Source organism: Mustela putorius, unplaced genomic scaffold, assembly GCF_011764305.1.
Source record: "Mustela putorius furo isolate JIRA1106 unplaced genomic scaffold, ASM1176430v1.1 tig00000224_pilon_pilon_pilon, whole genome shotgun sequence".
NCBI lineage: Eukaryota > Metazoa > Chordata > Mammalia > Carnivora > Mustelidae > Mustela > Mustela putorius.
Genome location: NW_025421321.1, coordinates 33449436 through 33567435, shown reverse-complemented (window position 1 = coordinate 33567435; position 118000 = coordinate 33449436). Strand labels below are relative to the sequence as shown.

The following is a 118000-nucleotide window of genomic DNA, read 5'->3' as shown; positions in this document are numbered from 1 at the left end:
ATAGGCAACCAGGTCAAAAGGAGAAACAGGACACCAAATAAAAATAAAGGGAACTTCAAAAAACAAAAAATCACGGTCAAATAAAAAAGGTCTCAAAAAGCCAAGAATTTACGGGTGGTAGAATTTGAGATAAGCAGACTACGAGCAGAAAAATAATTCTGAGCTTAGCAAAAGACCAGTATAGTCCACACACTGTGTATCAGGTCCCAGGATAAATCCCCCACCTCATCAAGCCCACCCTTATCTCAACCAGACCTCCACTACTCCTTCCTTGGAACTCTGCAACATTGGGTGTGTACCTTTACCATGGTCTTTATCATTTTCTACCCTCCCACTGGCTGCTCTCCTTACATGCATTCCACCGAACTCCCTCCCCATGCCTGGCTGCCCACCATCTGCTTTACTGCCCCCCACCTTTTTGCTTCAGATAAGAGGGCCAATGGGGGATGGAGAGGGGAGGTGGAGGCTGGGCTGTGGTAGGATTGGGGTAAGAGAGGTTCGCTGGGCACCACTCTGCCTCCTAACCCTGAGTCTCTCCCCCCTCCCCATGTCTGAACCTTTCTCCTTGATGCTAACTGTCCAATTTGTTCACCTCTTTCTCTCTCTCCATCTCCTTAGTCCGCCTCTGTCTATCTCTGCCTCTGCCATCTGTCTTGTCATGTCTTGGTGTCTGTCTCTGTCTCTCATCCCTTCTGTCTCCCTCACCGTCTCTATCCCTGAACCTCTGCTTCACCTCTTTCTGTCTCTTGATTTTTCCTGTCTCTCGATCTCGGTCTCTGTGTTTCTCTTTCTCCATCTCCCGTCCCTCCTGGTCGTTTCTCCCCTGCTTCCCTGTCTCTCGGTATCGAGGGTGTTCTGGCGGGTCAGGGCTTTCACTCCAAGCAACTTAGAAGGTCTAGATTGGCCACTAGCTCGGATGCCCTTGGGTTTGGGCTCTTCCCAGTTCATTCGTTTGCCTTTGAGGTGGTAACAGGACAACGTTTGTAAAGAAGCCCCTAAACTGGGGCCTCTGGCAGGCATTTTGAGGCTTCTGGAAGGGGCCGGTGTAGAGAGGAATGCTGCTTGGCTTATATACACTGCCACTGCACTGACAGAAAGAAGATACGTGCAGGGGAAGCTGTCTCAGGAACAATAGTGAGGCAGGTTTGGGACAAGAAGTGAAAGGAGGTGTCTGGGTGGTGCTGTCGTTCAGTCCTTTGGAGACGCGGAGCTCAAGTTCAGAGGTCAAGGCTGGAGATGGAGCTCGGGTAGTTGGTCATATGGCCGAGACAATTAAAGCCACAGACGAGAGGGACTTCCACAGGCATGGAAGACACTGTAAAGCCGGGAAAACCAAGTGCCATTGCTGTAAAAAAAAACTTCTTTCAACCACCTTCACCTGGAATAAACAAGTGGGGTGAACGGTTGTACAAACTGTGTGATGTCCATACTACATCAGCCTCTCTGCGCAGCCTACAGACTTCATGTGTAGTATTCACAATTTTAAAAAAGATTTTATTTATTTATTTGACTGAAAAAGAGAGATCACAAGTTGGCAGAGAGGCAGGCAGAGAGAGCAAGGGAAGCAGGCTCCCCGCCGAGCAGAGAGCCCGATGCAGGGCTTGATCTCCGGACCCTGAGATCATGATCTGAGCTGAAGACAGAGGCTTAACCCACTGAGCCACCCAGATGCCCCTAGTATTCACATTTTGACCTTGATGGGATTTCCCCCTCCAGGTTTCTGCCTTCCTCCTCCAGCTGGTAACTGGGCATTGTGCTTACTTCCCCCAGGGAGGTCTGTGGCAGGCTGAAAGAAGTTGTCTACAAAACACTTCCCTTCCTGCCTTTGTTTTCAAAAGCCGAAACCCCCTGAGGTGATTTAGTGATGGCTGCGGGTAGAGGAGACAGGAAATGGCTCTGAGGGAAAGCTGAGCAGGGGCTGGGGAACCTTCCCCAGGCGAGAGATCCTCAGGCTGGGGGAGGAGTCCATGCTTGTCAAGGCAGCACTCCAGGGAGGTGGCCAGACCTCAGAGAGGAACAGCGAGGAACAGCCAGCCCCACAGTGTATCTGTGTGTCCCCAAGGGTGACATGCAGGCTGGTGAGCTCCTAGAACTGAGGGAACCAGGCAAACTGAGGGGGTGGGGGCCTTCCACAGTGACCAAGGAGGACCCATGCCGCAGGGTCTTCCAAGGACCTCCCCAGGATGGGCCACGTTTTCCTGTTGGTTTGGAGTTGAAATGAACTAATTTAAATAATATATCCCATAATGGAGTTTTTAAAAAGCGGTAGAGGATGACTGTTCCACATCAATAACACTGCCCTCCGCCATCTTTGTGCATTTAACTTTTTCTATATATGCAGGATTTTTTTGTTTGGAAGTAGATTCATAGAAAGAGAATTATTGATTGAAAGGGTATAGACATTGTGTTTTTTTTAATTTTAAAGATTTTATTTATTTATTTATTTGACAGAGAGAGAGATCACAAGTAGGCAGAGAGGCAGGCAGAGAGAGAGGAAAAAGCAGGCTCCCCACGGGGCAGTGAGCCCGATGTGGGGCTCAATCTCAGGATCCCGGGATCATGTCCCAAGCTGAAGGCAGAGACTTTTTAACCCACTGAGCCACCCAGGTGCCCCAAAAGGGTATAGACATTGTTAAGGCTCTCGATACATGTTCTGGATGTGTTGTGCCTTTTTAGAGTTCGATTTTAAAATGAGGACGTCTCTTCAGTGGGGTCGCATGCAAGAGGGACTGATGGGAGCCGTGATCAAAGGAGCGAGACTGATACAAAGCAAAGGTCAAGCAAAGCTTTATTTTGCGTCGGCATGGAGAATCAAACCAACCAGCCAGGGCCGTCTCTTACGAAGAGAGCAACCACCCCCAGCTTCACAGACTAGCTTTTATAGAGCAAAGGCCATGTGGTTGAGCCTGGCCAATGAGATTGTCTCCACCTGGCCTGACTTGTCCTTGCATTCTGGGCTCTGTTATCTCTACCTGACCTGACCTGTCCTTGTATTTGGGCTCTATTGTCAGGGACTAGTCGACCATATTTTACTGTTTTCCCAGACTTGCTTTTAAGTAAGTTCCTCCAGGGAAGGGGGGGTCAGTTTAAGTTTTACTGCACAAACAACAAAATGGCTGTTTAACCAAGATGGAGTCGCTCTGGCTAAGTAGGTCCCTACAGGATGGGAACTGTTAAGAGACTGTGCAGGATTTCATACAAGGAACAAAGGGAAGGGCCAAAGGAAGATGATGACAGTGGGAAAGAGGAAAGGACATGTTCAGTGTCCTTTAGGAGGTGGGGCCAGTAAACCATCTCCACACGGGGCAAAGGAGACAGAGTAATCAAGAACACCTTACTGGTTTCCAGCTTCCAAACCTGAGTAGATGAAAATCCTATCAACCAAGAGGGAGCATGGCTCAGTGGAAAGAGCCTGAGTTGTCAATCTAATATGCCTAGTTCAAATCCCACTCTCCTACTCATTAGTTGTATGGCCTTGGGTGAGTTATTGAAACTCAGGGCCCATTCGCCTAGATATCTTCATTTGTGAAATGGCCACTGTAAAGTTTTTCCGGCGAGATAAACACAACACCAGGCAAAGTGGGTGCAAGGCAAGATTTATTAAAAACACTCTCCGGCGAGGTTTCAGGGCTCAGGAGAGCGGGAGCCAAGAAAGTTGCGCCAGGAGTAGGTGGACACCCTCAGGTGAGGTTCCGCGACTCTGGAAAGCAGAATGGTGGAAGTCGCTCCCAAGGCAGGGAGAAAGGGGGCTTTTAAGGGGCCTTGAGGGAGTTCAGGGGTCTTTTGGCAAGTTTCCCTTATTTGGATATTTCGCCTGCTCGTCGGGGTCTCATTGGTCCACAGGAGTCCAGGGTGGGGGTCTCAGATTCCCGCTTGTCAGGGTCGCATTGGTCCACGGGAGCCCGGGTCGGGAGGGTTTTCAGATTCCTGCTTGGGTCTTTGTTCTCCTGTCCAAACTCAGGTTTTGTGGCGGGGACTTTCGCCATCTTAAGTAGCCCTTTCTTTCTGCCAGCCCAACAGCCACAGTAACAATTGTCAGTCTGGCAGGTTATTGTCAGATTAAATGTGAAAGTGTTTTTAAAGCACCTGGCCTGTTGTGACTTTGAAGAAACCAAAGAAAATGGATAATAGTGGTAGAAGAGAATGTAGAGACTTGGAGAATAAAGAATATAGATGGTTCTGATGAGCGACAGAAGCAGAAAAATGTTCACCGTTAGCCCAGAAGCCTGACCTAGGGCCCGCATAGTTCCGACAAGGATCAAATACGTACTGGTTGCTACATTCTTAAAGGGTCTTATGACTGCCTGTATGTCTTACCAATAGTTAATATCAAGCTGGATGATAAGCACCAGAGAAATCTTGCAAAAGTATTTTTAAAAGTAGAATTTCGAAGAAAACATCTATGATCTAGTACTCCCTGCATGTCCCTTCCCCCTAGAGCTACTAAGCATGTAACGACTAGTTTTATACAGTGAATCTGCAGCTTTCTGCCCACAGGTCCTGTCCCCGCCCTACTGAAATGAACTTACTAAGTTGCCGGGTACATCTCAAGAATTCTCTTGCGTGCTCAACGGTCCCACAACAGTTTGAGGCAAATTGTGCTTAAAATGCCTGCATAAGAGTCCCCACAGTAACTTTTATTTTGGTATGCTTTTCTTTTTTTTAAGAGACCTTGAGGTATGAAAAGGAGTAGGGAAGAAGGGACTGCGATCTTGTTGCCCTTAGGGGAAACCAGAGGGCAGTGGTGCAGTTCTCAAGTATGACCGCAAGATGGAGTCTGTTTTGTCTCAGAGAGTGTCACAGACCGTGGACTGACTGGGTGCAGTGTTGGTTAGCAAAACAGCCATAGATGGTCTTCTCTGTGCGGGAGTCGGCCTTCCAGAAACTCCCTGACATGTATGGTGAGGTCTACCCCTTGGCGGGAAGCAGTCAGTTCCTATTTGCAGGCTTTACCCGATCAGGAAGGCTTTCCCTCCAGGATGGCCCCTGCTGTGTCTGACAGTTTCAGACTCAACAGCAAAACTTAGTTCCATAAGAGCTAGGACTTTTCTATTTCTGAAAATGCACTTAGGAAAAAGAGAATATTGAACAGAACTCAAGAGATTTCATGGGGCTTTTTACTAAAGCTCATCCCCACTCTCTTTTCACACACACACACACACACACACACACACACACAATGAGGACATAGACACATTTGAACAGGGCAAATCTGACTGAAGACACAGATCTTTCCTGCAGAGAATGCTGGGGGACAAAGAACCCCTGCTAGCTAGATAAAATAAGATGCTATACTAATAGGAATTACCTTATTGTCAGCATTATTATTTTTGTTAATATTTTATTTATTTATTTTTGAGAGAGCGAGAGAAAGAGAACATGAGCAAGGGGAAAGGCAGAGGGAGAAGCAGACTCCCCCACTGAGCAGGGACCCCAATGTGGGACTCCATCCCAGGACCCTGGGGGCATGACCTGAGCAGAAGGCAGACGCTTAACCGACTTGAGCCACCCAGGTGTTGCTACAACTTTAGTTTTAAATCCCATCCCCTTTGCGGGGATTGGGGTGGGGGTGTTAGTAAGTCTTCCCCCTCACCTGCACCAAACCCTGCAAGCCTCATTACTTTTAAGTAAACAGAGGTCATAGCTTTAAATCATAAACGGTCTCAGTTTAGCCATTAAGATGTCAGTCCTAAGTATTCAGAACTCCAAATCTGATTTTATATCTTCTCCCCCTCCCTACAAGGGCATGCTATGAGGGATGTGTGTGTGTGTGTGTGTGTGTGTTAGGGGGAGAAATAATAAGGCTCCACCTGCTCCCAGCTCCAAGAACCCACCCCCACCCAGTGTTCTAACTCTGCTTTTGGACCCGTCCAGATTACAGGAGTCAGGGTTAGATGGGGCCAAGTATGTTCTGGCCTGGTACTATGGTAGGAGGGCTTCATGCTCTTCAGGCCAGGAGGGGTTTAAAACTGATTTTTCTGGGGGCACCTGGGTGGCTCAGTCATTAAGTGTCTGCCTTCGGCTCAGGCCATGATCCCAGGGTCCTGGGATCAAGCTCTGCATCGGCCTCCCTGCTCAGTGGGAAGCCTGCTTCTCCCTCGCCCCACCACCCGCCCTCCACTCGCTTGTGTTCCTGCTCTTGCTGTCTCTCTCTCTGTCACATAAATAAATAAAATCTTTAAAAAGGAAGAAAATGATGTGCATAATTTTAAAAAACTCGTTTTCTCATGGGGTTCTCTTTCAAGAACCCTAATACTGCTGGCTTCACTTGAGTTCTCTCCACCTAGAAATGCAGCAGTTTCTTTGTTCCACACAGTCCCTAAAAATCTACTTTGACCTTCTCTTTTGCTCCTCCATTGTTCCTCTAGATGGGCCTTTTGCTGGCTAAGACAATCCCACTGGCTCCATCTCTCTTGTTCAGCCACCATTATGTCCATGAGACATACTCTTGTGTTCTATGTCCTGAGAAATGGGGCGTTGCAGGGGTCACCCATCCTTCTTCCAAAGCAGCTCATCAACCCGCCTCTTGCCTGTAGATTTCCTGATGGGCAGACACTCATCCACTTGCCTGCAAAGCTGCAGGGGACACAGCCAGCCCTCTAAGACCTCTAAGCCACCCCTCTCACTCAGCCTGGGTGAGGAGAGGCACGACCCTGCCCCGTGAGTCAGGGTCCAGTCCAGAGACAGAAACCACGGCCATTATTTTAACTGAGAAAAGTTAACGTAAGAGTTGTTAACTGGGCAAAACTGAACGGCAAAAGAACAGTCAGGTTCCATGGACACCGCATCTGCAGGAGGCCACTACCACACCACTGCTGGGAGCACAAAGACAAGCTGTCGGAATTCTTTAATGCAGGAGTTTGTTGAGGGGCCCGTAGAGCTGCAACTCAGATGTCTGGGGACAGGGTGCCAGCCAGATGGCTCTCCATGCCTAAGTGGGTGTGAGCAGCTACGTCAGAGAGAGGTGGGAAACTAAACTGCAAACAGCTGATGCCACTGGCATGAACTGTTGCTGCGAAGGTGAAGAAGCGTTGCCAAAGTGATGGAGATGGGAGGAGTACACAGACAGGAAAAAAAAAAAGCCCTCTTGCTCCCCCTTGTGGCCTCCTCTGCTGCCCCCTACTGGCAGAGCTTAAATGGAGCCGCAGACCAGGGAGAGATCCCCCTGCCAGAACCGTGAAACCTAAGTGCAGAGGGTGGGTTCATAAACGAGGGACCGCAGCTCAATGACTGCCAAACCCCTCTTTATTACTCTAAAGAAATGCTGTGGAAATTCTCTCCTCAATTCCAACCACCAGTACCCTCTGACAGCCTCAGTCTGGGCAATTTGTCTAATAGATCTCAGCCCTCTGTTTTGAAAATACTACAAATTAGTCTCCCAACTTACATTAGTACCCTAATCTATTGTATATTGATATCTCCATTGACAGTTCTAAGGTAATATCTATTACAACAATAATAGCTAACATTTAATGGACATTTACTATGTACTAGGCAATGCTAAGAAATTCACATAATAATCAATTAAATTAAATTAATTTTAATTTAATTTAATTATTTTAATAATTTAATGATAAGTCATTAAAATAATTAAATAATCTCATTTAATCTCACCAAGGGTTTTATTATCAAATACTATTATTGGCATTCATGTACTTTTAAAATCCCCATTGTACAGATGAGGAAACTGAGGTGCATTGAGATTAACTTCCTAAGGTTATAAAACTAGTCGGTGATGAAGCCAAAAGTTGAACCCAAATAGTCTGGTTCTGCAACTGGCATTCTTTTCCCCTATGCCTTCTTTTTGCTTCTTCATGTCTTTCTATTCTTCTACGTGCTGTTCAGTGACCTTGGAGGCTAACCTGGATTACACTGGTGCACTCCTTTGCCCTCTGCCTTCCACTTGGGGGTTTGGCCAGTGTGGAGCACCAGGAGAGCTCAGAGGATGGTTGGGAGTATTTATTAAACTTCTGTCTCTGTTGGGGCTTACAACACCTTGCTTTCAGCCCTCACCTGTGAGGTGACCCTCTCCATACAGACCTTGCTGTCTGCATTCTGGTCATCACTCTCCCCAGAGGTCAAGAGTGGGAACAGTCCCAAGATACTTCATTATTCTTGAGTTTTCCCTACACTTTGCCATGATTGTGGATTATGCGTTTATACATGTATATATATGTATATATATATATATATGTTTTTAAAGATTTTATTATTTTATTTATTTATTTGAGAGAGAGAGAGAGCATGAAGTGGGGGATGAGGGGGAGAGGCAGAGGGAAAGGAAGAAACAGACTCCCTGCTCAGCAGGGAGCCCAGTGCAGGACTCTGGGATCATGACCCAAGCTGAAGGCAGCCGCCTAACTGACTGAGCCACCCAGGCACCCCATATATATTTATATATATTCATTGCTCCTCAAATTGGCTGTAGCAGCTGTTTCCTGCTGGGACCTTGACAGGCTTTCACCTTGGACAGTAGCAAAATGTTTTGTAGCGGTCCCAAATCATACATTTTCAAACCACATTGCTCAAGGGAAGGGAGAAGTTCTTGTTTAGTGGTTTGAAAGTTTTAAAGAGCAAGGCAGTGGTGGTATAGGGGAACATATGGACTAAGACATACCAATCAATTGCAGTGTGGACCTGATACAGATCCTAATTCAGATAAACCTTTTAAAAGTTGTAACTTTCTTGGGGAGGCATGTCAATGATCAGAGACTGAGTAGGACTTTGCCAGCAATTTACAGTTGGCTCTTGAACAACGTGGGGGTTAGAGGCACCAAACCCCATGCAGTCGAAAATTCACATGTAAATTTGCCTTCCCCACAACTCAACACTAATAGCCTACTGTTGACTGGAAGTCTTCCTGATAACAGTTGATTAATATGTATTTGGTATGTCATATACATTACATACTATATTCTTACAATAAGCTAAAGAAACTATTAAGGAAAATATATTTACAGTACTGTATAGAAAAAAATCTGTATAGAAGTGGACCCATGCAGTTCAAACCCATGTTGTTCAAGGGTCAGCAGTGTTTAACACAGGTTCAGTGTGGGAATGTCACAAGCCAATAGCAAACAGGATAATGTCTCATTGCCAGTAAACAACACACTCCAAACCAATGAGAGATTAATCACATAATTGTTCAGACAAGGAAAGACAAAAGGAGTAAAGTCTAAATTTAATTGTGGTATATGATTATGATTAGCTGGTATTCAGGAGAGATGGTTTAACCAACTCAGGGCTGCCGTCCTGTTGCCCAGGCAAAAGTGAAAATCCCTGGTTGCTAGGGCACGTTGCTGGGGACGCGGGCCAGAGGATCTCCTTTATGGCTGCTATTCAGCTTTCACGACTGGAGGAAAGAGTCACCTTTACGGCAGCCTTGACCCAGGCAGGAGCTGATCGCCCCAAGGTCTTCCGAGAGCTATTTACATTAGCAAAGTACAGCTGAACTCGGACAAACCCTCTCTGATAGTCCTCACCGTCTCTCGCTCTCGCTATTTATAGACTAACTTGCCGCAGATGCTTCTTACGTCACTGATAAGCCCCAACAGGGCCCCCACCCCTGCAGTGAGTTCCCTGCCTCTTCTCAGTGAGAACAGATGATACCATCCTGACACAACTTATCTCATATCAAAACAACTTAACTTCTAAGAACTTTTTTGGGGGTCTTTGTCATAAGCAGGTGGATTAAAACAACTCAACTCGTAGACAAATGGAGTTGAAATCATATCAAACTAATACACATCGTAACTTTACAAAGCAAATGAAATTCAAGCCGACCAGAGTTTGATTTTATTACATAATTACTGTTAATTTTTTAAGGCATGATAACAGAGCTTGGGGGATTTCTTTAAAGAGTCCTTACCTGGGGGCGGTTGGGTGGCTCAGTCGGTTAACAGGGTCCTGGGATCAAGACCCCCAGTCAGGCTGGGCTGAGCTCCCCTATTCAGTAAGGAGTTGGCGTCCCTACCCCGCGCATGCGCACTCTCACTCAACTAAAATCTTAAAAAAAAAAAAAAAAAAAGAGAGAAGAGTCCTTACTTGTTAAAGATATATACTGAAACATTCATGGATAAAATTATATGATGTCTGGGATTTGCTTCAAAATAATATAGGAGGGGGATGTGAGTGGATGTAGATGAAATGAGATTGAACAATGAGTGATGAATATACTATATGGACGTTCCTTATGCTATTCTATTACTTTAAAGATTTTTTTTTTAATTTGACAGATCACAAGTAGGCAGAGAGGCAGGCGGGGGTGGGGGGCAGGCTCCCCGCTGAGTAAAAAGCGTGATGTGGGGCTTCATCCAGGACCCTGACATCATGACCTGAGCTGAAGGCAGAGGCTTAACCCACTGAGCCTCCCAAGCGCCCCCTTTTCTGTGTATTTAAAAAACAAACAAACAAAAAACAACAACAAAAAACTTTTATTATGGGAAATTTGAAATAAAGGAAAGAACCCAAGGTAACAACAACTTAGCAATTGCTCCCCAGTCCCAGTACATCTAGCCCATAGCCCATTAATATGAAAAGATCAAACTAGCAGTCTATTTGGCCAGTCAATATACAGTTTTCAAATTCTTCCTTAATAGAACATTTCAGGTACGTTTACAATACATTTACACTTAATTAACATCCTATTAATTCTAATGGAAAGGAGATAGTTCAAATTTAATCATTTATGACAACCAGAGAAGACCCTTTAAGTTAAATGCTAATTATTTTGGTTAAACGTTTTCCAAAATGTCTGTATCATTTCCCAGTAAGAAATTAAATTACTAACAATCGTCTTTCTTTTTAATTTTATGACTCATTGTCGTTGTTAGGAAAGCTCAGGCACGGAGCTTGCTGTAATTTAGCCTAGGGTGCTCTTTAATTATCTGGTGTTATTAGTGCTGAATCAAAAGCTCTGAGACTTCTTTCTTAGGTGGTATTCTGCCCTCCTTCTCTCTTCCTTGTGCCAGCCAGTGGGTCTGCTCCCCTCCACCTCCTCCCCCTCCAGGTGAATGTAATCTCCTCTCTGCTGTCCCTTGTACACTCCTCATGGCAGCCTGACAGGGTGCCCTGTGCACAGTAGGCACTCAATAACCACTTACTGAATTAGATTAAATCTGGGAAAAATGGAAGTTTGCCAGAGGAAATCAAATAATTAAGCTTATTAAACCATTAACCCTAATTTTAGATAAATCACTTAAGCTGCTGAGAATAGTTTGGGAATTCATACCGGAGTTCCAGATGGTTAAGGTTGCCAGGTATCTGGCTGCTAAATTAAGTGGGGGAGGGTATGGCTCTATTAGATATTAAAATGTATGTCTGCAGGTATGCATAATTGCTGCTAATTTGCACCGCAGGAAGAAAAGTAGCAAATTGGTAAAGGAGTTGTTTCTACTTCTAATGTGAAGAATAGCCGTTGATTACCTTAAGTACAACCTCTGTGTTCCTTGTGTACAACCTCTATGTTCATTGTAGATACAAGTGCATAAAAGTATTGTCTGTGACAATCCACTGAGTAGCTTATTGAAATTAAAACATTTTTATAAAAGAAGAGATATATTGGCTAAAAGAACTGGGTAAATTATGTGGAAAGAAAAACAACCCATAATCTTCATTTAATTGGTCTTGCCTACTAAAACATTTGATCTTTATGCAATACATCTTAAGTATATCTTTAGTAGGCACTTAATTATTTCTCACTTAATATGTTTCGCTCAGGCACAATACCTTGGAGTCCACCTAGATTCCCTCATCTCACATCCAATCCATCCGTAAATCCTACTGGCTCTACCTTCAAAATGCATTCAGAACCAGCCATCTCAACACATCTAACTGCCATACCCCATCCAAGTCACCATTCCCCTCTCCTGAGTTTTGTTCTAGCTTCTTACCTGTTCTGCTTCCAATGACAATCTGTTCTCCATCTATAGCCAAAGTGATTATTTATAAGACAGTCTTCTCTCTTCCCTTAGTTCCCTCCAGCAGCTCCCATGACCCATCAATCCTCATTGTGGTCTACTTGTCTACACAACCTTGCCCATGCCTGCCTCTCAAACTCCTTTCCTCTACTCCCCCTCAGCTATTCTGCTCCAATCACATAGGCTTTCATGCTAGGCATTTGTTAGATGAATGAAATGCATCGGTTGCTGAATGAATGACACAATAATTACAATCAGCAAGTTAGTACAGCTGCTATGCTGGCCCAGCCCAGGGAGATGATCTTTTACCTAGATGGTCTAAACTGGTGGTTCTCAGTCTACCTGGTATCAGAATCACCTAGGGGAGGGGAGTTACTAAAACTCAATGGCTGGCCCCACCCCTAGTTTCTGATTCAGTGGGTTTGGGTGGACCTAAAATCTGCATTTCTAGTAAGTTTCTAAGTGATGCTAATGATGGTCTAGATACATACTTGGCCTAAATCTTTTATCTAGGAAAGCCAATAGAACATTCTGAACAGAAACTTAGCAAATATTGTCTTGGTGTTTCTGTCTGCTCTTTAGGATGAAAAGATTAATTGCAGAAATGTAGGTGGGGGGACCTTGGACCTCATTTTTTGACACTTAGCCACAGGGTGGCCCCCTAGCTCCAGTAATGACTCCATTGGTCCCAATTAAGATGGTTTTGTTTCTTTGGTGAAGTTCCAATCCATTTCTTTTTAAAAAAGAAAAGAAGGGGTGCCTGGGTAGCTCAGGGGGTTAAAGCTTCTGCCTTCAGCTCAGATCATGATCCCAGGGTCCTGGGATCAAGCCCCGCATTAGGCTCTCTGCTTAGCAGAGAGCCTGCTTCCTCCTCCTCCTCTCTCTCTCTCCCTGCCTGCTTGTGATCTCTGTCAAATAACAAATAAAATATTTAAAAAAAAAAAAAAAGAAAAAGAAAAGAAAAGAAAGAGAAGAAGAAAGCAAAGGAAAAGAAGAGAATTTGGTCGTAGGACCAGTACTAGGACCAGTCATTTACAGTTCACAAAAAGAAAGTCTCAGGAGCAGGCTAGTGGCTACCTCAGCAATGAGCAATTCTGGGCTCTGTTGGAAGATACCAGCATCCCTAAGGTGGGAATGATGCAGGGGGAAATATGTTTGTAAGTGGGAGAAGATATTAGTCAGAAGGCGAAAGGAGATTTCATTGTAGCCAACAAGGAAGCAGCATACACAGGACAAGTGTTTAGCTCTGTGTAGCCCATGGAGCCCTGACCATGATAGACATGGCGTAGACTGATCAGCCCCTGACACCCCTTCGAACCCCTTGCTGCTGTGGTGAGTGTTGGGCTGGCAGGAAGGGTTACTAAGATGGCGAAAGTTCCCGCCACAAGACCTGAGCTCGGACAGGAGAACAAAGGCCCAAGCAGGAATCTGAGACCCCTGCCCCGGGCTCCCATGGACCAATGGGATCCCGATGAGCAGGCGGGATATCCAAATAAGGGAAACTTCCAAAAGACCCCTGAGCTTCCTCCGAGACCCCTTAAAAGCCCCCTCCTCCCTGCCTTGGGCGCGACTTCCGCCACTCTGCTTTCCAGAGTGGCGGAACCTCGCCTGAGGGTGCCCACCTCCTCCCGGCGCAACTTTCCTGGCTCCCCTTCTCCTGAGCCCTGAAACTTCGCCGGAGAGCGTTTTTAATAACTCTTGCCTTGCACCCACTTTGCCTGGTGTTGTGTTTATCTCGCCGGAAAAAACTTTACAGTGAGGAAGGCACCTTTCCCTCAGTTGTCCTTCCCTCATGTCTTTACTTCACTCTCATCCAGATAAATGGCTCATCTAATGATACTTTGTCCATCAGACATATTTTTCAATGATAATAGTTTTAGTGGGGGCGCCTAGCTGCCCTGGTCAGTGGAGCATGTGACTGTTGATCTCAGGATTGTGAGTCCGAGCCCCATGTTAGGTGTAGAGGTTACTCAAAAATAAAACCATCAAAAAAATATATACATATACACATATGTATATACACACATATATAGTGTTACAAGTTTAAATGTGTTCTTTACATGTGAATAAGCAACTCAACTTTTTTTCCTCAGTAAGGGTCTCATTGAGGATATGGGTTGACTGCTTTTGGTACTCCTGGTAAACTTTCCTTCAGTTTTATTAAACTTATGAGGCCTATGCTTAATATCACAACTATCATTCCTCTCAGTTCTGCTTTTCTGCTCATTTGAGGGATAAAAAAAGAAGTGCAAGTTCACGTAACTGTCAAATGAAAACTGCTGAACAAAGATAGTGATACCACAGAGATCCACTGGCTGGCGGGCAGTAGCACCGCCAAGGTTTGAAGTGTTTCATTCACTCGTATGAAAGTCTGCGTTTGTCCTAACATTTAGGGAACTTCTGACCTTGTCTGGAATAGGGGCACATGTCCTCTAAGTGGGGGCTGTGGCAGACCCATTGGCTCAAAGCCCCTTCTAACCTCCCTCAGGTGTAGCTTCCTGATCTGTGAGGGCTAAGAAAACTAGAGACGACCTTCCTGGATTTCCCTGAAGCCCTGCCAAGCAGAGGCACCTGTATGAAATTCAGAGGCGAGCCTGTGAAGGTAGCACTGAGGAATACAGGGTAGAGCTACACTGGAAGGTTGCAGTTGCTGGCAGGGGGTGGGGCATGGGGGGTGGTTCTACACTGGTTCCTAATGCCCCAGGTGTGTGGGGGGGTGGGCAGTGGCAGCGATGTAACTTCTGTTAAAACAGTTTTTTAGAACTCAGAACCCTTAGCTGCATTGCTCCTGGCTACTAACAACCCACCTGTTTCCCTCCTCAGAAATTCAGTGTACTCCTAATACTGTGTAATCAGTGCTTTTTTGCTTTTTGCCACTACAGTGGATGCTGTTGTCTGTAACTTAGAACACTGACTAGTAGGGGACTCTGTCCGGATCAAAGCTATTCAGCCTGGTCTCAAGGAGATGCATTGGGATATCCTTCTCTTCAAATCCCCTAAAGTTGTGACAAGTCTCCTGTGACTCTTCCTTCTAGTTAACTGTTCAGTTTCATATGCTCATGTGCTCCGATGTTCATTAGAGGGGTCCCGGCCTCCAGGCCTAACTGCTGATTTTTGTCTTGTTTGTTCATCCGGTTCCTTGAAGGGGCTCATCTGGACATCCAGCTGGACGCTCTTCCTTGACACGTTTGTGGCACTTCTCGCCCTGTCACTTGGATGTCTTTTAATAGCTGTTGCCACGAGAACAGAAACACCATGGGGAAATACCCACTTTGACTTCCATGACTCAAAATGAAAAAGTAAACACAAGTGCTCATCGATCCAGAGCTCACAATAGGGCATGCCATGAGAGCTCTCACTGGCTGAGGACACAGGATAATTCTCCATGTACTGACTAATGGGTATTATTAAAAGACAGAAAAAAGAAAGAACACCTATGTTAACTCTTCTTCAGGACTGTAATTCCTCATGTGAAAGGCATTATCAGCTTTGTACAGAACAATACTAAATAAACATAGTATACTTTTATTGTACAAAAAGGCAGATGGCAGAAGTTTGAATATAAGTACTAACAGCTGCCTAGGGAGGTTTTGTGTCAACAGCACTAACTAGATAGTGAAAGAAGGCACATGTGCTAAGAAGAGACCCAAAGTGGCTAGCTCTGATTCTAAGACCAAATTCCAGTGTGTCTATGGGGGGGCGGTTCCCCACACCACCAAGCACCTTCCCGTGTTCACCAGCCTGAAAGCTCTGAGCTCTCTAAATCTTGCCCTTCTGGGTTTTTATGCAGGCTTCCTTACATAGGCATGATGGATTAAATCTCTGTCCATCCTTCAAATGACTTAGTATTCTCCCTCTTGCTATGTTCTCACTTACTGGCAGTCCCAAGTAAAGGGGACTGCAGGTCAAAGGCCCTGAGACTGGGAGGTGGACCAGAACCGCCCTCAACACCAAAGCCTGCCTGCACCTCCCAGAAGCATGAGGAGGAGGGATTGAGCTTGACCAGGAGAGCAAATTTCTATCTAGATGACAGGGTGTTGCCATCATTCTGAGGGGCAACTTGGAAGGATACAGCTAGAGAGAGAGCATGAGTAGAGGGTTTCTGTTCTGAATAAGAGACATTTGAGTGCATCCTGACAATTGTTTGCAGGGCTGGTTCTTTTTAAGCAGCTATCCAAATAATTCTAGGACACATATTCCAAATGGGCACACTCCTCTACTCTAAAATCACAGACCAGCTGAAAGAGATCTTCCTATCTCCTCAAGAGAGCAAGGGATACTACTACTCGATGGGCCCATACAGAAAGAAACATGGGCTGGTCAGGAACTTTTTCTGCCATTGCATGTCTGACTTAAGAGCCAACACTCCAGAGCACATGGCATGTGCTAGGCACCTTTCGGAGCCACTTTACATGTATTAACTCCTTTACTCTTTACAATAGCCTATGCCCCTGGTAAATTATTGTCCCCATTTTAAAGATAAGGAAGCTGGGGCACCTGGGTGACTCAGTTGGTTAAGCATCTGCCTTTGGCTCAGGCCCTGATCCCAGGGTCCTGGGATTGAGTCCTTGCCTGGCTCCTTGCTCAGTGGGGAGTCTGCTTCTCCCTCTGCCTGCTGCTCCCCCTGCTTGCATGCTCTGTCAAATAAATAAAATCTTATTTAAAAAAAGAATTGCTCCTCTTGATTTGTAGCTATATTAAAAAACTGAAGCACTAAGTACCAAAAAGCAAGACAGCTGTCCTCCAAGGTGAGAATCTGGTCATTTAGTAACAGGCCCCATCTGGCCCTTGGTCTGTGTAAACTCTGACTTCATCCCCTTAAGCCTTGGCCAGAAACTACAACCGGTGTCTGTACGATACGAAAAGCTGGAAATGTCCAGGTCAGAACGGGACGTGTTTCTTCAGAGGCCCCAGAACCTGGAAACTAAGGCTTCCAGTATGAGCTTGTTGGATAATCTTTCATAAGAGGCTTCTAAATTCCCTAATTGTGCTGGAATGTGGTGTCACTGAAAATGAGATTACATAAAAGAAAGGGTGGATGATGGTCGAGGCCTGGGCAAGTGCCCCACACAGGGACTTTCTCAGTAATTCTATGGACTAGGGCATTCTTCCAGCATGGGTCTTGGTTTATAGATGCTCTGTTAAGGCCTGTTGATCTAGTTGTTCTAAGAAGACTTAATTTTATGGAGGTATATAGCAAAACTACCCACTTTTTCCTGAGCCTTGCTAGTGTTGAATAGGAAGCATCCAGAAACAGCAGGACCTCAGTGACTGCCCTGCAGAAGCTTGGCCCACCAGAGCGGGCCTACCCTGCCTCAGGAGATCAGGCTGGCTAAAAGCTGCTAGAACAAAATCCATTCAGCTCCCCTTCAGGTGATCCCCTAGAAAAGCTCTGTAACCTGGAACTACCTGGAACCACCACTGCAGAACACAAGAGAGGAAGAAAGGAACATGCAGATCCTAGCAGAAATACTGTATTCATTTTGAGGACTGCTATGTTTTAAGGCAAATGTCACACACACACACATACACACACAACAGTCAGAGATGAACAGTATTTACAACAACATGTTAGAAGCGTGGGGGAGATAGCTTCAGACAGTGAGAAAGTAGGATTTTCCCCAGCCTGGTCTGAAAAACAAGGAGGCACACAGCACCTCCTTCCTCCCAGAGGAAGGGGAGCTATCGTATGGGATTTCATATAGAAGCGCCCCTCTTGGGCCCAGCACTCTGCCTACTGCCTTGCCAGGTTTGGGACAGAGGAGGCGTGCTCATGAGATGGGCAGCTCTAATTTTAACGTTTTGTGAAACTTACTTTTAGACATAGGAAAATCAGTTTGCAGAAGCCACAACACTGTGGTTAGGTCACTTCAATCCAAATCCAAAACTTGCTTGGATGAGAGCTAAAACAACATGGAGACACACATACATATATGCATTTGTGTGCAAATAGAGCCATAGATATGTGGGAGAAGGAAAGACAGCAGAGGCAAAGGCAGAATGTTCACTTGCAATTTGGGATCAAACAATGTGATTGTTTCCCCTTTCAAAATAGAAGGGGGATCAGCAAGGAGCCAGAGTGTCAAGGTTTCCAGGCAGCTCTCCGCTCAGTTCCTGGTCCCTCTTGGCCTCACAGGGGATGGGAGCGGGTGGGCTGGTTTAAAGAGATTTGGAGGGAGCTGGGCCTTCCCACTGGCCAGGCCAGCTCTAAGCCCAGGGCTCTTCCCCACTCCTTCCACTCTGGCACACACCCCAAAAGGAGGGGCTTGACTGCCTCTGTCCCTGCCCTCCCATTCTCAACAGCACCAGAAACACATCTCCACAGCGTGTTCCTTTTCTGCAGGGCCTGGGGGACAGCCATGTCACAGCAATAGTGAAAACAAGAAAAAGCACGAGGTGGGACGTCCGGGAACTGTTAACGGGCTGCTGTGAGGTGGATGGCCCGTGCCGGGGACCTGGGAGTCTCGGGGAAGCCAGGGGCCCAGAAACGTGCTGCAGATGGGATGGTTCACTCAGGAGGAGCTGAACAACCAGGAAGAGGTTGCACTCGATACTGGCAAATACCTATGAAGAGAACAGGCTGCATGGCAGAGTTGCGACTGCATGCAGAGACCAAAGTTCTGCTCAGAGACGCTATCTTTACCAGGAGCACAAGGCCTCTAGGAAGAAAGGTCTCACTTGGGTAAAACATAAGAAGAACGTATGTCGTTAGCACTTGCCATCCAAGAAATGAAAGGGTTGTTTTCACGGATTCACTCAGTTTGCCTCACCAAATCCCTCTGAGGTAGGTAAGAGGCAGATGACATTAGCCCCATTTTACAAATGGGGTGAAGTGAGGCCCAGGACTCGCGGCAGGTCACACTACGGAGAACCATCAACAGCCACAGTGAACGAACATTCTTGTGCTTTTCACTCTCCCCGTCCCTGGCAACACTGGTCTTCTGGATAAAGCCCCCTCACCTGGTTTCAGACCAAGTCGGCAGGTATCTGCAGGAATGGGGACATTTGGTTTCCAGTCTTAAACTTTTCATCTACTGGCAGGAAAAGAAACCCAGCCCACAGCAAATTAGCCAAAGCCAGGAGACCTGGGGACCTGGCAATGGGGCACCCCACCCCAGTTAGTAAGTGGGTTTATGTGTTTTCATTTTTGTTTTTGTTTTGCAAAGTGCAGCATTTTAGGGGGCTAGCTGAATTCTAAGAATGGATTAATGAGCCAGCAGGTCCTGAATATGAAGATCATGGAGGAAAAGTCCCCTCTTGGGCCTGGTTGGGGGATAAAGCTACAGTGTTGTCAGAGGCCAGGTCCTGGAAGCAGAAAACTTCCCTGGGGCTGGAATGAGATTGAGGATGACTGCGTGTATCTGTGTGTGTGTGTGTATCTGTCCTGACAGAGTGCTTCCCTTACCCTTGCTGGCTGCATCCCCCCTCCTTTCTCTGACCTCAGCATTTAAACTGTTTACTTAATGCTACTGACCAGAGACCCCCACAGTGCTAATGGGGTCTGTAGTAGTTCCAGCTGAACAATGTGCTGAACCTCCAAGCCCACCAGTGACTCAGAATCAGCCACACCTCCAAGTTAGAAATCTCTCAATACCTCAGGTACCAGCTCAGTGAATTCCAGTCACAGGTAAGAATTTGGGAATTTTTCCAATCACTCTGGCTCACGAGGCTGCATGACAGAGGACTGTAAAATCCCTAGTTTGCCCCGAAAGACCGCAGGGCAGAGCTGCCTGCGCGCAGTGAAGGGCACCTGTGCGTTCTTCCAGGCCGTAACTACCCCGTCCCGGGGAGCCCGATCTGCCTCCAGCCTGCATCTCCAGGACGGGTTTCCAAAGCACACACAGTTGCACCTGTACACGGATCAAGCCATATGGCAGAGCGCCCCGGTCTCCGGTAACCAGTTCCCGCTGGGAAGCGCGATGCCTGCACGGAAACATAATCCTCGAACCCTTGACCGGGCCAAAGCATTGCAGGGGCCTAAAAGTTGGTGAGCAGGAGGCCCGCGCCCCCTGGCCGCCCTCACACGGCGGGGCGCCACCGCCGGCGGGCACGCCCGGGGCCAGCCCCCTCACAGAACCGACTCCTTGGATTCCAGCTCGGGGGCGCTGGCTGCGGGGCCGGCGGGGTTCTGGTGTGTCACCAGAGGCGACGTCTCCTCCTCCGATTTGCAGTTGGGGACAGCCTCCACCTTCACTTCGCTCAGCTCCTGCTCGCCTGGCTTCCCGGCCTTCTGATTGAGGTGGTGGAGAATGCCGGCGCCCAGCGCGTCCCCTTCCACGTTCACCACCGTGGTGGTGCGGTCCCTGCGGGGGAAGAAAAGGCAGGCCTTGCCGCCGCTGCCACACAGCAGCCTGGGCCTCACTTTACTCGAAACTGTTTCGGTCAATATTTCTCACTCTCAGGAAAGTAACAGACCCTGATTGTGGAAAACCTCTTGTGTAAGCCCCAGAAATCAAGAAGAGAAGCATCAAGAAAACAAAAGTCGGGACGCCCGGGTGGCTCAGTTGGTTGGATGACTGCCTTCGGCTCAGGTCATGATCCCGGAGTCCCGGAATCGAGTCCCACATCAGGCTCCCAGCTCCATGGGGAGTCTGCTTCGCTCTCTGACCTTCTCCTCGCTCATGCTCTCTCTCACTGTCTCTCTCTCTCAAATAAATAAATAAAATCTTTAAAAAAAAAAAAAAAGATGAAGCTAATTACTTAAAAAAAAAAAGTCACCCACCCACACTTCACAACTCCCAGTGAGTCCAGTAACTCCTTTCTATGGATGTCTTCTATGCGGAGGAGACACCATCTATGAGGGTCACGCACAGCTGGGACAGACACTGTAGACTGGGTTTCAGACCCAACTTCTCCCCCGCTTAGCAGTACACTGTGGGAACACCCCTTCTTCTTCTCTCATCACTGCGTCTCTGCTGAATGTTCAACTTTGCCTGTATTCTGTGGCAGTTGGCAAACACCATCTCATAGCACTGTCCTTTCCAGAAGCTTGTCTTCCCACAGGTTAGTCCAATAACCACTCTCTCTCCTGAGGCTCAGAGCAAGCACTGTGCCCATTTGGCAGAAAGGGAGAAAAGTGTGAACTTGCCTGCCAGCACCAGAAAAGCTAAAGGCTGTGTAAGCAGAGGCTGTGGGGTGGTGAATGGTTCACGTGACTTCAGGTCTCTACTAGGCCATCTGCCTGGTGCCCTGTTGTCTCTGTTTTTGACTAACAGTCTCTTAGAGGCCTGCCTTCCTCAGACAGAAGCAGCTGGCTCTAACACTCTGCTCCAGTCCTGTCCAACACACCAGCTCAGGGACCGAGTTCCCTCTAATGAGCTGTATAGACAATGCAGGTCTCCATTTCACCCTCCTTGTTCTGAAGGATTCTGAGAAGTCCCTGAAAATTTCTAGGGCTTACACAAGAGGTTGGAAACCACCATTCCCAACCACAATGGGCAGAGCCACGAGCCCAGGGCCAGACTCTAGTGTTTAGGTGATGCCATGCCTGGTTGGGGCTAGCCTGGAAGGCAGTGTCTTTTTTCACTAATGTTTACTGTATGCTCTACCACAAGCCTGGAACTCTTCCATGCACTGTGGATATGCTATCTTATTTCATCTCCAACCCAGTTCTGGTGTAGGTTCTATTATTATTCCCATTTGACAGGTGAACCAATCAAAGTCCAGAACAGTTCCTATCACACAACTAGTAAATGGTAAAGCTGGGATTTGAACCCAGGTACCTGGACTCCAGGGCTCCTTTTCTTACTCATATGCTCTACTGCCCAACATTAGCACCTCAGGTGACCTTCCCTATAAAACAAGTATTATTCATACCTAAAGAGGGTATCAAATGACTCAAGGAGTCCACACTCAGAATCAACACTCACTGTTCTATGCCTCTACATGAGCCCTGGTGATGGTGGCCTGAATCACATCTCCTTTGTAACTCCTCCTCCCCTGAGCCCAATCCACTCACATCAACTGGGTTCATCTCCACTTCCCTTGATGAAATCACTCCTTGCATGTTTCAGGCCAAGGACAATCATTCCCAAAGGCTCACTCCTCCAATGGCTATGACTCTTATGCAGCCAACAATCTCCATTAGACCCTGGCCCCTGCCTTGGGCCTGCACTGGGGGCCCAGCCTGGGTCTTGGACTCCCATTTTCCTGGATGCTCTAACAAAGTTCTCAGTAATGACATTTCGTGGTCATTTATGGGCCGTTGACCCTTATACTGTTTAATTTTTCCTAAATTTTGTCTTGCCTGGGACACCTGTGTGGCTCAGTTGGTTAAGGGTCTGCCTTTGGCTCAGGTCACGATCCCAGTCCTGGGACCGAGCCTGCATCGGGCTCCCTGCTCAGTGGAGAGGCTGCTTCTCCCTCTGCCTACTGCTCCCTCTGCTTGTGTGTGTGCTCTCTCTTTTCTCTCTCTGACAAATAAATAAACAAAATTATAAAATTATGTCTTGCCAGCTCAACTCCTTCACAAGGCATGTCTGAAGTATCTCTTCTCCCAGACACAGTGGAATGCCAAGCTCCTGGGGAAGGTACCACAGACTTTCTTTTATTCACTGACCTTAGGACTTGCTACTTACACAATCCAGTCCACAGCCAGGATCAGAGAAAGGTCATGAGTGGGCAGGCCGATGGCCTCCAGGATAATGGCGATGGTGAGGACCCCTCCAGCTGGTACTCCTGCTGCCCCGACACTGGATGCTGTGGCTGTCACTCTACAGGATGGCACAGAAGACTAGCCATTAACACAGAGCATGGTGTGGGCACAGAGAAACGCAAAATATGGCGGCTATGGCTTCGAAACCAAAAATCACACAACCCTAGATGCTGCCAGCTGAGCCCTTCAGAGATGATTCACTCTCTTCAAGTAATGAATTCATGCTGTCATTTTCCAAATGGGACCTCCCCAAGTCATGGTGAGATTGGTATTCATGACGTGTTTCAAAGGAAATCACACACACAATGAAAAACCCCTCAAGTTTTGACCCAGACCTAAGGATGAAGAATAATGAACTTACAGAATCGTGAAAATCTGTCCTGCCTTCAGCTCGATGTTGTTGAGCTGGGCAATAAACACTGCGGCCACACACTGGAAGATGGCTGCCCCATCCATGTTCACAGTGGCCCCGATGGGGAGGATGAACCTGCTGATCCTCTTGTCCACACCGTTGTTTTCCTCAATGCACTTCATCATGGAGGGGAGGGTTGCTGAGCTGGAAAGGGAGAAACGGCCAACCGTGACAACAGTCCTTTCCAGCCTGGCTAAGAGAGTACTCAGCGCAGACCCAGACACAGAGCAGTTAGCATCATCCTAATGTCTGTTTTTTTTCCCCTTGAAAAAAGAGAAAAATTGGAATTGTTTCAAACCTTCTGTCATGGACACCTGGGTGGCTCAGATGGTTAAGCATCTGCCTTCAGCTCAGGTCATGATCCCAGGGTCCTGGGATTGAGTCCCGCATTGGGCTTCCTACTCAGCAGGGAGCCTGCTTCTCCTTCTGCCTCCCTTTCTCTCTCTCATGAATAAATAAAATATTTTTTGAAAAAAAGTTTTCAGTCACAATGTGCAGTAATGTCAATTCCTGAAGTATTCAAAATGGGACCCTCTAGATTTACCTGTTACGTTATTTACTTAGATACACCTGTTCCAAATATTTCAAGAAACACCATATTGCCTCATGGTGCGAAATGTTCTCAAGACAACAAAGAACTGTTTATTCCATATGTGCATCTCCTCTCTTGAGTTGTTCCTCTCCCCGCCTCCCTCCCCACTGGAAGTAAAAGGCAAACTATGCCTTTTTTTCCTTTTTGGCCAAGAAGTGGCAATGGCTGTGAGAGGCTGGAGAGGGACTGTGTTCCTGGATAACTGGAAGAATAAGTCCTACACTCTCCAGCCTGCCCTGTGGGAGGCTGCCACAGCTGAGAAGCAGATTTGTCTCTAAGCCACAGAAACTTACCTCCCTAATTCTTTTTACCACCCCAGCACAGCATCACAGAAATAGCCACTGAGGATGGGAGGGAACATGCAGTAGAGAAACAAAAACCAAATCTGGTACTGCAATGTGCTGCCGTCCTTTAATACTTTTCCTTCTTCCTTCCTTTCTTCCTCCCTTCCCTCCTTTCTTCCCTCCTTTGTTTCTTTCTTTCGGATTTTATTTATTTATTTGAGACACACAGAGAGAGAGGACAAGTAGGGAGAGCAGCAGGCAGAGGGAGACGCAGGCTCCCTGCCGAGCAAGGAGCCTGATGCAGGGCTCCATCCCAGGACCCTGGCATCGTGACCCTCGATGAAGGCAGATGCTTAACCAGTTAAGCCACCCAGGCACCCTTTTGAAAGTTTTCTTTAAACACACCTGGAAAGCCCAATTTTTTGGAAGGATTTCCAGTAATGATAAAGTGCATCTTTTATACTAAATTAGATAATCCCACAATACTGTGGACTCCCAGAGAGCTAAGCACCTGTTCCTCACCATGATACCTTGGTCTTATTTTGTGATTCATGCATTTAGAGGGAGAACTGGGCAGGCATCATTCTAGAAACTTCCCTGTAAGGAGTTCTGAGGTAAGCGATTGCTTTCTTTCACTCAGACAAAGGTCTTAGTAATTGGGGTGAGGACCCACAATTGGGTTAAACAATGATCTGACCTCTAAGGAGCAAGAAGGAAAAAGGAATGAGACGATCCCGAATTCTGGCAATCCCAGAAACCCACTTCCATAGAAATATGCGGCTGGACTCACCTGGTTCCACATCACTATGGCTCAGAGCAGCTGAGAGCACCCGACTCACCTGGAGCAGGTGGCAAACGCTGTTGCAAATGGTGTGAGGAGGCCCAGGAGGAACCTGAATGGGTTTTTTCGTGTGAAAACAAAATAAATAAGTGGAAGAACAATTCCTCCATGAATAAAATGGCCCAATATAGATGTGAAGATATATTTTCCAAGGCTGGTCACCAGCACGATGATGTCCTTCATTTCCAAAATCTTGCTTCCAACCAGGAACATGATGCCCACAGGTACATACCTAGGGCATGAGCACAGGTACTTGTCAGTAAGAGTGATGTGATGATGGGCCCAGGAGACCCAGGCCCTTCCTGATACCCAGCACGGGGCCTTTCAACTAAGTGGTCTTCGTTTGTCCCTAGGATGATTCTAAGGGTGCCTGGCTGGTTCAGTCAGGAGCACACAGAACTCCTGTTCTCACGGTGGGGAGTTTGAGACCCAAATGGGGCATGGAGCCTACCTAAAAAAAAAAAAAAGGAAGATCTCTCTAGAATGATCCTGAGGAACTGAAAAGGATGGGCCCATTTTATAGGCTATGGAACTGAGTAAAATTAACATGATAAATCACCATGGGTCATAGCATCAGGACCAGAACCCAGATTTCTTTCCCCTTGGATATGTTATGCTCTTTAAAAAAATTTTTTTTTTATTTTAAGATTTTATTTATCTATTTGACAAAGAGAGAGAGGGAGAGACCACAAGCAGGGTAAGAGGCAGGGGGAGAAGCAGACTCCTTGCTGAGCCTGATGTGAGGCTCGATCCCAGGACCCCAGGATCATAACCTGAACCGAAGGCAGATGCTTAAACGACTGGAAATATTATGTTCTTAAGAGAGGAATGCTACCAACCACATGGGCTGCCAAGTGGAAAGCCAAGGAACTCAAGATCAAAGCCTCTGGAACTGAGAATTTGACTTTCAGCCTTGGTCAGTCTTGTTCCGAGAACTTAGAAACACAAAAGACTAACACCTATTTTGCAGAATTGCTGTGATACAGAATTGAGCCAAAGCTGGGACTTTTGTTAAGTTTTCAGTTCTTTGTGGTTTGGAAAACATGATTCCGTGGGAAAAAGTCATTAACAATGACCCTCAGGGAACACTCCTCGAATGTGAAGATTTTTTTAATGGTGAGACAGGAAGAAGAAAGGGAAGGAATGAACTATGGGAGCTACAAAACCCCATAAGTCAGCTGTTTTGAATTTAATATAAATTTAGGAAGAATTTTATAACCATTGACTTTATTTGTAAGTTTCAATCACATAGATAATAATATCACAAATTTGAGAGAGTTCAAAAGGACGAGTCAAGTGTCCCTTCCACATTTGCCTCCCGAGAACTTAGTTTCCCTCCCTAGAGATAGCCACTGTCACTGGTTTCCTGAATTTTCTTTACAGAGATATTCTAAGCAGTGTTATAATGTTAAATTTCATAGAGCCCATAAATGCATTCTCCTTTCAAAAAATTAAAATACAGGCTAGGCCCAAATCCTCTTTCGGCACTCATGTCAGACCACTCCTTAGACCACTCCCACTTGCTATGCATTTAGGTACATCCGTATGTATATAAATCTTTTTTTTTTTTTTATTTGTTTGTTAGAGAGAGAGAGAGATTGAGTGTGCGCACCAAGCACAGGCAGACAGAATGGCAGGCTAGAGGCAGAGGGAGAAGCAGGCTCCCTGCCGAGCAAGGAGCCCGATGTGGGACTCGATCCCAGGACTCTGGGATCATGACCTGAGCCGAAGGCAGCCGCTTAACCAACTGAGCCACCCAGGCGTCCCCGTATGTATGTAAATCTATATATTCATTTTGAACCTCACATTATATCTCTGAGATCTTTTTATGTCAATACATGGAAATCTACCTCATTTTGTCTTTAAGTTGTCGCAAAACATGCATAACATAAAATTTATCATTTTAACCTTTTTTAAGTGTGCACTTTAGTGGTTTCAAGTACATTCATATGGCTGTAGAGCCATCACCAATATCCATCTATCCATGTCCTGTATGCTTCCATGTCCTATACTGAAACTACATATTCACTAAACAATAACCTCTTGTGTCTCCAAATGGTTCCTGGAATAACCCCCAGTGGTTCCACAATAACCCCACTTGCGTCCCAGTGGTTCCTGGGAACCACTGTTCTATTTTCTGTGTCCATGAATTTGACTATTCCAGGTACCTCTTGTAAATGGAATCATACAATATTTGCCCTTTTGTGACTAGCTTATTTCACATAGCATCATTCATAGGTTCATTCATGTCAGAATTCCATTCTTTCTTAGGGCCGAATCATATTTCATTGTATGTATATATCACGTTTTTCTGACCCTTTATCGATGGACATCTGGGTTGTTTCCACCTTTACCTTTTTCTTTTTAAATATTAGCCTCAAAACTGAAATACTGTACATCATCTTGCCATTGTTCTGCTGATGAACCTCCAGACTGTTCCCAGGTTTGCATTACAAACAATGTTGCAAGCAGTCTCTTTGTGCCTACCTCGCTGTGTTCTCTAGGTAGAGATACCAAGAAGTGAATTGGTGAGTTATGGTGTGTGTATATTTTAAATTTTAGTAGATTTCAACAAATTGTTCTCTAAAGTAGCTCTTTGAATTCATAGTCCCACCAGCTGTCCAAGAGAATAATCTTTTCCCTGCACCACTGCTTCTGATTCAGGGATGACTTTGCCCATGGGACATTTGGCAGTATCTGGAGATATTTTTGGTTGTCACAGCTTTGGGGAAGGGGTCACTAGCATTTAGTGGATGGAGGCCAGGGATGCTTCTAGACATCCCACCCTTTGCTCAAAACTATCCTCACTCTTATTAATGCCTGATAAGACCAAACTTCTCATTTTCCTAATCCTAATAAGTTGGGCATCTCTTAAAATGTATATTGATCATTCAGGTTTCCTCTTCTATGAATTGCCTGCTCACCTACTTTGTCTAATAGTATATTCAGTCTTTTTTCTTTTTCAACAACCAGAACTCCTTGCATTAGTGCTTCCCAGATGATCTTTGGTGTATTTTTATCCAGCTGATCATGGGTCAATATTCTTATAAAAGACAACAGAAATAAAATATTAGAAAAGTGGTCAGGTGCTTGGATGTTGCAGCAATATGAAATTGCTACAGAAGTTTGTAAATGCTTACTCTTAATTTCCCTATAAATCTCATTGCAGACAGATAAATAGTTTGTGAACTGGTAGCAGTCCTCCAGGAATTGATGCTTTCAGATATGTGTGTGTACATATATACATTATATGTAAATATATATAATTTTTTTTCAGTAATTGTCCTCTTTTGTTCAATGTATCTTTTGTAAGCAAACATTTTGTATTCTGATGTAGTCAGATTTAGCAGCTTTTTATGGCTTTTACTTTTTGCGTTCATTTAGGAAGAGTTTCCATACCTCTATGTTTTCTTCTAATAATTTAGGACACTCCCCTCTTCCCTTCTTCCTTCCTCCTTGGATAGTTTAATGTGTGAGTTGGCACCCTGAGTTTTATTGGAACAATCATGTTCATTCATTTATAAATAGTCTATAGTTGCTTTCATCCTATAATGGCAGGGTTAGTAGTTGTGTCAGAGACCACAAGGTCTGCCAAGTTTGCTGAGCCTGTATTTAAGCCATTGAGGCATTATTTCGGAGGCATTATTCCTGTCCTGTGAGCAGGACAGGAAGGTGCTTTGACATTTTAGTGGGTAATGAGCAAAGAAAAGAAAGCAGAAAGAGCTGCTATTGGAGATCCCTCTCAAACCTGGTTGAGATCCTTTAACCAGGTAAGTCATTTTACACCCCAATTCTGTGTGACATATACTTGGCTGGGCAACACATCTCCAAGGGGAGTCAGACACACAGCAGGGTCTGCCTGACCGAACACCTGGTTATGTAACTAGTATATCGATTTGAAGGAATGACTATAAATTGGTTTTCAGATTGAAAACAAATGTCTTAACATAGGAACATCACTTTCTTGCATAATTTCCCTTAATCCAAACGTTGGGAGGATTTTAGACTAAAAAAAAAAAATAAGACAGGAAAAGAATCTGACATGTGATGAAAATACTTTTTCCTTTCTGAAAAATATTTTTCTGCTCAGAACAACAACAGTCATATGAACAGTCATGTTTGCAAATGATGGAGTCAGACTCTGGAATTTTTGGTTGAGGAAGATAAACACCACCACCAGTGGGGGCTCTGGACTTGGCCTCCCACTCAATTCCAAACTTTACTACCAAATTCCAGGCTTCTCTCCTGAGATGGTTAAGGGTTGCCAATAAGGAAAATGCTTCATGTACGAAAGGATACTCTATGTTTCTGGACAATATACAAAAAGAAGCTAAAATGCATAGCAGTTTGGCCCAAGTAAAACAGCAAGGTAAAACTTTTAAGGGATGGGCACTGGGATTGGTAGGCTTTTTGATTAGTCTCTTTGAGACCTCTGGTCAAATTTTTACTTGTTAGCCAGAAATCAATCCATTGGTTTTTATTAAACAACTGTGCTTTTATTGATGTTCCATAAAGAAATATTTATGTAAAAGGAGACCATTCCAAGTTTATGTATGCATGGAGTAAAAATGAATTTGTCTTCCATGCTGTGAAATATTATAGGAAGGGGCCCCTTTGAAGCTTGAAGTTGACTGTTTTAAGATAAATAAACCTTATTTTATGCAGCAGGTAGCATACTTACTGAGTTCATTGCCCTACAAGATGATCTAGGCATCCTATATGATATGGATAATGGTGGAACCTCATAACTAAATCGATTACCAGGGATAGAACCATAACGGGTCACTGTGGGTGCTGAAGAAGGGACTGGTAATAATGGCACATTCTTGATTCTCTGAGGGCCTGGACAAGAGGAAGAACTGTCTCCACCTCTACCACCCCCTGTATCAAGTCCGGCCCATGGTGCATCAACCACAGGCTGGGTGGCCCCACAGGGCTGACCTAAGATAGCAGACTTGGGCTCTTTTCTGGATGGCAAGAAAGAGGAGAGGGAGAGTAGCAGGCAGGCCAAACTTACCACATAATCCATGACACCAGCACCATCGTCGCCTCGTTGAAGGCATTAAAGAAACGGATGAGCTCTTCTCCTTCAGAGCCAAGTTTCTTTAGGGCCACTCCTAACACCAGTGCAAAGAGGACCAATCCTAAAATGTTCATCCCTTCGATCTCGGTGCCAATGGGGATCTATAGGATCGCAGGGGACAGAGGGTCTAAGTTTACAGCGGATGAGTGAGAATTCAAGTAGAGGTTAGACAGTAACTTCAAACTGTTACTTTTATTTTATCAGGTAGCATTTTAAAGGCAGGACTTGAATTCAAGACCCTGAGATCAAGACTTGAGCTGAGGTCAAGAGTTGGATGCTTCACCGGCTGAGCCACCCAGACGCCCCCAAAGGGTTGCTTTTAAAAGAAAAGCTGGCTAATATAATGTTGTATGTCAACTACACTGCAGTAATAACTATAAAAAAATAAATTAAAAAGAATTAAAGAGCTGGTTGGTGAAAAGTTCTTTCACATCGAGATTGTAACTGTGCCTCCCAAATGTCAATAAATCTTTTGTGGCTAGACTGTTACAGTGGTCTCCTACCTGAAAAATTTCACAAAAGGTTCTCAGGATATTCTTTCCTGAGTCACTAACTTAAAATAAAATATATAGATATACTATATTCCTTTTTTTTTTCCATAATGCTCAATCTCACTACTATAAGCATGTATTGGACAAACATTTTATTCCATCAAAGTACATGAAATTCTGAACAGGAAACATACATCAGCATGGTAAAAAGAGAAAGCGCATTTTTTACCATAGATCTGAGTTCTAGTCCCAGCTCTGGGACTAGATAACTTCTCTGACCTTGCAAGATGAAGTAAATTGGACTAATTCGTAGCTTTCGACTTTTTTTTTTTTTAAAGTACAACTTCTCCTCAAAGAAAGGCTGGTAAAGCACAGAGCCCCTCAGCCCTGAGAAGCTGTGTGGGGTGGGGAAGGGGCAAAGTACTTTCTTCTTCCCATGACAGCTCTGTAGCAGGACCAAATAATCCTTGAGGTCCCTTGTCCCTTCCAGCTCTATCGTGAAGGCTGGGATCTCACCCAGTGTCCAGCCATTAATAGCTACTCAAAAAATATGTGTGAGTGAATGATGGCTATAGTGAGTTAAGCCTCTGAGACAAATTCCATGTGTAGAGATGGGTTAAATCACCTATTTGTTATATTTCAGAACAGCAGAAGGGGTGTTATAAAATATTTTTTGAAGAAAGGGACGTCAGTTCCAATTTGACGAAATGGATCTGCTGAAGATTCCAATGCTGCCGATGTTGGCCTTTGGCCACGTTGCTAAGTAACCTAAGGAGCAAACCTAATCTATGTTTTCCAGATAGTTCCTTCAAACCCCAGAGTTTTCAGCCCTGCTGAGAAGAAGATGCATCATGTATGCTCCCTCAATTAAAAAGCATTATTTGCTTTGTAAGTTATTTGCCACAAGTGATCTTATAAAGAGCTTTACCTTCTCACGGGTTATATTTCCAGAGCTGGTATTGTGGATCACCTCTCTATAATCAGTTGCATACTGGGAACAAGAGGAAGAAGAAGACATTGTCAGTTCATAGGTAAAGGCCAACCAGAGAAACTGAGAAAGGACTGTTGGACCTCTTGCTATTCTTATTCACTCTGAGTGTTCTAGGAATTCCTCACTTGGTTGGCCTGACAAGGGCCTCTAAGAACTACACCAAAGTTACTTAAGACCAAGGCAGCATACACCCCAAGAGGCCTCTGAGTTATCTAGGGACTCATACCATTAGGGACAATGATTTGGAGGAGAAGGTCTGCACAATTTCATGCTGATAGTTTGATATTTCTAACAGCTGACATGTTATACTATTTGACTTTTGGCATTAATTTCATAATGTTCCACTCTGTTCCAGAACTTACTTGAGCCTGAATGCTTTTCAGCACCTACTTTTTTTTTTTTTTTTTTTTTTTAAGATATATCTATTTGAGGGGCACCTGGGTGGCTCAGTGGGTTAAGCCTCTGCCTTCGGCTCAGGTCATGATCCCAGGGTCCTGGGATCGAGCCCCACATCAGGCTTTCTGCTCTGCAGGGAGCTTGCTTCCTCCTCTCTCTCTGCCTGCCTCTCTGCCTACTTGTGATCTCTGTCAGATAAATAAAGAAAAAATTTAAAAAAAAAGATATATCTGGGGTGCCTGGGTGGCTCAGTGGGTTAAGCCGCTGCCTTCGGCTCAGGTCATGATCTCAGGGTCCTGGGATCGAGTCCCGCATCGGGCTCTCTGCTCAGCAGGGAGCCTGCTTCCTTCTCTCTCTCTCTGCCTGCCTCTCAGTGTACTTGTAATTTCTCTCTGTCAAATAAATAAATAAAATCTTAAAAAAAAAAGATATATCTATTTGAGAGACAGAGAGTAAGAGTATGAGCTAGGGTAGGGGTAGGGGCCAAGGGAGAGGGAGAAGCAGACTCCCCTCTGAACAGGGAGCCTAATGCAGGGCGATCCCAGGACCCCATTATCATGATCTAAGTCAAACACAGACACTTAACCTACTGAGCCACCCAGGTTCCCCTCAGCATCTACTTCTGATCTTTCTAATCTGCTTGGTTCCCACTCTCCAAAGCAAAGGATATGAGACAAGATGGTGTCTTCTGGTTAAGTCTTGTGGAAGATTCACTTATCAGAAGTGAAATGACTTTCCAAACTTGGGTCCTACAATCGACCTCACATACTTTTTTTTTTTTTAAGATTTTTATTTGTTTATTTGACAGATCAGAAGTAGTAAGAGAGGCAGGCAGAGAGAGAGAGAGGAGGAAGCAGGCTCCCCGCTGAGCAGAGAGCCCGATGCGGGGCTCGATCCCAGGACCCTGAGACCATGAACTGAGCCGAAGGCAGAGGCTTTAACCCACTGAGCCACCCAGGCGCCCCCTCACATACTTTTGCACAAGGCACTCGGGGGTCTACCTATGGCAGAATACACAACTGAATGGAGTCTCTTAGAAAGTGCCTTTCCTGACCTGTTCTAAGGACACCTTAGACTGTTAAGAGGAGCCCATTACGGGGTACTGCTTTGTGCCTGCCTTTGATGCAGTCTGGTCTCTCTCACCTTTGATTTATCAGGCTTTCAGACAAGCAGAGGTGTTCAGCTGTCCTGTGATTACCAGTGATGGGAAACAAAACCCACCCCATGCCTTCTGTGACAGGCACTGAAAACCTCATAAACCTTTTATTTTTTTTCCTACCTTACATTATATATATAAGACACAACTGTGCTTATATGCAGATTTTTTAAAAATTATTTATTTATTTATTTATTTATTTATTTGAGAGAGAGCGAGCACAAGCGGTGGGGAGGGGGCAGAGGGAGAGAGAGAAGCAAACTCTCTGCTGTGCAGGGAGCCTGATGCTGGGCTCTATCCCAGGTCTCCAGGATCATGACATGAGCAGAAGGCAGCCGCTCAACCAACTGAGCCTCCCACACACCCAGCAGAATTTTTTTTTTTTTTTAAAGAGAGAGATTGAGGGAGAGGCTGTAAACAGAAACAGAAGAGTCTGCTTGGAAAAGGCAATGAGATTAGTCCACCTAATCTAGACCTTTATTCTCCTTCTGCTTATAAAGCATGGCTAGGGCATGTTACTCGCAGTCTTGCCAAAATTAGGTAAAACTAGAAACAACTTGAATGTCTATCAATAAGGGACAGACAGAATAAAATTATGATATGCTCACACAGTGGAATAGGGCCATTAACATTATGCAGAAGGGTATTTACCAACATGAAAAAATGTTTATAATATGCTGCCTTAAAAAAGAGGTGAAAAACAATGTGTAGTATGTGTACATACCAACAGATATGTAATACAGTTGTTTTTATTTCTAACACGTGTGTGTGTGCACATGTAGAGAAAAAATGTATCTGAGGGATGTGTACCAAAATGTTAATGGGTATCTCTAGGCTGTGATTATGAGTGATTTTTAATTTTTTCCATGTTTTTGCACTTTATTTTTTATTTATTAATTTTTTAAAAGATTATTTATTTATTTCTTTGACAGACAGAGATCACAAGTAGGCAGAGAGGCAGTCAGAGAGGAAGGGAAGCAGGCTCCCTGCTGAGCAAAGAGTCTGACTTGGGCTCGATCCCAGGATCCTGGGATCATGACCTGAGCCAAAGGCAGAGGCTTTAACCCACTGAGCCACCCAAGCACCCTTATTTTTTATTTTTTACATATGCATATATTACCTCTATAATCAGAAAAAAAGATAAAAGTATATTTTTCAAACATTATAAAATATTTAAGAGACCCCAAAATGTGATTTAAGAGTATTTCTCAGGTGATATGAAAAATGGTGGAACCAGTGGGATATTTTAGAAAACCTTCTTGTTTTTGTTGTTGTTGTTATTTCACTTTGGTTTTTTACTCCAGGGTCCACGCTATAAAAATTTAGGCCCAAGTTACCAAGGTTTTTTTTTTTTTTTTTTTTTTTTTTTTAAGATTTTATTTATTTATTTGACAGACAGAGACTACAAGTAGGCAGAGAGGCAGAGAAGAGGAGGAAGCAGGCTCTCCGAGGAGCAGAGAGCCTGATGCGGGGCTCGATCCCAGGACCCTGAGATCATGACCTGAGCCGAAGGCAGAGACCTTAACCCACTGAGCCACCCAGGCGCCCCAGGTTACCAAGATTTGTTAACAATACTACCCCTCTCTGACCCACCTTAAATAACCCCATAGTATCATTTATACACCACCCCTGTAAGTTTCCTATTTTTTTGCAAAGCATCAAGCCTTACCGTACGGAAAGCGGCAACCACAAGGTTTGAGGGAAACAGGTTTCTGTTAGAAAAAAAAGCACTTTGTCAGTGTTCTTAAAATTCAGTGTTCAAAGTGTCCACTTTCAGATACCCATTCCCGACAGCCCAACACACAGTGTTTCCTCTCCCTCTCCCTCCAGCAGTTACTGTGGTCTCCGCTTGATCCAAGAACCCAGTCATGCCTCCGCTGCTGGGTCACAATACTCAGAGCGCACCAATTTTTACCCTTATATCCACTGTGGTTCTCTAGGAAAACTGCATCACTTTCCTATCCCCTAGAAGTTAAGCCCTACTGCAGTGGTTTTCAACAGGAGTGGTACTGCCCACTGGTGGAATCCAAGGGAGTGCTTTCATTGTTGAAATAATTGGGGGGCATTCCTGCCATTGGGGGAGAGTTATAGGGGGTGGTGCCAGGTCCCAGCCACTCATTCTACTGAGTGTGGCCTTCACACATCCCAAATGTCCCATATGACATACTTGTGGATGAAAACCTTATTTATAAAGACCTCGGCCTAAACTCATTTCAAAATGAGGTTTTGTTTGTTTTTTTGGTACAATTTGAACACACACTTAATTTTCTAGGAATGTAATTACTGTGTAAAACATAGAATGAGTTTTTACTTTGTATTATTCAGAATGTTTCTAAAAATTGCTCATCCTCCTGGAAAATCACATCACCAATGGCTAACTGTAGGATCTGGGTACCTTAATTAATTACACACACCAGTATCAAGCAACAGCCTGCATTTACAGCTGTCTCATTAATGGTGACTTTAAATTCAGAAGCAAGTGCCTAACCACTTCATTTTAGGATCTCTACATATGGAAACACGTTATTTTTATTATAAGTTAACTCTCTTTTTATCCTTCTGTTGAGTCACATTGATGCTCTGAAATTGAAATGCCCTGAAATTCTATTTATGGATTTCATTTCAGGATGAAGGATTTTATAAAATATTTGTTGTAAAAGGCGGGCAATAGGACGAGTCAACTTAAGCTAGATTTTGAAGCCAAAATCTTTTCATGTGAACAGTTTGCTGAGGACCTCCTTTGCAGGCTCTATGCAGGATGCCGGTCTTGATATATAACAAAATCCCAGTGACGACCCATTTGTAAAACACTGAATCATTTACAATTTGTGCCAAACACACCCATTAATACTTATTTCTGTGGCTGAGTTGTTTACCTAGCACTGGAATCTCCAGGCAACCATTTGCAGTGTCTTTGGTTTCGGAGGTAGGCAGGTCTGACTGCAACCCAGGTTGGCAAGCAATCTAAAATGACTCCTGGTAGTAGTCACACTTTGTACAATACCCTCCCCTTGAGAGTGGGTGGGGCCTATGACTTTCATCTAGCCAACAGAATACAGTATGCGGATGGGATGTCATTTTCATGATTAGGTTACATAAAATTGGGGTTTATCTTTTGCTGTTAGACTTTCTTTATTGCAACTCAGTATTTTTTTTTAAGATTTTTTTATTTGTTTATTTGACAGAAATCACAAGTAGGCAGAGAGACGGGCAGAGAGAGAGAGGGAGAAGCAGGCTCCTTGTCCAGCAGAGAGCACGATGTGGGGCTCGATCCTAGGACCCTGGGATCATGACCTGAGTGGAAGGCAGAGGCTTTAACCCACTGAGCCACCCAGGCACCTGCAACTCATTCTTTATTAAAACTCATTGACCTGTACATCTAAAATGGGTGCGTTTTACTATATTTAAATAGTATCTCATATCTGCTTAAAAGGCTAAAAAGTGAGATACAGTGCTAACCGCAAAGAGTTTACAACCAAAAAAACACATACTTTCAAAGGGATGACTGCACTTTCTATAGCTCAGCTCTCAGATATTAGTCCCTGGGAAGGCACCCCCCGGGGGCCATGAGATATGTAGCAACCATAAAATCATCCTCCTTTCCCCTGGTCCCTCTGGTTGTCACAGAGCAGGTGCAGTCCCTCCTGCCCATACTAAGGGCAAGGAGCTGAAGCTATAGAGTAAAGCAAAAACATTTCTCTGCACTCTTCACAAATAACGTCCTTGGTGTTGTATCTAAAAAGTCATTACCGTACTGAAGGTCATTTAGGTTTTCTATGTTTTCTTCCAGGAGTTTTAGAGTTTCACGTTTTACATATACGTCTGTGACCCATTTTGAGTCAATTTTTGTGAAAGATGTAAGGTCTGTGTCTAGGAGTCAGATTCCAGCTGTTCCAGCCCAATTTGTTGAAAAGATTATCTTCGAGCCATTGTATTGCCTCTACTTCTTTGTTAAAGATCAGCTGACTGTATTTACAGAGGCTCTCTGTTCCGTTCCATTGATCTATTTGACTGTTGGTTCTCCAAAACCACACTGTCTTGATTACTGTTGGTTTTTTTTTTTTGGTTTTTGTTTTTTTTTTTTAAAGATTTTATTTATTTATTTGACAGAGGGAGATGACAAGCAGGCAGAGAGGCAGGCAGAGAGAGAGGAGGAAGCAAGCTCCCTGCTGAGCAGAGAGCCCGATGCGGGGCTCGATCCCAGGACCCTGAGATCAGACCTGAGCCGAAGGCAGCGGCTTAACCCACTGAGCCACCCAGGTGCCCCAATTACTGTTGTTTTATGGTAAGTCTTATATAGTCGGGTAGTGTCAGCCGTCCGGTTTTGATCTCCTCTCTGCAAGCTTCTTACCCCTTTTTCCTTTGGCTCTTAAACACAGATACTGCTATGAAGGAACTCTAGCTTCCTTACTCCCGAGCTCTCCTGCATTCAGGGATCAGCTGCATGTCATGCAGGTAGGTTTGCCCATTTGAGCTGGAGGAGATTTTAGAGGTGGTCAAGATCGACACCCTCATTTAACACATGGGGACACCAAGAACCTGGAGACATTAAGCTGGCTTACATCTCCCATTCATGCTCCATACCTAGACTAACATCATCCAATATGGTAGCCATTGGTTGTTGGACACTTGAAATATGGCTGGTGCTGGGGAGGATCTGAATTGTTTTATTTTATTTACATGTAAACGAGTTAAATGTAAACACTTGTGGCTGTGTCTATCCTACTGGACAGTGCAGATCTAGAGTTTTGCGATCCAGAGTCTGGGTGTAAGGACCAAATGGTCTTCCCATGCTTCACATTTACACAGTACCCGATTTCAGAGGGCTTCAAATCGCTGAGCTCTTCAACTTACTCAAATTCTCAAATATTTCATTTTTCTTATTGGATCCCTAGAAATTTTCCTAAGTTACATAATACCAGATCTACACTGGACCAGTTTCTCTAACATTAGTGGGCTGTGAAAGCAATTTACTAGTTAAAGCCATTATTTTATGAAATATGTAATACATTAGACAGAATTGAAAAAACCTGCATGTATCACATTTAAAATGCTGTTTTGGCACTTGCTTCATGTTGCGTATGGGGGAAGGCTAGGGAGGGGGTAGATGTGTACTGAAGCCATAAATTTAAAGTACATTTCTTAGAGTAGGTCTAAGTCAAAAACATCTGCAAAAATATCAAGTCCACACTAAATCCAGAGTCCACGTCAGACCAAATTAGGAAAGAATGAATGGACAAGCCTTTCCAATGCTAGAAGAACCTTTGGGTACATTACTTAAACCGAAAACCTGGTAGGAGAGGAGGCTGAACTCCTGTTAGTGGTGGTGAATGTGCACGCAGCTCACACAATGAAAAACTTCAAAAATGTTCCTTCTTTATACATCTGGTACTGTTTGCTCTTCTGATCCTATTTGTCAAGGGTGGTATGCATTTCCCTGTCCTATAGGAGAAGAATGGAAAACAATTTACTGTTGCTTAGGTATATTTTTTTGTTCCAGAAATATTTCCTTTTATTTAAGTTCAAAAATTCTTTACTGAATTTATGAAAATTTCAAAGACTGTTCAGAACAGGATATAGCACGGTATGTACACCTGCTAAACATTTATTATCCTTAGTGTTTATTGTTACAGAGTCGGTTAACAAGGACATGCCCCTTCAGATCTTGGTACCCCCCACGAGGCTGGGAGCAGAGGAAGGGCTGGGGGTAGTGGGCTCACACTCTGGTGACAGTGGGGGTGCAGGAGAGTGATCTATCCTCTTTTTGAGGCCCATCTCCAGTTTTAGATTCCAGCTGGAAAGGTTAATGCCAGGCCCCTGGCGTGGGGGCCTTTTCGGGAAGTAAGATTGAAAACAGTTTTAATTCTTTTAACAAGTGGACTGGGGCTATCCCTGAGGGGCAGGAACACTTGACAGTATCAGCAAGACACTCCAGTATTAATTCACTTAATCTTTGTAACAAATGCAGGTAGTAGATACTATTATTAGTCTCATTTTACAGATAAGAAAATTGAGGAAAAGAGAGGCTTAAAGACTTGTCCATACAGCTGGTAAGTGATAGAGCTGGATTCAAAATCAGGTAATTGATCCCAATGTCTGCTTTTAATCACACACCCACCCCCAATGCCCGCACAGCACGCCCCCTCACTGGGTGTATGCTCTTTTCAGTCTCAGAACTATTCAGGTAGTCTCCTGGGTGGTGGAAGGAAAGGTGTCAAGGTAAAACCTTTTATTATTTTTTTTAAAATAACACGCTGCCACTTTTTCCCTTTGGTGACTAATTAGGCTGAGAAATCTCCATTAATTTGGATCCGTGTTAGATTTGCTAAGAATCTTCCTCTTGCCTATAGAAGAGAGACATAGGCATAGGCCAAACAGCCTCCCATGGCCAACAGTTAAAAGAAATTATTCACTATTCACTCTCTTGACTACAACCTAGGGGCTAAGATTAGAGCTCAGTCTCTGATAGGTTTCTTTGAAGCTATTAAAGAAATGTGTTCTTTGCAAGTTGAGAGGCATCATATTCACACCAGTCCTTGACCAGGAAAGTCAGTCCCTCACGCCTCCCTCTGTGAAGGGAAAGGCTCAGAGCACTGTTCAGTGTTGAAAAAATGAGCATAAGAATTAAACAATAAAGCCTAGAAAACTGGGCAACGGGCAAAATCTCTCTTGTGTCTACCAGGCACAAGGCTGTGCCCTGCTACACTTTTGCAAAAGACAGTGGCCTCTGGGAGGGAGACAAACCATTAGAGTCTCTTAATTTCAATAAACAAACTGAGGGTTGCTGGGGGGTCGAGGGGGAGGGATGAGGTGGCTGGGTTATGGACTTTGGGGAGGGGATGTGCTATGGTTAGTGCTGTGAATTGTGTAACACTGATGAATCACAGACCTGTACCCAAGAAGCAAATAATACATTATATGTTAATTAAAAAAAAAAAAAAAGACAGTGGCCTTGGGCCATTCTTCCAGATGCCAATGCAGACAGAGCTCTGGGCCCAGGAGCTGTCCCTACCTGCCACCTTTGCAGATAAGCCTCTGGTTTTCCAACTGAAAACTACAATTTTTAATACCCAAGGGAATGTTAGAAGCCAGTTCTTTCCACTTATAGCTGAAGAAAATTGAGGTCGACTGGTCAACTTTAGAGACCACAAATATGTAATACAGGGGCCGGGGTGGGGGGTGGGTGCGGGGTGGTGGGGGGGAATGCAGAAACTGCAATGTCAGAGAGGATACATGAGGATTTCTGCTCCCTTTTAGAATGGAAGGCTCTTCTAGGTTCAGTTTTGACTTTTGTACATTTTCCAAATGTCCCACGTGTTGATTCTTTTTTTTTTTTTAAAGATTTTTATTTATTTATTTGACAGAGAGAGATCACAAGCAGTCAGAGAGAGAGGAAGGGAAGCAGACTCCCCACTGAGCAGAGAGCTGGATGCGAGGCTCAATTCCAGGACCTGGGATCATGACCTGAGCTGAAGGCAGAGGCTTAACCCACTCACTGAGCCACCCAGGCGCCCCTCTTTTTTTTTTTAAAGATTTTTATTTATTTATTTGAGAGAGAACATAGAGGGAGAGTGAGAAGGAGAAAAGCAGACTCCCTGCTGAGCAGAGAGGAGAGCTTGATGCAGGGCGCAGGGCTCGATCCCAGGACCCTGAGATCATGACCTGAGCCGAAGGCAGATGCTTAACCTACTGAGTCCCCCAGGTGCCCCCCCAATGTTGATTCTCTTAGTTCAAAACATAGTAACTGTTCACTTCTTTTTCTCCAAGCTCCATGTAGTTCCCCAAATACCTAAAAACATAAGCTTCAAGTCATCCTGAGCGCCCCCAAACATTTCCTCCCCACAACATTCATTCTCTTTTCTTTCCGACTATGAAAAGAGGGCCATCCCCATAAGTTCATGTGAAACAAAGACAACGTCCTGATAGCTCTGTAATACCACTCCGCATATAACCAGAGCAAGCAGATTGGGCCAGCCCTGGTCTAACAGCTTTACAAATGTTAACTCAGGTAACCCTCAGAGGAAACTTCCAAGGTAGATACTTTGAGGATGCCGGTTACAGAGATGAGGAAGCTAAGATACAAGGGTTAGGGACATGCTCTAGGAATCACAATCAGTAAGCCTTGTTAGGGACCAAGAAGTTCCATAATGAGTTCTTCATAACCTGTTTCCCCGTCTCTTTGGTGTTGCATCTGTTTCATTTTGGATGAACAGTCACAGCTTGAGCACTTGGGTCCCACCCAGTTCTGAGAGTCCTTTGCTGTTCTGGGTCCCCAGGCATAAAGCTCTGGGCTGCTCAGGAGGAAACTGGGACTTTCCCACCTGCCAGTTGCTCTCCATCACCCCTTCTCAGTTCTCAGAGGGCCTGCTTCTAGCACCTGTGCCTCACAGACACTCTGTGGCCTTTGTTATTTCTAAATTCATTGTGTGTTGGGAAATCAAACTACTCAGCAATGGCATTCTGAAAATCGTCTAAAAGTTATAAAGAATGTCTATGAACTTCATTCCTTTCTGACTTGTAGTTCCATCTTGAGAAAAATTAGAAATCGTAGCAGAGAGACTCTGAGGAGCACCCCCACCAGCAAAGCCTGGTCATCAGAGTCTCTCTGATGAGAAGTCAGAGACTTCTCCCACTCCTTCTGCCTGTTTGAGTTCTGGGCAGTTACCCAGTGACGGACTGCAGGATAACTGAGGTGGTTGCCAGCCGGCTCACTTCATTCAGTGGCCACAGGCAGAAAGGACTGTACCCTGCCTTTGCCAAGGAACATGCCCAGAGTCCCACAAAATCAGCATCTGCGGGGTTTCTTTGAAGGAAGCAAATTTAAAACTTTGACTCAGGGACCCAGGAAGCACTGAGGTTATGGCTCAAAACTCAGTTCCCTCTCACCAGCTGCTCAAGGTGAAGGCTAATCAGAGCAGCAGTACACAGGCCTTCCTTCACTGCCGGGGCTCAGGTCCTCTGTTTAGAGCAAGTGGGCATCTGCCTGACCCAAATCACATTCTTACCTGATGCCCTTTTGGCCCAGAGCAAACATTTCTGAGATATTTGGACTAAATCAGCACCATGACACCATTACTATAGCAAACTGACTTGGGGGAGGGAAGAGTGGGAGAAACAGAGCCCTGAATGCTGGGGCACAAGACCCATATTTTCGCTAATCCCTCTTTTGATAAACCACTCTGTGACCCTGAGCAAATCACTTAATCTCTCTCAGTTTCCTCAGTTGTAAAATAGGATCATACCACCTGCCCTGCCCTACCTTTATCCGTGAGCTGCTGGAGGCTGGTTGTAAGAAGTCTTATGAAAGGCTGCCTATTCCCAATAAGCCACAACAAAGGTTCTCTTAGTCCTTTCCAGCACCTGCAGCCCAAGTCACTGAAAAGTCTGCACTCAGACAGACCACTAAGCCATGATGCTGGGTTACCATTCACTTCTTCTTCTTCTTCTTTTTTTTTTTTTAAAGACCCCATCCATTTATTTGACAGAGAGAGTGAGCACAAGCAGGGAGAGTGGGAAAGGGAGAAGCAGGCTCTCCACTGAGCAGGGAGCCCGATGCGGACGGATCCCAGGACTCTGGGATCATGACTAGAGCCAAAGGCAGATGTTTAACCTACAGAGCCAACTTACCATACACTTCAGAAGCAATAGCCGTAGGGCTTGGTTCTAAACCTAGAAAACCACAATCAGGAACTAAGATGTCCTTCCTGAGACAGGTGGTAATAAAATAACCCCTCACCCTATTTACTGTCCCTCTTTTGGAGATAAAAGAATGCTACTGAGCTTCTCTCTGGGGTACCACCAGCAGGTCAGAGCTGGGCATCTATACTTCCTTTCCAGGGCCACTGAACCCTGCAAAAAAGAATCTTTTAACCCCATAACCACCCTTCCTCCTGGAGAAAGCTGACTAATAGGTGAATGTAATAAGCCAAAGGCTTTCTTAACCTTAGTAAACTTTCTTTTCAGCACCCACCTAAAAGCCCCCCAAACTATAAGGGTTTTGAAAGACTCCAAATATCAAGCTGCTAGATACCAAAGACTGTGATCATATAAAAGTCCTAATAGGCCACCTCCATCTGCCTTTTTGGTAAGAACTTTTTGATCCCCCTCAATGGAGGGTATGTGTGTGTGTGTGTTTAATACAAAAGCCTTGGACTTTTTATTGTTGTTGTTGTAGTTTCAAATGAACACACTCTCAAGTGGCAGACAGTGATCACATTTTCCAGAGGAAGAAAAGGAAATAGCAGGAAGCCAAGTAAATTTGCCCAGGGTTTGCTGTTTTTCACAGCCTTAGCCATGAGGAACTCTGCCTCAGTGACTCCAGACAAAACATACCTCCAAGGCTCCGAATCCAGAATTTTCGGAAACCTGGAGAAGGAGCCAACTGAGCTCCTCACTCAGCTGAACTTGGCCAGGACGGTAAATTCCTCCAATCTGCAATTTTCCCATCTGTGAACTCTGGGCTAATGGAGAAACCGAGAGAGGCTGAGGCTTCGGAAAATCCAGAAACAACACTGCATCTCAAGGGATAAAATGCAACTTCTAGGAGTCACAAAAAGCAAGCAAACTCCTTCCCCTCTAGAACTCACCCTTCCAAAAATAAAGCTCCTTGAAACTCACAGTATTCTACAATGGTCCTGACTATGGGGTGGACAGCAACCTGTCCCAAGCCCTGAGAGAGCCATGTTTCTGGGCAGTGGGCCTCATACCACCAACCCCAGCCTCCTTATCCTTGGGTCCACTGACAAATCTTCAAAAATTGCCACCTTCCTCTCAGCCAAAGGGCTGAAACAGGGAAGGCCAGAGATTACAGCTGAGGATGATACAGGCAAAATCTAACTAATGCTCCCAGAAGCTTTCAGGCATCGTGGGGAAAAAAACAGGGTGAAGCTATTGGGGTGTGGTTGGGACGTTTTTACTGGTAAGGGCAGCCAGATGGTATAAGGAGCACAGCATAGGTGAGACACTGTCGTTTCCCTAACACACACTCCACCTAACGGTAGGCTGGTTCATCACCCGCAGCACATTAATAATGAACTCTTAGCAATTTATGAGGGTGGTGTGTGCGTCTGTGTGTGTGTGTGTGTGTGTGTATGCGCGTGCGTGCCCGCGCGCACTGGAGTGCATTAGAGAGCACACTGTGCACTTGGCGAGGTGGGGGGTGGGGAGGGGCGTTACCTGGCCAGGTCGAGGAAAGAGTCCACTGTCTCTTTGGGGACCGGAGGGGACCCCGACTCCTCCAGCCCCAGGTCGCTGGACTGGAGGGTCTGTGCGCCAGAGCCGGGCTTGATGATGAACGCCAAAGCGACGGCAAGCGCCGAGGCGCCAAGCGTGGTGAGGCCGAAGTAGGCGATGGCGATGCCGCCCAGGCGCCCGAGAGAGCTGGCGTCGAGGGAGGCGGCGCCCGACACCAGGCTGCAGACAACCAGCGGCAGGATGATCATGCGCAGCATGCGGAGCAGCATCTCGCCGGGGAAGGACAGGTAGGCGACTTGCGTGCGGGTGAGGCCAAGCCCGCGCAGCGCTGCGCCCAGTCCGGCGCCCGCCACCACTCCCGACACCGTGAGCAGCACCAGCGCGTGCCGCTGTAGGAAGCCCGCGCAGCGCCGCGCGCGTCCTGCCGCGGATCCCGGCGCGCCAGGCCCTGCTGCAGGCCCCGCCTGGGAGCCGTCCAGGTAGCCGTTGGTTTCGCTACTCTTCTCCATGGCGCTGCCCGCGGCCCCAAGCTGAAGGAGGCGGGGGACTTGGCTCGGGGATAAGCTGGGAATCTCAATGAACGGATCTGGCAGTGCGTCCGCCGGCTGTACCTCGCGGGTTAAGCCGGCCCGCGGGGAGCTCCCGGCGCGGGTGCAGAAGCAGGTGGGGAAAGGGCCAGGAGAGGCGAGGGAGAGAGAGCAGGCTGGAGCCCCGGCCTGAGTGGTTCGCGCCGCGCCCAACCTTCCCACAGCAGCCGCGAGCTGGAGATGATGCAACGCGGGAGCCGCGAGAGAGGACGCAGATGGGAAGAGGGGAGGGAGCCGGGAGCAGCCCAAGCCTGCCCCCTTCACACCCGGCGCCCCGCCCCCCGCGGCTTCGGCCAATCAGCGCCGGGAACCGCCGCCGAGCGCCCCTCGCCAAGGCTGCGGGCGCGGGGGGAGGGGCGGCAGGGTTAGGGGCGCTGCCGGGGCAGCTGGGGGGCCGGCCAATCCCGGCGCCCGTAGCCACCTCCCTGTCCAGCTAACTGGGGCGGGCTGCGGGTGACCGCGGCTGGGCACGGCCTGAGGGACGGCCCGGGCTCGTTGGCACCTGCCAGGGCCTCTCGGGCTGGCCAGGATCTGGGCCCTCGGAGTCAGAAGGCCCGGGAGAATGTGGAACCCAGCTACGTTCTTGGTCCTGAGGATTGGGGGAGGGGAAGGGTTCCCTCCTGGGTGGGTGTCTCCGCCCCCGCGGTCTGTCAAAGAACGCACCGGATTCTCTTGCTAAAGGGCCGCGTGCGGCTAGGCCCCCACCCCGGACGGTCCTCCGGTCGTGTCCTCCTCCAGCCTAAAACCTCTCCTCCAGGAGTCCTGTACGAGAAAGCACGCCGGGGTGCCCAGCGCGGGCCTGGCCCTGAGACGGAAGATGGGTGATGGATGGATGAATTAGAAAAACGATAAGGGCTCTGACAAAGCCTCAGCTGTAAGTGAAACGGGGTCCCGGTTGGCACCAAACCCAGCTCCCGGGCTCACCACTGCGCGCGCTCGCGCTCTCCTAGACAGAGGGGCTTAAAGCCTCCCCGATAGGCCTTTGGCCTTCGGTTGCCCCACAGCTGTGTGCGGACTGTGTGTCTGGGCTGTATGTAGACCGAAGACGCAAAACTCCTACAGAATCAACGGCTCTCTCACCACCACATCCAGTTGCATTTCTACTGGGTAGTAGACAAGCCACAGGATTTTAACCTCTTCCATCTCCCGGCCCCCAGCCGTGGCGGGAAAACTGTACATACAGTGGTTAGCCAGGGTGCAAAGATGGTTTCTTAATGTTAACATTCGATTCATTTCCTTTTTATTTCAACTTTTATGTAGTATCTGCTCCGGTCATGGCAGATATATGAGAGACCTCTGCAGAGTCGTTTACTACCTCTGTCACATGTATTAGTTTTTTCATATTTTCTCATGCTGCGCTTGAAAGGAATTGGTCTTTTAAGGCTTCTGTGAAAAAGAAGTCTTCTGTATTACATATGGCTAAACTGAGTTAAGGAGGAAGGCAATTATTCTAGATCTCTTGCTGAAAAGAAGTCATCTTAGAACATGTCATGACAGATATTCTTGCAAATCAAAATGCCTTCCTAAGGAACTTTAAGGAGCTGTCCAAATTTTGAGATCAGGGAGGATTTCCTTGCTTGAAGCCAGCCAGCCAGCCAGCCACTGGCTGGAGTTTGCAGGGGGTTTTTTGTTGTTTGTTTTTGATGGAGGGAGGGGAGCATGTGAACATATTTTTATGTTTTCAGAACACAGTTTATTTCTCTGTGTGCACTGAAGAAAGGATTTTCTACAATACACTCTCTATTTTTGCCAACCAGCTCCTCCCTTTGTTTTGATGACCACTTTTTTTTTTTTTAAGATTTTATTTATTTATCAGAGAGAGAGAGGGAGCACGAGCGAGCACAGGCAGACAGAGTGGCAGGCAGAGGCAGAGGGAGAAGCAGGCTCCCTGCCGAGCAAGGAGCCCGATGTGGGACTCGATCCCAGGATGCTGGGATCATGACCTGAGCCAAAGGCAGCTGCTTAACCAACTAAGCCACCCAGGCGTCCCTTGATGACCACTTTTACCCAAAGGACTCTCAGATCATGTTCCGGAAATGAATTTTACCTGCTTTATATATCCACCTGAATATCCTGCAGGCATACCAACACAACATGTCCAAAACCAAACTCATGGTGGCATTCCTCAAGGCTGCTCATCATTCTGGACCCCCTATTTCTGTTACTAGCATTACTGACCACCTAGTTATTACTGTATGAAGCTTCAGGTGACCTTTGGTTCTTCCTTCTCTAGTGTCTCTTCTCATCTGATCAATTGGCAAGTCCCACAGACAGTCCTTTCGCAATATTTATCATATCTATGCCTCCCATCCATTCCCACTGCTACCCCCTGGCTCAGGTCTTATTTCCTCACTTGTTATCTCAGCTGCCAAAATGTTCTCCTAATTAGTCTTCCCATCTCCAATGCTCTCCTTGTTCCAGCCATCCTATATTTTGCCTTGCCCCAGGCCAGTCTTCCTAATGAATAATATACATGTTAGGATTAAGTTCCACTTTTCCAGTAGGAAAAAAAGAAGGAGCAATGTCTTCTCCCTTTAAGAACATTTCCTAGAAGTTGTTCATGCTATGTGCTTTGTATTTCATTAACCAGAATTTACAACATGACTTTACCTAGCTGCAAGAAAAGTTAAGAAATGTCGTCTTTATTTTGCACAGGCATATTCCCAGTTAAAAATTGATGCTTCTGATGAGTAAGTTGTGGGAATAAAAGGGACAGTGTAGAGAATATAGTTAATATTATTGTAATAGCAATGTATGGTGACAGATGGCAGCTATACTTGAGGTGAGCACAGCTTGACATATAGACTTGAATCACTATGTTGTACACTTGAAACTAATGTGACACTGTGTGTCTACTGTACTTCAATAAATAAATTAATTTAAAAAATTTTTTTAAAAGACTGGTGCTTCGGTTACTAAAGAAGCAGGAAGGGATGGATTCTAGGGCAACTCCTCCATTCCACTTCTTGTTCAAAAGCTTTCAGTGACTCCCACTAAATTAAGAATGTGCTCTTCATCCTGGCATTGAAGACCTACCAGGATCTGACATTGTCTCTCTCTGCCAGGCTTGTACCTTGTAGGCATGCTACAAACACAGGGCTGTATGCTGCTTCTACATTTTTCTCGCCTCTGCACATAGCCCCTGTTCACTTCTCTCCCAAAGCCTTTCTGCAGCCCCCTTGCTCCCACTGTGCTGCCCACACTTTTGTGCACCCCAGAGCTGTGTTAACAGTTAACCCTCCATTGGGAGTGAGGAAAGCCCTGCCTTAAGGAACGCCCTGCCTTGCTGGCACTTTCCCTGGACATAAGTGTGGTGCCCAGTGGGAGAGCAGTGTTGGGAGTACCTTATGCCGTGCCTCATGTTTGAACTAGAAACCCCTCCCTTTAAGTAGGAGCTGGTGTCTGGCTTCTTTTGGGGAATGGCTGCCCTGGAGCTGCTCTGCCTCCATGGGAGGCAAACCAAGAAACAGGTTATCAGCTCCTAGCCTCCCCAACAGTTGCTAAAGGGTTTAACTTTCTGCTTTCTTTTTCTTTCCCTTTTTTTCCCTTAATTCCTCCCCTTCTGCGCTTCCATTACATTTCTTTCGTCTTTTCATAACTTTACATGTCTCCTCCCTGTCAGTATTTAGTACAAAAAAATCATTGATTCTTATATTTAGACACGATCCCTACAACACTTACATGTGTTTTCTCTGGATTTTAGATGTGTAAGTACCACATTACAAAATACCTTGCAAGTGGTGCAGTCTGATACCACTCGCCATCACCACCACCACCATCATTTGGTGCTTGAAACTCTCAATAGGCTGGAGGACTGCTCAGTAAGTATTTCCTCTCTTGTTTCTCCCACTTGGATGGGAGTATATTTACTCACCCTTTTGATTTTGAGCTTGACCATATGACCTACTTGGCCAATGAAATAAGTGGACATAAAACAAGCAAAGGCATCGATATGTTTTGTGGAGATGCACTTAAACTCCTGCTGATGTGCGAGTCGGCACGTCCCAGGTAGATGTTGCCTCTTTAGCTTGGCATTAGGACAAAGGTGAGAAACATGTTTGAATCCAGCCTGCCCCTGCAAATCCAACCACCTTGCTGCCTAAAGACATCCCAGGCAGCCCACGGACCCCTAAGTAAGAAAAATAAAATGCTGTTGTTGAAACTTACTGAGTTTTGGAGTCATGTGTTATGCTGTCTCATTGTGGCAATAGCTGAGTCATATAAATCCTCCCTTCGACATCTGTTCCAATTATGTTTTTATAGAACAAACCACTCCAAAACATACCGGCATAAAGGTACAGCCATTTTCTGATGCTCATGAATCTGTAGGCCAGAAATTCAGATGGGAGCCTTAGCAGGGGAAGCTTCATGACTGGACATGACTGCTCCAGCTCGACCCAAGCCACATGCCTGGAGAGCTGCTGGGATCCTCGGTGCCTTTCCACATTACGTGTGCCAAGGCTGGAATGTCTAAGAAGGCTCTTCATTCCCACCACGGGTGCCTGGGCTAGTGTGGCTAGAATAGCTGGGGCTGGGAGGGCATCTCTCTCTCTCTTCTGTTTGTCTGTCTGTCTCTTAGTGTGGCTAGTGTGGGCTTCCTCACAGCATGGTGATTGATCTGAGTGTAGTCAAACTTCTTAGAGTGGTGGACTTTCCTCCTTCCCTCCATTGACCACCTTGTGGTGGTCAAGCAAGTCACTAAGACCAGCCCTGACTCAAAGGAGGAGAATTAGACTCCCCCTCTAAAAAAGGGAGTAGCAAAGAATTTGCTGCCATCTTTGATCCACATAAAGCTTAAACATGCATGCATTCTAGATCCACACACATACGTCAGCTGCTTCTAGAAGTGCCCTCGCTCTGAGGTCTCTTTGGACAACTCTGTTAGAAAGTCCCTTTGGGATCATTTAGTCATGTTCGTAAAGCCATGGCTGCATCACCTGTCATGAAGAAGAATTCATTTCCCTCACTAAAGCGATGCTTTTTTAGTGGATTTTTTTTAATATAAGAAGTCATAGATATGGTGTTTTTCCTACATTGTCAACAGTGACTGTTTATCACTCCTAATATACTTATGTATTGGCCAATACTTGGTATTGTACACACTTGCAGGCTTCTGCTAGTCGAGAGATATTATCAGTTCTGTTTTCACATCTGATGCCAGTCCAGTATTTTCCTCATTATTTCACTAGAATGATAATGGCATCACTAGAATCACATAGTAGGAATTATCTTCTGCCATGAATGGACTCAAAAAGGAAAATGGTATCCCACACAGGCCAATTTGGATTCCAGAATACGTCTTTACCTTTACTGAGAGATACCAGATAGTTTAACAATTATAACAACTATACTTAAAAAGTTAAACTTCAGTCTCATTCTTTGTGTGTCAGCAAAACACAGCTTTGTAGAAGATACAGTGTGATTTTTAAAAAAGATTATTTGCCTTTCACATAGATCAGATTACTTGGCAAACAAAGCAAGTGAGGTGAAAATCCAAAATAATAAATAAGGTATTTTTCTTGTATGGTGGACAACTTCATGAGCAGAGGCATTGTGGCGTCAAAGCACTGGTGACTTTGTAATTGGTGATCCTTTCTCAAGCTTCCCCTTAGTATCATCTCTAGCCACCAAAAAGAAGGAAAAGGGAAAAGGGGGCCATGAAGATGCCCCTAGAATCAAAAGGTCAGGTGCAGACTCAGATAAACACTGTGAGTCAACACTAAAAGGGAATTTGGTCAGAGTGGGAGTAAAAGGCAGAATGAAACAGAAATAAGTCTGTTTCTTTGGTTTTAGAGAGTAGCTAAAGCTATGTTAGCTGACATGTGCTTTTTAGAGAGAACAGTGAACCGGAGCATCAGAAGAAATGCGTACAAGATGGGAATATAGGGGCGCCTGGGTGGCTCAGTGGGTTAAGCCGCTGCCTTTGGCTCAGGTCATGATCTCAGGGTCCGGGGATCGAGTCCCGCATCGGGCTCTCTGCTCAGCAGGGAGCCTGTTTCCTCCTCTCTCTCTCTCTCTGCCTGCCTCTCTGCCTACTTGTGATCTCTCTTTGTCAAATAAATAAATAAAATCTTAAAAAAAAAAAAAAGATGGGAATATAGGTTAGTCTGGTGTCTGTGTTTTGTGGACAAGGGTTCTACAGGGAGGGCTTTGATTCATTGACACAATCAGATTCTTACTGAGTTGCTTAATGAGCATAAATCATTCTGCAAGGTCCATTGAGTGAAATACAAAAAAAAAGGAGTATGGATTACTTGGGGAGCTGATCAAAGTGCATATCCCTGAGCCTGGAGGATGGCCTAGGAACCTGCATTTCAACAAGCAAATCCTCCTCCCCTTCATTACCCTACCCCACGTTTCAATCAAAAAGTATATACAAGGGCACTGAGTTAACAGAGTTTAGAATTAAAGAAAAGGTCTAGGGTTAGGTGTCCGAAGCCTATCGATTAAGTCCTTCTTCCTGAGGAAGGTCTTCCTCAGCTTATAGGGTTATGTCCCCAAATTGAAAATATCATAAGTTGAAAATGCATTTAATATATCTAAACTATGGCCCATCAGAGCTTAGCTTAGCCTACCCTAAGTGCACTCAGAACATTTGCATTAACCTACAGCTGGGCACAATCCTCTAACACAAAGCCTATTTTATAATAAAGCATTGAATATCCATTGTCATTAATGAATATTGTACTGGTGAAAAAAATCGGAATGATTCTGTGGGTGCAGATTGGTTGTAAGTGTATCAGTCATCAACCCTGCTGACTGTGTGGTTGACTGGGAGCCGGGGCTGCCACTGCCCAGCATCATATCACTAGCCTGGGAAAAATACCCAAATTTAAAATTCAAAGTACTGTTTCTACTGAATGCACATCAATTTCACATCATGGTAAAGTAAAAAATCATAAACCATACCACCCGGACAATGCGAAGAGAAGAAGCAGGTGGAATTAGAGGAGAGGGATGTTGGATAGGGTAGAAGAGAAATGAACATCAATCAGAATGGGTTATGGTTCCCCCCCAAATTTAGTTTAATTTAATTTAAACCTGGCCCTAGAATTCTCTGAGGTCTGTTTGGGAAAGAGTGGCAGACTTGTGAAAAGATGATTAGTCTTACAAGTAGAACTCAGTGGTCATCAAACTTCACTCTCATTAGAGTCATCTAGAAAGAGTTTAGAAAGAATAGATTCCAGGGCTTAAGTCCTGGAAATTTTATTTTTGTAGCTCTAGGGTAGGACTTGGTCATATATTATTTATGTTTCCAGTTAACAAATTAACCAGATATAACAACCCAATCCAATGGAATCTGAATTAAAAGAAAAGCAAAGTCACATTTTGAGACCATTAGGGAAAGTTCATGTATGTTAAACCTAATGTTGAGTTTCTTAGATGTGACAGTAGTGTTCTGGATAATAGGACAATGTCCCCATTCTTAGGATAGTGCCGAGAAGTATTTAGGGATAGTGTCATGGTGTCTGCACGCCACTCTTGGGTGGCTTGGCAAAGGGGAAATGTTTGTACCTATACAGAGACCAATGTGATGGAGGAGGCAAGATGTTACTGGCTGTTCAAGCTAGGGGAGAAGTATATGGATGATAACTGTTTTGTTCTTGACATTTTCTTCAGGCTAAAAAATTTTCAAAATTTAAAACATTAATTATTTTTACAAGAGAGAATAAATGATGGCAAGGGGTGGTGGTACGTGGGGTAAGAAGGCTCCATTCTTGATTTTGTTATACAGGAGATTTGGGTAATATTACCAGGAAGTATGAGTTACAGAAGCTTGAACAGTGAGAGAGAGGTCACTGTGGGCTACAACTGAGGTTCTCCATGCATTTTCTTATAGGATACACATGACCAATGACGCTTATACTCAGTGTCCACAACTATAGTGAACCTAGGCTTAGATGTACTTCCTGGCTACTGACCTGAACCACAGCAGATTTTCCTCCTACTTAAGAAAGAATGTTGGCCTGCAAGTAAGTGATGTTATCATATGGATAACTTTGAATTCATTCAAGTTTATTTTTAAAACAATCATGCCCAAACTTCTCTATTTTTGTGTGGAAGGGTTTTGAAAATCCAACCGATCATTGTAATATACAAAGAAAATATAGATTACTTGCTATCTGTAGCTGATCTAATCTTTGTTTTGGGCAGTCACAGCACTGGTGCTTCACCAATTGGGAAAAGGCACAGACATTGTGGTAGATTCTGAAAATAGCCTCATTCTTCATCTCTCCCTGTAACCTGACTTTTTGTTATGTTACTTTTCAGGGTCCTCCAACTCAGTCTGGACTCAACCATATGATTTTCTTTAGCCAATGGGTATACCTGACCCAAGGCAAGCAGAAGTTTGAAATAGGCTTACACATTAGGCTTTTCTCTTGTGCCATTGTCATCAGAACATGCCTGGGGGGAAGAGAGACACACGGAGCACAGCTGAGTCCTCAGTCATCATAGCAGAGTTCATCCTCGATCAACTACCAGCCAGACTACCCCAAACGTGGAAGTGGAACCAGCCAGTCAGTTGAGCTGTCTAGCCGCTCCCTACCACCACTCCGAGAAATACGAGCAATAAAAACCACTGTTGTGTGCCATGAAAATTTTGTGGTTCTTTGTTACAGTGTTAGTCCAAATCCACTAAGCAGCAGATGCTGAGATGGAAGAAAACATACAAGGATTTTATGCAGGAGTAGCAATGTGAGAGAAAAAAAGTGTGGAGGGAACTGCGCCCCAGGACAGCTGTCAGAAGACAACGCAAGTCTGACCCAGATGAAGGAAGGAGAGAAGGAAAGTTGGGTAGACGAGTCTGCCATGCAGTCTAAGGGAAATTCAGCCTCAGCTATGGTGGCCACCATGTGCAACCTGCAAACATTGGATTATTTCATTATATTCCCTGTGTGATCATTCCCAGGTATTTACTCACAATAAAAACATATATTATTTTAGGGGGCGCCTGGGTGGCTCAGTGGGTTAAAGCCTCTGCCTTCAGCTCAGGTCGTGATTCCAGGATCCTAGGATTGAGCCCCACATCGGAATCTCTGCTCAGTGGGGAGCCTGCTTCCTCCTCTCTCTCTGCATGCCTCTCTGCCTACCTGTGATCTCTGTCAAATAAATAAATAAAATCTTAAAATATATATATATATATATATTATTTCATTATACTGATTTTCCTCAAACTATGCAGTAGGTAAACTTTATTTATTTATTTATTTATTTGGAGGGGTGCAGGAAGGGCAGAGGGAGGAGAAAGAATCTTACACGGGTTCAATGCCCAGTGTGGAGCCCCATGTGGGCCCCGATCTCACGACCCTGAGGTCATGACCTGAGCTGAAATCAAGAGTCAGACGCTTAGCCAACTGAACCACCCAAGCACCCCTATTTTCAAACTTCATTTTTGGATGAAAGGAAGTGCTAGGGCTGACATGGTTAAGAACCATACCTGTAGAATGAGGATCAAAATGCTATATAAGGATTATCAAAGAGAAGGGAAATGGGTACATTATTCACAATAGCCAAAAAGGTAGAGGCAACCCAAGTATCTGTTGACGGATGGATAAATAAAATGTGGTGTATATATGTGTGTACCTAACAGAATATTAAGAAAACCTTAAGGGGTGCCTGGCTCTTGATCTTTGGGTTGTGAATTTGAACCCCATGTTGGGTATAGAGATTACTTTAAAGTAAAATCTTTTAAAAAAAAGAGAGAAGGAAATTCTGACATATGCTACAACATAGATGAACCTTGAAGATATTATGCCAAGTGAAATAAGCCAGTCACAAAAGGGCAAATATTGTATGATTCTGCTAAAACCAGTTACCTAGAGTAGGCAAATTCATAGAGACAGGAAGTAGAATGGTGGTTGCCATTGGCTGGGGACAGGGAGATTGTGAGTTATTGTTTCATAGGGAAAACAGAATTTCAGTTTTGCATCAGGAGAAGAGTTCTGGAGAAGAGCTGCACAATATGAATATACTTAATACTACTAAACTTGAAGATGATAAATGTGTATTATGTGTATTTTACCACAATAAAAGGAAGAGAAAGAAAGGGAGTGCACTTCCAGTCCCCAGGTCAGACCCTGAGTAAACTCTAAACGGATACCAGCACGTGATAATGTCCATTAACGTTATCCTGATATTTAAATACACAGTTTCATGTAAATGTGTGTCTGTGTATACACACACACACATATATTCAATGACCCTAAAATTGATAAGAAACATGATATATGGAGAAATGGTAACTCAGGAAATACTTCAAACCAGAACAAGATTTTTCAAATCATTTATTTATTTATTTATTTATTTATTTCAGGGGAAAGCGCAAAAGTTTTTTTTAAATATGACTGAAAGAAGTTAAAAGCGTGAAAGATTTTTTTTTTAATATGCTGAAAGAAGTTAAGAGTTTAACTGGAAAGTCCCCGTGACCATGACCTCTGTGCTATTTATCCAGCTATTGTTGCCCACACCAGGCCCACCCTTCTCCGCTTCTGGGCGTGTTGGGGCTGAGCCACATTTCCCACATTTCCCGCATTCTCTCGCCAGCCTGCTCCTTAGGGTTCTGGGAGGCAGTGGTGGGAAATGGGTGAGCTGAAGGGAGGGGAGGAGGACTTCTTTCCTGCTCCTCCCTCCCGCTGGAAGATGACTGGCAGCAGCAGACAGCCCTAGCTCCAGCGTCTAGCTTCTCTCCACAGTCCCCACCGCGGTCCCCAGCCCTGCACAGCCCTCTCAGGTGCCAACACCAGCCAGCTGTATCTTCCTCAGCAGCGGGAGCTCCCTCGGGTCTGCGCCCCTCAAGGAGCATGGAGCACGCACCTGCTGAGAGAACTTTGGGTGCCAGCCCTGCCAAGCCCTCCTCGAAGACTTCGTTTCTAGAAATACCACTTCTTCCCATTTGCTCCCCAGCCCAGCAGTAGCTGCTAGGTTGTTAATCTCTGATTTCCCTCAGCATCCCTTTTTCACTACACCTCCCCACCACCCCCCTTAGCTGACACCTTTGTAATCAACTGCTTATATTATCTTTCATCTAGTGGAAATTCCTGGTGTGACTGCTGTTTTCCTGCCTGGATCCTGACTGATGGAATCTCTGAAAGATATACACTTCTGTCAGCAAAGTCATCTGTTAGTGATGCTGCCTCCACCTGTGTTCGTAGGGAGCAGTCTGCTATGGATCCCTATAGCAGCAAGATTTTCAAATACTTTAATACTATCTTTAAAGTTTTCCATTTGTTTGTTTCGAGAGAAAGAGAGTGAGTGTGAGTGGGGAGGGGCAGGGGAGAAGGAGAGAGAATCCCAATCAGGCTCCACACTCAGGGCAGAGCCTGACATGGGTCTCTATCTCACTACCCTGAGATCATGACCTGAGCTGAAACCAGGAGTGTGATGCTTAACCGACTGAGCCACCCAGGTACCCCTCTAATATTATTTTCTACTAAAAGGAATCAGGGCTCCTTGGAGAGTGGCTGGCTTTCGGACTCTCTGTTTGGAGCAGAAAGTAGAAATGGGTTGGAAAATCTCATTGTTGTGAAAAAGCATAAATGCTTGCAGAGATTTCGGGCTGGCCAGACTCTAACAACTTGAGCACTGAAAAGAAAAAAAAAAATTCTGTGCAAAACAAGAGTACATAATGATACTCAGACAACTAAAATATACTACATTCAAAAGAAAAGGCAATTATAAGTCTCAAATAGTGTTTGCAGAAAATGCTCTTTGTGCTAATGCAAATCACATACATCAGCATCAGATTTGGTTAGCAGCTAAGCACTGTCAGGAAAACCCAGGAAGTAGCAATTCAGCTTAGCCCTCAAAAATACTTGCTTGGGACAAGATCACCCTGGAAGGAGAACTATGATCCTGTTTCCCCTAACTTAGGAATGTACCTGGCATGTTTGAGAACACTAAGGAGGTGGATGTGGCTGGAGGAAAATGATTAAGGGAAGAGGGACAGGAGCTGTGGTCAGAAAGGTGTTGTGAGAGTCGGCCCGGCAGGGCCTCGTGGGGCACTATGGTGACTTTGGCTTTTATTGTGAGATGGAAAGCTGCTGCAGAGCTCTGGGGGCGTGATTCAGCTGGTTTGAAATGACCTGCTGTGTTAAGAATAAAACTGTCAGGGGATCTAAAATAGAAGCAGCGAGCCTTGCTGGGAGGCTGTTGTAATTACCCAAGCTGAGGTGATGGTGGGTTAGGTCAGGGTAGCGGCACAGCAGGTGGTGAGAAATGGCTCAAATCTGAACGTATTTTGAAGGTAGTGCCAATGGTTTTTGCCAATGGATTGGACAGGATGTGAGAGAAGGGGAAGAGACAGGGACAACTCTGAGTTTTGGGCCTAAAAATTAGAAAACTGGAACTGACATCCACCTGAGATGGGGAAGGTTGAAAGCAGCAGGATTTTCAGGGGTCTCCTGGACACATACTGCTCCATCTCTGAGGGTTGTCTCAGGCTTAATGTTCAGTCCCTCCTACCTGTTCTTAGCTGCTGATGTTTGGAGGCCATGTCCTTCATCTTGATGGTTGTATGTCTTTTCTAATGGGTTGGGACTGACTACTCAACATTTTGAATATTGTTAGTTATTTTGGATCATGGTCAAATTCCATGGCCATTTCCCTTGGTCTCAAAATCACCACAGCCTGAAGTTCTTTATTCTGACCTGAGGTCTCCTTTGGACAGTCAACTCCCCCAGCAGCCCTGAATCTGCTCCTGGGTCTGTGGGGACTTTTGGATCCCTTGCACTTCTGGGAAAAAGTGAAGCAACAGTGAGATCTTTTGGGCCAGGATTCTGTTTTATTTATCCACCTATTCCCAGCACCTTCCAGGCTGCTGAGAACATTGCAGATATTACGATAACAGTATGGGGACTTGTTGAGCCGTGTAGGAGCATAGAGTAGTGGTCTGGTGGTTTGCTGAGCTGTGTAGAAGCATGGAGCTCTGGCTTGTTAAATGGTATAGCATAGGGCATGAGGAGTCAGACTGTATTTCTGGCTTTCCTGGCTACTTATTAGCTATGTGATCTTGGGCAAGTTATTTAACCTTCCTGTGCTACGTATAATCACCTAGAAGACAGAGCTAACAACCACAGCATGTTGCTGAGAATTGCATGAGCTATATACATAAAATAATTAGCATAGCTCCTGGTACATCGTAAAATGTTTAATAAATGTTGCCTAAAGTAATAATTGTATAATACATGTTTATTACTATTTTGTGTGGTCCAGTTCAGTTACTTGAATGAGTTAATTTATCAGAATAAACAGAAAAGAAAAGCAACACTCAGAATCCTAATTCCATCCAAAGAAAATGAGTTTGAATTCCTATCTGGTTATTGCAAGATAGAATCCACCAAAACTTTGCAGTGTAACAGAAAGGCAGGTAGACATCATCTGGAACTTGTCAAGTGTAAACCCTTGTTTTCTTTTTTCTTTCCCTTGTATTCTGGCCTAGCTTCCTTGGACTCCTATTTCTTCTGAGAGTGCTGGGGGGTGAGTCACCACCATCAGGAAGGCAGTTGAAGAGGAGAGAGGATTGAAAATTCAAGCCGTACCATGAAAGGTCATCACCAGTGAATAGGAAGAAGACTGGGCATTTGGCCCTGTTTGGCAGCTGACCTTGGCCCTTGGCAAACCTCCCTCATGGGTTGGCATACTGTAGAAATGGGCAGGTCATCCTCACTCCTCTCCACCCTGTACCTCCTCCCACACCCACAGGTGGCGTGAAGGTCACAGATCTTTCTTTTGAATCATCTATGTGTTTAGGTAGCTCAAGTCCAAACTAACTGGGAACACTCACTGTTCTAAACTGGAACCAGACGTTCATTTTGATGTGAAAGATAGAAGGTTCCGGGCGCCTGGGTGGCTCAGTGGGTTAAGCCGCTGCCTTCGGCTCAGGTCATGATCTCAGGGTCCTGGGATCGAGTCCCGCGTCGGGCTCTCTGCTCGGCAGGGAGCCTGCTTCCCTCTCTCTCTCTCTCTGCCTGCCTCTCTGCCTACTTGTGATCTCTGTCTGTCAAATAAACAAATAAAATCTTAAAAAAAAAAAAAGATAGAAGGTTCCATTTAGTAGTATATGAGGAATGTTAATCTGTACAGGAGTCAAAGTCAACATCAACAGTGGCAAGCCATATTCATAATATACACTTTTTTTTTAAAAGATTTTATTTATTTATTTGACAGACGGAGATCACAAGTAGGCAGAGAGGCAGGCAGAGAGAGAGGAAAGGAAGCAGGCTCCCTGTTGGGCCGAGAGCCCAATGCGGGGCTCGATCCCAGGACCCTGGGATCATGACCTGACCTGAAGGCAGAGGCTTTAACCCACTGAGCCACCCAGGCGCCCTCATAATATACACCTTTTAAAAAATATTTTATTTATTTATTTGAGAGGGAGAAACAGAGACAGAGATAGCGACAGAGATGGAGAGAGCATGAGCAGGGAGGAGAGGGAGAAGCAGACCCCCCACAGAGCAGAAAACTCACTGGGGGGTTGATCCTGGTCCTGAGATCAGGACCTGAGACCAAGGCAGATGCTTAACCGACTGAGCCACCCAAGTACCCAATAATATACAGCTTTAATGTACTTTACTTCTATGGTTTTCCTTCTTGAAATCCATAACCCCTATCTAATCATGAGAAGACGATCAGACAAATCCCCAAAGAGAGGCATCCTACAAAATACATGACCAGCACTCAAAACTGCTAGAGTCATCAAAAACAATGACAGTCTGAGAAATTACCACAGCCAAGAGGAGCTTAAAGAGACATGAGGACCAAATGTAGTGTGGCGTCCTGGATGGGATCCTGAGCAGAAAAGGATATTAGGTAAAAACTAAGGAAATCTCAATACAGTGCCAGTATTGGTTCGTTAATTGCAACAAATGTACCATTCTAAAGTAAGATGGTAAAAATAGGGGAGAGTGGGTATGGGTATATGGGAACTCGGTATTACTGTCGCAGTCTTTTCTGTAAACCTAAGACTACTCTAAAATTAAAAGTTTATTTTTTAAATCCTGCATAGGAGAGGTCTGCAATGCAACACCTTAGCTCGTTAACCATGGAAAAAGGGGTGCTACCACTTTGAAGCTCTACTATGTGCAGGGTTAGGGATTGGAGAGATTGGAGTAGATAAGACGGGCATGGCCTGCCCTAGCAGAGTGTACAGTCTGGCAGGGAAGGGTTTGTATACTTTGGCATTGCTGGAATTTCTCTTAATCAATATGACCCACTTTCATAATCTGATTTTTTATGAATAAAAAAATGCAAGAGGAAGCTGAATAAAAGTAACAACTAGCACGTTCTCCTTATGGATGGTAACCTGGATTTTCCAGGCCACACTGACTCTTATTCTTGGACTACAGGTTTTGTTTTGTTTTCTTTATTTATTCTTCTCTAGTAATCTCTATACCAACGTGGGGCTTGAACCCATGACCCTGAGATCAAGACTCCCACCCTCTTCCAACTGAACCAGCCAGGTCCCCTTGGACTACGATTTTTAAACATTTTTTAAAGGTTAAACTGGAAATCTTATCAGTTTAGGATAGTTTTCCAAACCCTTTAACCTTAACCATGGAATACACTAAAAATGACGAGGTATTGTCGGAATAGCAGCAGACATGGATCTGCTATAATGTCAGCTGGTCCTAGAGAACACAGGGGGAAGGGTCTCAGAGAAGAATTTCCTTAAGGAAAAACATTCAAGCACAACGTCTTTCTATTTTTCATGTTCTTATAAAACTCATAAAATAATTTAATATAGGTTGTGTCCTATCTGTGTTTTAACTTTTTGTATGTTTTGTGCCTTTTATATTGTTTTATATTGCATGTCTTTTATTTTTTTTAAGATTTTATTTATTTATTTGACAGAGATGACAAGTAGACAGAGAGGCAGGCAGAGAGAGAGGAGGAAGCAAGCTCTCTGCTGAGCAGAGAGCCTGATGCAGGGCTCAATCCCAGGACCCTGAGATCATGACCTGAGTTGAAGGCAGAGGCTTAACCCACTGAACCACCAGGCACACCTATTGTATGTCTTTTAAAAATCACCTTTCTATTGGGAACAGCCTTGGTGTGGCTGAGAAGTCTATCTGGTGCGCCTCTGGCCTCTGGTTTCAGGCCAGGGTGCTGCGAAAAGTCCCACCTTGGCCAGATACACTGGCACAAAGGCAGAAAGGATGTCAGCTATATGTTGTGTGATATTTGTGTCCTCTTAAACTAGGCTACTCCAGATCGTGTTCCTTGTTTCAGCTCGGGCAACACACACTCAGATTTTTTTTTTTTTTTTCCTCTTAGGAAGTTGAAGCTCAGTTTGTTTCTCTTCAATTTAAAGTATTTTAAATTTGTGTCATTTCAGATGCCATTTAGAACCCCAAGGCCCTTCTTTGTATTTAAAGCTTTCTTATTTTGACCATAGATTAATGTTAAACATGTTAATACCATATAATTGTTTGCTATTGAATAAGCAGTACTTAATAACATGAATATATGCTGAAATCATGTGACCAGGGTGTGACATTTATGGTAATCGATCAAGAAATGATGTACATCTGCATACAATAGGGTTGGGTTTGCCTGCACTTAACAAGAATCTGACAGTGGTTTAACTAAAATCATTTTTCCCCCATAAGAAGAAATTTGGACATGAACATACCAGAACTGGTACAGTGACTGTATGATGTCCTGAAGGACCCCAACTCTGTCTTGTTCCTTGGTTCACCATCCTTAGCATGTGACTTTTGTTTCTCAGGGTCACAAGTTGGCTGCTGCAACTCCAGATGTGAAGTCTGTATCTCAAACACGAGAAAGGGCAAGGACAAAAGGTCAAAGTTGCCAAGCAGGTGAGTCTTTCCCTTTCATCAGGAAAACATCTTTCCAGAAACCCATTTAGTAGACATACTCTTACATTTCACTGCACCTGCCAAAGTCTGTTACAGGGCTGCTACTCACTGTGAAAGAGCTCAGAAAAATCAAGTCTTATACCCTGGGGCATCCTGAACAACACGAGGGTTCCACTGGTAAGGTGCATGTTGTGGAGGCAATTTCTGGGAATGCAAGCATGAGCTTACACGTGAGTTGGTAAATGCTACTCCTCCCTCACAGCCCAGAAGACGTGTCCTCCAGGGATGGCTTCAGAGGGGTGTGCTAAAGGCAGATCATTAAATAATGATATTTGTTTAGTTGATTTTTTACATATCTGTTTTTCTAGAATAAATTTGGGTAGAAAAACAGCATCAATATCAATTATTTTTAGGGAACATCATTCAATTTCTTCAGAGCACAGTTCAGGAAAATTCTGGCCTAAGTCATAGAAGTAACTTACTCCATATGACAGAGTTTACATTAAGAAAACTGAAAACCAGGGCAAGTGGGTGGTTTAGTGGGTTAAAGCCTCTGCCTTCTGCTTGGGACATGGTTCCTGAGTCCTGGGATGGAGCCCCATATCGGGCTCTCTGCTCAGCAGGGAGCCTGCTTCCTCCTCTCTCTCTCTCTCTCTGCCTGCCTCTCTGCCTACTTGTGATCTCTATCTGTCAAATGAATAAATAAAATCTTTAAAAAAAAGAAAAAGAAAACTGAAAACCTGTCTCAAGATTTCTTTAAAGTATATCCTCCCTTAGATTAAAATTTTAACTTAATTTACAATTTAACAATGGATTTCTGTATCTCAGCACCAAACCTGTTGTATCCTCTTTAGGACTACAAGTTTTCATTTCCAAATTCCAAATGGATAAGTAGTAATACATGGTTCACATCCTGGGTAACTCTTTTAAAAACAGTAATGTGTGCTTGTTAATCTGAATCATTTTTAGTCTCTGCTTCATGGTTTCGACATTCTCCTGGCTACAGCTACAAGTCTTCTTTTATTCTTTTTACTGACATAGTCTCTGTCCTGAGTGAAATTGATCCTCCTTTCTCACACTCAATTCTGAATGACTTTATTTTTAAGTATAAAAATAATGGTGTTATGAAAATAATGCATGCTCATTGTAAAAAAACAACAAAACACATTTATGTCTTCCCGAGCCCTATCCCTTTCATAGATAACTGTTAACTCTCTTCCCACCCCAAACGCTTAATCTTCATCTCAGAAGTTGTATCTGGTAGGTGGCTCTAAGAGAAAGATCTGGGTATGCTGGCTCCAGCCCCTTCCTTTTTTGGGACAGACCTATGTTCTGACATCTCTTCTGTGCAGTATAAAGCATTCACCCAGCTGGGCCCCAGACTGGGGAGTGTGTCTAATTCAGAGATTAAGCCTTCCTAAACCCACTGGCCACAGACTTTAGACATGTTATCTTAATAGCTCTACAGACAATAAGAGGGATATTTTCATTTCCACCAGCCAGACTCCTGTGTCTGCATCTCAAATAGTTCAAAACTCAGGAGGGAAGAGGGTGGGGGGGAAGGATATTATTTCTTGGACTTCCTAAAACCCTAATAATCTTTATCTATGTATCAGAATGTTCTCCCCATCTTTTATGGCCCAGGCCAAATGCCATCCTTACTACCCCTCCTCCTGAAAGTGGACACAACCTGCCCTTGCTCCAGTCTCTTCAATGTCCTTCCTTTCCTCACTTTTGGTCACTTGCCAAATTTGGCGAGAGAGTGAGCTGTGTACTTACACACCTCAGTGCTACACAGCATAGGTTGTTCTCAACTTTAATGGCTGGGCTTTAAGATTACCTAAAGTTCCTTTTTACGTTCTGACACTCCTAAATGGAGGGTTATATGCCAGATTCAGACTCTCAAGATTTGGCTGAGAAAAACGAACATTTCCAGCTATCACACAGGAAGTTGCTTGCTAGCCAACTGCTCTGCTGCTTTATCATTTTTGTCACTGTGACAGTTTGGGGATAATTACTTAAATATTTTATTATATTTGCAGTGGTTCTTTTATAAAACAAATTTAAAGTGGAAAACGAGAGATCTCATCCTGGTGATCAATTCAGTTAAGGCAAAGATGGAAATTGTTAAGCATGTTGAATGCCAGGAACAATTGACCTCGATTTGGATATTTGTTTTGTATATGGTGCCTGACTTTTGTAAGGATCAAAATGAGAGAGAAAAAAAAAAAGTATAACATGGTGTATTAGTCTGGGTTCTCCAGAGAAATTGGCCATGATTGTATCACCCTGTAACTAGGATTGAGTGGACCAAGGAGGTCACCTGACTCAGGATGGGCCAATCAGCTTCCCTTTTTTCCGAATATGGAGCTGGGAGTCAGAGACTGCGAGAGTCTCCCAACTTGGGAGTACTGCATGCTAAGTGAACTTGGGAGCCACTGGAGAGAGGAAGGTGATGAGCATATTCCATTTTGTGGGCCTAAGAAACAGAGACACCAAGCTGTAGAGAGAACGAGGATAAAACAGAATCACAGAGAAAGGCAGAAACAAAGAAGGGTCCCAATGGCTCTCCTGTTCCATATTCTACTCCTCCCTGAGATCTCTTAGCATTCTTGCCCTGGGGTTCTGGGATATACCCTTGCATACTTATAATTTTCCCTTTTTTGCAATCACAATGTCTCACTACCAAAGAGTCTTATCTAAACACCTGTGATAATACATACGAAACCAAGAAAGTCAGTGACCCACCATATTCTTTTTTCATTGTGGTAAAATGTACATAACATAAAAGTTACCATTTTGGCCTGTTTTTAAGTGTCCAGTTCCACGGCATTAAGTACATTCACCTTGTTCTACAGCTATCATCCATCTCCAGTTCTTCTTGACATTTTCTTAATCTGGATCCTCTGTAATGTAAGACACTTGATTGTGGTTTCTGAGCATGAACTAAGGTGGTGCTGCATTCCAGCACCTTGAGATGGTTTTGGGGCTCATTCATTTTAGTTATATTCCTAATTTGAATTTATTGTCAGGGGACTTGTTTCTTCTTCATAATTTTAGAGTTTAGAGAAAATACCATTACTGAAGGGTTCTAGTTCTAGTGCTCATTATAAAAACTCTGGCTGTTCAATAAAATCCACTGACCATTGCTTCGATTTCATATCCTTTGGCTAAATATCACAAATAGCTTTACATCTAGACCCATGTTCATATGATCCCCATTTTACATCACACCTTCACTCAAGAAGTTTATAGACAGTTCCTTAAAATACTATAAATAAAGAAAGAAATTACTTTTTTTTTTTAAGATTTTATTTATTTATTTGACAGACAGAGATCACAAATAGGCAGAGAGGCAGTCAGAGAGAGAGGGGGAAGCAGGATCCCTGCCGAGCAGAGAGCCCGATGCGGGGCTCGATCACAGGACCCTGGGATCATGACCTCAGCCGAAGGCAGAGGCTTAACCCACTGGCCACATTTGTGCCTCTCATGTTTTCCCCTCTTGCAATATATTTTATCTTTTCCCAACTTTTCTTCCTCTAAGTTATGGGATTTTTAGGCCTCTTAGGTTGTCTACTTAACTCACAGGATTCTCAACTTTTTTACAAGATTGGTTCACAATAAGTATGAACAAGAGAGGCGCGAGAGGTCCTTCTGCTGCTAGGAGAAGAGAAGGGACATGTCTATGGCACAGCCTCTGTGGGGAATTCCCGAAACCTCCACATTGTTGATGAAGCAACAACAGTTCTCTAATGGAATGATTTTTTATTCACATAGTGAATTTTAAGTAGAAATGTTGCTAAGTTTTTATAGCAAACATTGGGAGAGAGCGCGTTCAGATGGTGCTGGGGATCTAATGATGAGGACAAATGATGGTCTCCCTCTTTGAGAAAACCCCCTACGTTGGGCGGGGAGCCGCTGGCCTCAGTTCTGGAGCGGCCATGTACAGTGGGCTCTTTTCAGGGGCTAACTCTTACTCCCCGGAAGGATTATGGACACTCCCAACCCCTTTGTTCACAGCATTCTGCCAGTTTGGCCACACTGGTCTCGTTTCAGATGCAAACATCACAAGGGCTTCCTCCCACAGGCACACAGGGAAATGTCCGCAAGGGCTTTATCTTTTATCTTCTCTTGGGTGCTTCCATGAAGAACCGGGAACAGAAAGGAGTGAATTCACTAAATCATTAAAGAGGCCAGTAGTGTCTTGAGTGTGGGAGGCCGGAGATAATTAAGACTTGGAACACCAACCTCTGAGGCTTGCAGTTTAGAGGAGTCTTAAGAGAAATTCTGAAAACTCAAGGCTTTTGTCTCCTGGGAAGGCTATGCTCACCACATAATACCACTCATTCATTATGTGTTAAATAATAACTATGATTTAATGCATAATCGCTATAAATAATCATTAAAAAGAATGCATTGCCTTCTTTGTAAAAACAAAACAGAAATTCTTGGGCTCACTGCTTCCCATAAGAAACTGCACAGCAAGGGAGTCCTTACCTTAACACTGCAGCTTCGGTCCCTGGGGGTAAGGGACTCTGTGTGTATGTGTTTGGGGAAGTTGCGGGGATGGTCCCATTCCAAGTCTATAGTCTGTGATCTGGGTGAATGCCTTCCTCTCCTTTCTGGGATGGGAAAACTCTGAGATGCTGAGCAAATGGATGCCTTTGGCAGCTTCTCCTGATGAAGAAATCAATGGTGTCTATTTTTCAAGGATCACTGAGGGGTGCCTGGGTGGCTCAGTGGATTAAAGCTTCTGCCTTTGGCTCAGGTCACAATCCCAGAGTCCTGGGATCGATCCCCATGTAGGGCTCTCTGCCCCATGGAGAGCCTGCTTCCTCCTCTCTCTCTCTGGCTGCCTCTGTGCCTACTTGTGATCTCTGTCAAATAAATAAATAAAATCTTTTAAAAAAAATAAAGGATCACTGAGGGATAAATGGTATCCATGTTTCTACCTGCCTCCCCACCTCCATGGCTGTGTCCTGGAACTAGCAACTTCTCTTGCCTCATGGGGCAATTAATAGGCCTTTGTTTTCTAAAGCTCAGGCATGTAAAACTGCTAGAATAGAACATATGCACTAAACTTCTAAACATTGATCTTGGCGATGATTTTCTGAATCTGACTCCAAAAGCAAGGAAAACAAAAGCAAAAATAAGTGGGACTACATCAATCTAAAAAGCTTCTGCACACTGAAGGTAACAGTCAGCAAAACAAAAAGGCAACCTACTGAAGATTTGCAAATGATATATCTGATAAGAGGTTAATATCCAAAATATATAAAGAACTCATACAATTCAATAACAAAAAACAATCTGATTTAAAAATGGGCAGAAGATTTGAAGACATATGCCAACAGGCACATGAAAAGATGCTCAACATCTGTAATCATCAGGGAAATTCAAGTAAAAATCACAATGAGATATCCCCTTATACCTGTCAGAATGGCTAGCATCAGTAAGACAAGAAACAGGGGCATCTGGGTGGCTCAGTCGTTGGGCATCTGCCTTCGGCCCAGGTCATGATCCCAGGTTCCTGAGATAGAGCCCTGTGTTGGGCTCCCTGGTTGGTGGGGAGCCTGCTTCTCCCATTCCCCCTACTCGTGTTCCCTTTCTCACAATCTCTCTCCCTCTGTCAAATAAATAAATAAGAGCTTTAAAAAAATAAGACAAGAAATAACAAATATTGGTGAAAATGTGGAAAAAAGGGAACCCTCATGTCCTATTGATGGGAATGTAAATTGGTGCAACCATTATGGAAAACAGTAAAGAGTTTCCTTAAAAAATTAAAAATAGGGAGTGCCTGGGTGGCTCAGTGGGTTAAAGCCTCTGCCTTCAACTCAGGTCATGATTCCAGGGTCCTGGGATCGAGCCCCCGCATTGGGCTCTCTGCTCAGCAGGGAGCCTGCTTCCTCCTCTCTCTCTGACTGCTTCTCTGCCTACTTGTGATCTGTCTGTCAAATAAATAAATAAAATCTTTTTAAAAAATTAAAAATAGAAGTACCTTGGGAGGGAGACAAACCATAAGTGACTCTTATTCTCACAAAACAGAGGGTTGCTGTGGGAAGGGGGGTTGGAAGAAGGGGGGTGGGGTTATGGACATTGGGGAGGGTATGTCCTATGGTGAGTGCTGTGAAGTATGTAAACCTGGCAATTCACAGACCTGTACCCCTGGGGATAAAAATATATATTATATGTTTATAAAAAATAAAAAATTTTAAAAAATAGAAATACCATATGATCCAATAGGTTCATTACTGGATATCTATCCAAAGAAAATGAAAATACTAATCCAAGAAGATACACACACACCTTTGTTCACTGTGGCATTATTTACAATAGCCAAGATATGGAAGCAACATAAACAACCCAAGTGCCCTTTGATGGAAGCATGAGTAAAGATGTGGTACACACACACACACACACACACACACACACACACACACGGGGGTGGAATACTACTCAGCCATAAAAAAGAATGAAATTTTGCCTCTCGTGACAATATCGATAAGTCTTGAGAGTATTAGGGTAACTGAAATAAGCCCAACAAAGAAAGACAGTGTCACATGATTTCACTTAAGTATGAAATCTAAAAAAACAAAACAAATAAAACAAAACCCAGATACATATATACAGAGATTAGTGATTATCAGAGGGGAGGGGCATTGGGGGCAAAGTGGGTGAAGGGGATCAAGAATGCAAAGTTGCAGTCACGAAATAAGTAAGTCCTGGTGATGTAATCTATAGAATAGGGAATATAGTCAGTAACATTGTGTCAGCTTTGTAAGGTGCCAATGGTAACTAAACTTATTACCCTGACTGTTTTGCAATGTTTATAAATGTTGAATCACAATATTGTACACTTGAATATAATAGCTCAGTTACACCTCAATAAAAAAGTAAAAATAAAATAATAAAATTTTAAAAACAAAAACACCCCTAATGTACCCACTAAGGAGTTCTTTAAGTGTTAACTAACTAGGTAATTGTTAAATGCTTTCTATGAGTGGTTCCAGACCTTAGTTAGCATCCATCTAACTCTCCGGGGGTCTTGCTAAAACTCAAAATTGCTGGACCCTATTCAAGAGTTTCTGACTTCGTAGGTTTAGTTTCGGGTCTGAATTTGCATTTTTAAGTTCCCACGTGATGCTGATGCTTGCTGGTCTACAACCACACTTCCAGGAACCACTGATTCATATTATTTAGAGCTCCCTGATGGGTTGTTTTTAAGTGTTGGAGTGTTTTTAGTGATTGAGAGGATGTTGGTTGTGGTTTTTTGTTTGGTTGGGAATGCATTATTTTTCCCCCCTGCATTATAACTAATGCAGTATAGACATTGGATATCCTAAAATCACCAGCAAATTTTTAGGAACAGATTAGATTCACATAATCTGTTATGCCTGTGCTGCCAACTTGAGACCACCTGGGGAGTTTGTTGGAAGCCACCTTCTGGCCCAGCAGGCCCACATTCAGCACTGGACGCCTTCTGATGGGTGGGCCGTGCTGGGAGAGAAGAGCAGCCTGAAAGGGATTTCATAGCCCTGTGAAGAAAAGAGACAAAAGCTGCCCCCCCCCCAAATTCTGCTGCAAGGCTAAAAAGCCCTTTCATTGCTAATGAACACAATTTGGAGAACTTGGCTGGGAGCCTGGAGCTGAGGGAACCAGAGCCATGGACAAGTTACTAAGTGTCCTGTGAAAGCCCCACAGAGCAAGTTAGGGAGCCCAGGCTTGGCTACTGAATGGTGTCAATGGAAGGTACCGGATGGCCACCAGGCTCTCCCGTGGGACCTGAGGAGGTGTCATTATCCCAGCCTGGAGGGGGCCTCAGGACAGTGTAGCTTGGGATGCCAGATGGGGATTTCAACATTTTGGAGAAATGGATCAGGCTAGGGAGTGTTTATTTGCCCAAGGAGTCAGGAAGGCTTAGCTGTCTTACCCCAGTATCATTTCTCCAAACTTGCCACGTGCTTCTTCAGTCAGGTCTGAAAACTCAACTTTCTTCTTGGTATTAAATCAGGAGATCTGTACATTCAAGTTTCTTCCAGCCCATTAGAGGAGCTTGTTAGAGAAGTGAGATCTGGGTCTTTCCACTTCTGTGTGTGTTTCCTTCAAAGTTGCAATGTCCATGCTGATCTTCTCTCTCATATTTATTAGTTCTCTGTCTGACCAATGGTGAAATGGGGCCAGGAATACCTGTATCCAATTGGCATGAGGGTACTGTGGAAATCATTTCATCTGAAAGATGAATGAATGAATGATTGGAATATTGATAAAAAGTGCAAGTCTTTGTGTTTTGAGATTATTTGTAAGAAGTTCTGAATTCCATAAGGGTGAGGGTTTGTCTGATTTTTCACTTATATCCCCAGTTCTTAGTACAATGACTGACACATCCAAAAAAAAAAAAAATCGTTGAATGAATGAATGGGAAAAAAGGAAAACATAGAACTATGGAACTTAACAACAAGAGAGGTCCCAGGGTCAAAGTCAGAGCCTGATTTGTAAGCCCTGGCAAGGTTTATATTTTTCCTCACACTAGATGGGCTCAGGAGTCCAACACCAGGCAGGCATCCTCCATGGAGCAACTCAGTTATCCCGTTCACGTTCTCTCACTGCTTTGCATTTTGAAGACAAATAACTTAAGCTCTAATTATTGGCTCTTTTTTTTGTCAAGGAAGAAAAAAACGTTCCAGTCCAGCTCTAGGCATAATGTGTCTGGTCCTATTCACTTGTAAAAAGTGAAACAAAACAAAACAGAAACCCAAAACCTGGAAACTTTCTTGGCATTCTGTGTTCTCATTCCAGGTTCCTGAAGGAGTCAAAACACACGTTATCTGTGAACCCTTTCTCAGTCACAGCTGAAGTCAGCTTGGCTTCCCAGAGCTTCTCCAACATCTCTGACCCACTGGCAGGTGAGCTTCCAGCCAGGACGCTCTGGCGGACAGTCATCAGTGGGAAAGGACTGGAGAAGTCTTGTGGTCTCTTCACTGTAGAGGTTACATGGCTTGCTATGGTCATCCAGCTGTCCAGAGACAGACCCTGTTCATGTCCCAGCCCAATGGCACTTTATAGAAAGGACACTGCTCATCAGCTGACCTGGACAGCCTTCAGACAGCAGGGCCCGTGGGGAGAGGGTACGGGTGGTGAAACCTGCAGGCTGTGGCTTAACGGCCAGCAGGGAAGTTGCACACTTTCCCCCACCCCCCCAGCCTGACTGCCCTTCCTCTCTTGGCTGCAGCACCAGAGAGGCAACATCTGTGTGTGTGGCCACCCCTGCCTGCTCCAGCCTGTCCTGAACCTTCCCCAGCTCTTCCTCTCGGCATCGGAGCCCCTCTGTGTGTTAGTGCAGGGCAGAGAAAAGGCACAGAAAGGCTTGTGTCACCTGTAAACAGTGGTTCCCTTGAGTGGTGGGATGGAAGGGTGCAGATGGAGACAATTAACTTCTCCTGTACTCACCTTGCGTTGCCCAACATGTTACAACCACCATCTACAACACATGCCATTTAAAAAAATGCAATAAAATTAAAAAGTTAGTTGTAAAAGGATGCATACCGTATGATATCATTTATATAAAATCCCAAACTACAAAAACAATACTGTGCATTGTGTATGGGGCTAAACCTACATAGTAAAAGCCCCAAACCTGCCCAGACACTACATACTAGCTGCAGAGGGCTGTTATGGAAGGGAGGTGCAGTGGGGGTGAGGGAGGCCACTTTGAGCCATGACATTTTGTTTCCTTAAAAAAAAAAAAAACCAACAACCCAAAACCTCAAAGCAAATATAGCAGAAGGTTAATGTTCATTAGAGTGGGTGATGGGTAGCTGGGTGATTGTTAACATTATTCTCTACAATTTTCCAAACATTTGAAATACTTCATAAGCTCAAAGATTAGCTGCAATAAAGGGAGAAAAGGACTGAGTTTACCTTATTTGTAACTTATCGTCTTAGCAACTCCCTGTCCATTGCCAGGATAGGAGAAATTGGGGAAGGAAAGAAGGAGAGAGGAAGGATTAAAATGAGTTTGGGTGAGCTAGTCTGCTTTTCTGATTTTCCTTAATCTTTGTCTCAGTCACTCGGAGCTACTATAATTAAATACCATAGGCTGGGTGGCTTAAACAACAAACATTTCTTCCTCAGAGTTCTAGAGGCCAGTGAGCTCAAAATCAAGGTGCTAGAAGAATCCATGTGTGGTGAGGGTCCTCCTCCTGATTTACAGCCAGCCACTATCCTTTGCATCCTCTTCTCTTTTTTGGTAAGATTTTATTTTTATTTATTTTAGAGAGAGCAAGCGAGAGTGGGAGCGAGAGGGGGGGGAAAGCAGAGGGAAAGGGAGAGAGAATCTGAAGCAGACTCTTCACTCAGCACAGCGCCCGGCAGGTGGCTTGATCCCACAACCCTGAGATCATGACCTGAGCCCAAATCAAAAAAAAAAGCTGCATGCTCAACTGACTGAGCCACAAAGGTGCCCTGCACCCTCTTCTTATAAGGGCACTAATCCCACCATCAGGGTCCTACCCTCATGACGCCATTTAAGTGTAATCACCTCCCAAAGGCCTCAACTCTAGACACCATCACATTGGGGGTTGGGACTTCAACATATGACTTTTGAGGAACACAAACATGCAAACTAGAGTATTCTTCCACAACGTCTATTTGGCAATTATCAAGAAAGAGGCAAAATTAATGTACTCTGGATAAATGGATGGATGCAAGGATGGATGGATGGATGGGTGAGTAGACATCCTAATGAACAGATGGCTTCCGGGTTCTTGGTGCAGCTTAGAATCTGCCTGCATCAGGATGCCTGGGTGGCTCAGTGGGTTGGGCATCTGCCTTCCGCTCAGGTCACAATTTCATGGTCCTGGGATCAAGTCCCGCATCGGGGTCCTTGCTCAATGGGGAGCCTACTTTTTCCTCTGCCTGCCTCTCCCTCATCTGTGCTCTGACAAATACATAAAATCTTAAGAAAAAAAAAGTATCTGCATCCATCATGAAGACTCCCAGAGGCCATCCCCTGCAGCTATGGGATTGCTCTGTGCTCACTTCCGAATGTGATACACAGCATTCATGAAACAAGGCCCTTGTGCTTTTGCCTGTCAAACCACAAGTACCTGCATGTTATACTAAGCAGTTAGAACATAGAGTACCTACTGCCGATTATCCCCCCTTGTGCCAGGGGTGAAATATCCCTGGCGTCCTTCCCCAGTCCCAAGTTGAGACCTGCAGGAGTAGGCATGGGAGTTCAAGAGGACAGTGGCTCGCCTGCTTTCCAGGAGATGGGAATAAATAACATGTGTGGCCATTCCAGAAGCACTACCTCAATCTTTTTCTTTTTTTTAAAGGATTTTATTTATTCATTTGATAGAGAGAAAGAGAGTGTATAAGAACACAAGCAAGGGGAGCTGCAGAGGGAGAGAGAGGAGCAGGCTCCTTGCTAGGAGGAGGGAGACAACATGAGGTTCAATCCCAGGACTCTGGGATCATGACCTGAGCTGAAGGCAGATGCTTAATGGACTAAGCCACCCAGGTACACCTCAGTGTTTTCTTTAAAAATAAATAAATGAATAAATAAATAAAATCCCTGAGGGCTGCCTGGGTGCCTCATTTGGTCGAGCCTCTGACTCTTGATTTCCCCTTGGTCATGATCTCAGGGTCATGGGATGGAGCCCAGTGAAGAGTCTGCCTGCCCCTCTCCCTTTCCCTCTCCCCCTTGGTGTGTGTGCATTCTCTCCCTCCCAAATAAGTAAATAAATAAAATCTTCAAAAAAAAAAATCCCCAAGAAATAGTGGGCAAGGCAGGTGTTCTTCATTTTACCCTTTTTCTTGGAGTATATAACCTGGATTTGGGGAGTATAGGGCCTGGCTGGGGTCCCAGCTAAGGGCATGTCTCCTGCCTTGGAGAGCAGAGCCAAGCTCATCCATCAGCTGGCACAGGTGGATGTTAGAAGGCAGCCTGGTGGGGAAGTGCCCAGGCCCCCAGGGAAGCTAATATATGCTGAGCTCTTACTATGCTCTAGGTGCTGTGCACAGTCCAATAGTGTTTAACTCCTGCAGCAGCTTTGAGTTAGGTGAGCTCTGTGGCTGGGATGTCAGCTGTGCCTACGGGATGGGATGCACTGGGAATGAACCTGAGAGGGGCGTGGGACCCGGCTGGGGAGGACCAGATGCTGCACCAAGGATCCATCCACGGTGATAGGAGTGATCAGGGGCTTTTCACAGGACTGCAGCATGACCTGACTTGGCTTCTGGAGCGGTAAATTTGGCCACAGGGTGAGAATGGAGTGGAGGGGGCAGGAATGCATGCTGGGAGGCATTGGGCAGGTCCTGGCTGCAGTCGGGCCTGACTGTACCAGTGGGTGGGACTCGTGCTGGGCCCTGATCAAAAACAGGGAGGCTGACTCTCAGGTCTGGAGAGCATCACTGGGGAAGAGATCCAGAGAGGAGGCAGCAGTCAGGCAGGAAGAAGAAACTATAGATGGTGGATGGCGTCGTGCTCAGGCTCTGCCCCCAACCAGCCCTGGGATCTTGGGTAAGCCACATCATCTCTCTGGGACTCGGTTTTTGCTTCTGTGAGACCGTGGCACTGGGCACAGTCTCTCCCATTGGGATGACTCCCGAGGCCTTCTGTACCTTGGCCTAGAGCTGACACCACCAGGAGTGCCAGAGAAGCAGCCAAAGTGGGTGGAGGGGTGAGCACCGGGGGCCACTGGGCCTCACGGCAAGCAAAAGGACGAAGCTAAGGCCAGGAGTGAGCAAGCACGGCCAAGGCTCTCGGGTGTGGCCGGGACACCGATGTCTCTAATGCAGAGCTCCGGCAGGGGCCGCCAGGGCTGGCATGAACTGTGTCCTCTCTTCATAGCAACATGTTTTCCCGGGCAGGCACTGTCTGGCCTCTGATCAAATGGATTTTGCAATTCTCACCGTCAGGTTTAAGCTTGGACTAGGGAGCAGGAAAGAGTGAACACTAAGTTGGCTTCGAAATCACTCTGGTCTTCTAGTTCAGTCTCCTTGGAGGCAAGGGCTGGCGTGGACCTCCTAAAGATCCCCTTGACCTTGTCTTACTGGCTTACTGGCAGCCTCTGGCTAGAACCCTGCCTTGAAAACCCCACACTGACCTGGAGGGCTTCCTGCCTTGGAGCTGAACACCTGCTAAGTTTTTTGGGCCCTGCCCTGTATAGGAATTAGGACAGGTTCTTGAGCACTGTAGCTAAGTCCTCAGCCTGGTGGGGTTCAAAGCCTGACCCCTTTCAATGCATTTCTATGCACTTTCAGCTATATTGCCATGGTAAGTGACTTGGACTCTCTGTGCCTCAGTTTCCTCGTGCCTGCAGAGGAAGCATGGTGGGCCCCACTGTGGCTCTGTTTAGTGGGGATGATAATGCTACCCATAAGACATTTAGCCAGGCACACTGTAGAGCCAGGCACACTGTAAGCTCTCAATTAACTGATGGCTATCACCATAATTAAGCATTTGCTATCAGTACTGAGTACCCACCCTACTCCAGGCTTGGGGATACAGTGCTTACCTGTGAGTCTGGCAAGCAGGGTCCCTGTCCTCAGACTTACTGTCTGAAGGGGAGACAGACAAGTTAACCATAACACATTAACTAGTACACACGCACTCCACTAGGGACACAGGAGGTACGGTAGGAGCACATATTGGGGGCACTTTCCCCAGAGTTGGGGTTCCCAGCCCTAGCAGGCTCCCTCTTGTGGTCTGGAGTGTTCTCTCCTTGCCTGGAAATATCTTCCCCCAGAAATCTGCATGACTTCCATCATATCATTCAAGACTTTGATCAAATGTCACCTCCTTCCAAGGAGCTTTCCCTGATCTTTCTGCCTAAGGTAACTCCCACCCACCCCATCCCCTTCATTTATTTGTCAGAGAGAGAGAGGGAACACAAGCAGGGGGAGTGGGAGAGGGAGAAGCAGGCTGCCTACTAAGCAAGGAGCCCCGATGCGGGGCTCCATCCCAGGAGCCTGGGATCATGACCTGAGCCGAAGGCAGACGCTTAACCAACTGAGCCCCCCAGGGTCCTGATTTACCTGAAATTGATGAGAGCAGGGACTGCCTATTCTTTAGCCCTTACGTATCCCTGGTGCCAGGAAAATGCCTGGATCACAGGGAGCCATCAGTAAATGTCTCTGAATGAAGTGACCTTCACGCTGGATCCTGAAGGACGGACAAGGGTTGGTTAAGGAAAGGATCAGGGAGGGAAAAGAAGATCTTCCAGATGGAGGGAGCAGCATGGCAAAGGCTGGTGGAAGGCGAGCAGAACATTGCAGCAAATAATTCAATATGGCAAGTGTGTGTTAGCCTGGGTGTGCTGAGAAGCAGAAGCCAAGAAGAGATGAGATGTGCAATGGGTCTGACCCAGAGGCCTGCTGTGCTTGGCCCCTGACTGGGAGTAGCTGAAGGGACGTGTGGCCTTGGTGTGAACACACTGAAGCTTCCAGAAGGATGGAAGTCCTTCAGTCCACTCTGCCCCCTGCAGCAGCAGATCTCAGCGGCACAGTTCCATGACCGATCAACCAACTGAGAGGGTGAGGGAGGAAGCGGGGACACATGAGTCTGGAGAGCCGAGCAGCTACTGGATCGTGAAGATCGACAGAGCTGGGCTTTACCTTAGAGGCCGCCAGTGCCACAGTATGGTTTTTTGTGTGGATGTATGTTTTCAACTCATTTGGGTAAATACTAAGGAGGTGATCTCTGGATCAGATGGTAAGCGTATTCTTAGCTTTGTAAGAAACCTCCAAACTGTCTTCCGAGGTAGCTGTATCATTTTGCATTCCCACCAGCAATGAATGAGAGCTTCTGTTGCTCCACATCCTTGCCAGCAATCGGTATTGTCAGTGTTTCAGATTTTAGCCATTCTAATAGGTATGTCATGGTATCTTGCTGTTGTTTTAATTTGCAAGTCTTTAATGATCATGACCCCTTTATAAAATTAAATTTACAGTATAACTCTGAATTATTCCAGATGTTTGCTTTACTTTTTCTGAGATTCTTTTTGTTTTGTATAGAAAATCTTTTTTATATAGAATCTCTTTTCAAGAGTATATTTTGTTTACTATGACTCTATCTGCTTCCAAAATAGCTACTTAAATTATTTTTCAAATAATTCAAATAATACACTAAGTATACAAAGTACACAAATAAGTTTGAAGCAGGCTACCCAGTGAGCAGACAGCCTGATGAGAGGCTCAATCCTAGGACCCTGGGATTGTAACCTGAGCTGAAGGCAGATTCCCAACTAACTGAGCCACCCAGGCACCCCTTGCAAATGAGGAACCATATAATGCTAGGTTAAAAAAAGTAGTTACCACTTTGGGTTGGTGGCTATTCTCCTCATTCCTCCCTGCAAAAGTTTTAGTAAACTGGAAAAGTCACGTTTGAAAATTTTCTGAGACTATTGGCTTGTTTCTATAAAAACTAGAAAAAGGACAAGTGAAACCAGCTTGGAGAGGTATGTGACTTCAAGGCCACACACCTGGTTAGCACTGGGGGGAGGGTGTAGCTGAGCTCTGAGACCTTGTGGTTTCAAGACGAACACAAGGCTAACCCTAGGTCTGAGTTTCTTTCCAGAATCTCCTGCCCTCCCAAGCTCTTACTTAGCTGGCAGGACTAGCAAACAGTGCAGCCACAAGAGTTAAATGGTGCGGTAGGCTGGAAGAATTGACCTGGTTTAAATATTGGCAGGAAATGGTGTGGGGGGCTCAGCAGAGGCTGTCTGTCCTTGGTTTCCCACTGACCTAGCCAATGAGCAAGCAGCACCGGACCATAAAAGGTCCTGAGAGCACTATGTAGGGTAGGGTTTTGTTCCCCACTTGCACACAGCAGGGCAAGATCAATATTTGCTAACTGATGGACAAAGGAAGGTAGAGATGAGGCACGAGTCCTTGACAACACCCCTTAGCCCTTATCTGTGTGGCTGTTCAGTAACCTGGTAGAAGATGCTGAGCTCTAGACCTTGTGGTTTGAGGACAAACACAAGGCTGACCCTAAGGGTCAGAAAGCCTAGGGGCTTTCTTTCCAGAAAGCTATGAGTTTCTGGCAGCTGTGGAGGGAAGCCGCCACATTTTGTAACCAGGCCTGACAGGAAGATTAGAGGCAGCGGCCACTTGAAAGGCTTTGAGAACAAAATCAATACAGGGCTTGTAAGCCAAGAGTTCATAGCTTTCAGCTGTTTGTGGGTGCTGAACTGGAAAGTTGAGAGGGGCCCCAGCTGCCTTGCAAGGAGGGGCAGGCTACTGGCAAAACCCATTTAGTAGCCACTCACGGAAGTCCCCACAAGACAGAAATCTAATCTTTCTTACATCTGAGGTTAATGGCCTCCACAGGAAGTAAGGGACAGGATTCAAACAGAACAGTAGTAAAATCACTGATCCTATGCAATGGCTACTGATTACCAGGCATTTGCCTATTGATCTTCTCAACAAGCTGGTGAATCCACCATAGAAAGGTCATATGACTTACCCAAGGTTACCCAGCTGGTATAGTTGAGAGCTAGGATTCCAGCCCATCTAGCCCAGAACAGCACCTGGTTCCTTCCACAGTGCCAACTCCCAAAGAGGACAACAACGTGGTTTAGACGCTGAATAAGGAAAGGGAGCATATTCTTAAGTTCTCAAAGAACAGATTTAAAACATTCTGCTGTGTTAATAAGAATTTTTTTTCTTAGGGCGCCTGTGTGGCTCAGCTGGTCTTGGTTTTGGCTCAGGTCATGATCTCAGGGGTCATGGCATTGAGCCCTGCCTCAGGCTCTTGCTCAGCAGGGAATAGGCTTGAGACTCTCTCCCTCCACCTTTCCCCCAGTGTGTGTGCACCCGTGTGTGTGTGTGTGTGCGCGCGCGCGCGCGCGCATGCGCACGTACACACACACTCTCTCTCTCCTAAATAAATTAAAAAAAAAAATTTTTTTTTTAAAGAATTTTCTTTCTTGGGGTGCCAGGGTGGCTCAGTGGGTTAAAGCCTCTGCCTTTGGCCTGGGTCATGATCCCAGGGTCCTGGGATCGAGCCCCGCATCGGGCTCTCTGCTCAGCAGGGAGCCTGCTTCCTCCTCTCTCTCTCTGCCTGCTTCTCTGCCTACTTGTCATCTATCTCTATCTATCAAATAAATAAATAAAAATCTTAAAAAAATTTTTTTTCTTTCTCACTTTAGAAAATTGGCATTGGCTCTACCTACCCTAAACACAGTCGGCCCTTCCATGCTTGTCAGGCTTCTTTAAAGATACTCCCGTCCCATCCCCAAGTCTGGAGAGAAGTTTGTGCCTCCTTCCTTACGTTGGCACATCAACTATCATCCCTATGGAGAATCTAACAAAGCAGGGAGATGGGTATTTAATTCTAAATGTTCCTTAAGGATTTCCTGATTTGGCCTAATTTCTCCCCAGACTGGTGGAACAGGAATAGCAACATAACTTATGTAAACTAGAAAATGGTACAGTGGTTTTAAGTTACACCGAACTGTACATTGGATTTAAGACTTACTGCTCTAAGGGGCGCCTGGGTGGCTCACGCGGTTGAAGCCTCTGCCTTCGGCTCAGGTCATGATCCCAGGGTCCTGGGATTGAGCCCCGCATGCATCCGGCTCTCTGCTCAGCAGGGAGCCTGCTTCCCCCCTTTCTCTCTGTCTACCTCTTTGCCTGCTTGTGATCTCTGTCAAATAAATAAATAAAATCTTTTAAAAAAAGACTTACTGCTCTAAGACCCTCACAACTTTATACAAAAAAGCAGCTGCAGACCTGTACATACAGTATGATCTGTTTCTGTGAAACTGACTGCTCTATATAAATTCATTCGTGTTTGTAGGAAGTAATCTGAGAGGATGCTTGCTAAACAGCTAACAATGGTGAGGCTCAAGGCTCTGTGCCTTGTTTGTGTAAAGAGTCCTTAGAACACTTTTCTCTTCCCACACTGCTTAATTGTTTCAGACTTCTACGACACTATTAATTATTATTTAAAAATAATTTATTCTTAAATTTTCACATAGTAAAATTCACTTTTTGGTGTAGACTTCCGCAAGGTATGATAAGTGTATAGAATTGTGTAACTATCACCACAATCACTTAGTTCTTATCACCCAGAAAAAAAAAAAATAATCCCTCTATCTGAATTCTTGGAACTAGTGAGGTGTTCTCAGTCACTCTAGATTGCCTTTTCCAGAGTGTCACAGAAATGGAATCTTATAGCATGTTGCCTTTGGAGTCTGGCTTCTTTCACTTGACATCATTAATCTGAGATTCATCTGTGTTGTTGCCTGCTTCGGGAGTTCATTCCTTTATTGCTGAGCAGTACTGCATTGGAAAACATTTGGGTTATTAGTCGTTTGGGGCAGTTATGAAGAAAGCTGCTATACATATTCATGTACAGGTTTCTAAATGAACACAGCTTATTTGGCGTAAATAGGAATAGGATTGCTGGGTCATATGCTCAGCGTATATCTAACTCTATAGGAGAAACGACAAGGGGCGCCTGGGTGGCTCAGTGGGTTAAGCCTCTGCCTTAGGCTCAGGTCATGATTTCAGGATTGAGCCCTGCATTGGGTTCTATGCTCAGCGGGGAGCCTGCTTCCCCCTCTCTCTCTCTGCCTGCCTCTCTATTTGTGATATCTCTCCCTGTCTGATAAATAAAATCTTAAAAAAAATTTTATAGGAAAATTGTCCACTGCTTTCCAAAACCAAATAATATACGAGAGTTCCAGCAGCTCTGCATCTTCTCCGGAACTTGAACTAGATATGATAAGTGTTTTTGACTGTAGCCATTCTCATAAGTGTGTGGTAACACATCACTGTGGTTTTAATTTGCATTTCCCCATCGACTGATCCCGTTCAACACTGTTTTATGTGCTTCATTCATTAGCCATCTTTTTGGGTATAGTGTCTATATAAATCTTTCACACATTGTTGTTCTATTGTTTTGTTATTGTTGAGTTATCTTAATCTTTTTAAGAACTTATTGTATTGAAATAATGTATAACTGACCTAAAAATAAACTGCATGCATTTAAAACGTACAGTTGTTAAATTTGACATAAACATATATCCGTGAAACCATTGCTACAATCAAGATGAGTTTATCCATTATCCACAGGAATTTCATACCCCTTTATAAATTCCTTCATACCCCTTTATAAATTACCCTTCCTGCCACCACTCCATCCCCAGGCAACCAGTGACCTGTCATCAGAGATTAGTTTGCATTTCATAGAATTTTATAGAAATGGAATCAATGTATTGTGGACTCTTTTCGTTGGACTTCTTTTCCTCTGCCTAATTGTTCTGAGAGTCACCATGTTCTTGCATGTATCAATACTTCATTCCTTTTTATTGCTGGGAATATTTCATGGAATCGATACACCTTAATTTTTTATTAATTAACCTGTAGGTGGACATTTGGGTTGTTTTCAGTTTTTAGCCATTACAAATAAAGCTGCTATGAATATTCATGCACAATTCTTGTCTGGGCATATTTTTTCATTTACCTGGGGTAAACACAGTAACTAACTAGTAGGAGTAGGTATTTGGTTGCTATATACAGTAGGTGTATGTTTAACATTTTAAGAAACTGCTAAACTGTTTCCAGCTAGTTGTAGCACTTCACGTTGTTATCTTAACTAAATGAAAGTAATCTTTAAAAAATGGTTTTAGGGGCACCTGGGTGGCTCAGTGGGTTAAGCCTCTGCCTTCGGCTCAAGTCATGATCCCAGGGTCCTGGGACTGAGCTCCGCACCAGGCTCTCTGCTCGGCAGGGAGCCTGCTTCCCTCTCTCTCTCTGCCTGCCTCCCTGCCTACTTGTGATCTCTGCCTGTCAAATAAATAAATAAAATCTTAAAAAAATAAAAATAAAAATAAAAAATGTTTTTACCCATATTTATTGATCCCTACACGTAAACTATACAAGCTCTCCTCAGTCACAGATTTTGGGGTTAAGAGTGGGGAAGACAGCTAAGTTTTTCTTCATAATAAAGGAAAGAATGAAGGGTAGTATGGGGGAGAGCCCCTACATGGAGCCAGGAATCTCGTCTGTCACTCGTGGCAGAAAGAGAACATTAAAAGACCCCGTGACTGTATGCCTTTAATGGAGTTAGGAAGAACATAAATGTCTCCTTTGGGATTTTTTTTTTAAGATTTTTTTAACAGACGGAGATCACAAGTAGGCAGAGAGGCAGGCAGAGAAAGGATGGCAGGAGCAGGCTCCTCACTGAGCAGAGAACCAGATGCCGGGCTCCATCCCAGGACCCTGGGATCATGACCTGAGCCAAAGGCAGAGGTTTAACCCACTAAGCCACTCAGGCGCCCCTCTCCTGCGGGATTTTATGGGCATGTGGGGCAAGGCTGTGCTATATAAAGACCACTCTTCAATCTTTTTTTTTTTTTTAAGATTTTATTTATTTATTTGACAGAGAGAGACACAAACAGAGAGAGGGAACACAAACAGGGGGAGCAGGAGAGGGAGAAGCAGGCTTCCCGCCAAGCAGGGAGCCTGATGTGGGCCTCAATCTCAGTACCCTGGGATCATGACCCGAGCTGAAGGCAGCTGCCTAACCACTGAGCAACCCAGGTGCCCGCCCTCTTCGATCTTAAAAGCTATTTAAATGAAACACAGTAGCCGCCAAACCCTCACTCATCTCATGGGCCACAGTAGAACTCACCGTATACTTTGGGATTCTTTCTTAGAGTGTAGGAGAAGTGAAAAAACCCTTCCCTCTACCTCTTGGGTTTAATACCCAGGGCACACAAAGCACAACAATAAAAGGGAGATTAACAGGAGAGAGGATTATTCTGTATACACATGAGGAAGTCTTACAGAAAAAAAGTGAAAAACTCCAAAGAAGTGGTGAGACTGGGGGGATTTACATACCACTCCACTTTCTAATTTGTATCTTTTGAGAGATAGTGCATGCGCAAGCACTCGCATGGGCGTGTGTGTGCGCGCGCGCAGAAGGGAGGGGCAGAGGGAGAGACGATCTTTTTTTTTTTTTTTTAAAGATTTTATTTATTTATTTGAGAGAGAGCATGAGCGAGGAGAAGGTCAGAGGGAGAAGCAGATTCCCCATGGAGCTGGGAGCCCGATGCAGGACTCGATCCCAGGAGTCCGGGATCGTGACCTGAGTCGAAGGAAGTCGTCCAACCAACTGAGCCACCCAGGCGTCCCAGGGAGAGACAATCTTAAGCAGGCTCCACGCTCTGGGCAGCGGAGGTATACCATTTTCACTAAGGGTGAAATACTGTAGAAAGTCACAAGAAAAAGGTGGAGAAATTGGCTTCTAGGTATATACATTGTGGGAAGGTAAATATATATGGGAAATTTAATGGAAGATAAGGGTTATCGTTGTAGAGGCTGAAGCTGGGGCCTTCTCCATTTGTAAGTCTTCTCTCTGGTAATTACGAGTGGTCTTCCTCTTCCTGGTATGGAAGACGAGACCCCTTTACCAATGGAAACTGGCACCTGAGGAACTCGGGTTCTTTTCCTATAACCCCCTATAGTGCCAAGTGCTCCAACTGTTTTTCTGTAACTCCCCCTCCAACCACTGGGGGCCCATCTGATTTGTCTGCACTCCCTGAGATTCCACTCCCATTAAAATCCAGGTTCTTGGGGCGCCTGGGTGGCTCAGTGGGTTAAGCCTCTACCTTCGGCTCAGGTCATGATCCCAGGGGCCTGGGATCGAGTCCCGCATGGGGCTCTCTGCTCAGCAGGGAGCCTGCTTCTCCTCATCTCTCTCTCTGTCTGTCTCTCTGCCTATTTGTGATCTCTCTCTCTGTCAAATAAATAAATAAAATCTTAAAAAAATAAATAAATAAAAAATAAAATAAAATCCAGGTTCTTGCCATTTCCACCTATTTCTGGGGGAAGTGACCCAACTTTGGATATGGCACCAGGCACAGAGAGTGGTCTCTATAGGTTTTGTGTCCAAAGTGGGGCTCAGTGAGCTTTGAGAGTCTTAATCCCCTCCTTGGAACAGATCAAAGACTATGAGTGGGGAACCTCGCCGAGAAAGGATGGGCATTATTACTGGGACATGAACTCTCACTCATAGCTCCCCAGCCCTCAGACCGGTCCACACTAGCTTTCTGATTGTTCTTCTGAGAGAGCAGAGGACATTATGGAGTGGGGCAAGGAGGAAGGCAATGGGATGGGGGAGAATGGTTCTGAGTAATTCCTTTGGGGTCACATCCTTTTTATTTATTTATTTATTTATTTATTTATTTTGAGGGAGAGAGAGCACGCCAGCACAAGCAGGGGTAATGGAAAAGGGAGAAGCAGACTCCCTGCTGAGCAGAGAGCTAGATGCAAGACTGGATCCCGGCCAAAGGCAGTTGTTTAACCAACTGAGCCACCCAGGCACCCCGTCACATCCTTCTTTTGAACCATGATTCTATAATTTGTTCCACCTGAGCTTCTCATAAGTTTAGAGTAGTGGTTCTCAAAAAGCACTGTCTGAAACAGCAGACCCAGCATCACCTGGGCACCTGGGAACTGGTTTGAAATGCAAATTATCTGGCCACCCTAGCCCTCCCACCAAATTGGAAACTTCAGATGAAGCCCAGCAGTTAAAAAAAAAATCCCCCACCATTCCACCCCTGATCACCACCCAATCCCACCCCCCCCACACACACACATACGCATGCCTGACTGGCAAAGAGCCATAGCTGGAGACTGTGATGAGAAGCGCAGATCAGATCGTTGAGAAACTTAGAAAATCCTAAATCTTCCCTCCCCCTACCTTTCCAACGGAAGCCTCTTGCTTCCAGTAAGACTTTCACACAGTCCTTATTCAATTCCTCATGCAGATCTTACTTTTGCATTCCTGCTGGGCACAAAGCTGAGGCCTGTTTTCCCATTATCCGTCAGATGAATGGTTGGATTGGTGTCCCAGCTGCCCGGTCGTGCTTGGTAATTCGAAACAGAGACCTGGAAGTCCCAGGGCAGTTTCTGACTTCCCCGCTGGGGAGACAGCTGGAAGCCTGTCAAAGAGGAAAAGACGTTGGTGACACAGCGCCACCCTATGGCGGCTAGGAGAAGAGCCACTCTTGGCCTCACAGTCTACACTAACATTAAACCTCATCAAATCCAAATGTAACAGCCATTTAAAGAGCATTTCCTATGTTAATAGGCATCCTGATCATTGCTTTTTCTTGTAATAACCTCTGCTTTTCCTATGCAGTAGATAAGATCCACACAACTAATAAGAGCCTGGAGTCTGCAGAGGCTGCAGGAGCGCCCTGAGCCTGCTCTGTCCTTGTAACCTGCTACTTGGTGGGGAATGCTCCTTATATAAGGTCACGCTTTTGAAGCTCACACGTTCAGGCAGCAGGTGGGATTCTTGTTAAAATTCACATTCTGATTCAGCAGATCTGGGTTGGAATCCAAGATCCTACATTTCTAAGGGCTCCCAGGTGACACCAATCCTGTCTTGTGGACCACACTGAAAGCTAAGACCTCGAGCAGTGAGTGCTGTCAGAGAGAACTTTCTGTGATGATGGAAGTGCATTCTAACTCCGTGTTGTGGCCACTAGCCACGTGTGGCTATTGATCACTTGAAATGTGGCTACTTGCAACCATGAAACTAGATTTCAATTTTAGTTAATTTCAATTAATTTTAATATATGAAGGCCCCTGTGGCTAACATCTATCATACTGGACAGAGAAGTGTCCCTCATTAGGGGGGCCTCAGGCTGACTTTGAGATGGCTTGTCATGGAAGAGCCAAATTCCATGGCAGGTTAAAGCAGGACCATCAATTACCAGATTTTTAGAGAAATTAATATACCACAACTTTGCCATTTTATATATGAACTGAGTCTCAGAGAGGCAAAGTGACTTGTCCCAGAGCCACAGAGCTAATACAGCATGCTTTTCACTGTTAGGGTACGGAGTCGACCACCCCTCAATTAGAGAACACTCTCGATAATGCAAGTCACACAGCGAGGTTTATTTCCAGCTAGCTGGGGCCCAAGTATCTGCCTGGCGCAGCAGGTTTCAACAAGGACCCCGAGCACTCAAAGCCAAGGGTTTATATAGCATTTTCAAGGCACTTTTTCATAGCTACATACATATCTTGCGCCCCACTTTGACAGTTTAACTTTGTTTAACCTTTTGCCACCCCGGCATCACCCTGGCGCCATCCTGGCAGTTAAGAGAGATTTAGGTTTAGAAGAAATTTTACTTTATTTACATTTCCTTCTGCCTCAGCCTCCTTCAGTTTTATGGTGAGGAGGGCCACCTTAGGCCTCGAGGTACTGAACCATTTGTCTCTGGAAATTGGGCCATTGAAAAGATGGCCTTTTTGTTGTAAATCACCAAGACATTTGCAAACCTAGGGAGACTCCTGTCTTGCAGGATTGTGATCTCTGCAAGTTAACTATTTGTTTTTCTTTAACATTTGGTCCCTGGGGTGCCACCACCTAACCGTCCTGGTGGTATATGATTGTTTTTTCAGGTTTTAGTTAGTTCCTCTTATCTCAGTGTCGGCCTGTTAGGGACACTCAGTAAAATGGCTTCCCGGCCTTCAGGATGGCCATTCTTATGCTAACCCACTCTTACAGTGCAAAGTGCCAGCTTTTGCTTTGCCAAGATGGCTGTATTTATGTCAGGGCTAGACTCGAGGTGGGTACAGCCTTATTTTTCTTGGCCTCCACACCTGGAGCTGGTTTCCGGGACTTGTTTTGAAGCCCCTGGGGGAAGGGGAGCAGGGACAGTTTAAGGGTTAAACAACAAAGTTATTGTTTAACCTCAATGGAAGCCTCTGGCTAAAATAAAAATATAAAATAGGTCCTTACATCACCACTCAGACTTTCTTCTAGGCCCACTGGCCTCCAAAGGAAAAATATATGTCCTCACATTTAGGAGCTCCTCTGTGAGTCCAACAGCACAGTTAATAGACTGGAATCAAATGTTACTCATTAGTTTATACAATATATGAATCCGTTAACCAAGTTTAAAAGTAATTCAACTTCCCAAGGAAATAAACTGATTTTTAGCTATAGCATGCTGATATTTTGATCTATTAAGATAGCAAGGCAGCTGACTAGCGTCTCAAGGACTGTCTCCAAAATGCCAAAAACACTTCTAGGTTTACATAAGCAAAATGCAGGACAAAGGTCAGTGGCTACTGTAGGAAGGCAGTGAAGGTCAAGTTGATCATTTTTTCTTGGGTGGGGTCTTGCTGGCTCAGGGTAGTCCTTATTGCCTGAGGGGTAGTTTCAGTTTCCATCAGGGAATGCTTTGCCCATGTAGTTGAGATAAACTGGCAAGAAGAACTTAATTACAAAGTTTGAGGTCGAAATGGAGGTAGTTGAAGTCCTTCAATGACAGTTTTCCCCAAGAGTAAATGATGAGAAAGCAAGGTAGAGAGCCCAGGATGGAAACTAGCATTTTATAACCTCCACACTAAGAGCCATATTATCACTTCTGCCAGGCGTCCATCTTACCTGTAAAATTTTATGGCCCTGCTTAAGATCTGGATTCCCTATCCTGCCATGGAAACATCAGACAACTTGAAATTTTCAAAGCAAGAAGGCAGACTGAGTTCCAGAAAGGCTGAGATGAGCAACATAAAGAAGACAGAATTCGGGGTGCCTGGGTGGCTCAGTGGGTTAAGCTGCTGCCTTCAGCTCAGGTCATGATCTCAGGGTCCTGGGATCGAGTCCCGCATCGGGCTCTCTGCTCAGAGAGCCCTGCTTCCTCCTCTCTCTCTCTGCCTGCCTGTCTGCCTGCTTGTGATCTCTGTCAAATAAATAAATAAAATCTTTAAAAAAAAAAAGACAGAATTCTTGGAAAAGTAGACATCAAAAGTTTTTCTCTTGTTGTGTGCTGGGGATAAAGTCAGGGCCTATTTATTCATTAGGCACATAAGTACAGTGCCTAATGGATAAGTGCCCAGGACTCGTGACATGCTTAGGGGCCCATGAAAATACTTTAATTTCTTTTCTAAATTAGGAGAAAAAATGGAAATTTCAAGTTGGACAGAATGTTTTAGCATATAATATTAAGATAGTCACCTTTAGGATGCCTGGGTGGCTCAGTGGGTTGAGGGTCCGACTCTTGATTTCAGCTCAGATCGTGATCTCAGATCATGGGATCGAGTCCTGAAGGAGCAGGAGGCTGGCTGAGGACAAAGCAAAAGCTGGCGCCTTGCACCCCCCCTTCACCTGCTCCCCTCCATATAGGTGGGGGTAATACTCAATTGGCATTTCAGTTCCACATCGGGCTCCTTGCTCAGTAGTCTGCTTCTCTCTCTCCCCCTGCTCCTCCCCATTGCTCATGCTCTCATTCTCTTTCCTATATAAATAAATAGATAAGTAAAATCTTTAAAAAATATAGATATATAATGGTCATCTTTATACCAACTCAGTAATAAAATAAAATTTTTAGCATTTAGTTTTTGTGGATGAAGGGGATCACAAAGGCAAAAGTGCTTGGGACCCACAAATAATCATACACTACAGCCCGGGAGAAAGGATTTCATAACTGACATCAATCCAGGGGATCACACACTTCTTGGAGATGAGTATGGACATGGCATGGCCACCACTTATAAATATCCTTTTCCTTAATGAGTGTGTTCAAATTTCCCTAGTTACAATGAACTGGCTCTGTCTTTGCCTCTTGAAGTTCCCATCAGGACCCCAGAAAGCCATAACGGCTAGAGGGAAGGGAGCTGGATAAAAGCAATGCACATGGATACAGAGGATGCCTTCAGCATCCTCCCCATGCTTGTATTTTTCCCCTCGGCCTCTGATTCAGAGAAGTCCAGCAGATTCCAGGGAAGCCTGTCCCTTACCTAATCCAGGCTGCCCTATGCCCATCTGTCCTGGCCAGTGATGATCACCCCGATCATCACCAACCCAATCCAGCTGGAGTCAGTCTTAGAACTTTTGCCAGAAACTAAGGGGTGCAAACACTCTTCCCTGGAAGGCATAGTATACAAAAGTGACTCTGAATTCCTAAATAATTTGCCACCATGATCAAAGCCAAAGGAAATCTCAGAAAAACTGAGCCAGAGCCTTGATCAACCACACCTGAGCCTTACGACTAGATTTTTTTGTTGTTGTTAATTACATAAGCCTATAAATTCCCTTTTACTGTCAAAGCCAGTTTGGATAGGGTTTTCTGCTACTTTCAACCAACCTTACTGAAACTAAATGTAGCGTTATTATTCCCACTTTATAAATTAGGAACAGAGGGTAAGTCGCTTGCGTAAGTCACAGTCCAGATTAATCTTAACATGTGCTTTGCATTGATATCAAATGTTCTGTTTTCACAAATTTTATCTGGCTCTCCAAGCATGTGTTACCTTGTAAACACTTTAAGTACGAACAGACATAAGCAGAAAGGAATTACTGTATGTAAGACTTTTTTTTTACTCTTTTGTCCTACTATATGACTCCTTTATAAAGCTACCCCATTCTGGGAAAGCACCCCCCAATCACCCACATACCTGAAGAATTGGAAGTTCAGGAATTGGAAGGTCAGATCAGAATTTGAAAGGGGTACCCTCTCTGTGTCCCATCTGGTCCTCTCAGCCCTCCTCCCACCCACTCTTGGCTGCCAACTTCATTGCCTTTTTATCATTGACACCACTGATACCCTCATCTCATTCCTTTCCATCTCTCTCAGCGGGCTTTTGAATCTGTTTGTTGGCTCAGCATATCTGGACAACTGTACCTCTTGTAGTTTGGCCTGGTCCCTTTGACCTCCCCTTCCCATGCATGGTCTAGGCACGGGATCTTTATCTTTGACAATTAAAAGGTGCAAGAGGACTTTTTGCTTGGCTTAGCAAGGTGATCGCCCACTAAGATCCCTTGATATGCTGAGTTCTGAAGGAGTGATACATTTGCAGAACCATTCCAGAAATTTAAAAGAGAAAAGGAATTAAGTCCCCTAAAGCCTTCTGAGATTTAAACATGCAAAAAAATGCCGGGATGTCACTGACCCAGTCTGATACCAGGAAAGGACACGCAGGGCCACAAAGGGCGAAGTTTTCAGGAGGTGATGGGGAATCTGGGATGGTGACCTCCATACAAGTTGCATAAAGGCAATCCAGAAGCAGCCATCTTGGCAAAGTGTCAGGCTTTGGGAATACATATGCATATTAGTTAAAAGCATTGCTACCTTCAGTCATGGCATTGTGGGCTAGCAAGGACCTGTACCCGCAAGGGCATCACCAAAGTATGGGTAGTGTGTGCTGGCCTGTGCAAAACCAGTATTTCAACAGCGACACCTTGTGGCAGCAGCTGAAAACAACCGTGTTGATAACACTACTGGCCTCTTTGCAGAGAATGCAGGATTCTTAGAAAGTTTAAGGGTACTTCTCAAGAGGCAGATGATTTCCTGTTAATAAAGGTAGAGGAACACTACTAATGGTAAAAATAAATCTTTTGGTGAGGATGTGGAGAGAATGGAGCCCTTGTGCTCTGTTGATGAGGATGTGAATTGGTGAAGCCACTGCGGAAAACAGTATGGAGGTTCCTCAAAAAATTAAAAATAGAGTTACCAAATGAACCAGTAATTCTAGTACTGGGTATTTATCCAGATAAAACAAAAACACTAATTCGGAAAGGATCTATATACCCCTGTGTTTACTGCAGCATTACTTAAAATAGCTAAGTATAGAAGCAACGCAAGTGTTGGAGATATATACACATACAAGTGAATATTACAGACACATATATATGAATACTCCTCCAGCGCCTGGGTGGCTCAGTTAAGCATCTGCCTTCGGCTCAGGTTGTGATCCTGGGGTCCTGGGATTGAACCCCATGTCAGGCTCCCCGCTCAGTGGGAAGTTCTCCCTCTCCCACGCCTCCTGCTTGTGTTCCCTCTCCCCCTGTCTTTCTGTCAAATAAGTAAATAAATAAATCTATCTTTAAAAAAAAAAAAGAGTTCTTGTGATTTGCAACAACATGGATGAACCTCGACGGTATAAATGCTAGCTGAAATGTCTGACAGGGAAAGACAAATACCATACATTGTGGAATTTTAGGAACAAAGAAGACAAAAAAAAAAAAAAAACACAAACTCTTTTAAAAATTTTATTTATTTATTTCAATATCTCCACACCCAACGTGGGTGGGGCTCCGACGCATGGCCACGAGCTCAAAGAGCTCAAGAGTCCCATGTTCTTCCAACTGAGCCAGCCAGGCACTCCAGGAAAAGACTTTTAGAGACGGAGAACAAGTTAGTGGTAGCTAGAGGGGAGGTAGAGGGGTGGGGAAAAAAAAAAAAGAAAGACACCTGAGGGAGTTCTCTGTCCTACTTGTATAGAGGGCCACCCCTGGGTCTGTCCCCAGAACAGGATGCAGAACTTGGAGAGAAGGCATACCAGGTAGCTGTTTGTGCTGGGCTGCCTGCCATATCCTCTGTTGTCTCCCAGAACTTCTCCAGCTCCACTTACAGCCTGGCTCGTGGGCCCTGTGATCCCGGCAGTGTCAGTGTGGGGAGCAAAGGACAGCTCCAGAAGAAAAAATAAATCAGCTCCAGAAGCTGTCACTAGGTCTCCAATGGATGGAGTCATTTTCAAGGTCATGAAATTGCAGTTAAAGTAACCTCCTAGCTCCCCTCCAAATGGGGCTTGGTTTTTCTGGGGCTTCTTGTCACTTTCCCGGCAGGAATGTCCACTTCTCTGTAATCAGATTGCAGAGGTCACAGGGGCTCTTCTGAAACGGGAAGCCAGTTCTTTTCAGCCTTCATTCTATTTGTTGCCCGTTTTAGCAGATTAAGCACTTTGGTTTGGGATTTTAAAAATATTTATTCTTTGGGCCAAAGGAGTATCTTAATACAGCTAAGTTCTTTGTATAAACTTCTTCAAACCCTAATTAATTCCTGAAGAAGCAGCACGCGTCTCTTAATTACTGGCAGGCCTTCTTTGTACAGGAGACTTAGCGGCGAGAGAGCCAACACCGGCACAAGGGCCCCAAGCAGCGACCTTGGACTGAACCAGTCCACAGTTGTGTTTTGCTGGGGGGCCTTTCACACAAAAATCTAGATTTCTTACTCCTTCGCAACAAATGCGCTATATGGCAGCGGTGGGCGTGGATTCTCAGAGCAGCTGCTGGCTGCTGCGGGTCCCGGTGCGTGTCCTGCTCTGCCACAATCGCCCGCGTCCCTGTGGTCGCATCCGGGCCCACTGCCCCCATTCGTATTCCCCGCTTGGCCCCGACATGCATGGAGCGTGGGTTCCCAGTAAGCACTGACCGCAAGAAGAACGGAAGAAGTGAGTTCGTACCTAGTGTGCGCCAGGCGTGGGGCGGGACACCAAGGAGCTGCAACGTAGTGGTAAGACAGGGAGCGAGGGAGAGAGATTGCACAGGGCGCGCGCGCACGTCTGCGTGAGCGTGCGTGAGAGCGTGGGCGCGCACTCGCGCGTCCGTGTGCGCATGTGTGCCTTGCCTTTTTTTTTTTTTTTTTTTACGATTTTTATTTATTTATTTACTTGACATCTCAAGTAGGCAGGGAGGCAGGCAGAGAGAGAGAGAGAGAGAGAGAGAGAGAGAGAGGAGGAAGCAGGGTCCCTGCTGAGCAGCGAGCCCAATGCGGGGCTCGATCCCAGGACTCTGAGATCATGACCTGAGCTGAAGGCCGAGGCTTTAACCCACTGAGCCACCCAGGTGCCCGTGCCTTGCCTTTTACACCAGCATGAGTAAACCGTCGGAGGAACGAAAACCCCAGCAGGACTACAGACTGGCTGCTCTCAGGAAATGGCCCCTTTCAGGCACAACCACAGTTTCCTGTCTGTGGCATGTCCAGTCCTATATAATAACCCAAACTTTGGCTTACATTTTCTTCCATCTCCCTGGCTGCCGGAGACGGGTGATGGGGGCAGGGGGAAGCTTTTCGCTCTCCCCACCCACTCTTCCCACGATCCGGCTGATGAGGTCCCTGGCCGCCGGGAGAAAGAGCAAAATCCGAGGTGGTGCCCTCATGGCAAACATCGGCTTCCTCTGGGTGGAAGGTTCCTAAAGGTGACTCTCGGGTTCACCTGTGTTACTCAGCGATCCCCCAAACTGGGGGCGTCTCTGTAGTTCCCAGGAGTCTGTCACAGTGTAGGCCTGGAATCTGGTTCACCTCCCTCGCAGCCTCCTACTACCCCAGCCACATTGGGTAGGATTTCAGATGTTGCCGCATTGGCTGCCCTGGAGACTTTCCCTGGTCTAGAAGAAACACTGACCCTCCTTGCTCAGTCCAGGCCACCTCCGCTCTCTCAGACAGGCCTGAGTCTGGCTCCAGGCCACAGAGGCTCCCAACTGTTGAGAGCACACCTAGAGCTCTCAAGCAGCCACTGAAGTCCAGTCTCTCTGAGCTCAGGGGAAGGAGGTGACAACCCCTCATATGATCTCACCTTCCCCCACTCTAAGCTTAGAGGACTGCTTTGTCCCAGGAAACCTTTCGGGGGAACTCCAAAGGTCTTGAAACCTATATTCTGCATTTGAAGATATCTTAAACCCACTTTAGAATCTCTCTTCAACAAAAATTATGAAAAACAAAGCAGAAAGAGCCCCATTTAGCATTCTGTTCTAGTAAATAATAGGTGCCCTTAGAAGGATACAGAGAAACATTCCTATGGGAGTTTAAAGGAGTAGACAATTTCTTCCATATAGGGAAAGCACCATGGAAGACTGCCTGGAGGAGATGGCCTTTGAGCTGGGCCTCGGATGTGTGGAGGTCAGGTATGAAGGTATCTTAGGCAAAGAAAGCAGCATAGAGAAGGCACTGGGGCAGGGATTGTGCCATATCAATGGTGTCTTAGGGACATTTCCATTGTCAGCAACAGATACTAAGTGACTTCAGAAAGGGGGGCTACATATGGAAAGAGTTCCTATGAATACTCTGGAACAGTCATTCTCAGAGTACGGCCCCTGAATGCAGAATCTGCATTACCTGGGGACTCATAAGAAATGTCAAATCCAGAACCTCTGAATCAGAGAAGAATCTCCAGGGGTTGGTCAGCATTCTTTGATTTAATAAGCCCTCTAGCTGATTCTTATCTATAGGGAAGTTTGAGAACCTCTGTGATGCAGTATTTCTGGAATGATGCACAAAGAACTGATAGAAGTTCCTTCTAGGGAACTAGATTCATGCTTGCCCAGGGGCTGGGTGGGTGGAAATGGGGAGCAGTTGCTAACAGGTATTAGGTTTCTTGTAGGGGTGGTGAAAATATTTTGGAATTAGATAGTGGTAATGTCTGTACAACATTTTGAATACACTAAAACCCCTGAATTGTATGCTTTTTTTTTGGTTAAGTTTTATTTATCTATTTGACAGAGATCACAAGTAGGCAGAGAGTCAGGTAGAGAGAGGAGGGGAAGCAGGTTCCCTGCTGAGCAGAGAGCCTGATGTGGGGCTTGATCCCAGGATCCTGGGATTATGACCCAAGCTAAAGGCAGAGGCTTTAACCCACTGAGCCACCCTGGCACCCCTACATTTTTTTTTTTTAATTTTGTATATTTGAAAGAGAGAGACAGAGAGAGAACACAGTCAGGGGGAGGGGTATAGGGAGAGGGAGAAGCAGCTCCCCACTGAGCAGGGAGCCCACTTTGAGGCTCAATCCCAGGACCCCGGAATCATGACCTGAGCCGAAGGCAGATGCTTACTGACTGAGCCACCCAGGTGACCCATGAATTGTACACTTTAAAGTGGTAATTTCATATTATAAGAATTATATCTCAATAAAAAAATCATTTAAAAAAAGAACCCATTTACTTCTCCATCCACATTCCTGTAGGATCATAAAAATATAACTGATCGCCCATCAAATGAAAAACAGTGATGTAAACTGACCCTTCTGGCAGGGGTGGTACAATAGCTGAGCTTTTAAAATTCACATGCTGTGTGATCTACAAGGACCTCATGAAAGTGTGTTTGTTTCCATCTCTTCACCTCCAGCCACTTGCCATATTTTGATAATGTTCTAAATTACAGGACCCAGAACTGGTCTTTAATTACAGAGTGCTTTAATAGGGCTTGCTGGCAAATACCATAGAATTAAAGGAGCCACTAATGAAATACAACATCGTTTTATCTGTTCTCTGGTGGCAGCTTTTAAAATGCAATTAGTACCATGCAAGATATTTATTTAGGATTTTTATCTCATGTGTCATTCCATTTCCAAATGAGTGTTGTACTTCTAGCTGCTTTTTACTCTTCCATACGACTATTTTCTCATTTTCAATCCACTCTTTTCTTTCTTCTTAGACTCCAGGGAGCCAGAATGTCAGCGTCGTGCAGGAGGGCTGATTAAAGGAAGCAAACATCTTGAGCATGTTCACCAGCCCCACTCCCTGCTGCTCCCTGGTGTGGAAGAAGGAGGAATGGACACAAGGAGTCAAGCTAAATCCTTGCTGGGTACCCAGCCATTCCCTACAGCCTCTGGGTGAGGGATGACACATTCAGCATAGCCTGGACCCTCCCCCCACCCAGTCCCAGCACTTAGCACATGTCCTGTGCTGACCACTCCCTACTCTCAGAGGGGGCCAGGCACTTCCACGACTCTCTGGTTTTACCCACTCAAGTGTCACGTCTTCTGTGAAGCCTTCCTGACCCACCTTGCCATCCCAAAAGAGACTCTTCCTTTTGGGATCCCTTTGTGCATATTCAGCAATACCTGCCTTTGTCTACTGCTTGGCCATTAGCAGTGTGTGCTGTTCTTCCCTCTATGGTGAGCCCTCAGGGCAGAGGGACCACACCGCTTTGTGGGCCCCAGTACCTAGGAAACGCTCAACTGGACTATTTGCTAATGACATAATTTCCAGTCTCTCTTATGCAGAAGAGCCATCAATGAATCAGTGTCTCTTAAGCCTAGTGTCCTCCCTGAAGACACTGTGGATTTTTCTGGCTTGTGGCTTGTGGCTGGCCTGCCGCAGAACAAGCAGGGACTCTGATCAGTTTCACAAGGTCCCCAGCAGTGAGGACTGCAGAGGGGAGAATAAGGCAGTGTGGTCAGAGCAGAGTCTACCTCCCCAGGGCTGTCTGTGTGAGGGGCACTTCTGTGGAAACCAATGCAGCACTGAGTTCTATATCAGCCATGACTTGACAGAACAAATGAAACCACTCTTAGAAGTGGGGGCCCATGGGAAAATTAACAACTCAGGAAACAACAGGGGTTGGTGAGGATGTAGAGAAAGGGGAACCCCTTTACACTGTTGTTGGGAATGCAAACTGGTGCAGCCACTCTGGAAAACAGTAAGAGCTTCCTCAAAAAGTTAAAAATAGAACTACCCTATGACTCAGCAATTGCACTACTAGGGATTTATCCAAAGGATGCAAACATAGTGATTTGAAGGGGCACCTGTACCCCAATGCTTATGGCAGCAACGTCCACAATAGCCAAACTACGGAAAGAACATGGATGTCGGGGCACCTGGGTGACTAAGTGGGTTAAAGCCTCTGTTTTCAGCTCAGGTCATGATCTCAGGGTCCTGGAATCAAGCCCCACATCGGGCTCCCTGCTCAGCGGGGAGCCTGCTTTCTCCTCTCTCTCTCTCTGCCTGCCTCTCTGCCTCTGTCAGTCAAATTAATAAAATCTTAAAAAAAAAAAAATAAAAGAACACGGATGTTTATCAACAGATAAATGCATAAAGAAGATGTGGTACACACACACACACACACACACACACACACAGAGAATGGAATACGACTCAGCCATCAAAAAGAATGAAATATTGGGGCTCCTTCGTGGCTCAATCAGTTAAGCATCTGTCTTCAGCTCAGGTCATGATCCCAAGGTCCTGGGATAAACCCCTGTATCAGGCTCCCCGCTCAGCAGGGAGTCTGCTTCTCTCTCTCCATCTGTCCCTCCCTTCCACTCATGCTCCTCCCCTCTCTCGTTCACTCTCTCTCTCTCTCTTTCTTGCAAATGAATAAATAAAATCTTAAGAAAAAGAGAATGAAATCTTGCCATTTGCAATAACACGGATGGAACGAGAGGGTATTATGCTAATCGAAATAAACCAGTCAGAGAAAGACAAAGTGAAATTGGAGAAGGGGGCAAACTCTAAGAGACCCTGAACTCTAGGAAACAAACTGAGGGTTGCAGGAGGGGAGGTGTGTCGGGGATGGGGTAGCAGGGTGGTGGGCATTAAGGAGGGCACTTGATGTAATGAGCACTGGGTGTTCTATGCATTTTGATGAATCACTAAATTCTGCTCTGAAACTAATAAAAAAAATACATATAATGGAAGCATATCGTAAAAGAAAAAGAAGGGGGAGGAGGAGAAGAAGAAGAAGGAAGAGGAGAAGGAGGCGCTGCCCATGGGGCAGAAAAGTCTATGAGAAACAAAAACCTCTTCCTTGCTACCAATTTAGTAGAAATGGGATGGAGGGTGTGTCTTTTAGATAGCCACTGACTTGGGAATTTAGTGTCTATGTGTTTGGGGGGCTATCAGTGTACCTATCATATAGATCTCAAGGGAAAGGGAGCCCCCATCTGACATTTGGGGTTACGATATTAAATGGTAAGTTCAGTAGATTCACTTAATAAACTGAAACACTATGATGACGGTGATGAAGAAGACGATGAAATGGTCCTGTGCAGAGCTGTGTCCAGCTCCCCCCCATTCAGTAGTCTCAGTGCCCAGCAGTCCTCTCCACCGAGGGATGCCCTAGGACAGGGCTCAGGAAACCACTCTGTGTTACCGGAAGGCTGCTGTTGAGGACATTGCCTGGCACTGAGTGTTAACAAGAGAAGCCACGATGAAGACGTACATCCCTATAGGTGCCGAGAACGGATCGACTCCAGCGCACAAACTTCGAAAGGCGGTGCTTTCCAAGGACCTGGAGCACCCAGAATGGCTCTCTCTTTTCTGCCTTTCTGGGTGACCGCAGGGTAGGCTGGCCCTCTGAGGGCTCACCCATGCCTTCCTTCTGCCTGGCACCCTTCCTCCCTGCTGACAGCAGCAGTCTGAAGATGTGGTCCCTGGGCAGCAGGGACAGATCAGCTCCAGGCACAGAGGAAGCAAGTAGCCTCCCGAGGTGGCTCTGTGAAGGGGGCTGGGGCTGGGATATGGATACAGACTGCTTAGTCAGAAGCCATCAAGGTGTTAACTGATTTAGGAAAGGGGAGCTGGGCCAGAAATTAAAATCCAGCTTCCTAGAGTGCTCTGCATTGGAGGTGGGGTCTCAGGCCCCAGAAAACAGTACTGTATTATCTGCTGTTTCTCATCTGAACCTTCTTGGCGCATATATTCCTTGGGAAATTCATGGGGACAAACTGCTTGAGTTCAAATCTCATTTCCTAGCTGATTGTATAGGCCTGAGAGAAGTTACTAAATCTCCCCATGCCTCAATTTCCTCATCTGTAAAGTGGCAACGAGGCCATTGTACTCATGAGTTTATACAGGTAAAGCATACTCCGTTCACGGCTAGCGCTAAGCTAACGTTGGCTCTTGCTTCTCCCGCTGAAGTCCAGTTTCTCCAGCAACCTCACACTGTCAGTGTTCAATCTTTTTTCCTCAACAACAATTCTGTCATGAGGGTCGCAGCCCTATCCATCCAGCTGAGCAAGTCACAAACAGAGAGGTCACCCCTGACACCGCCATCCTATCCCCTCAAACCATCACCAAGTCTTGTCAACCTTACTACCTTACTGACTTCTGCCAAAGTCACCCAACTTCCTTAAAATCTCCCAGATCTCAGGCACCTGGGTGGCTGTCGCTTGGCAACTGCCTTCATCTCGGGTCATGATCCTGGAAACCCAGGATCGAGCCCTGCATCGGGCTCGCTGATCAGCTGGGAGTCTGCTTCTCCCTCTGACCCTCCTCCCTCTCATGCTCTCTCTTGCTCACACTCATTCTCTCTCTCTCAAATAAATAAATAAAATATTTTTAAAAAAAATCTTCCAGATCTCTTCTTCTCTCCTCTATAAGCTTTTACTAGGACTGGACTAACACAATAAGGCCCCTAACTGTAACCGCTCCAACTCCTACTAACCGTTTCCAAAGAGATGCTTTGAAGTGCAGATCTGACTGAGCCCTCTCCCTGGGTTCTCTGTGCAGAAACCTCAAAACATATTTCACTCTTCTTCGGGTTAAAACCAAAATCCTAACACCATGCAGACTGCATCTGTTAGAATGTTTTTGGCCCCAACGTTAGAAAGCCCTGCCAAAATTGGCTTGAAATACAAGGTGATTTATTAGCTTCTTCAGAGGTAACTGGGGTAGTTCAGGCTTCAGGCATTGCATGATCAGGGTGCTAGAACCATATTCTGCTATTCTCTCAGTTCTGCCTTCTTTCCTAGATGTCAGCTGCATCCATAGCCCAGCTTCCTTTCAATTGGCCTCAAGTGGGACACTTCTAGAGAACAAAACACCGAAGCAAAAATAGAACCATGCCCAGCCATGAAATAAAATTCATTCCCTTCAGCCTGAGCTAACTGAGACCATGTACCCATTCCCAACCAAAAAACTGCTAGTGATATGCCACACACCATGTCTTTCCATTCTCTGCTTCTGGTGGGAAATGAGTCCTTTACTACAAACACACATTGAAACCATGCTAAAAGATACCATTGGTTTTATTTTAATAATGCTCAACTCTGAAAGATATGAGAACTAACCATCAACCTTAAGGCTGCCCATTGTCCTTGATGATGGATCTGGGACTAGAGGTGCCTGTGGGAATGACCTCATGACAATAGGCAGTACGAGCAGATGGATGAGGGAGGAAGACAGGAGACAAGGGGCTTGCTGGCTTTCTCAAAGATGGACTTTGGATGGTGGAATGGAAAAGGTAAGAAAATGCTGCTGTAGTGTCTTCTGTGCCCCGAGATTGCATTCTCAATCTTCTCCTTGTTCTCTTTCTGAAGATGGACTTTGCCACCAAAGGAACTGAAAGTAGGGACTCAACATCCATGTTCATAGTAGCATTATTCATAATAGCCAAAAGGTGGCAACAACCCATATGTCCATTCATGGGCTAAACAAAGCATGGTCTATACACACAATGGAATATTATTTGACCTTGAAAGAGAATGACATTCTGATGCATATCCACAGGGATGAGCCTTAAAGATATTCTAAGTGAAATAAGCCAGATACAAAAGAACAAATACCATATGATTCCATTTATACAAGACTCCTAGAATAGGCGGTTTGTATAGATGGAACATAGAATAGTGGTTGACAGGGCCTGGGGGTGGGTACAGAATGGAGACTTATGTATAGACTTTCAGTATATGGGATGATAAAGAGGTTCCAAAGATGGATGGTGGGGCTAGTTGTACAACAGTGTGAATGTACTTCATGCCACTGGATTGTACAGTTAAAAAATGGTCAAATAGTAAGTTTTATGTTATACATATTTTACCTCAATAAAAAATAAGTACTCAGCTCATCTTCCAGGCATTGAGGGCACAACAGAGAAGTGACAGGAAATGCTCAAATAATGATAGTTGATTGATTGGTTAATCAATTGATGGTTGATCGATGGTTGATTGCCTGGATAGAAGACATTTTTAGTGATATATTTTCATTTTGGCCCTGTTGCGGAAGAAAAAATTTTCTCTATCTTTCAAGGGATTTTTTTTGGGGGGGGCGGCTGGGCTATGAATTAAATTGACATGAGATAGATTAGCAGAAGAAAATCAAATTTAAGTACATACTAAGAGTCTCCATAGGAAAATGAGGCCCACAAGAAATCAGGCAATTGAGGATTATAGGACACCCAGAGTTAAGGAGAAGTGGGGAGGGATCTGGGACTATAAAGGGAAGAAAGACAATTCAGCCACCCGTAGTCCATATTATGCTGTGGTTACCTATGGTGATAGCTCCCTTGCTGGAGGAAGTTGTCTATCTAAATTGTTGTAAACCATGAGGGGAAGGTTGAAGGTTCTTCCTGAGCCTTCTGTTTCTTAAAAATAATCAGCCTACAATAATCTACGTACCGAAGAGACACATTTTGGGGTGATGAATTTTGTTCCCTACTGTCCCATGATGATGCTACCTGTGATGATGAGGAGACTTGGGCCTGCTGTGGACAGAGCCATGAGGCAGCCGTGTGAGAGAGCCTGCCCCTCCCACTCCTACAGGTCCCCCAGTCCTGCAGGCGTTGTGTGAGTGAGGCGTGCCTACATCTATTCTCTGCAGGGTGGACCCACAGAGAGGGGAATTTCCTTCTGTCAGGAAAATAGTGTGAGGAAACAGAGTTCTCCTGCTCTTTGAATGGAAAATGTCTCTTTGCCACCTCATTTTAGAGAGCTGTCCCCTTCCCACCTCACATTGCCAGAGGGATGACAGAACAGCTGTCACCAATTGGGTCTGACTCATTAGTTTATCATCTCTCCCCACCCCTCTCCCGAACCCCCTCCCTCCAAACCCACCCACCCCGAAAATGCCTCAGCACAGTGGACTATTTTAAGAACTGAATTCCCCGTCGGCATGGCAACTTCCTGGCTGTACCTTTCGTCATAGCTGCCTGGATGGAAGAAAAGCCACCTTTCACCAGGGCTCCAGCCAGCCTACAGCACAGATGCTTCATGGACCAGATGTGGCCAGAGGCTGGACATCGAGTGTAGGTCACAGATCCTTCTTTGAGTGTTTGCCTGTTTTATGGCCTGTTAGCAATGCAAAAACCATTGTTAGTTGACCGGCCACATGAAAACAGGCACCCCACAAGAATAGGCCCAAGGACTGTAGTTTACCCAACGCCTGTTGTAGGACAGGGACAGCAGGTGCTCACACTTGCTGGGTTTCTCATTATGGAAGTTTGAAAGATTTGGAATGGTACAGGGGCGACATGAGTAAAAGACAGGAAGGGAGTTATGGAAGGACAATGTGATTCAACCATTTTTAAAAATTTCCCCCAAATACCTATGTTTTTATTATACTTTAAAGGTTTATCTATAGTCTTTTTGTGCTTCAAAATGAAAATCTTAAGACTCTGACATCTTTACCATATCCCAAATAAGGACTGAGGCTTATAATCTATTAGTTCCTTTTATAGAAAATGGTATTTATTTTGCAACCTCTCATCATTCTTCACAAAGACCAGATTTTCTTCAGATATGTGGGAAGAGGGTTTTGAATGTTTTTTTTTTTCTTTTTTGCCTAAAATTTTTTTTAACTCCAGGGGCACCTGGCTGGCTCAGGTAGTGGCACATGCAACTCTTGATTTCAGTGTTGTGAGTTCAAGCCCCACAATGGGCATAGACATTATTTTATTTTATTTTTCAAAGGTTTTATTTATTTATTTGACAGAGAGAGAGAGATCACAAGTAGGCAGAGAAGGAGGCAGAGAGAGAGAGGAAAGCAGGCTCCCTGCTGAGCAGATCCCCAAGCTGGGCTTGATCCCAGGACCCCCTGAGCCGAAGGCAGAGGCTTTAACCCACTGAGCCACCCAGGCACCCGCATAGATATTATTTTAAAAATTTTTTAGTTTACTTTAAAATTTTGTGTTCACTATAGGAAAATTTAAGCATACTTAAAAAGAATAATAAAATGAACTCCCATGCTTCCACATAGCTGACATTATTGGTTCATTTTTAAAGGGTATTTCCATGTAAATTAAAGAAATGGTTTGTACTTTCTTTTCTTTTCTTTTCTTTTTTTAAGATTTTATTTATTTACTTGAGAGACAGAGATCACAATTAGGCAGAGAGAGAGGGGGGAAGCAGGCTCCCCGCTGAGCAGAGAGCCCAGAACCCTGGGATCATGACCTAAGTGAAAGGCAGAGGCTTTAACCCACTGAGCCACCCAGGTGCCCCTGGTTTGTACTTTCTTAAAACATGGATTAAAAGGGGGAAATGATTTGCAAATAGAGTTGAACAGAATCCAGTTCTAGGCCCTGTCTGAAAGTGATTGTCAAGGGGAGGGGTAGGAGGAACATCTGTAGGAAAGAAAAAGGGGATCACTCTTTGATGGTTACCATGGAAACCACTAGGTCGAGTTTGTTGATGGGGCAGTGAGGTTCTTGCTAATGGACTCTGGGTCAGAGCAGTAGGAAAAATCTTCAGGCTGGTCCCTGAGGATATCTTGCTGAATCTGGAACTCCCTTCCACTCCCCAATCCTGTTCCCAGTATCCTCACTTTGAGGATACTTTCATTCTGAATTTCTAGGGTTCGATTAAAAAAGAGACACGTTGGCATTTCCTTCCTTGATATTAGGGCTTGCTTTTTGTGTTGAGGAAGCCAGAGTTGAAGTTGCATACTCACTTTGAGGAGTTCTGAGATTTGATAGCAGACCACCTGGAGTCCTGTTCACAGCCATAGCGCGGGGGTGGAGGTGGGGGCGGGGGCGGAGACGCTACATCCCTGGAAGAAAGCCCCGGAAGGTGGAGGGTGGAGGTCTTAGGATATTGACCCCCACCCCAGAAGGCAGGAAATACACTCCTGGAGAGCCCGGAATCCAGCCTAGCCTTGAGATTCAGAGGCTGTGGATTCACTTTTCCCCTTTGGAAGGAACTTGACCCCAACGTAGAATATCCATCGTTCGCCAATGTCCAGGGCTGCTTTAGCCATCAGATTATTTACTGTGGGGCATGCCAGTAGGAAGTGGAACTTTGGCATCGTGCTCCGTGGACTTGGGTCCAAGCCGCAGCACATACTATTTCTACCGTGACAGACTGCCACCTACTAATGGGCTTGGTGGGGGAAACGAATACAAGATAAGCGGCAGGCACAGAGGCAGAAGCCGGCTGGAATTACTCATCCAGGGGTAAACATGAGCACGGGGACAGACAGAAGGCCGCCGAAAACCGAGACAGATCCTCACAGGGACAGGTTCCCAGAACTGGGATCCCGAGAGACTCGACTGAGGTCTTTTTTAACTCTAGTTACGCCTCGGACTCCTCTGAAAAAGGCTGCACCGACGAGGGACGGCCACCAGGGGGCGCTCGGGCCCGGGATCTCGGGAATCCAGGGTGGCGGAAGAGAAAGGGGTGGTGCGGCGTGGGGGCGGGGGACCGGGGAGGAGAGTGTTAGCTAGCGAAAGGCAAGGACAGGTACCTCCTGGAGCTGCTTTACCTGTCCGTACGTCCCTACGAAATCAGAAGCTCCTTGAGGGTAGTGTCTGTGATTCGTCCCTTCCTTCCTCAACTGCACGAGTCCCTTGTCCCCACTCTAGGTTTGCTGAGCACCGTCAAAGGATGCTTTCTCACTCGGAGGGCGAGAAGGGAGAACCAGGAGGAGGGATGGGAAGGGCCGCGGGTAAGCCTGGAGGCAGCTGTTCTGGAAAGGGGTGAGAGAGGTTAGCTTATCAGCAGGGTGGAGCCCAAACGCTGGCGGGGGAAAGGGAGCTTTACTCAGGAAAACTTTGGGGGTGGAGCCTATAGGAGACTATAATTTGGGGAAGAAATAAGGTCGTGGTTCTCCCACTTCTTGATTTCTGGACTCCTTTATACTCGTAAATATCATTGAAAGAGCCTTTTATTTATGTGGGGTCTACCTCCCCAAACTTTCCATATTAGAAATTAAAACGGAATATTTAAAAATACTTACTTAAAATTACAATATTAAACCTACCGCATTAACACAATTTTAAAGATAACTGTATTTTCAAAAACAAAACAAAATGTTAGTGAGAAGTGTGGCACCGTTTTACATTCCTGCAAACTTTTAAAATGTTTAGCTTAATAAAAAACAGATGGAGTCTCCTATCTGCTTTTGGACTCACTCTGTTGTGATATCAGAGTTTTCCCCAAGCTCACAGCTTCATACGGTCATGAGAAGATGTGAGCGAAAAGGCAAATAACATTTTATTATGAAAATAGTTTTGACCTTGTGGACCCCCTGCCCATGTTGATATTAAATAGAATATTATTAACTGCATACAGTGTTATTTTTGGATAAGAATGGAAAGACTTTTGGTAAAACAAAGGTTGCCTTTGGTGAGAGCTAAGGACTTGAGGGTCAGGCTACCTTGAAATTCACCCACTGGCAAATATGTGGCCTCCATGGCCAGTGGTACCAGAAAACAGGGTCTCAGCTGGTGTAGACACATGCCTGTTTAAACGTCCACTCGCATCTGTGGACATTAGAACTCTATTACAGCCGACTTTCTGCTGCCTGCTGTTCTGAGTGGAGCTGGAAGAACGGTGACCAGACTCCCTCCTTTGAGGCCAAAAGCATTTTGTGGCTTCTTATCAATTCAAAAAGATTTCAAAACAATGCCCTACTCACTTCACACCTGTTAGAATCACTGTCATCACAAAGATAAGAGATACTGAATCACTATATTGTACACCTGAAACTAATATTACACTGAATGTTAACTAACCAGAATCTAAATAAAAACTTAAAGATAAGAGATAATAAGCGTTGGCAGAAGATGTGCAGAGAGAAAGGAACACTTATGCACTGTTGGTGGGATGTGAACTGGTGTGGCCACTGTGGAAAACAGTACGGAGGTTCTTCAAAAAATTAAAAGTAGAATCACCACGTGATCCAGCCATCCCACCTCTGGGGATATATCCAAAGGAAATGAAAGCAGGACCTCAAAATAACAAAACAAAACAAGCAAACAAACTAGAAGTGCCTTCCCATGTTCATCGCAGCATTATTCACAATAGCCAAGATCTGGAAACAACCTAAGTATTCAGCAACAGATAAAAGGATATATATAAACAATGGAATATTACTCAGTTACAAGAAAAGGAAATCCTGCCCTCTGCAACCGGGATGGATGGACCTTGAGAGCATGAGGCTAAGTGAAACAAGCCGGGCACAGTAAGACAAATACTGTATGATATCACTTATATTTGTGAGATCAAAAAAAGCCAAATGCAGGGCACGTGGGTGGCTCAGTGGGTTAAGCCGCTGCCTTCGGCTCAGGTCATAATCTCAGGGTCCTGGGATCGAGTCCCGCATCGGGCTCTCTGCTCAGCAGGGAGCCTGCTTCCTCCTCTCTCTCTCTCTCTGACTGCCTCTCTGCCTACTTGTGGTCTCTCTCTGTCAAATAAATTAATAAAATCTTAAAAAAATAATAAATAAATAAATAAGCCAAATGCAGAGAAACAGAGTAGAATGGTGGTGACCAGGGGCTGGGGGGTAGGGGATGTTGGTCAAAGGGAACAAACCTTCAGTGGTAAGATGAGTAAGTTCTGGGGACCTAATGAAAAGCATGGTGATTATGGTTAATAATACTGTATTGTATACTTGAAAGTTGCTGAGAGTAGATCTTAAATGTACTCACCACAAAAAAGAAATGATAATTATGAGACGCAATGGAGGTGTTAGTTAATGCCACGGTGGTAGAATTATATGTATCAGTGTATCAAACCAACACATCACACACCTTAATGTTTATGTCAGTTATATCCCAGTAAAGCCGGGGGAAGAAATAACACAATGGCCCCAGCCTCTCTAAAGCCGCAGGCTGGCTCTGGGAGTCCGTTCAGAATACCCCAGTTTGAATGAAGAGTCAAGACATGCAGAGACTTGCAGAGTCAAGTTACAGATGGGGTAAGTTTTTTTCCAGTTAATTCCCTCCAAGGACACCTAACATGAATGATTATCCTAATCGTCTGTGGAATGGCTTAGGATACGGATTCCTGGTCTCACAGCAGATCAGTCAGGGTTAGATGCTAGATTTTAAAGCTTGAGGCCCATTCTCAACCCTCCTCTAGCCCTGTCTACTAACTCTATAAAGACCCTCTGTCCTTAGTTACCTGGCAATCACCTGGGGCACGTCTTTAAAATTTTGAACTCCCTAGGCCTAACCCCTACAAAGCCTGGTACCCAGGCTTTGGTAGATCTGGGGTGGGCCCCAGAGCACCTTGGGAACCAGCAGCCCAGATCATTCTGATTCAAATGACTGAGGGTCACCCCTTTGCCTTCAGGTTGTCCCAGCCTGTGTGTTACAGTCTGTGTGTCCCAGAGAGATTTTAGGGCCCAACTCAGATCGTTGACAGCCATATTTCCTTACCCTCTGAACAACTGCACCCTGTCCTGGGGGTCTACATTTAAATTCCAGGGTTTACAAGTCTCATTCGATGCCAGTGACCATCTTCCTCCCCAGTGCCAGAACTATACCTGCCACGAAGATCCCCAACTTCTCAAACTCTGTCCAGGCTGCCCAAGCACTACCTATACCTACGTATCCCCCAACATGCACACCTACCTCCACACTTCTCATGCGGGTGTGGGTCAATCAATGTGTTTCCAGATGGACACACATCTCGCTTTCAGAGGAGTTCAGCTAAAAGTGCAGCAGGCAAAAATGGAACAAAAAACACAAAGACACACAAAACCCATTCAGTTTTCTTTATACCAGAAGCCCCGCATTTTCTTCTCCCCACCCTCGCCCACTCATAGAAGAAGGAGCTGCTCCTCCTCCTCCTCAGCATTCCCGTCAGCGTCCCCCCCACCATCTGAATGGCTGTATGGCTGTCTGTCATCTAGCTCACTTCCTAGCAGGACTCCTCGACCCTGGCTCCCTAGGGATAGTCCATGGGTCCCCGGAATCTGTTGGGCAGCCAGCCATTCTCATCCCCTGCTTTGCCTCTGGATTCACATTTACTTTGCGTGGCTCACGTTTATGAATATTAACTCATTTCATGAATTGCGTCAAGCATCAAGTCGTGATGGGAGGATTTTTTTCTCAGTTGTGTCTAAACACGCACCAACAGTTATGCAGCTTGTTTTGTGGTGTCCTTAGTAATCCCTGCCCAGCATTATTCATTTTCTGCTGTCGTCTGTACTCTATGGGAACCATCCACAAAATCTGGAATGCTTCACTGTCAGCTTTGAAGACTCGGATTCTGGGAGAGACATGGCAAAAATGACGAATGCACACAAAGCATGGCTTTCTCCCAATTCTGGACTCCCTGGCTGCTCCTGGGCCCGTTACAGCTGAATTTCTGGGGGGTGGGCCTGTGCCTCCCCAGGGACTATAACTGGCGGTCAGGTTGAGGAGCACTGCCCTACTCCCTCCAAACTCTTGGAAACATCTTCCCTTCTGCACTAATGGGTCGTCGCCAGCTGGACCCTAAGACCTGACCTTTACTGCTCACCTGCTTGTATCCACTGACCTTTGTCCCACATTTTTCCTTAAGCTCTTCTTTCCATCTTTATCTCCTTGCTCAGGCAAAAAACCCAAGAGGCCTGGCATCCCCTGATGGCATGGAAACAAAAACTACCCTTCAAGCATCAACAGCTGCCCAGACAGAGAATCCCAGCAGGCCCAGACCACCCAGACCAGGCTGAACTTAACTCCCCACACACAGCTGTGCAGAAGGACCTCGGAGGGAACCGTAGAATGACTGACGGTTACCTTAACCTCATTATAATACTAAAATCTTCACCCAAGGAGGAGCACAAGCCTCATTTACATAACCCACAGGACAGGTACAGGCCTGTTTCCTGAAGGTTCACGGCACCATCTTGTGTCCCCCTCTACGGAAAATGACAAGGCTCCTCTTTCTGAATATTCATCCCGAACTTCAATAAAAGGAACCCATTCACTCTTGCTCGGGGAGTCAAGGCTCTGGAAATTATTCCCTGTGATCTCCTTATTTGCTGCAAATAGAGTCTCCTTTGTGCGACAACTCCACCTGGTGTAATTTCTGTCTGTGACTCACCAAGGAGCGAACTCATGTTAGTTCAGTTACAGGGCGACTTGGTTTGGAAGTCATCCAGAAGAAGTTGGTTTCATCCAAGGGGGAAAAAACCTATCAGAATGAAGTCCTTGCAGGAGTTCAGGACATATCGGCCCAAATATGCTGCTTGGGTGTATTGATCCTTTTGAGCTGAAGGCACTTGAAAAACAGCAGATGTGGGGAGAGGTTCCCCCTGAACTGCCCTAATCTGCCTAAAGACAGAGCCTCCGAAAGGAACTCCATCGTCCTAAATCCCCAACCTGGGGGCTTCATCCACCAGGGAAGACGTTCCTCTCCCAGGAGAGCAGGCTACAAGTCCACAGCACCGCTAGACAGACGCTGTCACACCCTCATAACCTCCCATCTGTCCTTCTGAGGGCCCACTCATCTTTCCCCAAATCATTTGCTCTCCCCGAAGTGACCTGCATCTCCCTCCCCTTCTCTACGAAGATGGTATATAAGCTTTCCAGTGTCCTCTCTTTTTCAGGTGTTCGCTTTTTTTTTCCCCCTCTGTGATGCCCTTGTCCGTGTAACAGTCAAAATAAATAACTGTGTATAACTTTTCTCCTGTTCATTGTCTGTTGCCGATTTATTTCACAGACCCAGCTGTTGAATCTAGGGGGGTGGAGAGACAGTCTTTCCTCTCCTACATCCTCATTCATTCTTTCTTTCTCTCATCAGATAGATATTGAACACCTACCTTGCCAAGTCGTATGCCAAGGGTTAGAGATACTAGGCTGAAAATGAAATAAAGATCAGGCCCTTAGAAGGTGTCGTGGAAGGACCAGACATTAAACCTGCATTGGTAGGAAGAGCTCGGCTGGTTTCCTGGCATCCTGGCCCATCTTGGTGGACTTCAGGAAAGGAAGGTTCTATGAGTGACAAAGGACTTTTTTGGGAGAAAAGTATTCGTGCATGGCCATTTCTCAGCACCTCTGGGAAAGGCAATTTCACAGAAAACACAGGTTCTGTGTCCTGTGGGTGCCAACATTTTTAAAGTACAGGCTCTTAATTTCTTCATATTATTCTTTATATGCTCTGTGGAAGGCACTGCTATTACAGATCTTCCCCGACATAAGATGGGATTAATCCCTGATAAACCCATTGTAAGTTGAAAACATCCTAAGTCAAAAATGCACATAATTCATCAACCTATCGAACTTCACAACTAAGCCCAGCCTGCCTTAAATGTGCTCAGAACACTTACACAAGCCTACGGTTGGGCAAAATCATCTCACACAAAGCTAACTTTATAATAAACTGTTGAGTATCTCACACGAGTACTGTACTGAAAGTGGAAAACTGCATGGTTGGGTGGGTGCCGAATGGTGGTAAGTGTGTCGGCTGTTGACGCTTGTGGTCACGTGGCCCATGGGGAGTTGTAGCCGAGAGTGGCGCTGAATATGACCAGCCTAGGAAAAGATCCAGATTCAAGATTCCAAGTATGGTTTCATTTTTTTTTTAAAGATGTTATTTATTTATGACAAAGAGAGGCAGCGCGGGGAGCTGGAGAGGGAGAAGCAGGCTTCCCAGCAGAGCAGGGAGCCCAACTTGGAACTCAATCCCAGGATCCTGGGATCATGACCTGAGCCAAAGGCAGACACCTAATGACTGAGCCACCCAGGCACCCCTCAAGTACAGTTTCAACTGAATGTATATCACTTTTGCACCACCGTGAAGTCAAAAATTTCTAAGTTGAACCATCGTAAGTAGGCGGCCATTGGTACCCCCATCTTACAGACAAGAAAACTGAAATGCAGAGAGAAGAATTCACTTGTCCAAATCCCTCAGGAAGAAGAGCTGGAAGCATACGTTGGGTCTGTAAGAGCTGATTTTTTTTTTTTTTAAGATGTTATTTATTTATTTTGTAGACAGTGAGAGCGCGTGGGGGGTGGGGAGCAGACTCCCTGTTGGGGCTTGATCCCAGAACGCCAGTATCAGGACCTGAGCCTGATCAACTCTGGCGCGCCCCCAGACACCCCTATAAGAGCTAAGGTAAGCCAGCTCTAGAAGGATGGGCTTCAGTGAAGGAGCTCGTGAAAACCTACAAGGCCATTTCACTGGCATCTCCGTGGGGCACCAAAGACACCAGGTGCCACCAGCAGAGCTTCCAACTGGGGGCTATTGGGGTCGGCAGTGGTGGGAGGGGGTTTTGGAGCTGGTGTGGGAGATGGTGCTGGTGGCCTCAGCTGTCCTGATGGGCAGCCAGTGGGCACCTCATGGCATAACACTTATCATGTGCCAGACACCACCTAAGTACTTAGTATGGATGAAATTCAATTTAATATTTATAATTCCCATTTTTACAAATTAGGAACTGAGTCCCAGAGAGGAAAGATAACTTTCCGAGGTCACATGTCTGATCAATATGGAGTCAGGACGTGAGGCAGGGCGTGTGGACTGCTGGGCTTGTGTGCTTCAGAACTGTGCTGCCTGTCCAACGAGTCTATAAGGGATGTAATATCCTGAGGCGTGCTTCTTCTATGGGTCCCTCACCCCAGGAAGGGAGAGGGGAAGCGTGACAGTTTGCAAACGTGGCTACAGGACTCTGTCGCGCCTTCTTTCAGGAGATGAAGTCCACTCTGAGCGCATACCTGGCCTTGTGACTTGCTCTTGCTGTATCAGTTCCAAGCCTAGGCCTCGAGAAGCCTTGTAGTTTTGGCTATCCCCATCCTCGGAACCCTGCTGCCATGGGAAGAAGCCCGAGCAGGCGAGCCTGCTGGATAAGAGACGCAGGGCCCTGTCACCCTTTCACTCCGGCAGAGCCTCCCCATCACCCTGCTGTCTTGAACTATCCTGTGACCTGCCACCTCACCACAGACACATGAGCGAGCCCCGCAGAGCCTGTCTAGAAACCACCTGCCCATCCACAGAGCCATAAATAAATAAATGCCTGTTTCTTGTTCTAAGCCGCCACCGAGCAACTTGTTAGGTAGCAATAAATACAGCAAGAAATACCTCGAAGAGAGGGAAGGTATGAGGTTGGAGGAATTCCCACCAGGCAGGATGGGTAAGTAGAAATCCTTCAGGCAGGGAAAAGAGATTCAGAGGAAGATGCTGGGGGAGAACGGACCCTTTTCCCACTTCCACCAGGTGGAGGAATGACAGTACTTTTCTGGAGAGAAATTACAGATCATCAGTGAGGAAGCTGAAAGCAGGAGTACTCTGCTACCTTTGGGAAGACAATCCCTAAGCAGTAAGAGGGGACAGTCTCTTTGGAGGGACAGTAGGGTTGCAGCTGGGCAGAGAGGGGAGCTCCTTCCACTCTCCCTGGGATCCTGCACTGGGAGGCAGGGTTCCACTCCCTCCCTGGTAGCAGGCATCCAGACAGTAAGCTGCAGGAGCCTAATCTAGAAGAGCTGCCCTGAGAGTGAGAAGTGGACAGAAGGGAGAAAGGTTTAGCATGTACCAGGGACAAGGAAAGCGGGAGCCAACTGATCTGGAGGGAATGGCCGCTGGGGGAGGCACAGCCTAAAATAACACCGCTGTTCAGAGTACCAAAGGATGCCGGGCAACAAACACTACAGAGGGGAAGATTAAATGATACTTACTAAATGTCCTCACCATCTAAAGTGTACATATTATGGTACAATCATGTCTCTTTGGTGTTCACGTTGGTAATTTTTTGACAGAGCCTGTCATCTGCCCTTGTTTTGAAGGGTCACCCCTCCTCCTCGAGAAACCTGAATTTTAAAAAGAATCAAAGCCTGCAGGTTAAGGGAGATGCTGCATTGGTAGAATTTCAGGCGGTCATTCAAAGAGCAACAAAGGTTTTTCTTTTACGTGGGCCCCTTCCCTGGGCTCTTGGCCTCAGTGCCAGCCACGGAACCACAAAAAGGGGGCCTCAGCGTCGGACGCTTTCCATGACCCCCTCCCCTTCCTCCAAAGTTGCCCCAATGTTTCTCAGATTTGGGGCAGCAGCTCTGTCCCCGGTTCCGAGCGTGGGAGTAGGGAACGGCCGCGCCCGCGCGCCGCCACCAGAGGGCGCTGCGCAGCCGCCGGGTGCGTCGCGGCCGCCTGGGCGTGTGGCCTGGCTTGGGCATTTTTGTGTTGTTTAAATGCCAGCGTTTACTGCTCACTCTTTTCCCAAACATGTTTCTAATTTACCCGGTATCTCTTCTACGTGAAAAACTTGAGAAGAAAAAAAATTCATACTTAACTTTCGTTCCAGGGTGGGCAAAGGGGTTTGACACCGAATGCAGTTTTGTTTCAGAAACCTCGGAGACTGGGGCCGAACAGCCAGCAAGGGCTCCCCAGACGCTTCCCCTGGGGGAGGACAGAGACACTCAGGAACGAGCACACCGAACCCAGCCCCTGGAAATGCTGTTGCTAACCGCCGGCGAGCTCGCCGTCTTGCCTCTCCAAGGGGAGGATGGGTTTCGGGTCGGGCTCTGGAGCTGGTGTCCGCGGCCCGCCGGAGGGGCCACGCCGCACCCCGAGCTCCCGCGGGTCCCCGGGCGGTGTGCGGCGCTTCGGGGAGCGGGGCGCGCGCGGCCGGGGCTGCGAGGTTCCGCGGGGGAAGGGGGACAGCACTGCGGGCGCAGGGCGAACTTGGGGAGGCAGAGGGCAGGAGCTCCGGGACGAGCAGAGGGGGAGTCCGGTCTGATGTGGGAGGTGGGTTGGGTTCCTCGGTTCCTGGGGCTTGGGTGGAAGCTAACAAGCCTGACCGCCACATATAGAAGGCATGGGCGAAACGACCCAAAGAGCTTTTTGACTGATGGGAGGTCTCAGGCAGATAAAGCTCCTAATCCCTGGGGTGGGAGCTGGGGTGAGGCTCTGGTGGGGGAGTGTCTTGATTGGCGGCTGAGCTCTGTTTTTGAGACCTGAAAAAAAAAAAAAATCCCCTGTCCCCTGGGGAGATTTCTCAGTCACTTTTCTCCTGCAGGAAGCTGCTTCTTGTTGGAGCCTCCTGGGATTGGCAGAGTTAAAATCCTTTAACCCAGGATGCCTTGGGCCTTTTGTTCAGCTCTGACAATGGAATTGGGTGGAGGGGGCTGGGAAGGCAAGTAGCTGGGTCCGGGTGTATCCATGGGGTGGGGGTCTGGTAAAGCTATGTGCAGTCACTGTGTGAAAAAGAAGCAATTTAGTCGTGTATGTGTGTGTGTGTGTGTGTGTGTGTGTGTATTGGGGGGAGGGTGTAAGGGAGTCCAAGGCATAGGGCACCAGCTCGTTAACACGTGTATGAGTGCCTGCTGTGTGCGCTCAGCAAACCCTTAATTACTCAGGGACACCTTCCAAAACTGGGAACTCAATACTGGTCCCTAAAAGGTTGGGTAATGGGTTTTTCTTGCATCTGAAATCCGAGGGAAAAGATCTCCGGCTCCCCTGGGCTCCCAGATTCTTCTAGATGTCTTTGTCTTCTAAAATCCTGCTCCCACAGGACAGCACTTAGTTAAGGACACTCAGAAATGCATACTCTTCAACCATATTCATCATCACAAAACTGTTGCTTTGAATTTATCATGCCCTTGGCTCGTAATCCTTAGCAGCACCCACTAATTCAAGGGACTTGGAGGACTCTGTTCAAGCGCTCTCACCATGCAGACTTTTCTTCCCCAGCTCCCCGTGGGCATTCCCCTCCTCCTCCCAAGCCAGCCTGGCCCCTCATGGTCCCTTGGACAGGTCTTGAATTCTGCAGCCTCCCTGTATGGCCCTGCCGCTCTCTTCCTGGGATACTGACCCCATCCCCCTCTTCACCATCTAGCCGGTCACATCCCTGCTCCATCCAGTTCCGGCATCAGCAGGTCAGTCAACAGGCATTTACTGAGAACCCATTACATGCAAGGCATGTTCTGGGCCTGGGGACTATATCAGAGATCAAGACAAATATGGGCCATGAGGATTTTATGTTTAAAGGGAAGGGAACAGAATAGACACAAAGCCAAACAATTTCACTTGTTGATAAGGACTATAAAGAAGCTAACGAATGTGCTAGAGTAGGGGTATTGGGGGTGGAGTGGGGCTGATAGTGCTGCTTTAGTTAGACAGGGAGGGTCTCTTTGTGGAGGTGACCGTATGGATGGGAAGGAGGCAGCCCGGTGAAGATATGGGGAAGAGGGCTCCAAGCAGGAGGAATAGTGAGTGCAAAAGCCCTGAGGCGGGGATGCACTGGTAGTGATCTGGAGACACCATGGAGACCACTATGGCTGGGACAATGGGAACAAGGAGATTTGAGGGGCTCTGGGGACATAGGCAGGGGCTAGATCATCAGTCCTTGTGGGACCAGGTAAGGAGTGTGAGTTTTATTTTGGTTGCAGTGGGAAGTGTTTGGAGCCCCTTAGCTGAGAGTGAACAGATTTCATTTACCCTTTAGAAAAATCACTCTGGCTGCTTTGCAGAGCACAGACTAAGAGCTGAGGAGTTGAGATGCGGTTGGGGAAGTCATGGCAAGAAGAGATAAAACCAGGGTGGTGGCTATAGAGATAGTGAGATGCAGTACTGATTTCTGGAGCAATTCTGGAGGTATAGTCCATAGGACTTATTGATGATCTGACCTATGACAGAAGAGAGGAGTTAAGGATGATGCCTCCCTTTTTAGGCTAATTGGATGGGGGGAAGGGATGCCCATTTGGGGGGAAGAGGTGAATCCATAGTTCTGTTGTGGCCATTGCCAAGACCTATCAGACATCAGCTGGACCTGTGGAGGCAGGTTTGGGTCTGGAATTCAGGGATGTCTTGTCCTCAGACTTAAATTTGAGAAGAACCGTGTAGATGGAATTCAAAGCTATGCCTTGGATAATTTCATTTAGGGAAAGAGTAAAGACAGAAGGGAAAGGGCTGACACAGAAGCCATGTCAACATTTAAGGATCTGGTAGAAGGAAACCAGCAGAGAGAACTGAGAAGAACAACCTGTGAAGTTGGGGGGAAAAAACCACAAGATTGGATTATAAGGAAACTGAGTAAAGGAAGTATTTCAAGGTGGAGGATGTATTGGTCTGCTATTGCTGGGTAACAAACAATGACAAAAATCTCAGAGGTGTATAGCAGTAAATATTTCTTTTACTCACACATCCGTGGGTCATCTGGAGGTCAGTGAGATGTGGTTGACCTTGGTTGGGCAGCTTTAAGCTTCAGTTGGGTCCGAGTCTGTTCTATGTACGTGTCCCTTATCATCCTTGTACCAGCAGGGTGGTTAGGGTACGTTATTTCCCATGGGGATAACATTGGCAAAAGTATGCAAGTAGAAACACAGGATGCCTCCTTTGGCCAAGGCTTAGAACTGGCGCCATGTCACTTCCTCCTGTAATCCATTGGCTGAAACAGGTTATGCCACCACGCCCAAAGTCAAGGGGCAAGAATGTATACTCTGCCTCTAGCAGGACGGACTGCAATATCATACAGAGATAAATATGGTCACAGGGCAGAGTGACAAGAACTAGGACCAATAATCAGTCCACCACAGCATGTTTAAACATGTTCAGCGCCACTGGGAGACCAGAGGAGACAAGGACCATGAGCTGGCCAGTAGTTTAGTCAAGATGTGGGTCACTGGCCTTTTTAGTAAGAGCTATTACAACAGAATGGAAGGATAAAAGCCCCGTTGGAGTGGGTGGAGGTGAGAATGGGAGGTGAGAGAGAGGACTGTCAGTCTAGAGACAACTCTCTCAGGAACATTTGCTCTGCAGAGAAGCTGCAAAATGGAGTAGCTGGCAGGAGACATGAGGCAAAGGCTAATATGTTTTTAAATTTGGGGAATTAAATCCTGTTTTATTGGGGTGCCTAGGTGGCTCAGTCTGTTAAGTGGTTGCCTTTGGCTCAAGTCATGATCCTGGAGTCCTGGGAATGAGCCCCATGTTGGGCTCTCTGCTCCGCAGGGAGTCTGCTTCTCCCTCTCCCTCCACAGCTCCCCCCGCTTGTGCTCTCTCTCTCTCTCTTTCTCTCTCTCTCTGTGTCAAATAAATAAAATCTTTTTTAAAAATTTAAATAAATAAATAAATAAATCACTCCTGTTTTACTTTGATGGGAAGGATCTAGCAGAAAGGAAGAAGTCAACAATGCATGAACCAGAGGGCATCCATATGCTGTGAAAGGGGAAGGGGCCCAGGGCCCAGATGCAGGGGCTGGCACCAGATGGGTGCAGAGAATGCAGAGCTGCAGACATTCTGGTGGCTTTGGTGGCAGCCAGATCACACAGTTGGTCTGATTGTACCTATTTTCTCTATGAAGGATACCTGAGGTCACACGGAGAGTGAAAGAGGAAGGGTTTTGAAAATATGCAGAGAGAGGAGAAAGTGTGAAGTTGTTGCACTGTGGAGAGGGAAAAGAAATTTTCTAAGAAACTGTAGTAGGATTGTCAAGCAGTTCAAATGCCTATTTGAAATTTACGGCTGTAAATTTGAAGTGAGTCCATCTAGAGCAGCTGGGGAATTTTCTTCCAGTGGTGCGCAACTGCTCGGTTGCAGGTGTGAAGTAAACAGTTTGATTTAAGCACAGCTGGGTTTTCGCCAGGTGAATATGATGGAGAGAGACCAGTGGAAGGAAGTTAAGAATGTTTGCAAGGGAGATTTTGTGTGCTGGATCATGAAATCTCAGCCGGATAAGAAGGGAAGACCAGAGGGGAGACACAGAGTGCAGGAACAGGAGCAGGATGGGTTGGAGATCTCAGGTGAAATGGAGAGACTGGAGGGGGTGGTGCCTAGGTGGGTCCAACTCCTGATTTCAGCTCAGCTCATGATCTTGGGGTTGTGAGATTGAGCCCCAGGGCAGGCTCTGTGTTTTGTGGGGAGTCTACTTGTGGATTCTCTCCCTCTCTCTCTTGCTCTGCCCCTCTCCCCACTCTCTTTCTCTCTCTAAAATAACAAATGATTACATTTTTAAAATGTTTATTTATTTATTTTAAAAAATATTTAATTTATTTATTTGACAGAGAGAAAACACAAGTAGGCAGAGAGACAGGCAGAGAGAGGGGGAAGCAGGCTCCCTGTTGAGCGGAGAGCCTGATGCAGAGCTCGATCCTATGACTCTGGGATCATGACCTGAGCCAAAGGCAGAGGCTTTAACCCACTGAGCCACCCAAGCGCCCCAGTACTTTTTTTTTTTTTTAAAAAAAAAGACTGGACAGGGTGTATTGGAGGGCTGGCAGGTGGGGGGGTGTCTTTGAATCTGAGATCTTGGGGTGGTGTTGATAGTCATGGTTCCAAGGTCCAAGGTATAACCAGGAAGCTAAGGCAGGGCAGGAGAAAATACATCACTAGGGCTAAGACAGTTAAGGGAATTAGCAGTCAGAGCGTTGGGATCATCAGCACTGATGCTGAGGTCACCAAGAATGATGACAGGGTAGGAGAAGAACAAGGTGCCCAGTTCACCAGGGAACAGGCAAAGTGACCAGGAGGATGATAAGGTGACGCTAACTAGCAGAAGTGGTAGGTAGTAAACTCTGATGACATGTATTCCAAAAGAGCTGGGTTTCTGAAGGGGGAAGAAACAGATTGCAAGTTTTCATGGTCAGTGTGGACCACTTTCGCATGGCCTGAGGGAGGAAAAAACCTCCAGTGGAGAGAGCTATGGGGACAGCTGGGTCCTCAGGGGACAGACAGGCTCCGGGAAGAAGGAAGTGAGGGTCCTCCTCTTGGAGGTTTAGAGTAGAGGCCAGGGTATAGTTTGGGAGGGCAAGGAGGGGAGGGGGGTTGCGTGGGGGATGTTCAGCAGTGGGGTAGGGCTTCAGGCTGGGATGAGTGGGCAGAAAGCATGATGGGTCTGCTCTCCCTGCTGTTGGAGGCCAAGAAGGAAGGTGTCAGGGCACCCACACCCGGCCACTCTGTGGAAGCTTCCCAGATTACCCTGGGGAGCAGGAGTTGGGAATAACAGACTTGCTTTTCCTCGAACCCCCATAACTTTGGTTGCTCGTGATTCTCAGGCCTTATCACCCACTTCCAGGTGTCTTCGGCGTTCTTCAATGTGGATTTCTTATTCCCTCAATGAGTTGCAAGTTTGGACAGGAACCCCAGATGTGCCTCTTTGCACCACTCAAGTCCAGCGCAGCGCCTGACATGAAGTGGGTGCTTCTCAAATGTTTGTTGATTGAGTTGGATACAAATGAGGTAATGGTTCCCTTTAAGGCCCAGAG

General features: G+C 45.6%; 1 protein-coding gene and 3 long non-coding RNA genes across 11 annotated transcripts; 1 reads left to right on the top strand and 3 right to left on the bottom strand.

Moving 5' to 3' along the window:
• Positions 1-10414: 10414 nt before the first annotated feature.
• SLC1A4 (solute carrier family 1 member 4) lies at positions 10415-44853 on the bottom strand. 2 transcript variants are annotated; one of them, XR_006606070.1, is made up of 9 exons: positions 43994-44853; positions 34488-34530; positions 31204-31266; positions 29719-29885; positions 24700-24933; positions 22934-23128; positions 22496-22630; positions 15488-20221; positions 10415-12678 (listed from the first exon to the last, which is right to left on the bottom strand). XR_006606070.1 is itself a non-coding variant. In XM_004742073.3 (8 exons), the coding sequence occupies exons 1-8, from the start codon at positions 44518-44520 to the stop codon at positions 19987-19989; spliced, it is 1599 nt and encodes a 532-aa protein (XP_004742130.1). In that variant the 5' UTR covers positions 44521-44853; the 3' UTR covers positions 14061-19986. The 2 variants fall into 2 exon arrangements, 1 of the variants encoding a protein (XP_004742130.1); XM_004742073.3 differs by lacking the exon at positions 10415-12678 and having other exon boundaries at positions 14061-20221.
• Positions 44161-53198, top strand: LOC101682235. 3 transcript variants are annotated; one of them, XR_006606071.1, is made up of 4 exons: positions 44161-44298; positions 48302-48419; positions 52439-52571; positions 52870-53198. It is a non-coding gene; the product is annotated as an uncharacterized LOC101682235 (long non-coding RNA). The 3 variants fall into 3 exon arrangements; XR_006606072.1 differs by lacking the exon at positions 44161-44298 and adding an exon at positions 44352-44490; XR_001177794.2 differs by lacking the exon at positions 48302-48419 and having other exon boundaries at positions 44190-44298.
• A 7890-nt stretch (positions 53199-61088) lies between these two features.
• Positions 61089-71071, bottom strand: LOC123391392. Its single transcript, XR_006606086.1, has 3 exons — positions 69346-71071; positions 64211-64321; positions 61089-61367 (listed from the first exon to the last, which is right to left on the bottom strand). It is a non-coding gene; the product is annotated as an uncharacterized LOC123391392 (long non-coding RNA).
• Positions 71072-82505: 11434 nt separating this feature from the next.
• Positions 82506-112085, bottom strand: LOC101681754. Of its 5 annotated transcripts, none has more exons than XR_006606068.1 (8): positions 111485-112085; positions 106959-107096; positions 106457-106534; positions 103363-103566; positions 102553-102651; positions 100801-100955; positions 84210-84376; positions 82506-82638 (listed from the first exon to the last, which is right to left on the bottom strand). It is a non-coding gene; the product is annotated as an uncharacterized LOC101681754 (long non-coding RNA). The 5 variants fall into 5 exon arrangements; XR_006606067.1 differs by having other exon boundaries at positions 82512-82816; XR_006606069.1 differs by lacking the exons at positions 82506-82638; positions 84210-84376 and adding an exon at positions 98901-99840.
• Between the last annotated feature and the right edge of the window lie 5915 nt (positions 112086-118000).

What these genes read in the sequence shown, in the direction of transcription:
- SLC1A4 (XM_004742073.3), bottom strand. Translation starts at nt 44,520, where the DNA reads ATGGAGAAGAGTAGCGAAACCAACGGCTACCTGGACGGCTCCCAGGCG. An exon ending in TCTTTCCTCGACCTGGCCAG is followed by an intron (nt 34,531 to 43,993) that starts GTAACGCCCCTC and finishes TTTTTCTAACAG; the next exon opens with AAACCTGTTTCCCTCAAACC. An exon ending in CTGGCTGTGGACTGGATTGT is followed by an intron (nt 20,222 to 22,495) that starts GTAAGTAGCAAG and finishes CTTCCCCCGCAG; the next exon opens with GGACCGCACCACCACGGTGG.